General features: G+C 45.7%; 4 protein-coding genes across 10 annotated transcripts; 2 read left to right on the top strand and 2 right to left on the bottom strand.

The window, feature by feature from the left end:
* The first annotated feature begins 15,126 nt into the window (after positions 1-15,126).
* Positions 15,127-61,641, top strand: MAP7D3 (MAP7 domain containing 3). Of its 3 annotated transcripts, XM_067005380.1 has the most exons (21): positions 15,127-15,325; positions 28,908-29,009; positions 29,814-29,894; positions 31,310-31,473; positions 34,337-34,451; positions 34,953-34,985; positions 40,097-40,198; positions 42,681-42,779; positions 43,192-43,290; positions 44,377-44,502; positions 46,596-46,741; positions 47,099-47,229; positions 47,783-48,030; positions 52,832-52,967; positions 54,034-54,214; positions 55,403-55,507; positions 55,777-55,830; positions 56,670-56,763; positions 57,340-57,538; positions 58,490-58,785; positions 60,161-61,641. In XM_067005380.1, the coding sequence occupies exons 1-21, from the start codon at positions 15,232-15,234 to the stop codon at positions 60,166-60,168; spliced, it is 2,613 nt and encodes an 870-aa protein (XP_066861481.1). In that variant the 5' UTR covers positions 15,127-15,231; the 3' UTR covers positions 60,169-61,641. The 3 variants fall into 3 exon arrangements, with proteins under 3 accessions (XP_066861481.1, XP_066861480.1, XP_013038737.2); XM_067005379.1 differs by lacking the exon at positions 60,161-61,641 and having other exon boundaries at positions 47,786-48,030; positions 58,490-59,730; XM_013183283.3 differs by lacking the exons at positions 15,127-15,325; positions 60,161-61,641 and adding an exon at positions 25,050-25,092 and having other exon boundaries at positions 58,490-59,730.
* Positions 61,642-62,453: 812 nt separating this feature from the next.
* FHL1 (four and a half LIM domains 1) lies at positions 62,454-91,554 on the bottom strand. 4 transcript variants are annotated; one of them, XM_067005381.1, is made up of 6 exons: positions 91,398-91,554; positions 66,703-66,884; positions 65,695-65,872; positions 65,023-65,192; positions 64,252-64,438; positions 62,454-63,475 (listed from the first exon to the last, which is right to left on the bottom strand). In XM_067005381.1, the coding sequence occupies exons 2-6, from the start codon at positions 66,856-66,858 to the stop codon at positions 63,321-63,323; spliced, it is 846 nt and encodes a 281-aa protein (XP_066861482.1). In that variant the 5' UTR covers positions 66,859-66,884; positions 91,398-91,554; the 3' UTR covers positions 62,454-63,320. The 4 variants fall into 4 exon arrangements, with proteins under 4 accessions (XP_066861482.1, XP_047936332.1, XP_047936312.1 ...); XM_048080375.2 differs by having other exon boundaries at positions 62,454-63,478; positions 91,398-91,553; XM_048080355.2 differs by lacking the exon at positions 91,398-91,554 and adding an exon at positions 73,564-73,720 and having other exon boundaries at positions 62,454-63,478.
* Positions 91,555-104,725: 13,171 nt separating this feature from the next.
* On the bottom strand, positions 104,726-124,314 carry SLC9A6 (solute carrier family 9 member A6). The gene is made up of 16 exons (XM_067005168.1): positions 123,995-124,314; positions 119,294-119,493; positions 118,852-118,929; positions 118,121-118,197; positions 117,109-117,221; positions 116,831-116,936; positions 113,617-113,763; positions 113,290-113,390; positions 112,977-113,065; positions 112,649-112,762; positions 110,989-111,100; positions 110,600-110,753; positions 110,221-110,251; positions 108,974-109,053; positions 108,249-108,354; positions 104,726-108,056 (listed from the first exon to the last, which is right to left on the bottom strand). The coding sequence occupies exons 1-16, from the start codon at positions 124,272-124,274 to the stop codon at positions 107,781-107,783; spliced, it is 2,064 nt and encodes a 687-aa protein (XP_066861269.1). The 5' UTR covers positions 124,275-124,314; the 3' UTR covers positions 104,726-107,780.
* MMGT1 (membrane magnesium transporter 1) lies at positions 121,827-129,236 on the top strand. 2 transcript variants are annotated; one of them, XM_067005175.1, is made up of 4 exons: positions 121,827-123,598; positions 125,006-125,058; positions 125,893-125,996; positions 126,959-129,236. In XM_067005175.1, the coding sequence occupies exons 1-4, from the start codon at positions 123,328-123,330 to the stop codon at positions 127,116-127,118; spliced, it is 588 nt and encodes a 195-aa protein (XP_066861276.1). In that variant the 5' UTR covers positions 121,827-123,327; the 3' UTR covers positions 127,119-129,236. The 2 variants fall into 2 exon arrangements, with proteins under 2 accessions (XP_066861276.1, XP_066861275.1); XM_067005174.1 differs by lacking the exon at positions 121,827-123,598 and adding an exon at positions 124,546-124,845.
* Positions 129,237-132,208: the final 2,972 nt, after the last annotated feature.

Here is a 132,208-nt window from a genome sequence, read left to right as displayed (position 1 = left end):
CCAAAATTCCAATACACGGAAGCCCAGACCCTGTAACTACTGAGTGGAATGAGCTGTGGTGTGCCAATCAAGATCATTTCAGCAAAAAAAAACAGCCCTGATTTTAGGTTAAGGAGGAGTTTGGGATTTACCAGCTGCAATAGCATTGCTTGAGGAAGAGAAAATTGGAAATACCAGTTATTTTTTCGTCATGATTATGCTAGCTGTAACCCAGAGATCCCAATCTGCCAGTCAGCATGCAAGGTGCTGTACCCTCACACCATGCATAGCTCTGCTACGTACAGCAGGTGATGACCTGCTCCCCTTCCAGGTGATCCTGGTCCCATTCCAGGGCAAGGGCCTCACTGAGGTCACAAGGAATACAGCATAAACCTGAGACCTCACTACCCAGCCAGTAAAATGTCCTTTTGAAACCAAAAAGTTATGATCTACAGCTAGTGATGTTTTTGTGACCGCCATTTGTGCTGGCAGAATCCCAGCTCGTGCTGCTCCCAGGTCGAACCCATCGTCTGGCAGCTGTCAAGGGCACATCTCTGCCAGGAGTACCACGAGCCACAGCCGAAAGTGCGTCTCCAAGCCCTGGGCGCAGAGATGCTCCCATCTAAGCCTAGGTTTGAATTCTGTGGGATGGATTTATCTTTGTAGGGGCCACAACACTCTCCCAGTTCCCACCCTGAACATTACATCTGTGCTGTTCAGGAAGTCTGGGAGCTGGAGAGAGCTTTTAATTGTGTTCTCCCAGCTCATTTCTAATTTAATTTTGCTTTAGCGCTTGTACATGAGAGGAGCAATAATTGAAGGGGTAGGGACTCTGCTTGAGTCAGAAGTATACATGTTGAGCTGATTTATAACAGGTAATAACTGGGGCCTTACTGCATTGTTCCCATTAGGAAGAGAGGCTAAAAAGCCCAGCCAGATATTTACATTATTGCACATAGTCTCGTTTCCTTGAGCACAGTAGAAGAAAACCAAGCAAAGTTTCTTCTGTTAAGCGTTTCCAAATCAGGGTCATTAGCACGGCCTACCCCCAAGACAGTCTGTCCTTCTGCTATTTCATGAGTCCATTAGATGAGTCCTTTTCTCACTGACACACAAACCACATGGCTTCCTTCAAATCCTCTGGCCTTTACATTTGCAGGTACAAGCTTTGACACGTAGACCACTGTTTTGGCTAGGAAACCAAAGAGAAACATTGACTCTTAGCTGTCATTACAGAAATAGGTGGTAATTGCTCTTTCTATTCAGTTTCAAAGAGCAGAGTGGTAAGAGAACCACCAGCTTTAGCCATGTCTGCAATTGATGCACCCACCACCCCAAGAAACTTTCATAATTCCCAATTTATTCTGTTCTGCTACAGCTTGCTGGAGATAAATTTCAGATCAGATGCTACAAAGCACCCCTGTGTGCTAAATCCTACATTTAATCACTTCACACAGGTATCCATCTTGTTTCCTTTTCGGTATTAAACCACACAGTGTGTTCAAGTGAATGGTAACTTAACAGGCCCTACTGCATCGAAGGCTTTTAAGGAAAATTGTCCCATGACAGCAAGATGAAATCCAAACGCAGAATACAGCTTTGTGCTTGTACCATTTCCCCCTGGAAATGAGCTACTTGTCAGAAAAACAGCAAGCAGGCATGAGCAGTTCTTTCTTTATCTCTGCAGGTGGCACCAAGCATTTAGTTCTGAGACATACTTGCTCTTTTAAAGCTATTTTGAATATCTAAAAGTTGATCTCTGTGCTATCCTATCAACCCTTCCCAAATCAATCTATATACTAGAATGATTCATAGCTAAGGCAACAGGTTCTGTTCTGATTCTTGTCCCTAGACGGTGGTGACATCAGATGCATCTCACTGAGGTGATGCAACGCTTCTTCCACCAGCACCTGAGTAAAACCATGACATTTTCAGGAGCTTCCTCTCCCTCGCATAGAACAGGAACTAAGCAATTTTGGCTAAAAAGTACCTATCTTTCAGGAGGCTGTATATGCATACTCCTTTAAATGTTCCTGCTAGGGGAAATGAAGCTGCTCCTTCCATCCGGACCACAGCAGAAGCCAAGTCCTTACTGCGCACCATTTTCTTGCAAGGGCTCTCATGCTGCGGGTCAGCAGACAGCCCCACCTCGCCCACCCTTTTCCTTTCCTACTGTGAAGGCCCCGGTCCTGTTCTACTGGATGCAATGGGAATGTGTCTTTGAAGCCTACAGAAGGAAGGCTGAGTCCCATCTCTCTTCTGTGCCAATCCCCACGCCTATCTGTAGGATGTTTTTGCAACCTCGTATGCCTCATTTAATTTTTTTAATTCTTCTCTTTTTGTTAGTTTCAAGAGCTTTTCCCAGCCCTCGCTCCTCTGCTCTCTCCACAAGAAGTACCCTCTGAGCGATGAACACTGCACCTGGGATGTTTCAGGCTGAAAAGTCACAGTGACAGTGACATCTGCTTTGCTTGAGCTCTTCCATCCAGACTGAAGGGGATCAAAACTTCACCCTGACATTAACCAAGGAGAGAAACTATGGACACGGGGAGGAATGCTGAAAATGTAAATCTTTCCTTCTTGGATAGGTACCTAGGCAATATAAGGCACAAAAATAAAGGCAGAAAATACACATTATAGGGACACGTAGAGGCAAGATGTGCCGTACCGTACAGAGCCCCCCGTAGCTCAACACGCTGCTCAGCTGCACGCCCGCAGTGGCAGCCCAGCACATGGCCTCTCTCCAGCTCTGGGACTCGTGGACCAGTCCCAGCTGCCAGTGTTTCGCCCATCTGCCTGTGTCATCCCTGGGACTGTGAAGGGAACCGGGGTGCAGCCCTGCGGAGGTGTGAGGTACGGACAGGCCGAGCCAGGGGGAAGGCTGCGCAGACGTTGGTGGCGTAAGGGAGAGTGGGGTTACAGCTGTGGCAAGCCAGCAGCTTGCTGCTCTCTGGGAGGGGACGGCAATCACCAGTCCCCCGTCCCCAGCTCTGGAGTCAACCCACACCTCGCACCATCCATCCACCTTGCAGGAGCTGCTGCGGGAAGCTGTACGCTCGCACCCTTCACAAGGTCAGTTTTCTGCTGATTTAATCCGGCTTGGCACAAGGACAGAGACACCCATGTGCTGGCAGCAGAGAAGCAGTGGCACCGCGTGGCCAAGGCACCCTTTCCTTTCAGCTGAGATCTGCACGGCTGGATGCTCACACTGCACCAGAGCATCCTGCCCCACGACAGCTCTGGCTGACCAACATGCCCACACTGGTTTGGTGAACCAGTGGAAGACCCAGAAGTAAAAGCGGGCCCTGGTGAAGAAATATAAACTAAATATCCTCATTCCCAATCACTTGCAGTCACTGTAAAACTTCTATGCCACAGTCACAGCTCTCAGATTTGCAAATTATAAACTCCCACATGGTTAGCCTGGGTTCTTTAAGCTTTCAGGGCTCAGCTAGGGATTATCAATCTTTGCCAGTCACCTTTTTGGGTGCTCCTTCACACAGATGCCCTGATTTACTGCATTGTGTCAGAATCATACTGCATTTCACTGCAGCGTTTTGGAGCTATTACTCTTTCCCCAGGCTAACGTATTTGCCATCCTCACAAGCAAAGCAGAAAAAGACAGCTTCATGGCCTGAGCCAAAAAAAATGTTATGACTTATTAATTTAGCAACACATTTTATTCACCGCTGGCAGTACTGGCTGATGAGCAAAATAAGGATGTCAGATTCATCCTTGACTCCCGCATTTCAAAATAAACAAATCCATCTATACAGTCATCCTCAGAACAACCATAGGATGCTGGGCTGGACATAGATGGAAATAACTGGCAATAGATGATATTATACCTGTTCCATCCTCACCCTCATCCTGCTCCACAAAGCACTCTGTTGTTCAGCTGGATTGTACGCAGGTTTGGAACTACATCCATCACATCTGACAGCTATCGGCATTATGCTTGATTTCTTAGTTGGGCTATCCATATACTCAAGGTACATACACAATAAATTTAGAACTAATGAAGATTTTCCTTTATTTCCTTGTGTCTTTGGGACACGGGGTCATGTATTATTTCACTTATGTAGCGTCTCTGGGCTACAACTGAGTGTGCTGCTGTACTTGTTACAATATGTTATAGAAACATTATAATACTTAAAAGGTAGATAATGTCTTATAGTTTCAAAGCACTGTATAACCGTGAACTAATTGAGGTTCATGGCATCACTTTTAAGCAGATAAGGAACTACCACTGAAAAGTAAATAGCAGCCAACATTCATTACCCTGAGGTCACAACTACAGTAGTTATTTTTCCAGGTGTGGGATAGCAAAACAATTGAGTTTGCTCAGATGTCACTGTGCAGTAATAACTGGTAAATGTCAGTATTCAGATGGAAATTTGAAATGGAAAACCCCTCACCCCCTTATGTTGTTCCACCCACTCACCAGCAAAAGTTGCACAGCCACAGTGCTGTTATTGCAGAATTTGTCATAATTTCTTTTCACACAAGCTATGCAGCCTTGATACCGCCCTGAGTCAGGGGGTACGGGCTGTCTGAAAATCATGCCCCTGGGAATCCCCCGAGAGGAGACAAGCCTACAAAGCCGGTAGGCCGAGCAGGTTGCTGTTGTACCAAGAAGAATAACCTGTACTGCTGGTGGATGAAAGCACCACACACTCAGATCTACCAGAGCACTAGGTGCTTCTTTCTTTTTCATTTCCTGTAGCAGAGCAAGCTTCAAAGGGCTTCTGCATGAGCCTCCTGCTTTCATCCAGCGATAAAATGCCTTGAAATTGGGAATCTCATATACTAAGGCAGGTGCTGCATCACCCTGGTAAGGTAAAGGATACTCTTCAGGCCTTTTCAAACGTCTCTCCCTTTTCTTTTTGCACTGGACAAACCATGCAACCTCAACCACTGATTTGCAGCTGAGCCTAGACACATGTGGGTATTATCACACTGTGTTCACAGCAATTTGGACTAGGCCCCGTACCACAGGATTTCAAACCACTTAGTGCTCACCACTGTTGGCTTGAGCCAAACCTCCACATGTCAAAGCAGAAGTCCTGGCAAACAAGCTAGTAGAAACTCTGTTAGCAACTCTGTGACCTGTGCTAATAGCAATCACACCAAAAGCCGTGCCAGTCCCAGCAAACAAGAGCCCTAGAGTTTTCCATCGGCAGGGAGAGAGGGCTGAAGAGTACCCAAACTAGAGAGTTTGTTCTGAAAAGCTCACTAGAGCATGAGTTTGACTGCAGTTTGAAAGCTGTTTTTTTGGCTACTGGCCATTTAGATGATTGGTGGCTGTTGGTCATGGCACGCTGTGCATGGGACATGGGACAGTGATGGTGGGTACACTGGAGGGTTCTGCTTAAATTAATGTCATTTATATGGTCAACAAGCATTGCCACAAAATGTATGTAAAGGATTCACACATGCTACTCCTATACCTCATTTATTGCAGAATTGTGTAAATCTCTTGCTAGTTTGGCACTCATATTCCTTGGGGAAAAAATAAAAAAATAAAAAATCTAGCTGTCCTTGGTAAAGATATAAATAAATGCAAGGCTAGAAGGTAACAGACTGGAAAGAGTGGATTTCTTGGGGGGCTACAACCCTGCATTTTGCTGAATCCATTGCCCACAGCATCAATTTACTCATCATGATGCACTTACCTATTACCTTATACTCACGATGGTAAGAACTGAGCCAGTGCTCATTACAGACAGCTACACTGGAGACCTAATTGCAGAGTACATCACTGATTGCATTAGAGGGATGTGTAATAACTGATGGGCTGTGCATGTAAAATATAAGTGGCACACTTTTAGCACGTGCATGATTTGTATCTCTTATTTAGAAAACTCTAGTTACTATAGACAAGCCTGACATATGCCACCTCTACATAGCAAAATCTTGCTGCCGGCTTATTGGAAACTGATCATTTTATAGTCTTAATTTTGATCAATTTAGTTATCTTTTGGAAATGGAGATGTCCTTTCTCCATGGTGGAAAGCCTACTTCTGTTGCAGCTCCCAGCTGTATTTTGAAAATGACTTCTGCTAGGAAAACTTTGCAAGCACATTCTCCAGCACTCAGTGACGCCCCAAAGAGCAAAGCACAGCTCTCTGCAGATCCCTGAGTAGGGGAAGCACGGAGGGATGTGCTGGTGTCTGCTCCCTGGTCACCAAGGACATGACATGCAGGAACGGCATAGAGCTGTGCCAGGGGAGGGTCAGACTGGACATCAGGAAAAATTTCTTTAATGTGAGGTTGGTCAAACACTGGCACAAGCTTCCTAGTGAGGTGGCTGATGCCCCGTGTCTCTTGGTGGTCAAGAGACATTTGGACAATACCCTCAATAATATGCTTTAAATTTTGATTAGCCCCAAACAGGTCAGGCAGCTGGACTAGATGGTCTTTTCAAGTCGCTTTCAACTGAACTATTCTGTTCTGTTCAGTACTCCTTGCTGTTATTGCTTCAAAACCAAAATGCTTTCTTTAGACTGCAATGTCAAAGTCTTCCCAAAACTGAAGTTAAGAAACAGATGTGAAGCCAAAGGGATCGTGGAATGGTTAGCTTTAGGGTGACAGATGATTAGAAGATGCTCAAGGAGAAACATCTGGCCTTTCTCTTCATACTCCATGCCACCATTCAGAGCTTCAAATGAAGAGTAATCCAAATGGGAAAACATGAAACCTGCTTATGACAGATGCTAGATTTATTACGCCTGTCCCTGCAATACAGTCCACAGTTCGAAGAGTAAATTGTACTGCTGTTATTCTGTCAATGAATTCTCTAAACAACCCCCCCAAAAATCAAACAGGGAAAACAGCCACAGATGAGCTGACGCTTGTGTTTTAAAGCTCTCAGCTCCAAATCTAGCCACTTATCACTCCTTTCTGAAACTGAACTCCTGACTTTCCCAGTAGTACAGCTCTAGTCGGGCGACTGTTTGCCAAGTGCCATCTAATGGGTTCAAAACTGACTTTCAGGTTAAATTCAGAGGGGAAAAATGTGTAAAAAGAGAGTTTTATCTGTGTAAAATAAGCACAAGTCTGATCAGAATCTGACCCTGCATCTCTCCCTATGTGTGTGCATGGATGTGTGGGTGCAGGGAGGCAGAGGAAATATGCGACAGAAGTCATAAAAGCTCCTAGATAATGCCTCTAAAGTATTTCTAAGGCATTGCACAAGTAACAATATTCAGAGACATAAATTCAGACAGAAGGGATCTATTTTACGTGGACAGAAGAATACTCATGTGGAATACACGCACAAAGAAGCTTCTTTAGGCAAAACAAACAAACAAACACTGGAGTCATTTATCTCCTTGCCCTCATTTTTTTTGCTGGAATACAGGAACTCCACAGTGTTACAGCCTAAAACCGTGGAAGAGGCCTCCCTCTGTCCCTGCTGGGTTCATCTGCAGAATCCTGCTTCAGCCTGTTCAGCTGGTCAGGGGTAGAGCGCCCATTTCATGGGCGGACAAGGTAGGGTCTCTGGAAAAGCAGCCTGCGAGACCACGGCAGTCTTTCGAAATCACGTAAGAAGCCAGTGGGAATTGCCAGAGCAGCAATCTCCATGCCAAAACAGGAAAGAACGCCATAGATTTCAGTAACAGCTACACTGCTGAAGCCCCTTTTCTAAATATTTTTCTTACAAAAAGGAACTACTCTGTTTGCTCAAGTGTTATATCAGAATGAAATTGGTCTTTGAAAACTTATTAAAGCAAACCAAGAACTAAAATCTTTCTTGATATAGTTGAATAGAACTTTTACCCCTCATTGAACTTGATAAATTTGAATTAATTGCATGGGGAGAGGCAGATTCAACAGCAGAATTAACAGACTACAACTTCCATATGAGAAATGGAAACACAGCTTCTTGACACTGCAAATGCAGCCAGTATCCATCTGTGCCAGGCACACAGACTGTCATTATTGCATAGCCCTAGCAGTATCCTTCTCACACCAGAAGCATCCCTGGCTTCTGACAGAGAGGAAAACAAACTGGGTGTTGTCACCCTAAAGTACAAATTGTTAGTGCCCATTCCAACGTGTGGTGGAAGGGTCCCCCTACAACCTGCTCGGAACTGCAGCTAGATGGCAGTGGGACAGAGGAGGGCTTTTCACTTAGGTACATCCCCAGACACTGCAAAAAGTTGAAATTTGGATGAACGTAGTTCCAGCTATTAAGTGCATTAGTAAAATCATTATTGTCTTTAGAGTTTTGGTGGATTTTTGTTGTTGTTGCTGAAAAGCGTTTACTGCCTCCTCTCCCCCCCTGCGAGCAGGGTAGCGTAGCTGTCACTGACATATTCTCCTTGGCTCGACTTCACTCTCCTTCAGCATGGGAACAGCTGGGCAAAATGCTACACATTGCCTATACTAAAACCGCATGGGGAATAAAGATGATGCGAGGAGGCCATTAAATCTAGGCCTGGCAATAAATCTGGGAAGAGCAAGCAGGAATATGAAGCAAAAGGTCTACACAGAGCTTAGAAAATAGGAGCTGTTCCTGACAAATCTCACTGTTACTGCAGGTAGAGTCTCTATTCAAACTGCAAGCAAACAGCTTAAATCAGCTTAAGAAAGACAAGAATTCAGCCACAGCTTGTATCCTTGCACTAAGAACCTTCCTCGTCGTCCTCACTGCAATCTGCTCTTTATTTTTGCTTTCTCCAAAAGCAGAGAGGCATCAGGAACTCTCCTCTGCTCTGCCAAGAAGCTCTGCACATAATGGAAAGCAGCGTGACCAACTGTTCTTTTTCATCCAAGGAGACTTACCGGAAAACTGATCTTTCAAAAGAACCCACCTTTGAGCTGATAGAGAGAAAAACATCTAAGCAGTCTTGAGTTACTGAGAAATATGTTAAATTCTCAAATAACTGAAAAAATTACTCTTTATTCTCAAAATTCCCATGAGTACTCAGTTCTACCTGGAGAACAAACAGAAGGATTTTCAGATCATTACCTAGATTTGAGGGGTCATAGAAGAGTTTTCAGAAAACATCCTCTCAGTCAGATGCACAGCGCTGTCAGCATAGTACTGTAACTCTCCACAACGGTGTTTTATCTCAACACCGCTTTGAACAATAAAATATTCATAAAAAGCCACTGCTGGAATATATTATCTCACCAGCACATGATGATAAGATTAAATTGTTTGGTATTAGAAGTGATAAGGATTAGCGTATCAGTGTTTGGCTTGTTGGACTTGTATTACATAGTGCCATTGACAATAATCACATCAAAAATTTGGAAAATTTAGCAATAAATCAGTAATGATTACCAGATTAAGCTGTAAGGCAAAAAACAGTGCAGCATTTGTACAACGACTCAGTGTGATAGCTTTGTACCTAAGAAAATTGATTTTGCTGATTCACCTTAGTCTTTTATTTGGGGAATGTATGCCTTCAAATGAGAGCAGGACAAGACATGAAGGATATATAAGAAAACTATTTTCAGAACCGGTCAGCTACTCTTCAAATCCTGCAAAAAGTTCTGGCCTAGATTTTGGCCCGTTGGGGCTGGGAGTAGCTTACTGTGGTTCAGCCACTATTGCTGCAGGCTCCCAGGCACTGTGGTGATACAAACAGCGAGTGAAGACAGCACTAGGTGTTTACACATGCCGTGAGCACTTGAACACAAGGCATCTCAGTTCAGATAAACAGATGCAGCGTTCACGTGTGTTGTTTAGGCAGTCACTTTAGCAAATTTCACCCAAGAGATTAACTTTTGTTATTTACCATTATTTGCTTGCTATCTTCAGCATACTCAACCTACCAAACACGTGCGTATAAAACACAAATAGAGTGACTGTTAACCTCGGAGGGCTTTGCTTGAAGGAAAGCCGTAGAAGAAATAAGTAGTTGTATGAACACTGAAAAGAAAAGAGATGGTAAGAACAGGATTTTATATTCCTATTTTGACCCCAGTTATAACTACAATTTGGATGCCATGGGGAATACATGTGCTAAGGCAACACCTAGGTGTTATTCTGTTAAATGAGACCCGGTGGGCATGCACAGGATTACAGACAGGAAAGGAGTGGACCTCTTTCCATATTTATTATGTTCTAATGCATCTATCATATACCTAGTGCTTGTTCATTCTCACTTTATTCTTTTTCATATATATTGGACTCCTGTACTTACAAAACTATTATATAGCAAAGGATTTAAGACACAGAATTGGTATTATGCACTGAAGCATCAAACCATTTCTGCCAGCTACGCAAGGTAGCCACATTGTCACGTTGCCTTCTCTTGAACTCATTTATCTTTTGTCACAGCTTAGTACATTCTATCTAAATTTAGAAGGCAGTTTTGCAACGCATACATGGAATAACCCTTGTTCTGGCCAATAGGCCCAAAACCCACAAGCAGGAATTGTAGAACCACAGAGCTAGAAGAGACCTCGAGAGGTCATAGAGTCCCTTCCCCTACCCTATGATCAGACCTCTCCTTCTGGGCTGATGCTCATCCACCTACAGATCTCCATTGTCAGAGATTTACCACTTCCCACAGTGATCCACAGTTCCCTATTTCTACCGGATAATGTTTTCCTTAAAATTAAACATTAATCTTCCTTGATTAAAATCAAGTCTGTTATCTTTTATGCTTTCCACTGCAGTCACAGAAAGCAGATTATCACCTTTCATTTGTCTCTTCTTTAGGCCTAAAAAAAATCCCAAAATCCCAATTCTTTAACTTTTTTTCATTAATCATCTCATTATCCTTTTTCACCTCCTCTAGATCTTCTCCAGTTGGTTTATATCTTCAAGTATGCTGCCCTAACAGTTGTCCTGCTGGTGTCTTACCATTGCTGAGCTGAGTGGAAGTGCTGCTGTCCGTCTAAGAGGCTACCCTTCTGGTCATGCTTTCAGGAAGGGTGCTTCCCTTTTCACAATACTGTGACACTGTTGACTCACACTCAGCTTGTGACACTGCAGGTTTTCTTCTGTTCAATTTGCTCCTTAGCAAGCTCTCCCTTCTTGTCTTTCTGCAGCTGTATGTTTCTGTCCAAATATTTCATCTTGCATTGGTCCCTATTTCCCTTCATTTTTCATGGTTTATGAAAATTTTTCAAGATCATTTTAAATTCTAAGCTTGTCCCCTATATATCAGCAGTCCTTACAAATGCAATAGGAATGCCTTCGGTTCTATTATTCAGGTAATTAATAAACATACTAGACCACAAACAAAGGGCTTGATGCTGTATCTCTTACACTAAGCAACGTTGTCTGCTAACTTTAAATCCAATGAATTATTCATACAGATAAACAGAAATGAACTTGAGCTAAGACTGAAAAATGCAGTCCTTAGAGTGCAGATGTATTAGTAACACAGATTGTTACAGGTACTTGTCCCAGCAGGAGAGTAATAAACAAGAATGTGCAGTTAAAGTCCATTTGGAAAGAATGTTCAATAGGTACAGCAGTTTTCATGCCACCAATTTTCTTCCTATCAGTGATGCCAGTTACATTCACCACAGGAAACCTGCTATAATCTGCCACAATATATGCTTTATGATTTTGGATTTAGAACGTTTTGGAATACTTTCTCCTGATTTTTTTTTTTGAAATTCTGTGCACAGATATATAGACAGATCTAATTTCCCGGGTTTCTAGTTTTAGCCCGTATTCATTGAGATTCTTACATAAACGAAGCTGAACACACATGGACATTTTACTGTTAGATACTTCAGTGATCAAAGCGATTAGGATCTGCATGCTTACAGAAAACTTTGGGGGCTGTTTTGAACTAGAATGTAAAACCTGTTATAACAGATCTCAAACTGAAGTCGAGTCAAGCACCACATCTAATGGTGTGTAACACTAGATAACTGGGGAAAAAGGGTAAGAAATAGGAAATGGGTGGGTGTCTCTTCTAACACCAGATCTAACAATGGCCTAAGTATTTTCTGAGCAGGCATTTTTCAGCATCTGGGTCATTGTATGCACAAGCTTCTACTTGATTAATTTCAACTACTACTATTTTGATTAATTTTGATATTGTTTAAACTGAAATACAGAGTATAAAACCCCTAGAACCACAAATTGCATACAGTGCCATAGCTCTACTGACATTCATCTCATAATGCCAATATGCACCAACCAATGATTTGACCTAAAACATTTTGGAAAGAATTGTCAGAAACTATTGTGTGAAAACTAAAAGGATAGAAGAAATGACTGTAAAATTAAATTATTCACGTTTCCACGGGGACAATGGGAAAAAAAGGACAGTCTTTAAAGGATTAGAATAAATCAGCTACTGCAATCAAATCTGCAAATGCAGCAAAATTGAAAGATGATTGCCAGTGCTGCTGAAGCCGTGCTAGGTCAAAATTTTAATGAAGTTCTTCTAAAAATGCATAAGCAGTAATTGCACGATTGAACTGAAAATCTGAGAAACAGGGTTAAACAGGAAATTAAGATGGAAGTTACAGCTACGATTGCTGAAACATTAGCTCAAACATTTCTAAGCTGCTCACTGAAGAAAAAGATATAATGCATTTTCCACATTGGGGCAGATTTTCTCAGATCAGTTGTTGTGTGCTTAAAGATGAAAGATACGCGCATCAAGCAGTATGTATATGTAGGGAGATCAGGAAGGGACAATGCCCTACTTCTAACTCAAGAGTTCTTTTATCATTCATGAATTTGATGTGCTTGCCCTTTTAAATTGCCTCCACTGTCCCACCACAAATATACCAAGTGTGAAACACTCGGTTTATTGGCCTTACTGTAATTTATATTCTGAAGCTTTGCACGTGCAGAGTATCAGACATTAAATTCCAAGGACTGAGGCCACTTGTATTTGCGTCTATTGAAATGGAAAGAACATAATAATATCTCACTGGAAAACTCATTTTAGCTGGCCGTTCCATTTGTAAATGTTATCTTCAAGCAGAGGGATTCCTCCCATGACAACTATCCTATTTTTCTCAGAGAAAAAAAAAAAAAGGATAGACATTGACCCTTTTTATTGCACAGTGTGTTAAACAAATTCTGTAACTAAAGGGACATACATGCAACTTAACCAAAATTCAAAAGCACCCCAAACATTCACGAGCACCCTATGCAGATATGAAAAGTACAGCCTCAGAAAATGTATCACTTATAGAACTTCCAAAAACATAAAAATTACATTTTTTCAGGTAGTCTGACCGTTTTTTTGTACCACGACGATTGTAGTTTATGCTGTAGAGAATCAATATAAGCCATACTGGTGATATTTTACAATAGCTATTGAAAGAAACAGGGAAAAAGACGAGGATACAGAACAAGGAATCACGACACCTCAGCTGTTTTATTTGCCGCACTGCTTTGTACATAACATAAGCAGAGACTTTGATTTCAGTGACTCAGTTTTCCCACCTGTAAAACGAGGATAACATATCTACATGTCTCTCAGGGTAATGGTGCAATTTAATTTCACCGTGTGTATAAAGCTCATTTAGATTGCTAAGTGGCAAATGCTATATAAATGCAAGGTATTATTATTACATTACAAACACAAATTTGGGAAATTTGGCACAGAACGTTTTGGTTTTATCTCCTTTAGCTGCCCTTTTATTTTAAATAATAATAATCATTGGTATTCTATAACATTGAGAGGAAACAACAGACAAAGGATTCTCTGTACACACATGCTGAAGTGGGGGAAGCCAATATAACAAACAAGAAACAAAGAACAGGGCAAGTCTGTAGTCTGAAAAAGCAAGTTAAAATGGAGCCCTGCTCTAAATTTTTGTAAGGTTCCTTTTTACTCTCTTGAAATACCACATGCATGATCTTACAGCTACTTTTTCCACATTCTTCCCATTTATGGGATAATGCTGTGGCCCTCTGGCAGGTAAACTTTCCATTTGTGATTTCAAAGGGAGCTTTCAGCATAAGGTCCAAAGAAACTAACCTTTAATAGAGCCACTGATGTTGTTTTATCCTCAGTCTTCCAAAAGCATAAACCTAGAGGCAAACCAAGAAGAAACTGCTCCAGAATTCATTGATAACCAAGGCAGCAAAGTAACGAGACAAATTCGAATTGTCATAGAACAATAACATCTGGGAATTTATTCAACATTTTTAAGCAATCTTTTATTTATTTATTTATTTATTGAAAGCCTTGACCACCTCACCCTTAACCCCATTCTTCTTTTGGAAATGTGTAGAGAAACAGTGGTGCTTGAAATACAGGACTCAGTCCCCAGCACAATCGCAAGCCAGCATGCACTTAGTTACAAACTGGGTGTAACCCAGCTCAGTCATTTGTGGCTGCTTGCTTCTTTTGAATTCAGTGAATCTGAATTTCCATACGACTGATAAATCCCAGGATGTGCTTCACCTTCAGATCTGGGGACAACCGAGTTTAGCAAATCATCGGCGGCACATAGCAGTGTCTGACAGCATCAGCAGCTACGGCCCCTGCTAGCTCATCCAGTTGTGTAAGTCTTCTAGAGCTTCCAGCCAACTCGGCATTTGTCACAGCAAGGTGACTCCACTGAACTGTGTCAACTTTTCAGCCACCCAAGCTGAGGCTGAAACTGGGTGCACCGCGTGAAAATTCACCTGCTTCTGCTTCGCCTGAGCCCCTCTACCAGGCTATACAGTAGGAGCGTTTATAACGGCTCGCTAGCCTGGACATCTGGACAGCCGGCTGAGGAGTTTATTTCTTTGAGGGCTCCCTCGTTGCGGGCAACTTATCATCACTAATAGCGGGGTAACGTTTGCAGTTGCTGCAGGGCCATGCGGGGCAGCGGGGTCCCTCCGGAGCAGGCCGCAGTGGCGGCGGGGGGGAGGCAGCGGGCGGGCGGGGGGGGGGGGGGGAGGCACCGGGCCGGGGCTCGCCCCTCCGGGGGCCCGGGGCGGCTGGGGGCAGCCATTTCTCGCAGCCTCGCCAGGCCTCGCCGTCCATTTCGGTGTGCCTCCTTGAGAGGGGGGGGGATGGAGAAGGGGGCAGCACGCCGCCCCTCGACCTCCTCCACCGCTTGAGGCAGGAGAGGGCCAACCCCGGGCCTCGCTACGCCCCGGCAGGGAAGCACCGCCCTGCCCGGCCCCGGCGAGCGGCCGGAGGTGCGAGGGGCCGGCGCCGGGCGGCGTGGCGGCTCGGTGCAGCCCTGCCCAGCCCGTCCCGGCCCTGCCCAGCCCAGCGGCGGCGCTGCCGGGCGGCGCAGAGCCTGCGCACTGCGCTCCGGCTGCCCCCTCCTGCCCGGCCGGCGGAGCCGCGCGTCCCGGCGCTGAAGATGGCGGAGGGCGGCGGTGGTGGAGGAGCGGCGCCCCCCTCCTGCTCTTCCTCCTCCTCCTCCTCCTCCTTGAAGGGGCTGCGGGAGCAGATGGGTGAGAGCGGCGGGGAGGGGAAGGGCTGCTGCGGCCGGGCGGGGGGCGGCCGGGCGGGAGAGCGAGGGCACGGCCAGGCTCCGCTGCTGCCCCCCCCCCCCCCCCCACACACACACCTCCCGGTCCCCTTCGTCCCTGCGGGGGCCGGGGCGGCGGCGGAGCGGAGCCTGGGGCCGCCGGGGCTTTGTGTCCTGCCGGCTGGCTGGCGGCGGGGCGAGGAAGAGGAGCTCCTCCCGCCTTCCTCGCCCGGCCCTCAGCACCCCGCTTCCCCCTGCCCGGCTGGGGCTGCGGGGCTGCGGCGCGTCCCCTTCCCCCTCGAGGCGGGCGGCGGGCGGCAGCCGCGGGACCGCCCCAGGACCCGGCTCCCCCGGGGGTCGCCCCGCTGGCGCGGCTGCTCGGGGCGCTGCGCTCCCGGGGGCCCCCCCCCCCCCCGTTCAGGCCTGCAGCCCCCGCAGGGGTTTCGTCCCGGCGAGGCGTCCTGTGACTGCGCCGGTCCCTGCAGAGGGAAAGGGACAGGATGTGGCATTGCTTCCGAATCAAAGATTTGATAGTAACTTATTTAAAAAAAAAAAAAAAAAACTAAACTAAAAAACTGGTGTCTTAAGAGAGCTAAGGAAACTCTGCACTTCTTTGCTTTTGTCCTCCAGTGCATTTGTGTGCCTGTTTGTACTTAAGACCCCTAAGAATTTGCGCTCTGAAATGCGTATTGTGCACACCTGATGTATGTTCCAAGCATAATGTCATGGCACAGCTGCACACATTAGGTTTGCGGGTGAGCCATTGTAAAAGATAAATATTTTTTTTGCCCAGACTAAAAAAAAGTGAGGACACGGAATCATGGATTTTGATTTAATTTCATCTAAACTAACCTGGACTACGTACAAAAAAAAAAACTAGCGCGGCAACCTACCGTTTAATTGCTTTCAGTGTATCTGTGTAATTACACGAAGAAGAATGCTGGCAAAAGGTCCTGAATGATCAGCTCATATCAGGCAGTCTTTCTTCTTCGCTGTGTTCTGTGTCAGAAATGTTTTTTTTTTTCCCTTTTGAAATTAAGACAATCTAATGTTTGAGAAAGATAACAGCCTGCCAAAAGATAGCACCTCTCACCTGCCCAGGCCATGTCTATTTGATCCTTATCCTCACTGCTAGAACTGCAGAATTTCCTTTTGTGCGTTGGATGCTCTTATACTGTGGATCCTACATTTTTCTCTGGCAGAGAGCACCCATATTTGCTGACAGCTGTCACGGCCCAGATTTAGTCCCAAAAAAACAGAGGTGAAATGTTCAGTGAACCAGTCAGCTTCTTCTCTCTTTAACTACACACATTTTCCAATGTGCGCATTGTGTTTAAAAAACAAAAACCCCTCACTGGATCCTAGAAAGGATAGACCTTGAGGTTTTTTTTTTCCCCTGAGGCAACAGAAGTCACTGAACCAGAATCTAAACTTCAGTTTATATAGAATGGATTTCTACCACTTACGTGTTGGAAGATGAGCTCATTGCTAATCTGAACTGAAGCAATGCTGTCTGTGAGCGTACAGTTCTGTTCCTAACTTCTCCTCCGCTATCTGGAGAAAGCAAATAATGTTTAGAAATCATCCTCACAATCCAGTGTTTAACAGTGGAATTTGTGAGATAATTGCCACCGTATTTGCTGCTGTTTGGCAGAGTTGTGAGCAGTAACTAAGTGATAGAGCAGCTGTTTGGGGAAGATCTGTTAAAAAAAAGACAGCATGAGGAACCTTGTTCTGTCCCACGCTGCTGTTTGTCGGGTTTGGAGATGTGGGGAGAAGGACATAACATTCTGCTTTTGTAAGGTCAGATGGCTGAGTGGGGACCTTCTCAATTCCAAAATACCTGCTAACCAGAATTCTAACACCCAGCCTCTGCTGGCCTGTGGACAATTACCTACTTTGCTGTCTTAATCTGCAGATCAAACATCTCTGCAAACAAATACAGCGCTGCAAGTACATTCAGTCCTTTGCCTTTGAACTTCTGGTTGGGAATCTCATGTTTAAGGCCAATAAGTATAAGTGGGCAGCATCTTGCTGAGAAACCATGGCTCCTTCTGGTATATGTGTGTGTATATATATGTATGTGTATATATACATGCATATGTATGTATATATACACATACACCTTTTGTGAAGTTATCTTTTGCATGGGTTCCTTTCGTAGGTCTTTAGTACAAGACAATGCCAGGTCCTTGTTCCCTGCCTCTGCTCTCTGCTACCAGCCTTTTGATACTGGTTTGATTTTCAGCTGATTGATGCTTGTTAGTTACTTTAGTCCTTGAAAATGTAGAATCCCAGGGTGCCACTAACTTCCTTATCTATGTGGTAAGTTTAAAGAGAATCTTTTTCTTGCAATTCAGGCTGGTATTGAGATAAGGAAAAGGTGTTTCTTTTTCTTTGAGTATCAGTTGTAATTAAGAATCTGCGGGTCAAATCATGCTTGCTGTATCAGTTCTACAACTCCTTTGCAATATTTTTCTGCCCTACACACCTGTCCAGTCTTATTTCCTTTAAGAAGGTGACAAAAAGCAGAATTTGCTATTACAGATAGAAGCTATTTAACGTTGCAATCAGTGATGCATGAACAGGCAACTTCCATTACATATAAATTGTGATTATACACTATGAAACAGCAGCATATAAATGGCAGTTTGTTTCTCCGTTCTTGTGATCCACGCTTGCTGTTGTCATCCATCAGGGATAAAGAAGGATTTTTGCTCAGATTCTTATACTGTAAGCGCTGCTGAGGCTCATAAAGACTGAAGAAGTGGGGGACAGTCAATTACTTGGTAGGTTACCCAGTAAGTGAGGGGTTTTGAGTAGTATGGGTAAGCAGAGTTTTTAAAATACATTTTTAAGCTGTTGTAGTCTGCATTTATTTTATTGTTTAATCTTCATTTTCACCGAAATACGAAAATCTCATCTTGTCATTTGTAGCATCAGTGACAGGGGATGTGTCTTTACCTTTGCCAGAGCTTGGATACACAGTTGCTAGGATTTCCACTTGTATTTTGAGTCATTGTAGTGAAGGTGGTTCAAAACATGCATTTTGTATATTAAAATCCTGTATGTTAATTTTCCCTTCCAAGGCCTACGTAGTCTTTTCGGGAAACCTGTTGCATGACATGGGACAAAACTAAAGAGCCTTTTTTCTTTGGCCTTTTCGACAAATCTAGCTGCAGGCCTAATTCCCATTACCTCCATGGCCAAGCCCGGTTTGGTCAGTTGTCTACTAAAGCAACAGCTTCAGTCAATCCAATTGTTTGTTCTGCCCTGCTTAAGTGACTGTCTGCCTTTGTCCGTTTTGCCTGGAACACAGCTCCTGGTAACTTCTTTACCAAACACCGATATACAGAATTGACATTAAAAGAAGTCTGAATGGATAACTAATAGGGAAAATTAATTGCTCAAGCAGGTGTTGAGGAACGTGCAGATTTGTCTGGTCTCCAGGTAATAGTCATCTAATAAAACGTGACTTCAGTGCACAAGTTCATAGCAACAGCTATGGAGGTACTAGAGAAGTGGCGTGGAGAGAAAATGCTTTGGGACCCAGCAGCCTCATCAGACAGCTGATGATTTGATCTCTGCATCAGAGCTTCTGGCTGGGAGAGAGGAAGAACTAACATTCAAATCTGGCTCTTCAAAAGCCTTTCAATTTTACAGAGTGGTTGTGACTAAAGGTGGTCTTCAGAATTTTTCTGGGAAACTGCAAGATGAAGAATCTGCCTTTGCCAAGTTCCTGATGGCATGGAGGGTGGTACAGTAAAAAGCATCTTCAGGATTCAGTTGTCTTACTTGGTAGTGTTTGTACAGGTGGCTCGTGTTTTCCATCTGTGGAGCAAAGGCGGCCTGGTGACTGGGGCGTTAAAGTGGCATTTGGTAGATCTGGGTTCAGCTTCGTGTGTTCTCAAACTCCTCATGGCTTTGGAGAAGGCCTTTGAGGTTCTCCTTTGCTTCATCTCACTATGCTCATACGTAAAGCAAAAAAAAAAAAAAGTCTCAAAACCATATGCATATACAACATATTTTGGGAAATTTCTTATTCACGATGTTCCATTTCCTACTTGCTTTTTCAAGCGTTAACATTACAAAAGATACATTTGGATTCCATGCTTCAGTTGAGATGAAAGTATTGAACAAATAATGACTTGCAAGGATCACAGCTGTAATGGTGGAAGCCCAGAGATTCTGTCGTTTTTGCTATCCCTAACTGTATACAGCCTTAAAACATGATTGGAATTAAGGACTGCTTTTTCTTTATACACTTGTCTTTTGAAATAAGAAAACGGATAGGAGTATTTCAGTTACTGATATATTGTTATTGATTCTCAGTTCTTAAAAGCAATAAGGCAGTTTAAGCAGAAAAGTGAGGAAAATGAAAGAAATATTCTGGGATAGTCATAATTATAGAGGTATTGAATTCTGCTATCTTTATGTAAACATGATTAAATAATCAAAGATACTAACAGTCCCGTTGTGAAAGAATATCCTGACAAATAAAATTCTGAGCATGCAATTCTAATGACTTCTCTGAATATGACTTACCAGATGACTTGTGATGCTTTAAAAACAAACTAGGGACGACAAATTCCTGTCAACCACAAATGAATTAGAACGATTTAGCTGCTAATTACGCAGCTTACAACCAGGTAGTTCTTAATTGATGATATGCTTTTGATACGTTTGCACATGCCTGTCCAATAATTAAAACTGTTCTAGATGTTAGTGATTAACTTGCTAGCGGTGTAGGATTCGTGGAACAAAACCAAATGTTGCTCGATGTGTTTTCATTTGAAGGAGAACCAGTAGCTGCCATGCATAATGCCTCAGCAATCCACAGCGTGCGGCTGTTGTTCACGGCATACGTAAATGGACACAAGCATTTGCTCTTAAGGAACGATGCTCTAGATGCTTGACATTTGTTTTCTTTTGAATTATTCTCATTTTCTGGTCAGTTTTAAACTTCTGCCTTGCAGGTGAAGGAGTCCACAGTTGTAGTTGCCTTTGACAAAAATTGTTACCATCGATAGTGTTCAGAATACCTCTTCCTTTCCTCTGTTTTCTGTCTTCATAATTCACAGGGAACTTCTAAAATACTGTTTTATGAGTATTTAGCTGGCTCTTAATTCACTGACACCTTCTGCTGTTTAAATGCACCAACCTGAATCTTGGGAGGGAGCAAAGATACTGCTGTGGCTTTTGAATAGCCTTCTTCAAGTAAGAGTTTTAGCACTTTTTAGTGTTAAAATCCTCCCAAATCAGAGGGGGGTTGGCTACAAGAGTGTAGAAATTGTATAGAGATCTGTATACTAAAAGAACATAAATGAATAAATGTGTTCTATGAAATTGAATGTTTACCCCCTTTTTAGTTTTCTCATGATAATTTTGTAAAGAAACAGTTTGGTGGAACAGTGCTGATCAATGATACGTAAGTTGAGTTCTGGACGTTCACAGCCTAGGACAGCAGTCTCAAGGCCAGATCAGCAAGTGTCACCTTACATTCAGATTTCTCTGAAAGATTTTCTGTCACTAGGTAATGAATTAAGCAAGACCATAGTCTCTTGATTGTTCTCTCATGCCCTTTTATCCTGCTTGTTGTGTGTTTTTTTTCACCCATTGGTCATTTTTAACTTACCTTACTTCTAGTGGAACGCCTCAGAACTTTTATTTTTTAATCGCTTAGGTTAAGCACGCAGTTTTAAGAAAATTTACAGTTTAATTCCTTTTGCATTTTGCGCCACCGCGTTCTCGCTGTTGATCTGTCAGCATCTGATAGCACTGAGCTGGTGCATGGCTGCATGTGAGCGCTGTATGGGTCTGGAGGTTGGTCTCTTGGAGGTAAATGCCAGCGTAATCTGCCTTCTTCTGAAGCAGAGAGAGTATTGGAATGGGTTCTTAAGCTGCCATAAGAAATTCATCAAGTGTAAAAGGCAAAAGCAGTAGTTTTCACTGCTTTCGTGTAAAGGAGCTATTATCCTTTCATCTAAAGAAAGCTCAAAATTGTTTTCACCGGATTTGTCTCAAGTTAGTTGTGACTTGCAGCGCTAGGCTGTGTTCTGGCATTGTTTTGGCTGGGTGAATTAAACAATTGGCAGCCAGCAAATAAGAGGACAAAAGCATTTACAAGAAAATGCTTAGAGCAAGCAAAAGAAACCAAACTATTCAGGAAAGGGGGAAGTAGGGGATAAGAGAAGTTAGCTGATTTCCAGTGTTACGGATAGTGCAGTATAAAAGAAAGAAATCATAAAATAGATGTGAAAGAGGAAAAGAGAACAGAAGTTTGTCCTGAAGTTACTTTTCACAGTGGCTGTGCAGGTGTATGAAGAGGAGTCTATTTAAAGCAACCTCTGTAGCTGGGGAAATACGCCAGGTTTGGCTGATGTCTGTCTGTCTTGCTTTTGCTGGCTCCTGGGCTGGAGAAGCACGGCAGGAACTAAACTGCTCTGTGCAGGTTCGCAGTGGGACTGCTCTGACAGCTGTCAGTCAGCATGAGGGACAAAACACATTAAAAATAGTTTTTGAATTTACTTCAGGAGTCTGAGGCATTGCAAAGTGTTAGTAAAGAAATAAAATTATCTGTACCAAAGAGCGAGTACAGATAATCTTCTGCACCATGTATAAAACGTCACTATTTTACCTTTTTGTTCCTTCTGTAGCTGTTAAACCTGTCTCATTCCGTCAGGTTTGCATACACCTCTATATAAGCATATAACCTATGTCATGTAACACTTAAATTTCATAGTGAATCCACATAAAATGATGTACGGGTATATTTATTATATAAATTACTTTCATTTTAGGACAGTGTATCGGGATATTAGGATATTGAAATTTCCACAATGCAGTAATAGGTAAATATTGATTTCTGCTACGGTTGTAGATGTCCACAAGAGATTTTCAGTCATAGTTTATTTCATCAGCTTTAAAGTCATTGTTTAATAGCTCTTTAAAAGAAATCACTCAGGATGGATGAAAGCAATTTTTGTTCGTTTCGCAGTTGGCAGAAGGAGTTTGTGGCTGCCAACCCACAGAAACTTTGTGCAGAAATATTCTCTTTACATCTAAAATGCACCTGTAATGTGTTCTGTTGGAGGATTTTATTGAGGCATTTTAGTGCCTTGCTCTTTCACTGAGAAACACAATGAGCGTTCCAAACTTTCCAAATCTGTGGCCTCCCTGTACCTGTGTCCAAGTAGGACTCTGCTTCTAGACAGCAAGGAAACAACAGCAATGCATGGCCATTTGCTAAGGAGTACAGTTGGGACTGTAAGCTTTGTATATGCCTTAGGTAGGAAATGTCAGCTCTAACGAGAGGTCATTGTGCGAATGAGCTTGGTAAGCACAATGCAATAAAGAGATTAATAACTAATACCACATAGAGCAGAGAAGTGATCCAAGTTGCATTAAACCTTTGCAGAGAGTTGGGAATACGTGCGTTGGGGAAGCATCCTCTTTGGCATGCCTTTTTGTACGAATCATATCATATCAAAAGAGGCCGGTGAAAGAGTACTTTCTTATTTAAAAGGAAAAAAAAAAGGGGAAAAAAGGTGAAATCATGCTGAACGCAAAGCCTTTTCGCTTTACTTTGGGAAGGTGAGGGAGAACTGTGGGGAAGAAGAGAGTGGCAAAGGAGAAAACGAAGGGAGCAGAAAGCCCCTGAGTAATTGAGAATAGAGTATCTGCCATGACTCAGTTTCATTTCTTTCAGGTGGTGAGTAATAACATACTTACTAGTAAAGAACCCCAAGCTGTGAAGCCTGGTCTCTTTTCCAGAAAAGGGGGGTGCATGTAACTAGTCAGCCCTGTAGAAGTCCTCTGTGTTGTACATGGTTTAGGCAGAGCTTCCTACCGACTCTATGACAGTTTCTTGAAGACTTGGTGACATCTCTCCTTCCTCTTCAAGCCTTGTGCGAGAAGTTGCTTTCCCCATTAAGTAGAGAGAAGCATAACTCTGGTCTGAGTGGTGTGAGTAAGGTTAAAGTAACAGAATATGAGAGAGAGTAGGAATTAGTAAGACTCTCCGTAGGAGGTTGGTTCACAGATGTATCCCTGGCTTTTGGACCAAGCATGGTACTCAGCTGATTCTGCTTTTGGACAATGGGATAGCTTCTCTGGCTATAGAAAGTTTTTGTAGATGGCTGCCAGTTCATTTAAGAACAAATTTTGATTCTTTGGCCTGTGCTCTTACTACATTCAAGTTTGGTTTAGATTGTATGCTTCCCTTAGGGAAACGGGTACAGAGATCAACCCGCAAATTAACTAACAATCTTCCTGGTGCCTTGCTGAGCATGCCCTAGGCTGAAAGAGCATGTAACATCTTTTTGAGATTGCTTCTGCCACATCTTTGTAGATTTCCTAGTAAGAAGTAGTTTTTTTTTAATTATGTGGATTTTTTTTTGATGTTTCCAGTTCTTAATCTGAGTATGGATATTTTAAGGGTAATTGAAAACTTACTTTCTTGCAAATATATCTCAAGTATTTATTTGTAGAGCTGCTAATTTGTATACTACAAATGCATGTGTCAAGCAGTTTTCCGGCGGGAGCAGTACTTTTGATGAGCTGAAGAAGTCATCCTAAGCTGCCTTGAGCATAGGGAAGAAAACCAGATTGTAGTAGAGAATTAGGTGCAGAAATAGACTTAAACACTGCAGGACAAATGCTGGGGGGGAGGAAAGCACATAAAGGTAATAAAATAGATATCCCATGTAGGGAATGCGTCTAAAATGAAAGGCTGCAAATAGAAACTAGAATAAGGGTAGGACAACAGGAAGCTCTTCTGGCCCGCTGAAGCTGAGAGACGGCGCGCTCTGTTTTCGGAAGATCCGCGTGCTTCCCATCTGGTGGCCGCCCAGACAAAACAGGAGAACCATCTGCCTCCCAGCTGGTCCGTCAGAAGGTGCCTGCTGGGCGGCACGCGTGCCGCTGGGGGAGCCCGTCGGCCCCTGCAGCCCGAAGGTGGGACGTGAGGAGCACCAGGGAAAACAGGGAGAAGGGGGAAAGCAGGGAAAAAAGGAGCACGTAGGGAGGGGGCTGCTCCGTTCATCATTAAAAACCTTGTTGTCCACCCGTTTATGAGAGGGTGCGGTGCGTCCTGCTGCCAAGGAGTAATGCTGTGAAGACAGTATCCAGTTTTTCAAACCGTCTAATGGATGATCTTGCATCTGTTTATCTTAACCTGTGGTAATTAATAGGTGGAAATCAGCTTAAAGGAAAATACATGGAAATCTCAGCCTTGAATCCTAACTTCTTCCTGCTTTGGAAAAAATGTTAAAAGAAATAGGATCAGAGGAGCGTTACCGAAAGGGATTACTAGCAGCTAGGCAAAGAGTTACTGATTGAGGAAAGAGTTAATGCAATACAAAAACGGCATCTTGCAAATTTGATAGTCTGCTATAAAATCAGAGATGTTTAGTGAGAAGTTCAAATTCGTTCTGTTTTATGCATTGCTCGTTGGCTTCTTGGTACCTGATTTAAACATTTGTGAAAACGTGTAGAGTGATAATGATGTTTAACATTGAAGAGATCTTCTAACTTTAGTTTCAAAGGCCTACCCTGGGGTTTTTTTGTTTGTTTGTTTGTTTTACATAATGAGTCATTAAATCATAAGAACCAGAAGGATTGCTGTGAAAGTCAATATATTCCGCTCTCCCTTCTGGTTTGGCACAGGAGAGGAAGAGAGAGTGGGGCAGCATCTGGTCGGGTCAAAGACACCGTGAAAGACGATGCGATGGAAGCCCTCAACCTTGCTAGGTAAAGGGACGGAGCCGGTTCAGGTCCTAATGAGGCTTGCTAAGAACAGCAACTGTGTGGGTCCTTTGACAGTCTTGGCAGTGGCCAAGAGCATTAACTCGGCGCGAGGATAGAAATAGAAATAAAGCTGTATTTATAGCAGCGGGCTCTTCAGGGCATATTGGAAACCTAATCAGAGAGGGAAGCGTCGTCATGCTCGGTGCGAGGGAGGTGCCACCAGACCCGCGCTGTTAGCTGGGCTGCGGGCTGGAGGTGAGCTGGGAGACGAGTCTGCCTTGTCCGGCCCGTGGCAGCTCTTGGTGCTCCGGTTGGGTTGGGTTGGGTTTGTTTGTCTTGTCCGAGATGAGCTGGGCCAGATGCGTAACGTTAGGTGGTAGCGACAAGGCAGAAGGAAAACTGCTGCCCAAGTTACCTAACCATTTTCTGTTCCAAATGGCCCTATTTTATTATGCACAAATGCAGATATTGGTACTGGCCACATGGCCTCTATTAATTTTAGCTGAAGTATTTAGACTGCTGTAAAATAAGCACACACATCATGCTGATAACAAGTAATTGTTGTGAAAGCCTTCAGTGACTGCTGTGGGAGGGAAGCTCAGAATAGAAATGAGATTTAGTTTGCCTCTAAGAGAATTTTTCTTCTCCAGGAAGTTTGCTGAATGTGTCTGTGAAGGCACCCCCCAGTAATACAGCACATGATACAGGCTGTAGTGAAGTGGTTGTTAACTGGTTTCCTGTTCTGGGGTTTCCTGATTAATTACAGAAATACTAGGCTTATTTTACAAAGATAGATAGGTTTTGTGGGAAGTTCATCTCAGTGAAGCTTTGCTTCATAGCAGATTGCTGCATTCATTATGGGAAAGTATTCTAAAGAATCACAGGCATCTTATGCTAAAGAATATTAAAATCTAGTAAAAAAAAAATTTTACCATATTAAAGAAAAATAAGATCTGTGTTTTTTAGAATTTGCACAGTACAACAGTGTGTAGTTAATCTCCCCATACAGTAGAATGTTGATGTTGAAAATTACAGATTTTATCGTAAATTTACCGTAAAATTGACAAGGGCCGTTAAACCTTTCTGCTGATATGAGATTGGTGAAGTTGAGCTCACACATTTTGAGGATACATCTAATGTGATAGCTGTTTCCCTTTTAATAATCTTGTGCTTAAATCTGTAGTTTGTTTTTAATTCTGATTTTGTTAGTTAAATGGATCGTTTCGGTGTGACATGAAGGTGCACTCCTAGTGCCTCTGAATCTGCCACTTTCAAATTTGTAAGCACATCATTTCCATTAAAATTACAGATCGCTGAATCAGTGATCAGAAATGTTTTAACTGCCATGCAAAATCCTTTGGCTAAGTATTTTTAGACCATTTCCTTCTCTATGCCCTTTGCAAGTTGTACTGGTTTTGTAACCCACTTTTATGTTCTTCTATAGAACCTCAAATATTTTTTGCAACTTTATTTTTAAAATGAACTAATTGCCTTGTAGATAGGACACATTTTTAAACGGTGCCTTCTAATCATAAACATTAGTTAAGTGTTTGTGTTCTTTTTTTTAATGAATAAATACGTAATCCCATAAATCCACAATAACCAGTTTGTTCATCAAGATTTCTAATAGTAAAATACTTCTGCAGGTAAAGTAAGATTAATTTGGTGCCTTTTTACATTATGGCTTGCTTCTCCCTGTAACTTTGTTACGGAAATTTGGGTGTTTAAAGTTTCTGGGAGTACAGGCAAAATTCCAGTGTTGGTTTTGACTAGAACTCGTGTCCAAGTCGGGCGAATTTATTCCGTTGTGCTCAGTTCCCGGCTGGGCTGGGCTGAATTGGCTCAGCCCACCTGCGTACCTCTTCCGATGGAGACTGAAGAAAAAATGCAGCTGGGTTTCTATATTTCTCTTAATTTAAAATTGTGTTTGAGGGTGCTCATTTTTTTTCAGTCTTTGTGGTCTACAGGGGTCTCACTGGGTATAAATGTTCTGGCTGTTCTCGTGCTCAGAAAAACCTGCAGCAGGCTGTCCTTTCTCAGAGTGTTTTCAGGTCTTGTTGTGTGCAGCAGATACAACTTTCCTGTTTTCTGGCTGGTGACCTGAGCTAGATTCATGTCCATGTGACGTGCAGTACTCACAAAATCAGCTTTTTGCCCGGCTTTCTGTCTGTGTGGTGAAATTACAGTGTGCCCTGTTTTAGCTCTCCTCTTTGCAAATTGGTAATCTTACCATGTCGCGTTATATCAGGTCTCTTATTTGTTTGAAAAGAGCCTCAGAGATGCATTGGGTAGAATTGAGGAAGACTTTTGTTTGGGGCTGCAATGAAAAATTAATTCAAGACATGGCAACAGCTGCGGGTGACAATTTAGAGTTGCTGAATAAGTATTGTAATCAGCATTTATCACTGACATCACATGGGATTAAACACTTTGAGGTGATTGTTCTTGGGCACAGCCTTAGGGAGGATTATTACCATGACAGAGCTAGTTGTCATGGCAATACATGAAGAGGAGAGAGGCTCTTCCTTCCTCTTTTGCAGTTTGCACTCCTCTATTAAAGGAAAGCCTGAGATCATTGACAAAGCTTTTTTTTTTTTTTTTTAATATATATGTATTATAATGTTTTTTTTTTTAATATAACACCAAATTCTGCTATTCATCCTCCGTGTTATGGTTTAAATTATAATTACTTTGTGGATTACCCTTTCTGTTTAAAACAGGCGTTAACTTCTACTTTTTAATGTTGAGTTGATGGCAAATCTGACCGTCTGGTGCTGCCTGGTGCTTCCTCTTGCTTTTTCCAAAGTTAAGCTTTTCTGAAAGACCCCAGGTGATCTCCCTGTATCTGTCAGCCAAGGTGACTTGATGCTGATGAAAATGCATCGCTGGTGTAAAGACTGTCCCGTTCAAAGCTGGGCAGGACAGTGGGGTAAAGCTGTCTGTCCCGCAGCCTGCCCTCCCTGCTCCCCGTGCAACGCTTCGCCTTCAGGCCCTAAACATCACTAATTAAAGTGAAAAGGGATACCAAAATAAAGCAGATTTGTGAAAAGTGATACAGTAAATAGTCTCCCAGACTTCTTAATGGCTTTTGTCATTTAGTGAAATTAACATGGCCAGCATTCAATTTCTGTATGATTAACCGGGAGCCATAGTCCCGCAGTTCTCTGTATTCACCTTGGTAGAACTCAGAGAAGGTGAATTGGTCTCTCCACGATTGCTCAAATTACTATTTTGGAATCTAATTTATAATTAAAATTTATTTTTGAAGATCCAATTTCAGAAGTACAATGTGAGCATTCCTAATGGCTTACTTTATACAGCTAATTCACTTTCGGTTTCATGTCATGAAATAATGAAAGATGCTTAGAAACTTCTTCCTGCTTGGGTCTCATCAAAATATTATTCTATCACTGCTAACAGTCTATTATGTTTGTTTAAGCCTGCAAACATAAGTGCAGTAGCAAAGAGTTTTTATTACGTGCTTAAGTGTAAGTCAGACTCATAACTTTACTAAATATTGTTTCTCTTATAATAGTTCACTATTAAATAAGTTTGATTTTTTTGAAACTGTGTAGTCCTTTCCTATGCATTGTAAAACATAAGCTTTTGTCTCTGTTGCTTTTACAAATAAAAGCTGTGTCACCTCTGAAATCTCATCTGAAAAGTTGTTTCTTCTTAAAAAATGAGCAGACCCAAGTTAGTTATTAAATTAAAGAATCTGCAGCCTCAAGTAGAACTTGATGCTTTTATTTCATGTATTTATTTCATGAGTTAGGGTTGTAGAAATTTTCTTAATGTGGAATGATTCTTTCTCACAGTTGCTGCAGCCCAAGCCATAGCAGAAGAAAGAAGAAGCCAAAGTGGTGTTAGCCCTATTGCAGTCCAGACCTCAATAAACATAAAGACAGCAACTAAACCAGGTAAGATTATTGGTCATTGTTCTTAGTGAAGTATTGGGTTTGGGGGGGGGGTGTTAAAAAGAAGTTCGATGCTCTTTCCTTAGTAGAGATTAGAGCATGAAGTGCTTTTTTAGATGGTTCACAGATTCATTGAAGGTCTAGTTCTGATGACAGGCTTTTTGTTCTCAGCGCTCTCAGAGTTCAGCCGCTGAAGTTGCCTATCATTTCAGCAGGACATAACAATGAAGATAAATGCATTCTTCATGTTCTGGTTTGCTTACCAGTTCGCTTCTGGCTGAAATTCAAGTTTTTATACCTACAAAGACTCAGGCAGTCTTGGTTCTGCTTAGCCTGCAAAGTAGCTATCCTGCAGCACTTTGAATTTGTCATGATGCATAAACTATCTGTTCCCAGATGGAGTTTTCCTAGATTCCTGTATTTCTTGATCACGGGAATTAATATGTGCAGGAATAAGGATCAGAGTTGAATTTGGAATAAGTGGTATGTTCTTACAACGTCTGATGTTTGCTCAGGCTTTCTTTAGACTGTACACAGTGGGCCTTTTAATCTTGTGCATACTTTCAGCTGCACATTAAAAAAGGATCAGTTGTAGTGAGGGAGGGGAAAGGGGAGGGTATTCTGCCTCTTTTTAGTTTTCCAGTTGAGATCTTTAGTCTCTATATAAAATGTGCAGTGCTTTGGTGGTATGCATCTGTCAGGATGTTCCATAATCCTGTCCGTAGGAAAGACTTTACGACTACTTTATTTAGATTTAAGTGTTCAAAATAACTGACAATTACATGTCTTCAATTTTTCTTTTGGCAGTGATAGACGGTTCCACTCTAAGAACAGAAGAAAGGCAAAGACTAGCCAGGGAGCGTAGAGAAGAACGGGAAAAGCAACATGGTATTTTCTTGTTCCATTTGAAATATAATTTCTGAAAATCTTTGTGATAAAAGGATAACTCACTCTCTTACTCCTTGTTTAGTCACTTTTTTCAGCTTGCTGGAGACCACCAACCAGGTCTGCCCTTGGTGTTGCTTCAGTGACCATCTGTGAGCCTGAACGGAGAAAAATTAGAGTTGAGAGGAAAATATTACAGAGATTTTTGGCTTCTTCAAACTGTATATTGCTTCTGTCCTTCCAGTTCCGAGGGACCACCAGGCAAATATAGCCAACTTCTTGTTGGAAGCCTCAGCAAAAACATTTCTGAAATGATAACCTTTATCTTAGAGCTTCTTCCTGTAGCCCTGAAGACTGAGGTTTGGGAAACACTGATTCAGAGAAAACCAAAAAGGGCTTAGCTAGTTGAATGGCTTGATTGCCTTGAACACTGCTTCTCTTGTTTCCTAGCATGCTGAAAAGACTCGTGGATTTAAGTGTCAGCAATATATGCTTTATTTTAGCTAAGAATCTGAGACTTAGAGAAGAGTAAAACTCTTGCCCAGCTTTATGCTGTTTGTGATGTGAATCTCAGCTTATATGTGTGAAGCAAGAGATGAAAGGGTCACGGTATGCCCTGCAGTCCTTGTTCTCAGTCTCCCAGCTGGTGAGGAGCAGTGGCTTACTCTGGCCTGCATGTCTGTGTTGCTTAATGTGTGATCAAAGACACGCAGAACAGGAATGATTGTCTTATCCCAACAGGAAGAGAGAACAGGACTGGGATGTACGTAAATTCAGAAGTATTTTGGGGGCCTTGTCCATAGATAATGCCAATGCGTTGTTAATATAATTATCTGGTCTCTAAGCTCATTTCATCTGTCTAGCCGCAGAAACTACCTCTACTGTGTATTCAGCCGCTAGATTTTTGTCAGAGGAGGTGAAGCTTCTTGTTAAGCTCTGCACAGCTGTATCTAGGTGGAGGCTGTGGAGAACAGTGACATAACTATTTTGTACTCAGACGCAGTATCTGCAGCGTTTTTCTGTGTTGTTGCCCAACGCTTTACATCTTTTCCATGTATCTTTTATCCTAAAAAACTGAGAATTGCAACAGAAAATTCCACCCTTTGATACTCAGCTTACTACTTATTAAGACTTCACTATTATGATGGCAAGGAAGGTGTTTATATACATATCCTGGCATTCCTGTCTAGACAGTGAAGTGTAATGGCAGAAAAGGTTCCAATTCATTGCCATCCTGGGGACAGAATTAGACGTCTCTGTCATCATGTGAAGTGTCATCCAGCACTGCTAGCTGATCTTGCTATGTGTTTTAGTTTGAAGGGATGATAATTTTGCTTGGTAGTCTCTTGCCTGTAATCCGTGTTGTAATATCAACGAATAGTTAAGTTTGATTTTAATTTTTTCTTAAAAATTTACAGCTGCCAAAGAGACACAAATCCTTGAAAAGGAGAGAAAAGCAAAACTTCAGTATGAAAAACAGTTAGAAGAAAGGCAGAGAAAGCTAAAAGAACAAAAGCAGAAAGAGGAACAACGGAGGGCAGCAGTAGAGGAAAAAAGAAAACAGAAAATAGAAGAAGAAAAGGTACTGTGTCTTGAAGTTCTGTAGTTTTATAGGAGCTCCTACATTATGTTCTTACTATGCTCTGAATGATGAAAAATAGAAAGTCATGGGAATGCTGTGTGTTGGAATATGAAAACATTTTACACATCTGTACAGTGGGCACGTGTCCTCCATCCCCATCCCTGGCCTAGTTTTAACTGTACCTGAGGAACTCTGGACTTTGGGAGCTGTGTTTGCTGTTTGGCTAGTGATTATTTTTCACATTCACAAAAAAAAAAAAAACCACTCTATATTCCTAAATATGTTGCTTCTTTTTGGTGCACTTAATAGATCCCATTTGTAAATTAGCATGGGTGACAGGTTTTAAACTTTTTTCAGCTCTGTGTCTTGCTTTCTGGGAGCCCAGCTGTGGCCAAAGAGTCTCACATTCTTTTAGTTCTCCTAAATTATAATTTGTTACCATATGTTGTGCAGTTGATGTTACCTGTGTACTTACCATTTACTGCTTTGCACTTTGTATCAGCTGTTCTTAATTGACTGTCCCTTTGCCTTTGCTTTGATTGCACATGGACCAGCAGAGCAGTATTTAACTTGTGGAGCATGCTGCTAGCTTCATAGAAGCTGAAAACAGAAATAAATACATAATTATGTGCCATCCCCTTTGACGAGTTGGTCTGCTGATGCATGTTAAATATGTTGCAAGTTATGAAAGGGTTGATTTCCAGAAGCGGTGTGTCAGCACTAAAAGCATAACACACACACATGCTTTCATAAGCTAGCTGTAAGAGCTTGCTGTGGTCATTGATGAAGAGGATGTAAGCCTGGCTGGATGTCCCCTTGGAGTCCAGCTATTGTCATGCTGTTCTAGGAATAGATTTTGTGGTGGTTTTTTTTGACTGGCAGTATTCTACGCTGGTGTTTTGTTATCTGTAATCAGCTTCTGGGTGTGTTCAGATGGATATTCCGTTTGAACTTCATGGAATAATTTACATTGCTGAAGAACAAGCAGAAATGTTTGGGGTGGGCCTTGACTGGAGTCCAGTGTGGTATTATCTCTGCAGGCTACTACTTTAAGCATCAAACATCCCTTATGCTTCAATAGGTGCTTCCCCTAAGCCTACAGTATGTTTATTCATGAAATTTAGAGGACGACAGGTATGTTTTAAGTAGCCACTGTGGTGAGTGGTGAAGGGACTAGCCGATGAGTTTTCGATTGATGTTAACCTTGTCTTTTAATTGGTCCCTGGAGGAAGATGATCTTGTACATAGAGATATGTGAAGAATCAGGGAGGTAAGAAAACAGTGTGCACTTGACCTGTAAACCTTACTTTCAACCAGAAAAGGAAAACAGATCTTGACTTTTGGACTCTCACACCTGAAAAAAATTGCTTCTAAAGAAGCTATCTTAAGGCAGTATTTGCCAGCAAGATACCATCTTCTCTCGTAATTTAGCAGATAGAAGTGCATCAAAAATACATACTCTGCCACGTGCTTGTAGGGTTCTTTAGCCAAGTCTCATTTAGTTAATCACCTTCCTTAGATAATGCAGAGGAAGAAACACAATAGCGAGCAATGTGGAAAAATAAGTGGTTCTCTGTCTAAGCCAGTCTTGAAGACAATTAGCAGTGGCTACCCTTGAGATACCTGTCTTATAACAATTACTCAATTATTCTGTACCGCTGTGCAACTGATTATGTCGATGTCTTGAGTTGATAACTGATTTTCAGTTGTTTATAAAGCGAAGTCTTTAACTCTGGCTTTCAAGAATTACCACACTGCAAATACCTTCTCATCTACAGATTACGTAAAGACTAGATGCTTAGGCATGTTAGGTAAACTCTAATTCAGCTTTGTTTAACAAGGGGTGGGGGGCAACAACTAAGCTTTATGTTTCAAAAAAAAAAAAAAACAACACTATTTCATTTTATCTTTTGTCAGTATATGGAATGCTGCTTTCCTTCCTTCCTTCCATTCCTCCTTCCTTCCAAGTTTACTTTGTCTGTTTTACACTGTGACCGTGTCAGTCTGTGTTGTGAAATGGTGCTGAAAGAAGGTGAAAGTCTTACGTCCTCAGGAGGGAGGAACATTTGGATAATAAGTCCCCTTGGCATCTTACTGTAAGGTATCGGCAGTAAATACTGCTTCAAGAGGTCGCTTGGGATATGACTGTTCCAGAAAAGAAATCTATTGTTGACACGTGGATGGAAACCTGGCTGATCGTGGAGAAGAAATGGTCTAGCATGATTACATTTTCTCTTTGTACACAATAGCTAAAGTTCCCACATTAGCAGTTCTTAGTCCTGGATACAGAAGACAGCATTGTTTGGTACTCCTCATCCTGTCAGCAGCGATCGCTCTAGTCTAGAGCTGATTAATCTTTTTTGCAGATTTTTTGCTTTCATATCTTGCTATATCTGGTTTCATTGTGCATCTATTGATGTCAGTATCAGTTAATATTTGGACCAGTGTTCATATAGTTCTCTGACAAACAACCTTATACTTACTCTTGGTATTTTATAATGGAGAATTTCAAGCATCTCTTAGAAATAACTTAAGAATATAAATAGTATAAAGAATAAGCAATTTTTTTTGTTCACTTTGGGCTTCATCCCTGTTTAGAAAATAAGTAGTACTGTTTACTGAACAGGAAATCTGATGGCTATTTTAAGTAAAGAGTAAAATAGATTACCTGTGCTGTCACTCAATCTAATCATGTTTACACTTTTGAAACTGTTAATTGTCATTAACATTTTTGTGTGATAGTTTTTGCAACAAAATAAAACATTTTAAATCTTGCTGGAAAAAAAAAACAATCTGTATTTTGTCTTTAGCATAGCTGTGCTTTGTAGTTACATAACTTCATAGTGGTGTTGTTTAATAATAGGAGCGATATGAAGCAGCTGTGCATCGTACCTTGGAACGGAGTCAGCGACTGGAAACACGACAAAAGAGATGGTCCTGGGGAGGGTCTGTAACACCAGATTCAGAGAGCAAAACAGGTAAGTAGCACCTTTTCTAGCATGGCTAATATTAAGTGTGAACACTGGCAGGTGTAGTACTATTCGTAGAGACCTGGGCATCTTTTCCTCTGTTGGATCTTGTAACAGGATCCGCAGGTAGGTTTGGGGGGAAAGATTCCTGTCTGTACTTGTCCTGAAAGGGTGCACTGGGAGAGATCTTTTCATGTACTGCCCAGCTGGAAGGCCCCTGCCAATAAGTAACTTTAAATTAGTTATTGTCCAGGAATAAAGTAAAGCCAAAAACTCCTCAATTCAGCCTATCTTCTGAATTGCTGGAATTGTACTGAGTGTGTTTTGACTTTTGTTTTAGTAGTGTCTTTTTCTGCCAGCTTGAATGTTAATTTTTAAGTATTTGTTTAAAACATGTTTGAATGTGCTTATGATAGAAATAATCATGATATCCAACTTCCCCTTTTTTTTTGCTTGACTTGCATTGTTTATTATTTGACCTTGTAACTTATGAACCTTCTTCTTCCACAGAGCAACAGACCACAGATGAAGTTGGAACTGGTGGTATTGATTTCTAAAATTTTCTTTTTCTTTTGTTTTATACTCGCTACTAATCTTTTAAACTTGAGTTCTTGTTTCTCTAAAACTAAGAAAAACCATCTCCGTGTAGATTTTCTCCTGGATCTTGGCCAGCTATGCAACAAATGCGATCCCTAAGTGGAAAGCAGTCCTCTACGTTTTTAACTATCCCTCCCAGCTAATTAAACTACAGCGTTAGTTGTGGCATCCTGAGGGAATTTTGAGGGAGAGGATATGTGCATTTGGGTTTTTAAAGATGACTAGATGCAGCATGGGGGGAGGAGAAGAGAAATTCTTAAAGGATTGTATTTGAGAATAAATTAACTCAGTAGTCAGCTTTTTTTCAAAACTGGAAATTTTGAACCCTTTCACTGTTTCCTACTTTGCAAAAAGTGTGGGGTTGGTTTATTTTTTGTTTTGTGGTTTCTTTTTCTATTTTTTTAATGAGCGATTGAAAATACTTGTAAAATCAGATGATTTTTGCTAAAATTTTGTAAAAGGCAATGGGTCCTATGTGCAGTTTGATTCTTTTTCCACATAGGGCTTCACAAAACTAGATGTCTTATTGTCTAAATGTAATTCTATATATTTAATGTATTTTGATTGTAGTTCTGGTATTTGCCAGTGTATAGAGTGAGCCATTCATAGAAACATTTTGAATCACTGATATATTTGTGAAGTCTGTATGTTTAATAAGTAAAATTATTTCGTGTAGGTAGTTTAAGACAACAGCTTTCAGCTGAGACCCAGCTAAATCTGAATTCTGAAAATCTGTGCATGCTCACAGCATTACTAATTCAACACAGCTGTCTTGCAATGCTGACAATATGAGAATTGAAAATGCAATGAAAGTCTGAGTGAGCATGATTTAACTACTGTGGCTTATTCTGGCAACACAGCAGAAGCATATGTATTTTATTTAAACTTCTCTCATCCCTTTCTCTGCACAGCATGAACCCCTGATTTTCTTCAAAATTAGCCACTTTCACTGTATTGCTTTACCTGTTAAACATGTGTTCCTTAGACATATAGATATAATATATAAAAATTTTTATATATATTATCTATATATATTAAAGATATATAAATATATATAAATCCAGGTAGCATATTCCACATTACCAAAAGTCTTTGAACTTGGAACGTAGGATATCACATTTGTCATGGGTATTTAGGAAAGCATTATTTTTTTCTCCTGAATTCTTTTCTACCTTCTCTAATTTAAAAGCTAAACTTTATAACCAACATAAAGTAATGCCTTTGCTTTCTTCTAATTTAAGTGAGGAAATGAGTCCTGTCTGTCCCTTTAATCATGAAGACTAGAATCACAGTACTGCTGAAGCATGTTACAAATAAACGGTCTTCCAACAAACATGTTCCTAATGTGAAAATGAAGACTTAAGCTGTACCTTATGCTTCATGAAGTAGCAACAGGAAGGACATGTATGTTCTGCTACATTAGATCATTTGAATAACTTGGCACCAATTCTGAAAAAATTGACTTTAGAAATAAACAGATAATGCAGTGTTTGACCAAGGCACTTTTATGCACACTTTTTTAAATTTCTGTTAGTCTTTAGATTGAGATTTCAAACATACAGCTGTCTTGCCTGGGCTGGACAATACGAAATCATGATTGGATTAATTCTTTTCATATTTATTCCCATTTCAGGATTGTCCCTGGCTTCTTAACTTTCTGGAGCTCATTGCTTAATTGTTGTTAAAAAATCTACAGAAAACATATAGGATGCATAAATCCAGCCAGCTTTCGAAGAAAATAATCTTTATTTGATCCCTTTCACATTATATTTATATAATTGCTGGAAAGAAAACAATTACTTTTAGAGTTTGGAATGAGCTCTGCTGCATTACATCATTGTGGCTGAGTAACGCACCTGCTCTGACAGCATGTCTAAAGCAAATTTCTATAGGGTATTTTTCCATCATCAATTTCTGTGGCAGATTTGGGATTAAAGTCTCCATCTCCATTTCTCGAAATGAAAAACACTGTGGGGCAGATTTCAAATATTCTTTATTTATTTTATATGCTAGTCTTTCTTGTATTTTGTGTTGCTGTGCAAAAAAAATAAGAAATCAGTCATGTCCTTCCATGAACCAGCTATGCCGGTGGTAATATTTAGGAATGTTGACTGGTAAAGCACTGTTTGTGGGTGATGGAGATAGCACGCTCTTGAAAGTAAACCCCATGTAACTGAACATTTCACCAGCCATCAGGCGTTCTCTATTATGTACAGAATGTGATTCATTGAGGCTGCACCAAATACCCCGCTGATGGTCTGAAATTTAAAAATTGATGAAAGCCCTAGAGTCTAATATTGCATTAATGACATTGCTGTCAGTGCTACGATGAAACATGCAGGGTGTGGGTCTACCAAGAAAAATGGCAAGGCTGTGTAATAAAGCATCCCTGACAACAGAGCCCTTATAAATGAGGGAGGTTTAGTGATGGCTGCTAAGCAAAACTAGACATTCAGGTGCACTTGAAGTGGAGACTTGTGCTATTAGAATAGAAATTGGGTTGCAAGATTTTTCCCTTTCTAAATAGATTCCCTGTCCTTGTAGAAACTCAGGAGGAGCTACAAAACAGATAATTTTATTTTGTTTAGCCTAATTTTATGCGACCCCAGATAGGCAGTGCTCCAGCACCCTCTGTCTCTCAGTGAAACTTGGTTGGAAGCCGGGGTTGAGAGCTGTTCTCTCAGGGATATTTGTAAGATACCATGTTCCATAGCTCCTTTCCCCATTGCTAACCTTGATGCATGGCAATCATGTTCTTTCTTTGGCTTTGTTGCTAATTTGTTTTTCCATACCGTTAAAAACCAGATGTTTGGTACCACGTGAATTATGCTATATGGTTTTTCCAGTTCAAGTCCCTTGTTGCAAATAATTTAACTTTCCCATCAAAGTACAGAAATATTTACCTATGTTACCAGACTAACTTACTTGAGAAAATCATGTCTGTCTTCTAAAGTTGTTTTTTTTAATAGCGAACTGTCCAAAGCTTTGGGATTTTCAGAAGCAATCTTGTGCTTGAGGTAGGGAAAAATATGAGGCCCTCTGATCATATATTTTCAAATGTATTGATCAAAAAAGCATTGAGTTCTAACAATTTTAGGCAATTAGTGCAAAGTAAACTTTTCTGGAAAAAGGAAACTTCAAATATCTGTATGACTATGCTTTACCAATTTGATTTTTTTCAGTCAACGTGTCAATTGTGTTTTTTATCTGAACAGTCACGTATAGACTGTACATTTTTCTTTTGAGTCTTCTAGCAGCAGTTTCATCACTTGTCTGTACTAAACAGCACAGTTCACCTTCAGAACCTGAAAACTTGCTGAAAAAGAAGTATTTTGCATAGTGTAATTTTTCTCAAGGCAAGATTTAGTTTTCAGCCCTCTGGGTCTCGGTAGGTGATTGACTAAAGCTCATAATTCTGGTAGGTGCTGAAGTCTTAATTTGAACAAAGAGAAATTATTTATATAAAGTATCTCCACGATGTTAGGCATTTGACTCGCGTGTGCTTAAATTCAGGCAGGAGCCGAGTGTTTTTTGGTTGCTGTTTGTTTGTTGTTTTTCAAAGCAGCCACTAGAGGGGAGTGTTACCCTTTGGAAAGACCCAAATACAAAAATTACAAGTTTCTGGTTTTTGTATACGAAACCTTGAAAGGCTGTTTTAGTTATCAGAGTACTCAGGCTTCATTCACAAAATACCATTTTTGTTACGTTAGGAAAGTATCATCTAAGCTCAGATTTTGTTTCTTAACTAGATTGACTAAACTCCCTTTTCTCTTACCCCATGGGGACTTGCCTTTTAATTCACTGTGACAAGAGCTTTCCATTTCTTTAGATTCAGCTTCAAAAGGTGTTTTTCACTTCACATGGATTCGCATTTGTTGCTTTGAGAGGGAGACCCTTAGCTCATGGTGTTTCAGGAAGTCTGGGTTGGATACATGGATCAAAAGTAGAGGTAGGGCTGTCCGTAGGAGTGCTTGTGCCCCGGCTCTTGCTGTAAGGAGCTGCTGTAGCACACTAGCCAAAGGGAAAAGAAGCTGCCCCCTGTGGTGAGTAGTGCCGCTTTTTCCTTTGGCGTTTCGTATGCACTGATGAGTTCGCATTAATCATCTTTGCAGTCCAATATACCAGCACAATCAATTATTTGTGTTAGATGTACAGAACTTTTCGTGTTTATTATGCTAGTCCATAACGCTTTGCATGAATTATCATCTTCTACTTACTGAGTTTCCATAGCAATAGATCCATGCTTTTTCAAGGCTTTCATGCTCTGGAGTAGTGTTCATCCTGAAAGATCATTATTTGACATTAAAAAGCAGGTCTTTGTCTGGCTTGTGGTAAACTTAAAATTTTGCCGTGTGAGTTTGTGATTTTGTGTGTGTGTATGTGTGTTTGTATACTCATATAGAAGAATTAATTAATGTCTCAGGGTGTAGTTGTTTCAGAAGAGTTGGAAAGCTGGTTGGAAACATGAACTTAAGGAATAGCTTTTAGAAAAAAGAAATAGGAAATTTCTAAAATAAAGGAGCCCTTCAGAAATAATCAGAAATAAGAATGCTTTCTTGACTTCCTTTGGGACTTGGTTTTATACTTCCAAAAGCATTTATTTTGTTTTGCTTTTCTTAACTAGTGAATGAATAACTATTCTGACATACCTGAGTGGAAGTTACAAAGAAGGAAATTACAGTTATTCCGTTTTTTTGTTACTTTCTCTGTCTTGCCAATATAGTAACAACACACAACCTCAGTAGCCTTTGTCTTTGTGTTAGGAGCAGAGAGTTTAAAAATAACTTGTTTGCATACACATGCTTAAAATCTATGCTTTATTGTACTAAAACTGAATGCCTTTCCTCTGCATGTTACAACTGGTGTTAATTGTATCAAGTACAATCAAAGGAAAACAAACAAACATCAACAACAAAAATAACACTTTTGTTTCTCATTAAACAAAACTTGAGATAGCTTTCAGGATGTAATACTTCCAAAGTTGTCTCCAAGGAAAATGTGAAAGGTTCCTCTGCAGGTGTGAAGATGAATTCTAAAGTAACCACTTCTTTACACAGCCAGCAAGCGGTCCACCTCCACTGCAAACCTCAAACAAACGGAAGCTGTCATGAATAAACGTTTATCATCATCTGCAGCACTTTTAAATGCTTCTGATCGAAGTAAGTGTTTGTGTTCCTGCTGGTAGCAGGTATACTGCTTAACTGTTATTTGGGGAGGAGACATGAGGACAAATGATACTCCTCTTCCTCCCTTGATGTGTAATTCACTTCATATTTTGATCTCAAATGCATTTCATGCAATTTGTTAATCCAGCTTGACTGTTCAGGGCTTTGACCCAGTTGATGTGATCTCTATTAGAGGAGAAGAGTAACGGTAAAGATTACTGTCTTTTTTATTATTATTATTTTTATTTCTGTAATCATTTTACTAAAGTCAAATCTTGGTGAATGATTGATTCATAAATCATTTCCCATCATCTTTAGGGGGTTGCATGCGTTAAATCACATCCTAAAATTTCAGCAAACTAAAAATAGTACAAAAGTAAAGTTTAAATTTTGTTAGACAGCTTTAGTCATTTGTCTGTCTGTGGGGAGGAAAAAATCAGCTTAGTTTTTGCATCTTTCTTTTGTGCAGGTCCTGTACTCTATAGACACACTTTCTTTTTAATCTTAGAATTCTGCCTTAACCATATAGAAGAGAATGCGTAAAAAACTCTTGACACTTCTGGGAGTTTTTTGGATGGGAGGAGGTTGTTTTGTTTTGACCTGGGGTTCTAGTATGATTGTAGCCATAGACTGCAGCTCTGCCATTTTCTAGCCCAATAAAGACGTGTAAGTTTGATACTGATACACAAATTATGCATTTCTCAAACTGTTAGTGCACACCACTGCTTCCAAGCATTCTGAAGTCTATCTTACCGTGTTAACGATTGTCAAGGAATAGAAGTGGACTGCAAGACAGCTAATTCCTTTAATTTTATTTTTAAAGGGTTTCTGAGAGCATTTGTGCTCTTGAGATCCTCTATAATTTCTGTGGCTTCCGATCTCATTTTTGATTTAAAATGTAGGTTCCATGAAGTTCCTGGCTGCAGTGTGTCGCATTTAAAATGTGCATCACTTGGCTAGTTTTAACAGAGATCTAGAGGGATGGGATAGATCTCTGTTTTTTTCATTCTGACAAGCTTAAACGTTTCAGTCTTCTCTCTTCCTCCTCCCTTCTGCCCCATCCCAATATGTGTACACTCCCTGTAGCGAGGAAATGTGAAACAGACCTTCCAGAACGTAACATCAAGGTCATTCTGTAAATCCTAATGATCTGCATTCTCCAATTAAAAAGAAAATAATTATTTAATTAAAAAAAAAAAAAGAATTGTACTAATCTACTTGTTGTTTAGGAAAGTAAAGATTTGTATTAGCACATATCAGCTTGTTTTAGCATGAGACTTCCTTGTGGGAATCTCTTCTGTGTTTCATAGGAGCCTGCCTGTAACCGAAATGTTTCTTCCCAAGGTAATGAAAAGTATTAATAAGCCAAGAGCTGTTTAATACGAAATCACGTTCAGTTAGGTCTACACTGAAGTGTTCTGTCAGTCTTACAACATTTGATCAAAGGAGCTGTGCTAGAAAAATCTCTAACATGGACATGGCTAACAGTATGTTTGCTGGTTCAGGTTGGAAGGTGATGCAGCAGAAAAACTTGTATTCATGCACTGTTTGCCTGGTAGGGGAATTGGTGAATATATCCATACTGGCATAGCTGCAGGGGCAGTCTCTCTGAGTCACTGGAGACTGCTTGTGATCTGAAATGATATTTATGTATAATGTGCCTGCAGGGTTCAGCCCGGGTATGAGTCAGAAACAGGGCTGTAGAGTAGAAATTAAGCACCTAACAAAGGAAGTCAGTAATTATCAGCTAATTGGGATTGCTTCCAAGCTTACTGTCTACTGTGAAATCCTTTGTGAATCTTTGTATGCATTGGAGAAAAAAATCTCAGGTGGTTTGAAATGGAAGAAATTTGGGTAGGACTTGTGACCTCTTGGATTAGCTGGATGTAAAGGGTGACTTACTGACAGATTTAGATCACCACAGCAAGTTAGAACAATTCTGTGCTCCTGGTCTGGTGCTCAAGAAGAAATGCCTGTTTGGTGAATGATGACTAAATTCAAATCACAGAGGAAAATATGGTCACAAAATTGACCAAATTGCTTCTGCCGTGTGTATGTGTCTGGGAAGGTGGAGGAGCAGAATGCATAAATGAGGGAAAGGAGCTTGTTCCTGGATCAGTGGAGTATTTCTTCAGCTGTGTTAAGCTGTGTACACTTTGTTTCTGTCTCTTACTCATTGATAATGTGAGCAGAGGCCTTTTAAAATTATTTATTCAGAAAGGCCTGCAAAGATGATCTGAGTAGCTCAAACGAGGTCTGTTAAGATTGGCATCATGTCTCTGTGATAAGCAATGTACAGGAGTTTAAGATATGCATATATGGACTGATTCTTCCCTGTTCCAATTTTCCTGCTTCTGAAGGATCTGTACTAGGAAGTGACTTAATTGCAATTCTGTATATTAGGGAAGTGGGGCTGGTGTTGGAGGGGACCGTTTAGGCTTTTCAACAAAATTAATCCATGCGCTTTCACTTCCAGGTACCACAAAGCGAAGTGCCTCATTAAACAGGCTGAATAACAAAGTTCCTCTGCATTCTCAGCAGTCAGCACTCAAAGGTTCACAGGTGGAACAGAAAGGTGCTAGAAACAAGTTCATTTTGAGAACTGGGAGACGGTAGACGGGGTATTTGATATTGACTTTAAACCATGTCCCAGTTTCATTGTCTGGGCTTTTACTCATGCGTTCAGTGCTGTAGATGTGGTCTGTGCACTGTGGCATAAATATTGTTATGCACGTTCCAGTGCCAGATATTAGGTGATTTCCTATAAACCAGACTTACTCCTCTGAAAAGTGTGGGGGGAGGCGGGGGGCAGAATAGACAAATGCTAGCCAAACCATTTCACTTACAAGAAACTACTGGTTCATAATGATAGATCAGTGTTTTTAGCTGATTTCTTGGCAAAAGCAAAGCATGAGAATGACAATTTAGAAAATCATATATATGTAAATACTATGTTAAAAATAATCTTCCTTACGCTTGGTCTCCAGGAGGAACAGAAAAGAAGAGGAGCACATCTTTGAATAGAATGAGTAGTAAACCCCATTCCTCTCCTGAACTAGAAAAAGTGAAAAAGGAAGAAAAAACAGGTGGTTGTTTCATAAAGCTGAATATTTCGTTTAAAAAACATTCACAGTGAAGTTTGGATAGGCTTACTTTTCACTAGTTTCCTTTGGTTGTTAAATCTTTAGGACTTTTTAAGGGCTTTTTAGTTATCCAGTGGTAAAGATAAAATTGTAAATAGTAAAGATTGAATTTCTAACTTGGGGCAGAAAAAAAAATGCTGTAAGAAGGATTTGACTTTGTTAGATTGTGCTCTGAGTAGATTGCAGAAAGTCTGCTAAGGAGAGAGAGAGGTGTATTTGAAAGCTGGTAGGATTAAGCGTAAGATAAAGTAAAAATGTTAGTGACGTTTTCACTTCTTAGTGTAATGTTACTTTTGCTTTCTAAGCTCTCTTTCACTATTCAGTTTAATAGCAACTTCTCTGGTCCCGCTGCTGGTCTAAACTTTCTGCATGCGAATGATGGGGGAAACCTGCTTTCACTTCAGTCTCCTTCGTTCTGTGTATTCCCCACTAGGTTACAAATATCTCTTTTTTCTAGGGGCTCTTTCTAAAGCAGAAGACTAGCAACTTTTCTAACTCTTTTTTTTCCCTTTAACAATTCTGAAACTTTCCTTTTTAGCAGCTGTTGCCAACAGTGGGAAAAAACATTATTCTTTTTCAGAATCTTTCCTGTTTGAGAGAATGATGAGTGCTGTCCATTTGTCTGTGCAAATGACGCCTGATGATAACCATTCACTTTGGCTTGAAAGCCTTCTGTTTATGTCAGAATAACCTCTCTTGCAATCTAGAGTGTATAGCTCTGAAGAGCTGGGTCAAAAACTTTTCATATTTTGACTGACTTCAGCATTCATCCCTGTTGTATGCATCTGTCTCTATGTATTAAATGGATTGGTATTAAGCAAGCCGAGGACAAGTGCAGCATAAGAGATTGCAGTGTTTATTCTTTCTGTGCTATTAGTTTGGATTTCTCTCTCCATGACTTCAGTGTTTTTCTTCTAAAACTGCTATGATTTGCAACAATGCTCACAAACCTCCTTTGCTTTGTACTGCTTGTCTTTTTCATTATATGATTTCATGTTGGATCCTTTTTGATTTGTTCCCATCATTTAGCTCGCCGCTCCCAGGTCAGTCCTCTGGACAGTAGCGTTATCAGTCGCCTCCTCGCCCCTACACAGGCATCCTTAGCTAGGAGTAAAAGTGCTGCTACCTTATCGGCTGATGGACAAGATCCCTCAGGTAACAGGAGGGCAGCAAAGTGAAAGTTTTTTGCAGTCATTCTTCAAGCAAGAGCTTAACATGATAGTTGCTAACTGCTGTGTTTCAGTCTGAATCAGACAGTTAATGTATGCTTATGTATAATATTATTTATCCAATATTTTCTTTGGTCAGTGACAACCGATTCATATGCTATGTTCCATGTTTATTTAGTAAAACCAGAGGAAAACACTGGCTTTTAAAACTTAAACAGTGCCAGTTTACTTGGTTTGTGGAGAACCACAATTCTGATATTTGTTTTGTTTTTTTCCTTTTTTGTTTTTTTTAACTGACTTGGAGATCTGCATTTGGGTGTATACTCAAATGAATCTGAGAAATACTAGTCAGAGAGCAGTGCTAGGAAACTAACAAAAGGGAAGAATAAATATATATATCATTTCAAAGGAGGCTGAAAGAAGTTCAAGGCCTAAATTTCTTTAGGGGGAGAAACTCTTGTACAGACATGGCAAAGGGGTTGTCTTAACGTAAGTGCAGGAGCCCTGAGCTGGCTCTACTCGGGATGACTAGGAGTAGTGGCATAGCAGAAAGAGAACATAGTGGAGAAACTCTGTCTGGCCCAAGTAATTTTACACTGCTCCAGACTGAGCTGGTTAGCTCACACAGTGGCTCAGCTTAGTACTAGCAAAAGAATCTCTACATCATGTTCTGTTGCAAGGAAGGCCGAGCTGCATTCCACATCTTACAATTGTTACTGGTGTTAAGTATGCCCCGGTAAATATTTGTATGGAACCAATGTGGAGTCCTTTCTCCTCTCTTACCTTATAACTTGCATTCCCAGTTTTGCTCATTTCTTTAGTATATTCTTCCATCTTTTTTTTTTTTTAATCTTATGCCACTTAACTTGGTCCTTGTTAACGGCAACATTTCTGCACTGCTCCCCTTGTGTAATAATCAGGTTTTTGGTTCATAGTCAGTGGTCATGTTTTTGCGCAGCTATCTATGTGCCACTTTTATTTTACCATGCATATTTCAGATCATGTCATGTGGGGAAATACCATCTTTTTCATCATTACTGACAGCATGTGACTTATTCACTATTGCTGAATTAAAGATAACTTTTACATTCTTATCAGTTTACTTAGAAGTACTTTCTTCTTTTTGGTAGAAACCTACCTGTGCTTTAGCACAAACTAAGCACAAACAGAATGCAGTTCTCCTTCCACAAATGCTGCAAATATAAAAATAAAATGTATTTTCCATAAAGTTACAAAATTAAGTGCTGGCATCTGTCACAATTTGTTCATACTCTAGAAAAATCACTTGTCTAATTTCAGAAGTAGATTTTTACATATATGTATGCTTGTCCATCTATGATTATTTTAGTAAAAGAAGTAATTAGAAGATATAATTTTTTTCAATATTGTATTATTTGTGAAGAGATTGACACCTAAGATAGAAAAGCTATTTTAGTTTAACAGTTGACTCTTCTCTCTTATATGTTTATTTTACGCCACTTAAATTTGATTTGTTAACGTGGATAAAGGGTGCACATATATAGTAATAAAGGGGTCAGAGAGGCAAAGCAGAATAAAATACTGTTGCATAAATGCTTATTTCACAAGAAAAGTTTGTGAAGTAATTCTCAGATTCCTAAGGTAATGCTGCCTTGTAAGTACGTTGTGAAAAGAAGGAAGTTTTCCTCCATGAGTATGGGGGGAATGTACTTAAAATTTGAATGAAGAACTTGTAAAGAATCATGCTAAGCCATTAAAACTGTTCTGAAGTATTAGTGATGAGATGCATCTTGACTGAAATGAAAGTAATACTGGTGTATTGCAAATTTAGGCAATGTTTGGAAAAGCATTTTATTTTTATCTACTTCAGACTCTGCTTTCAGAATGGTTTTATTCTTAGTGCTGTTGCTTCCAAAGTACTAATCGTGTGGTGGTGGTGTCTGTGTCCATGACCCATTGCAATGTGCACTTCCTGTGATGTTTCTCTGTATGGTTTCTAACACACACAATCTTTCTTTCTCTCTTTTTTCCTCTTTTCTCCTATTCTTATGCTGTGCACTTGGTTCTTGTTTTGTCTTGTCAAATTCCTAACTTTTATAGAATCTCACCTCTGTCCTCGTTCAGCTTCAGCCAGTTCCATCAGTTCCCCAGTCCCAACTCCTAAAGTGCCCGTGCGCAGTCGTAGCATCGACAGATTGAAGCCCTCTGTACCTTCATCTGATGCAAGTTCACCAGATTCAACCCAGGTTTGTTGAAAATCCACAGGAATTAGGTTTGTATTAATCCGGGGGTTTGGAACAGCTCAGGATTTGTCTGCTTTGTTATTGAGATGTCTGATAGTGTGTCCTTCAAAAACATAGTATTGAAATTGAGTTGGAATTTTATGGTCCTTGGTCTCTCTGGTATTTTAATGGCAAGCTGTTTTCTTCTTATGGTTCCTAAAGTTTCATTTAGGTAACGTACTGACTGGGTCTGTATTTTGGAACATAAAGGAAATGTAAAGTACATGTTTTTGAGGAGTTGTATGTTTGTTGTGGTAGCAGCTACCCTGTCTTTAATGTATCCTAGAGTGAGCATTATTTGATTCTTACATATCTTCTTAGAAATCAGAGATGGAAAAACCATCCCCAGGTTCTGGGTTAAGACGCCCTCCCTCACCATCTGTGTCTGCCCGTAGAAGATCCCCTTCTCCTGCTAATTTGGTGAAGCGTCCTCCATCACCTTCTACAGTTAGGTATGTGTCCTGGTTAAATAGCTTATTCAGAACAAAATGAAGGCTGCTTCCTGTCTCAAAGAAAGCTGTGCTGTTAGAATTCAGATGACCTATGCTACACCGTGTTGATATACACAAGGATTTCGCTTGTGGTCTGATTTCTCTTTTTTTGCACACTGAGGAATGCAGCACTTACTTAAGCCTTTGTCTCCTTTGTGCAGACAAAATACTCCTGTTTTTTTGTACGATCTTTGCACTGAAACCAATAGGAAGTGTGCGAGCTTCTGAATAAGTCAGTATACCTGTATTACGGTAGGAATTCCTTAGACTGGAATCACAAGGTTTATCCTTGACATGGAGTAAAAGCAGAACTGGTCTAAAAGACCTGTTTGGATGTTAGCCCAGGTGCCCAGGGTATTTCAGAATCCTCTGTTTAAGGTTTATGAGGAAGGCAACAGTATTTGTGTATGTATTTATTTTTAAAAGCAAGGTACATAATACAAACTAGACCACTGTCCTCTGTTGCGTATTTGAGGTTTTTGCTGTTATCCCTGAAAAATATTCTTTACTTCAGCAGACAGAAGACTCGCCCACCTTCACCTAGTATATCAAAACAAAGGCCACCATCTCCTACTCCGGTCTCTAAACCAGCACCCATCCAACGTCCACCTCTCACACCAGGTGTTATAAACATTACCAAAAAGAAAAGTGAAGCAGAGAGCAAACCAAAGGAAAAGAGCACAGAAGGAATGGGACAAGAGCAAGGTGCTTCACCAGCCTTGGACAGGGATGCAGTAGCAGCTAGCACAAAGACCAAAGAAGGTGAGTGCATCTCCATGACTGAGACTCTTATTGAAGACATCTCCAGCATATATTAAAACTGATGAAATAATTCATTCAGGAGACAGACCACTGGAGATAAGGATGCTATAAGGTGGAAGCTGTGATTACTTATATAGTGATTACATGATTACTTATATAGTAGTTTTATGTGGTAGTGGATTTTAGTGCAATAGTCGGTTTATTCAACTTGGTGATTGAAGACTTAAGTCAGGAGCTTTCAATATTACTGCTTATAGTATAACGTTAAGAAAAATAGAAATCCTGTTCGCCTTCTGGACTTCAGGTATAATAGTTGAGAGATCTGTTAGCTTGAGGCTTGCAAAGTCAATATTTAAACTATACAAAGGTCTTTCAATCCATTCAATAGTTCTTCTAATTGCTTGTGTAGAAACTTGCTTGTGGGAAGAAATCAACTATTGGTACATCTCTGTCTGAGAGCCAGTTCTCACAAAGCTGCCTCAGTGTGGATTCCAGTGAACATGCTGCCTCAGGGAAAAAGTGGTCAGTGAATGTATCACGCTGAGAAATTACTGTGGTAGATTAAGGAGAGGCGTATACTGGATAAACAATTAGTCTCCTAGTCCTTTTCATTGTGCCAAGTAAGCACAGCCTCTGTCCCTCTTACTGGAAGAACACCATGTGCCATCTCCAGAACAGAGTCTGGGAGAGCCTTCTGATGAGGTCTTGCAGGCGTTACTCTGTGGAGAAGGACTTAGGGGAGACTTAAGAGGAAAAGGTGGGATCTCTGGAGTTTAAACTACAGCCAGTGGGCAGTACTGAGGGTGAAAATCCTTCAGAAATAAGGTAAGTGGGAACATATGCTTGCTGCACGTTACTGCATGTACAGTTCCTGTTGTGCATTCCTCAGCTGCTACAGTTATCTGTGATTTTTGAGACACTTCCTGACACTACTTGATGTCGGATGTGAAATACTATTAGTCACCTGAAGAACTCATTTATGGTATGGTTCTTTGAGCATATGTTCCTGTAGAAGGAAGCTCAGATATTGTAGTCAAATGTCAATGTTACTATGAGTTGCATATGCATCTTCAGTGTCACGTCATCCATCTTTGCAGTCAGAATGTCCATCTCTCGATGCACACTGTGATAAATGTCTTGCATGCCTCAGAGAGGGCATAATCAATTGTCAGCAGTTGGTTGAAACCTCTGTAACATGTCCTATTCCTGTATCTTCCAGTTGTTCTGGAACAAGAACACCTGTCCTTGTTCCTTGGATGCTCCACCTGTCTCCTGTCTGCACTGACTTCTGGAGCTGTATTAGCCCAGTTTATCTGTTTCCATTTTATTTTATTGCTAATCTCCAAGCTAGCCATCTTTGTAGTGGTTCGTAATGGGGCTGGGTGAAGCTCTTCATCTTTGGCACATATGAGGAAATTGTGGCCATGTTCTTGAACCTAGATATGATTTGGTTTATCTTTTTCAATGTTTCGGTACAATGCAATATTGCTGAGAGAGGCAAAATCTTTGCTCTTATAAAAAAAAAAAGTTGCTTTCACTTGTCACAGTGTGTGCAATAGATAATGAAGAAAAGGAACTAATAATGGACATCTGTGTAGACAGTTTACCTTGTGGGTTGGGGCAATACCATATTCCAGGCAGCTTCTGAAATCAAAGCACACCAATGGCATACAGCAAATCAGTCTCCAGGTCTTGTAGGTTCAACCTAATTTCAGCTTTGTGTACTTCTGTCTTCATACCATCTCTTCGCCCTCAAACTAAGCTTGATTGCCTGTTGCTGACAGACGGCAATCAAGTCTTTGTCTTGCTCTTTGTGTCTTCATACTAAAATACACTGTTCTGCAGTAAAACACTTTTTTATTTTTCAGTGACTCGGAGCAGTTGTCATTTCTGGCAGCAGCCTTTCGCAGCTTCTCTGAGAGTTAAAAGGCTTGTTTCAACTTTAAGCATAAGTGCTCCTTCATGAGCTCTCACCTTATGCGTGATGATAGGTAATAAACTATCATGGAGCCTCGCTTCTTTTCTATCTAAGTAGTGAAGGCTTTGCGATGTGATTCCTAGATTAACTGTGAATACATGACTTGCCTTGAAATGATCTGGAATCCTCCGTGTCTCCAACTAATAGTACAGCACAAACACATCTGTGCTCTTGCTGTCAGGCTAGAAAATAACAGTCCGGTAATGAACTGACACCAGTTTCTCCTCACAGAGTAGATCTGTGTAGTATTCTTTCCACCTTGTTAAAAAAAATTAAAAAGAAAATCCTGATTAATGGGAGAAGAGGAGGAGATTCAACTTCCACCTCTTCTTAAGTTAAAGATTTCCTGTGTCCTTTCTACTCAGCTGGCAGGATAATACTGCTGGAGAGGAACTACTTAGAGCAGTCCGTATTCCTAATGGCTGCAAGAATCTTAAAAGCACCTCTTTGCTCTTAAACCACAGGCTAGAACTAAGTAAGACCGACAGATCAGCTATTAGTCCTTTAGATGCATTTTACAAATGTTCTGAGACATCTCTCTTACCTGTTTCCCTCTTCACCTTTCTATCATGAAAATGTCCTTTGAGAAAAAGACAGTTCTTACCAATAATGATAGTTGGGAGTACAATGAAAATGGAGCTGAGGAGCTGAGTATAAAACTCTGGAATAATATTCTTAAGGCATGTTAGCCATCGTGTTGGGAAGTCCCATGTCCAGCCCTATGGAAACAGACTACAAAGGGCACATGGGCCTGAAAGCACTATTGAAGTAACCATATGGAAAGTGTCAGTAAAGTTTCAGTAGTAAAAATGCAATAGAAAGATCTTTCATAGACTTGAGGTCTCCTACACTTTGTTTTTATGCTCCCCCCCACCCTGTTCTTTCCGTATCTGTGGTATTCTGAATATTTTTTTGACTAATTCTGTCATTTTTGATACCAGGTATTCATAGTATTTCAAGCTATTATTACCATGTTATAATCCTAAAACCTATACCTGAAAAGCCTAAAGCCGTTAGGCTTCCTGCTGAGAATTAATTTATCTGTTTTATGTTCAGGTTTGATGGGGGAAAGAGTTAAATCTGACAGTAAATGTCAACCAATTTTGATATCATTGAGATTCCTGTAGCGTCGAAATAGGGCTGCTGTGCTGGTTGCAAGTGCATAATGGAAGATGGCCTTTGATGTAAAAAATGTCTAGTTTAAACTGGCAAGACACTTGAGTGGTAGAGAAGAAGAGAGGCATTTTGATTTTCTTTAGGGTTGTATGCTGGCAACACTAAATGAACCCCCCCCTTTAAATGAAAAATTTGCAGAATATAGAAAGAAGAACACTTAGTTCATGCAAGTCTTGAGTAGGCGGATTCTGCTAATAGTTCTCACAACTGCAAGGAGCCAATCTTTCGTTCTTGAGGAGGAGGTGGAGGAGGTTCCCTTTTGGCTGAGCTTAGATTTAGAAGCATCGTGGTTGGATTCTTGTTTGTACCGATATAACTGTATTTTTGCCCAGATAAGATGCAATGTGCATTCTGGGGAGGTGCTTCAGTTTCAGTATTGGGTAAACCTAACTATCAGAAAACTCTTCTGTGACTGCCCTCTGTCAGTGCTGTAATCCTTTTCCTGGGACTGCAAGAACAATTTTTATGCACAAAGCACTACTATGATTCAGCAATTAAGAGTGTACTCAGTGAATTATGCCCTATAGCTGCAGGTAGTGATTACGTGTCCACAGGATTTAAACAGATTTTCAGGTATTAAAGTGCCTAATGATGGCATTGTGTTTTGAATGATTTGTCTTTAGGTTGGAAGCAAAATAATGGATAAAACCCTGATGTCAGTGTTCGTTAAAATTCACTTGGCTTGAAGGCTTTCTAAAACTTAAGCAGACATCTATGTGCTAATTTGTGAGATATTAAAAAGAAGAAAGACACATCCTGACCAATGTTACGGTTCTGTTGCTCTACTGACACCAAGAGTGAATATTCAGATGACCTCTAGTTATGGTAGAACAGTATTATTTTTAGAGAGTGGGAATAACTGATAAAAATCGTAGTTCTTTCAATATATATTGAGAGCAACTGGGTGGCAAGGGATTATTTTTTTTAATGTTAATTTATAATAGTATCTCTGAGGTTCAGACATCATAACACCAGGCAGGGTGAACAAACAAAAACTGCAGAGCTATATAAATACCTACTAACCTGGTGGTTGGAGCTGTTTTGATCTCTATGTAAACTGGAGAAGGATTTGTTGCTAAAATATGATATTGCTGAAGTCATTACTATGTGCTTTCAGCGCCAGATTAAATGGGTGATTATTTGCATCCAAAGATACCCTATAAATATAAAGGCATTAATGTTATTCATTTTTAAATTTCTCTTGTTTCATATTTCCCTTTTATAATCACAGATGTGCATTCAGTTTTATTAGAAGGAAGTTAAATGTATTTCCTGAAGCAGTATTTCTTCAGTTTTAAGTGTTTCTAATTGTATTAGAATGAAAACATCTTTTTTAGAAATATGTTTTTAAGTTCCATGGTAATTGGAGAATACCATTAAACTGTATTGTCTGAAATACGGCTGGAACGCTGTAGTTGAAATGATTTGTTTTCTCAGTGTTAGTGAGATATTGGTGCGCTGCTGCCTTCTCTTTAGGACTGCCCTTTGGCTCTTGTGGGCCTCTATACACAGAGTATACTTACTGAGTGATGAGTGCTGATCTAAAAGTTAGTGGGTTGGTTGGCCAAAAAAAAAATCAGTTATAATGTCTTTCTTAATTTTAAGTTGCTAGGTCTTTTTAACAGTAATTTCTTTCAAACTTTGCAGAATCAGGTAGCAAAACAGTAGCAGGGACCACCACAGCTGAAGAAGCTGCTAAAATCTTGGCAGAGAAACGACGTCTGGCACGAGAGCAAAGAGAGCGTGAAGACCAAGAAAGAATTCAGAGAGAGGAAGAGGAAAGGTAACAGTTCAGGAGAAGGAAATGTTTTCTTTGGTGGGTGTGGTTGAAATGGACACTTCAGTTGTACGTTTTCCTAAGCATTAAATTTGAGGTAGGACAAATTGCTGTGTATATCCTTAATCTATACCTCAGTATATATGTAATGCATAGTCACAGTGCAAATCACTGCTTCCTTTTCCTAATAGTCACCAGTACTGCTTTTACTTCAAATCTAGAATGTGTTTTTTATGCCATTTGTATTTGTTTTGTTGTCTTGAAATAATCAGCCTCTCTGTATGAAACTTTCCTTTGATGAACTCAGGAAGTGAGTACATTAGATCTCATTTTAGTGATCCTAAATCTGGATAAGAAATGTAGCCAAATAATTCAAAGCAATAAATCAGTATACATTTGGTTCATCACAAAGAAGTTGTTAACGATAACAATTTTGTGCTGACTATCTTTACTCCAGGTCATGGAGTAAAGTCTGAGTAAGGTCCTGTCTGAGCTTCTCTGAACACTATGGAATATCAGATTTTGTCTGTTTTCTGCTCATGGGTATAAAGCTGTCATGAACTTTAACAGTCTGCTACAGATCAGAAATACATCATGCCCTTATTGGATTAGATCTGATGTGTACATCTGCGTGATCTGGCAGTGAAACACCTAGTATATCTCTGGAACTAGGACTATAGAAGAAAAAGTGTTTTAGAAAATCTGACTAAATTTGTTTGACAGTGATTGAGAGCTTCATTCATGTTTTGGATGCAGGTGGTATTTATTAAATAGTTGTCTCTTAATCCAGTTCTCAATCAAACATTCCATTATTGGAACAGGTGGCTTTAGACTTGTCATAATCAGCAAAGAACATTTAAATGTATAGATAGTTTCTTTGAAGTTATTCTGCTTTTTCCTTTGACTGCTCTGGATGGTGGCATTTGTAATTCCACACCAGAAAGTATCATTATGCAATTATTCTTTGACTGACTAACTTAAAACTTTCTTGCTTTCCTAGTCTGTCTCACATGCATGCACACTTTTAAAGAATGAAATGCCCAGTCAGTAATCTGTATCTTGGAAACACTAGAATCAGAGAAGAAGAAATGGCCAAGAGAGCAGTTGAAGAAAAAGCACGACGGGAAGAGGAGCTCCGCAAACAGGAGGAAGAAAAGAGAGCGGCTTATGAAGAACAGCAAAGACAAGCTGAAGAGGAAAGAATCCGTCGAGAACAAGAAGAGCAGGAAAAACTTGCAGAGCTTCAACACCAGGTCTGTTTATTTGTACGCTTCCAACTGTGTTCCTTGTACAAAGCTGCTGGTGTGTTTTTGAGGGGGTTGTCTTTCATTTTCTTTCACAGAACAGTTTTGACAAATCTCTGTGAGGAATGATGTAAAGCAGAGTTCATCTTGTCCGTGACAGGAGATTGGTTTAAAGAATATCTTGCAGTTCTTCCTTGCCCTAGTTGTATGTGTTTTCTTTCAACATTTGATGAATTCAGGTGTGGGACAGAGGCAGATACTTTGGAAGTTTTCAAAAATTTTTTTTTAGCCATCTGGGATGTTACTTTTCACACACAAAAGTATTTGTACTGAGACCACTTTGCCACTGTACCGCTGTGGATTATAAGAAAATGGTCTGTTTGGAAAGTCATCCAGCCTCCTCTGATTCCAGATGAGCAAAAAGAAAGATTGGTAGTGTTTCCAAGTCTGCTTTTCCAGTTGCTAGATAGTCTTCCACAGCTAAGATATGTGTACCTTTCCAAAGGCATCTTTCTAAGTGAAGGAAACTGTTTTGAAGAAAGTGGACTTTCTTTAAATGAGATTAATCAAAGCAGCTTTACAATGAAGTGATTTATGTTTAAAGAGTTGTATCTTATGGACAGCATTGAAATGTGTCTGAACATTTCTTTAAAAGCTTGCTGAAGTGTAGTTAACACTTAAGTAATTGTCATATGCTTTTATTTTCTTTCCAGTCTTAGTGGAAAAGCTTTTCCAGTGTAGAAGGAACAGACGATGCTCAGCACAGAGTATCTTGCAGACTATACCTGACTGCCAAGATTTTTAAATTAACCTTGCAACATACAGAATTCAGTTGCTGTCCTGTTACTTCATAAATTATCCTTCTTAGAAAAACTTCATCCTGAAGTATAATTTGAACTCTGACTAGCTAAACAACATCCAGAACATTTGCGTAATCGCAATAAAGAAGTGACCTATTTTTCTTTTCAAGTCAGTTTTTAAATGTCATAGTAATATAAATTTTGTTTCAGTAACTGTATCATTGGCATTTAGCTGCAATGCATGGTACTATTAAATAGCGATTGTCTGCTATTCCTGTCTATCTTAAACCAGAATCTCTTTAACGGCTCTGCTTTTAACTCTTGGAAATGAGTTGTACATTAGATGCTCTTTTTTTTTCTTTTTTTTTTTCTTTTTTTGGCCTTGCTTTGTTTTCAGAGAGAAGAAGCTGAAGCAAAAGCTCAAGAAGAGGCTGAAAGACAGCGGCTGGAAAGAGAGAGAATTATGCAGCAAAATATGCAGGAAAGGCTTGAAAGAAAAAAGGTATGCTGTTTTGAAAGTAGAAAGGTTTCTCAGCCTAAAGTAGTCGTTGAAGTGTTAGTATTAAAATAAACTGAGCAGGCAGACTGTCTCAGGTGCGTTTAAATAGAAGTAGTAGGTTTTTCTAAAGCTAGCTCTGGTTTGTGAGCTTTAACAACAGTGAGTAAAGCAGTAAATTTATGAAATATATGATGATTTATATGATGAACATTTAAACCAGAATGCTGAAACATAAAACTCTGTCATTGTAAATATTTTCCCCATTTTAACAGAGAATTGAAGAAATAATGAAAAGAACGCGAAAATCGGATCAAAACGAATCCAAGGTACTTGTTTGCTTAGATCTGTAGAATGACCCTTCCCAGAGAAGGCCTTGTCTTGTAGCCTGTGTTCCTCTGTTACCTTTGAACAAACTGGCTTCCATATGAGGGTAAAAGTTCTGGCACGCTAGAATAATGTTCAGTAGCTTTCCATGGTATACATTCTTCTGCATTGCTTGTTCAGACCGAAAGTCTTTGATGCATTTTTGTTCTAGGCATATAGAAACAATGTGATCTGGCATTACCACTTGCAGATCAATTCCAAAACCCACTGATTGGTAATGAGTTTTTTTTTTAAACATTACCTGTTCTTCTTGGGCTTTTTTTTCCCAGAAAACTTACATTCCTGGCTTCAACTGTTTGCTTAAAGGAAATCTTGGAATCCCTTTTGGATTTCTGTGGTAAACTGGATGTATTTTTGTTAGTGTAGTGATCCCTGACCTAAGGTTTGTGGTAAATGATGAGTATTTTATTGAGGAATAGTCATCCTTTTCTGGCTATTCAATATGCAGACTCAAATCTCCATATGGCTGAAAACCAATAAATACTTAGTGCACACCTTGGAGAAGTGAGGGGAAAGGAAACTCAGGAATAGTGTATGGGTAGGAGGGGGCAGCAGGTCTCCCACATGTTTCTTTACAGACTCTAGCTCAGCAGAGCACGTTGTGGTGAGTGACCTGAAAACTCAAAATTAACTCCAACAGCCCTCTTAGTTGACTTCCTTTCCCAGCCATGGATGCAGATTGTCAGTCAGCCTCTGGACTGTAGCATGAGAGCTAGGATCGAACCATTTGTGAAATGCTGGATGGTAGCAAGCAATGGTGAATAACACTTCCTGAATTCAGTTGCAGAGTGAAGGGAAGTCTGCCTCCGAGGTTATCGAGGGAGAGGATATTGAAGAGGAGGAAGAGTTGGGACTTGAGAAGACCAGTCAATCAGGTAAAGAAATCTGATGAGTCAGATCTAAGTCGCTGCCAGCGTCTCAGTGATATTATAGCAGTGTTAAAATGTCACTCAATTTATAGCATTGTGATGAACTGAGACACAAATTCCAGAAATGTCACAGAATCTCTGCTTAAATAGAGTACATAGTTGCCAGTTATAATAGAATAAACCTTATAATAAAATATAATAATAATATAGTATTATGTATAATTAATATATAATAATATGCTCATATAATATTTTATTATATATTAATTATATCTAGTAATAATGTTATAATATTATTATAATATTAATATAATAATATAATCCTTAAAAGATATGCAAAATGATTAAATGCAAAATGATTTCTGTGTGAAATGCAGGCAGCATGTTTTCTTTTTACAAATGTATTTTGAAGGTGAAAAACAACAATCATGTTGTTACAGCTTGTCTTTAGATAAATTTCTCTACAGGAGAGTGCATCAAATTTTGGCTAGGAAAGGTCATTTTGACACTTGTATTTTATTCATTTAGAACAGCAAATCTGTTACTGAAGCTCTGTTTTTGTTTTTTCCTACACACTTCCAGGAAAGCTAAATGGCGTTGACTTACCCCAGGAAGTCAAGGGGGAGACAGAGGTTTGTTTACAGACTGCACATAGCTTGATCTCTACAGAATTTGAGCAACAAGACTTGTCAGAGTTGAAGGCCAGTGAAGTATTTATGAATGGCAGCGATTTGAAAAGCGATGACGGGTCTCTACTTTTTACTGAATTAAAGGATTCCAGGTGAGTCTGTGTAGGTGGCTGTTTTATTGTCAGAGCAGTTATCTGTCACACAAGAAATCCCTCTGTGTTTAAATTCAATTTACTACTGTACATAGCATTAGATCAAGTTTTGCACCCCACTAGTTTTCTGGTATTTCTCTGGCTTGCTCTAGGCACATGGTGTGTACATGCTGTCAGTTTGCAGGTTCATGCAGAGTCAGTTAGCTCAGGGTAATTGTTTGTTTAGATGGCACCTTGTCGACAGTACAGGCTTTGCGAAGTGAGACACATAGCCAGCAACATGGCAGTGTTACTTATAAAGAATGGTATTGGCTTGAAAACGTTTTCAATTGAAATAGCTAGCAGTTCTTTTCATTAACAAAATATTAAACAAGGAGAAGGGAGGACAAAACTGAAAAGGAAGAATAGCCTACAGAAAGCTCTAGAACAATTCTAGTTGTGCTGAAACAGCAGATAAAACAGAAACTTCCCTTAGTGGGATTTTTTTTGGTATTTCAAATTTTATCTCTTTAAACATAAATTTATTTCTATGTAATAGTGGAAAACGTGTCCTCTTATGCTAGTTCCATTTGCTCATCTAAATGCTAAAGGTTTAGAAATGACATTGAAAACTTCTTTTTTTAAGTAAGAGGAGAAACGCACAGTGCTAAAATACAATTTTAATAGAGGAGGGCTTTAAACTTGCTGGTTCTTCATATCATTTTTGGAGCCAGACCTTACCTGAAAATTATTAGTATAGTAAAAAGTTGTTATATGGTGGTGGGTCATTCTTCACCACTGGCTCTTGGATGGGAGATCCCATGTGGCAGCTGGAGGAGCTCGTCTAGGAATGCCCTTCAGGATATGCAGTGCTTTGCAAGCTGTGTAGACTGCTAATTCAGCTGGCCTGTAATGAATCTAAAGAGTAAATATCCGGAAATAGTAATACTAGTATCCATTTGCTTTTTCCAGCCATCCTGCAAAAGAAATGGTTATTGATGACTCAGTGAAGTTGGGTGTTAATGAAGCTGATCATACAAGTGGACTTACTCAGAATCTTAATGGAAAATCTGATTCATGGACTTTTGAGGAGTTTATTGACGTTGGAGTACATTCCAGGTCAACAAAACTGAGTTCAGACAGCCTCTCTGCTGGTAACTGTAATCAAAACTTGAATGATGCTGCTACAATACCTTCTAGTCCCAAATTGGCTTATGAGGAAGATGGTGCAGTGAATTCTTTGACCAAACCTATAGATTCTTCATCAGGTAATCCAAGCTGATTTCCCTATCTATCCCCTCCTCTGGCTGGATAATTAACTTTGTTGCATTTTTATTCTCCTTGCCTTAACTTCAGCTTCCTATTTTCAAGGCACTTTTTCCAGTGTGTAGACTGGAGGGAAAGCTCCTTCTTTAGTGCTTCTAACTTGAATTCTGTCAAAAGGAGTCACCAACTGATGCCTTTTTAGGGATTTGCTCTATACAGCAGCTAAGGCCTGACATTAAGGCTCTTCCAAAGACAAAGCTGAGCCCCTGTGAAGCTCCTGTTTCTTCTACCAACGCTCAAGCCCATCTGTTGTATTTTAGGCTTCTTCTAAAATTTCTTAAATGGCACATGTTACTTTTGAAGATACTAACAGTTTAAAAGGTGTCTGATGTAACTCTACAGACAAGACCTGGCTGCTTTCCCCTTTCCACTCCTAGGCATGTTCTGTAACTTTTTGATGCTGATCTGCACGGTCTTAAAAGGTCTTTCAGGCTCTGGCAAGATACTAGCTGTCCTCTATACTTACCATAGAACAGTCTCTCACTTCACTGATGGGTGTAACCCCAACCTTGAATTCCACAAACGGTTGTATTGCATTTTGGGAGGAGTAGTAAAGCTACACACACGATACTCAGAATTTTCTGAAAGAAACAGGGTTGCATCTGAAGCCAAACGTACTCGCCAACCCAGGCCCTGATGCAGTACAGCACAGTGTGTCAGAGAGGCTTCAGCATGCTAGTTTTCATGAGACTAAACTGCTCTGTTGTTGTAGCTAAACCCCAAATGAGCGTACTCACAGCAGGAGATCTCTGTCCACGAGATAAATGACTGCATGAAGAGTTGAAATAAATGACAGTGGGGAAAAAACAAAGACTTGCTATCCACATTTTCTTTAAGTGATGTGTAGCACCTTTTTTGATTAAAGTGTAGCACTTTTCTAGACTGAACTGTTTCCTGAGTCTCCTCTGTCACTCTGCGTCTTGTGAGTTTTGGTCTTATGGACATAGCTATATTGAGACTTTCCTCCGGGCCACTACTGTGTAGGCTGTGGGAATAAAATGATTTAATGTGATATTGCTGATCACATTTTTTTCTGATCATTCACTCCTTAGTGAGGAAAGAGTTGCCTTTTAATTTTGAACGTAAATGTGTTTTGAGACAATCTGGTTTAAGAATTGTGTTTGGAAAGAAGTGCTCATATTTAAAAAAAAAAAAAAAAAAAGGCTACTATGCTGATTTTGGACTGTGAGTTACTAAGTGGGTCTGTGGTCACCCCCCCCCCCCCCCCAGATGTAGACTCTGACAGTGATGATAGATGTATGTAGAATACGTGCAGTATGGTGGTTAAACATTTTCTTTTCTTTGCTCTCTGGACAGAACTGTGAACACTAGAGACCTGGAAATAATCTGATTGCACTGCAGTAATCCAGTGTTTTATCAAGTACCGAAGGCCTTGTTTTGAAAAGCTGCTTGTTTACCTTTATCCATCTTCAAGTTTGAAAAAAAAAAAAAAAAACACATCAGGGGAGGGATGACAAACTTCTAGATTTGCACCTTGAAACATTTCAGGGAGACTATTGTGCTGATGTTCCTTTTCCATTTGTTTAGTTAATTGTTGGATAGGATTTCCTTGTCTAAATATCACTTACTTCCCTCTTACAGACTTTACGCTAAGCTGTTTAAGTCTTTTTTGTTTTCATACCAGTAATGTCCAGCAATGTGCCACTGCAGACTTTCCAGTTTGCTACTGGTCAGATTTTAGATATTCCTAAAATGGCACTTGATGAAATAAGACTTTTTCAGTGTGTGTTAAAGCTCAAGTCCATTTGCAATGTTCTAGAAAAAAGCTGTACGCTTTCATTCACATGCTATTTTAAAATGCATAATTGAGTATCTTCTGTTTTGAATCGAGAAGGAAAAATTCATATTTTCCAACATCAAATTTCAGAATATTTCAAAAATGTTGAAAGTTCAAAAGTTTCAAAATGCAGTGTTGTGTCATCACTAATATGTTTTAATCTATTGGAAAACATCAAAACATTTTACAGGATATGCACTAATATTACAAAAAATGTTGAATACCTAGATTTGTTTGTCATAGCGCAGTTTAACATGTCATGCTTTTAAAAATGTTTTCCTTTTGATTTATTTATCTACACTCATGTAAGTATTATGTTATTGTGTACATAACAGTATTAGACCATTGAAGTCATGTTTTGTTAATGTTAATTATTCTAAGTGTTCCTGTTCTAGCTTTATAACATTGACTGCAAGCTGCATATATATATTTCCCTTCCCCTAAAGCCTGTATTAAGTAATCTATTTAACCTAAACTTGCCTGCTTTTTACAGCATGAAGAGATTAACTAAGCATCTTCTGAAAACTGCTACTAAAAGTAATACTGCAGTCTTGTTCTTATGTCTCCTGTAATAGATATACTAAATAAGTAAGTGATTAATTTAAAGAATAGCTGTCTCAAATCCTGCTATAAACCATTGGCTGATAGTTCAATTTAAATGAATCATCCAAATGGCAGCTGTATTTTCAGTGGTGAAATGCAAATGTTTTTGCTGGAACTGCATTCTTTCCTCAACATCTGCAATTACAATAGGAAACGCTCAGCCTTCTTACTCTCACTATTTGCTATTCAGAATATGTTAGAACTGTTTTAGACTTTAGAGCAGTGCCTTAGGTAAAAAGAAAAATGTATTTTTGTATGATAGTTATTTCAGGCAGAGACAATCACTCTAACAAAGATGCTGATATTTTTTCTGTGCTGATATTATTTGTCGAATGGTCTGTTACAGCTCTATGTAAATATGTGCGCACTGTTAAATAAACTTTGCAGTTGAACAATGCTTTATTTCTGTAATGCTAAACATTACCTTACTAGGAGTCTCCAACCCCTTGCCGTGCTGAGATGCGCTCTGGTACTGCTCTCTAACTACTGCACTCTGCAGATTCCCAAAACTAGTAGCCTCTTTGGTAATTGCATTTATGTGGTTGGAAAGGTATTTGTACTAACACCTTTAGATTTTGCTGTGTTTGTACATGCGTATAAGATTTTTCATAACAGTTGAATTCTTTAACTTGCTTTTTACTGCAAGCCTTTGCCTTTTACTTGTAGCACGAGCATCTTTATGTTCTAACAGTGAGTCTAGCGGCGTTCTGTGGCCATTGTGGAGCAGCAACCATCACAAAAACAGCAAGATGCTGCTTTCTGTTTATCCTGAGAGATTTCGCTGTTTCTGGTAGGTGTTTGTGAATGAAAGGGAATAACCATAGTAGCATCCAGTTTTATAAATATTTCTGTATGGTATCATCATTGCTATGGAGAAGGAAAAAAGAAAAAACTTTAAACCAGCATTCAGGTCACTGAAGGGTGGTAGACTGTGTATGGACTATTGCTGTACATGTGTTTTCCAAAGGGTTTTTTTTCCACACAGGTGGTTCTTGGCAGAGGGTCTAGTGTCAGTTATGTATTTTTTTTTTTTTTAGTTTATGTAAATTCTTGCTTTGGTCCTTGTGTATTTAAGGACACTATGGCAGAACAGCTGACTCTCTACTTTGCTGTGTCAAGGCATCAGACTTGATTGCAGTAGCTCAGCCATAAAAGATGTCACTCATGTAAGATAGAAAAATAGAAAAAAAAACAGTTTTCCAGACTGTATGACTCCAAGCAGGCACTAGTCTCATTTTTATTAAATCATAAAACATATACTGACATAATAGGAGAGCTATGGTCATCTGAGCTATTTTTAAGGCACTTCTAAATGCATATGCATTTTGCTGTAGTTGAAAGATTTACTACTTATTAATGGATTAATAATTATATGTAGATGGCCTCATTTAAACAATAATGTAAAAAAAGCTAGTGAGCAAAACTTTTGACAAACCATGCAAAAATCATAACCAAAACAAGTTTATGGAAACTTAACTAAAGCTAAGTTGTACTGCCAAAATGTTGTTATATGTAAGAGAAAGCCACTCCATACACTTGCTGCGCTTTGGTATGGTAGGATAAGCAAAGTTAATATTGAGTTTCTGTTAATGGTGTGATATATATATATGTACCTGTACTTGTAAAAGCATAATAATGGATCTCTCTGATCCTGGGTGCAATGTTTGCATCTCTGTTTCCAAGGTGCTGAGGCTTGTGCATGCCTTGTCAAAAACACTTCATGTAAGTTCCGAGCATAAATGTATACTAAACAAGTTTAAAATGAGCTTTTTTTTTTTAGTTTAAGCCACACACAGATTATGGTACTACTTGGATTTCTAATGCTAAATCTAAATGGCATTTCAGGCCTTTACACCAATAGTTACTTGAAAGCAAAGTTAGCTTTTTGCAACAGTACATGCTTTCTTGCTGCAGGAGCTTCAAAAGTCAAACCTGGTATATTTAGGCTATTTTAGTTTGTTTTATGCTTAAATGGAAAAAGGTAAAATTCTTAACATGCAAAACCTGCACCTTTACCAGGACTATTTTGAAAAGCAGGCCTTTAAAATCCATTTTATAGTAGCTGCTGTCTGCTCCTTACAGTCGTTTGGGACACTCAGCACAGTAAATTTTTCCGTTATGGCAAACAAAGCGCTTGTTGGCCAGACCACGGGCACACTTTGTGCATTTGAAACAATAATCGTGCCAGGATTCATCTTCGTAGTTAACCACACTGGTTCCTCTTCCAAATCCTGCTAGGAGAGAAAACAATTATAGGACGGCGATAGTAGCTTTTCCCGTGGCTGGGTTAGCCCCTCAACCAGCAGATCCCATTCTTACTGCCTCCTGTGTGACCATATTTGTAACATTTAAAATACTAGCCCAAAATGCAACTGAACTGCAGTGTTTGCTGCTCTGTATTAGTGAGATCCAGGCACTTTAGCCTAGGCATGTGCGGCTTGTCTACAATAGACTTTTCCCTTGGATCTTTTTCCCAGGGAACTGTCAAGCTAAAGGAAAGGTCAAGACAGAGCAAGAAGAGGTTGGGCTAAACAGCCCACCTGGTTCTTACAGGCTCAGATCCATGCTCTGAAATGCTGAATCAAGTGCAAGACTTACAGGACTAGAAGGATAGTGCACACATTTCAGAGCTGAGTTCTGTGCAATTTTCATATGCAGTAACTAACTGGGGCATGTAAAATATATTAGAAGTAAAACAAATAGTCAGTTTGGAGCAATACGACACTGCTCTTTTTAGACTTCAAGTTCCCAGACTAAGATTGGAGTGGGAACAGTTCTACCTGGGGCAGTTTTGGAGGTAAATTTGAGGAGTTCAAAAGGTGAAGAGCTCAGTTACCAGCTCAGCCTCCATCCAACAGGAGCATGTGGGTTATGTAAATTGTTGGAATAGGGCTTGGGATGTTAGAACTGCTTCTGGTGTTGGTGGCCTCTGAGCTTCATGTCTTTGGGGATCACAGTTCTGACCTTAGGCACCCAGGGCCCTCAAGCTGCATTTATTGCAACATACCTGTAATCGGATTCTTGCAGCCAGCACACTTCTTGGCAACGCATTCCTTGTAGCACTCAACACAGTAAAACTGATCCTCTACGGCTGTGAAGCGCTTCCCACCCAATTGCTTCTTGCAGTTGGAGCAAATGAAGCACTCTGAATGCCAAGGCTGTTCCTGGTAAGTGAGACCTCCAGAAGTGATGGGCTAGGAGGAAAAGAGCAGGGAAGAGGATTCAGAATCAGTACGGAAGAAAAGAGGTGACACAGGCATGGGGTGTATGGTATAGGGGAGCTTTGTTACGGTGAAGACCGTTTGAAAGTTTTCATTAAAATGAAATATTGCAACACTTAAGTTCCTCTGGACTGAAATCTTGCATGCCTGGAGCTTTCATAATAGTTTATTTTACCTGCAATGACACTGCAATTCTACATTAATCAATTGCAAAAGTGTACAACAGCTGTTTTGCAAAACATTGTTTTGTTGCTTGAATATACAATATATGCTAGAGAGCTATAAACCTTCTTAGCCTTGCCATCCCTAAAGCTAGCATAAGGCTGGTGCTCGCTTTTTTCCAACAGATTTACACCCTGCTCAAGTACTCATGTGCCACAGCCTCTAGCTCTCACATTATTATTACATCGCCAGCTGCTTGCACCAGTATCTCAAGGAAGAAACATAAGCAATGGTACAGCTACAAGATGATATGTCTACTGATTTACTCTCCTAGCTTCTAACAGACATGTCAGGGCCAGTTTTGGCAGCTGCCACTGCAAAGTGGAAGGACTTACATTCTTGCATTTAGCACAGGTCTTGGCAAATTTATGCTCGTGGCAGGAGACACAGTAGAAGTCATCACCCTTTGGGAAGAAGCTCCCAGATCCAATCACTTGCTTGCACTGGCTGCAAGTGAAACAGTCCTTATGCCAGACCATCTTCTTGTATTCAACATTTTGGTCTCCTACAACAGACAGAAATAACTTGTTAGGTGGGATTTCAGGCCTGTGACAAGCTCCGCAACCTCATGCAATGTAACATACCTGTAGGCAAGACCTGCCCATACAGAACTTTAATCATAACATGGACAAGGGAAGAGCTGTTAATTTCTACATCCAATTTTAACTAGCCAGGGCCTTCCAGATTTTCTTAGATATTTAGTCAGTCAGGTACCAGATCCTTTCTGAGAAGAGGATCTTCATTTACAGAGCAAAGCTTTTGGTAGAACTTGTCTAATACTGACTATTAAGGTGAACAATCCACATGAGGGTTAAGTGCAAGGCAGCCTTTGAACACTTCTCTAAAAAGGACATGTAACACCAGCAGTCAAAACGTGTACCACTTCTGTAGTTCTCCAGATTTTCACCATGATGCTCCCAACTGCAGCCCGCGCGGCTCTTTTAACCTCCATGGTTTTGCCCTAGAACAGCACTCAGCATTCATATCAGTATTGCTAGTACCAGTACCTGCAATGATCGGCTTGAAGCAGCCCTTACACCTGGGTGCATCCTCAGTGGCAGTGCAGTTACTGCACCAGACCTTGTTGTTCTCCCTTAGCATGAAGGGCTCATTCACCAAGGATGTATAGCACTTGAAGCAGCGGAAGCAGTTGTCATGCCAGTAACGGTTCTTGAAATGCAGCTCCTGCAAAAAACAGAAACAAAGTGAGCAATAAGCCCTTTGTTTTTTTGCTGAGCAGCTCTGAAACGACCGTCTCACCAGCCTTGGCATGGAAGTATCGATCTGCTGGTTCTTAAGCAGGGCTGCATTCAATGTTTGGAGGTGCAACTCAGCTGCGAGCAGCTGGTGAAGGCCATTTAACCAAAAGCACTGACACAAGGGCCTTACTTATAATCACATTCAAAAAGCTACAGCTATGCAGGGTTTAAATTCACTTTGGACTTTCAAACTTCAAGCTTTGAGATTCAAGGTTCTGTAAGTGTGGTCTTCTCTGGTCATCTTGTTCCTTCTAGTTTATGTGTATGTTATTACTGCCGTAAACGTGAAGCAATAAACATTTGACAAACTGAAAAAAATCACATCCTATGTTTCCAAGTGCTTTGCCCATAAGATGAGTCTTTTGGGAGTCTTATGCAGGCTGGATAAACTGCTGTACTTCCTTCAGGACAGTTCAACATTTGCAGCAGTTGGGTGGTCCTGTGTGGATCCAGGAGTTGGACTGAATTATCTTTGTAGGTCCCTACCAACTCAGGATATTCTGTAGTTCTATGATTCAGCTCATTGGGCTGAATCTAGATCCTGGAATTAGATCCAGAAGCAGCCCATTGTGAGCAGCCCAACTGCAGTGCCCCACAGCCTCTGGCTCTTTGGCCGAGGAGTGCATGCAAGCATGGCCCAACAGCCAGAGTACTCGCAAAAGAACTTGCTTTTGCACAGAAGCTTGCAAACAGGCCAAAGCAAGGAAAATACGCACCTAGTCTAGTTCTCATCACCTACGTGACCGCTCACCATACCTTGGAGTCGGCACCGATGGGTTTCTTGCACTCAATGCAGGTGTTGGCACAGATCTTGTCAAAGCACTTGACACAGCAGTGGCGGCCCTCCTTCTGCACGTACTTCTTCCCTTGCAGCGGGTCACGGCAGTAGTGGCAGTCAAAACGCTCCGACATGGTGCCCACAGTGTAACTGCCAGGCCCTGCAAGAAGAAAAAGGGTAAAGTGAGAACACCGAAGGCCTGATAACTGCTCCAGCTTCTTGGGTCTGGGCAGATGAAGAGTAATGGGAAGGTGGCTCAGCCGTGAGCATATGGTGGCGTTATGTGCCTCAAGGGCTTGTTGCTAGAGAAAGCAGCTTCTGGAACAGCAAAAATTGCCCCAACAGTGCTATCAGACAACTCAATGGTTTACAAAACAAGACAGTTCTCTACCCACTGCACAGGCATTTTCCAGGTGCCTCCTGCTTTGCCTTTAGGGTCTAGGATAGGCTAACACACCATCATGCTCAGAGAGGCTGGCTGCAGCAGACAACCTGTGTTCAGTCACAGCAATCATGAACTGTACACCTCCTAAAAGAGGTGGCATCCCATGTCACGTATTGCCATGTAGGATGTAGGGAGAGAAGTACCAGGAATTCAGAAAAACGTGGGCTACAGCGTTCAGCTCTGTGGGCTGGCTCCTGGCTGTGCTGCGGAGCTCAGCAAGGTCAGGGGCCGCCCTGCCTCCTGCAAGCGCTGTGCTTGCCACTGCTCTTAGCATAAGCAATCTGTTAGTAACGCAAATATTTTCAGTTCCCTTAATAGCCATCCAAGATACAAATGCTAGATTTCTGCCTACAAAGAGGCAGGATGGGCTCTGGCCAAACACAAAAACGCAGCTCTCTGCCTCCTGGAGTGCAAACCGCTGTGCTTGCAGCGCTGCCGAGCTTGCTCGCTCCATGGCTCCAGGAACACAGTTGCTGGAGAGGGGAGAAGAGTCACGCAACTGTCTTCCCCCATCACCTTCTTAAGAGGAAGGATACTGGACTGTTTTATTTACTTGTTTCACATCAAGCAAGGGTAATGATACGTAATCACTCAGAGCGACTTGGTTCATTATGGCAGGCCCACTGCAGGGCTGGCGAGATCCCGTCTGAGGCACGGCATAATCTGAGCAGAAATCACCGCCAACCAAGAGCAGAATAGTTTCCATGTTTCCAGCCTAAGCCTGCAGCCAGCTGCAGCCCTCCGAGGCCTTTTGTGCCAGATATTTGTGCAGCTTCCAGCTGCCTGTTTCACTAGGCTTTCACATATAAAGTCATGAGGAAAAACAAGAAAAGACCTTTTACATTCTTACATTTAAAGAAACTTCTTCAGCTCATGCCAGCAGAATTGGCCCAACGGATGACTGCTCCCCATGGCCAGCTGGCTAATGCTCCAGCTGCGAGCCCAGCTGGGTGTGGGGGTCTCTTGACCAGAGGATTTTCCACTTTGGCCAGAGATGCAAGCTCACACTTTCCGCAGATACTTGCCCCAGCCTGCGCCCAGGCTCAGCCTTCCAGACCACCTCCGCTAAGGAACAGCTCTCTTCATTTCCCCACGCCCTTCCTCAGAGGAAGCCAGCAAAGCCCAGCCCAGGAGGCTGCAAAAGCCCCTGGGGGTTATACGAGTCCCCATGCATGTGCCTCCTGCGTGCCTGTGGCCCCAGCTCAGCGGAGCTCTGCTTCCCCGTACCACAAGCAAGCTGGGATGCAACCTTGAACCTTCATCAGTAACCAGACAGGAGCTGTGGCAGCAGTCTGGCAACGGGACGTCAAAGAGGAAATTTAATTATTCTTTTCCTGATGGAGCTGAAGTACCGGCATGGAGTGAAAGAGAGAAGGATGCAGCCAGGCAATATAAATTGCTGCTGCTTCCTCTCGTTAGGTACAGGAGGCCTTTCACGCTTCCCCGCATAGCCTCACCTTGGACCCTGTCAAGCCCTGGTTTCAGGGTCAAAAAGCACTGAGACCAAAATCGCTCCCACTGTCGTTGGCTGCTTTGCTGTCTGTGACAGCAGAATCAGCACGACAATATAAGTCAGAACCAAGCTTGGGGTTTTGGGGTGTAGAGAAGATGCTCTAGGGTAGCTGTCATCCCTAGAAGGCCTGTGGGTCCCGTAGCACTTGCCCTCGGCTGCTGGGTGCTGCGTGGGCAGGACTACCATGTTGTTAAGGCATGAGGGCCCGCTTACACAACTTCTTGGGCACCTGCCCACCCCCGTAATTCTAGATTTAGCCTCAACTGTGTAGCCATTCCTGGCAGCCACCGAAATCCCCCGCTGGCATGAGAGCCCCAGGCCCCAGGATCGTTGCTGCTGCCCCTGCGAGGAGCAGGGCTCAGCCAACACAAACGCACATCAAACCAAACAGGTCCTGACCCGGGCACGGCCCCGCCAGCGCTACCCTGCAAGCCCAGGCAGCGGAGCAAGCTGGAACATTTCTGTTCCAGAAAGCTGGACGGAGGATCCCAGGGAGAGGAACGTGACACGAGGAGGCTGCAGCAGAGGCAGGGGCTGGGTTCACACCCTTCCCTTCCCTTCCCTTCAACTTACTGAAGCGGAGGCCGAGCTGGCCGGCATTGCGCTCTGTGGGGACCGGGGCTGGAAACGCCGCCTTGCCAAGGTCAGGAGACGGCCACGTCCTGCTGACAACTACGCCAAGGGTTGTGTTTGTACCGGTTCAAGTAAATGAAACAAACAAACAGCTGGGAAACATGGAAACTATGTGAGCCACCGCCAGCCCTGCAGAGCTTTATCAAGCAAGCGGGTTTTATTTAGAAGAAACGCAGTTGCACAGAGTCCAGGGCAAATGGTATCGAAACACTCCCCCTGATATCAGGTTTAGGGTTGCTTTCAACCAGAAGATGTAATTGTGAACATATGGCTCAGGGAGTAACACGATCCAGTGTTCCTGTGCAACGCATCATCTGCTAACGTGAGACACACATTTATCACAGGAGCTTTAGAACCCCGCAGACAATTAACATCGGGCCTGGCAGCCCCGGGAGCTTCTGCCCACCTTGTGCCACCTTATGGACCAAAAAGCCCCTCTCATACCTAAGCTGTGGCATGAATTTGCTCCCAGCTCTTACAGGAGCTTTCTGCCCCCAGCAGAACCACCCCTGCCCTAATCTAGGCCTAGAAAGGCACCTCTGTCCCCTTGCCTGCCACGAGGACACAAACACTGACCACGTTGTCCCAGCAAACGTCTGCCCACCCCTGCCATGCCGAGAGCCCACATCAGCCACACCGTCCCCTACAACCCTCCCACAGGAGCAGCCCCCCAGGGGCTGGTGACGAGAGCCCAGAAGTAGCGGCAGCAGCTACACTGGGACCGCAGGGACATTTCCCCGGGGTGGAGCAAACGTCCGTCACGGCTTCAGAGCACGCTGCCCCCGGGAAGAAACGTTTGGCACCCTACTGCTGCTCCCCCGCGCAGTTCAGTCCCCTCTCACAGGAGGCAGACAGAACAGAACAGGTACTTGGTCTGTAACCAAATAAATACATTTTCTGACTGAGTCTCGATTTTGACTGAGTCTAGATTTTGGAAATGATTTATCATGATTTTGGAAATGTTTGTCTCCTTAATAACCTCAGGCTCCAATTGCTCCGTGGTCCCACCACTCAACTTTCCAAAGCTTAACCCTGGCCTGTCTTTGCTGACTTGGAAAATAGGCAAATCACGAAACTCAGGACACACCAGAAACTACCCCCACTTCAAGCAAGGTGTCCCTCTCCTACCAGCCCGGCAGAGTGCTGTCTAAATGTAGCTCCCTGATGAATTTGGCTACAGCTAAGGGGCGGCTGGCCAGACCAGTGGCCTTCTCGAGTATCAGGGTATTTGGCACAAAAGGCCTGCTGGAATTCAACCCTAACATTTACCTGAACACAGAGGTACAAGTTAGCCACTTGTCCCAAAAGAGCATCTGCAGCTTTACAAAAGCAACCCCGCAGCCCACACGCAGATGACCACACCTTTCATCTTTCATAAAAAGGTCTCAAATGTTTGGGCCCCACAGGCTTCCCGTGCACCTCAAGTCTTGCTGATACCGTGCTGTGGAGCAGCCGCAGAGCCGTCCCAGCCTGTGCTCAGGGCTACACCACCGCAGCACAGCAAGCTTTGGGACTGGAAATGGTGCAGAGCTGAGAAGGGCAGCCCCACAAAAGCTACGGCATTAACACAAACCCTGCCGCTCCCTTCAGTTCCCGTCTCCCACGGCCCCGTGTCGCCTCATCCCGGGCTGCGTACCGCCACGCAGTAGCGCAGTGGTTTGCGGAACAAATGAAATCAAAGCGCTCAGCAAATGAAGCTGAAGCACAGCTGATAAGCAAAGCACTTAGCACAGGATGTGTGTTAATGTCTCCGGGGAACGTGTTTAAATGCGATAAACCACCAAGGAAGAACTTGAAGTGTGGTCTCTGAAAACAACCAGGGAAACTGTACTTAAACCGTACGGACTATTCTGTCACTTGGGAAGGAAAATGAGGCTGAAGCTGTTAACCCTCTGCTGGGGTACTGGGTGCACTGGGAAAGAGCCATTGCTTTTTGGCTCTCCGTCAGCTTTGTTGTTCTCAGCAGACCGAGTAAACAGCCCCCATGTCACCAGGCAGCGACAGCACCTGCCTGTTTCAGCTCACCTGAAGTTGTGTCACCTGGGTTGCTACTCTCAGCATTCCTCTATATGTTTTGTGGTTTGCTATAAATACCAGGGAATACCCTTAAAAGAAGGATCCTGTTAATCAGAAAGGAGAAGCAATGCTGAGAGCTGCATCTCAAGGTCACTGGCGCACTGCCCTGGACAACAAACATTTCTCTCTTTCCTTTGGCTTTGCAAATCACTTGCAGGTCATTTTCGCTGGGAGGGCTGGCAGTAAAGAGCGAAGAGCTATGCTCTCCTATTGCCAGGCTGGGGCACGTGCAAGTCTCATACTCTATAATTCAAAAATTAGTCTGATGATAAAATAGAATCTTCTTTATTTAGAACAAGAATGGTTCCAAGTTTCTCAGGCAGTTGCCAAAATCATTCCCTATGGTCCTATTGCCACCATGTCTGAGCACATCCCAATCATTATTAAATCTTCACAGTTCCCCAGGGAGTAGGGACGTGCTATTAAAAACACCCTGCAAACACATCCCCCAGGCTAGCTTTTACACTTACTACAGAGCTCAGCTCTGTAGTACAGAGCTCAACAACGAATGCTGGCAGGGCAGACCCTGGAGGGGTCAGGAGGCAGGACCAGCAGCCAGGCTGGACAAAGGCCCCTCGCACAGACCTGAAGGCTGGGGCATTTCTGCACCCCCTGAAAACTGCACAGGATGTCAGGTACCACCGCTGTCATTGCTTCGGTTTGAACACTGGCTACTCTGGCTCGTGTTCATTGCCGAGGAGCCAGGGCTTTTGTGACCAGCCCCAGTCACTTGTCCAGGGAGTTTGGTAATGCAGGAATTCAGACTCGGCTCTCTCATCATCTCAGCGCAGTGCCCGAACTGCCCAGCCAGAAAGAAGCACACAGCAGTGACAGCTATTTTTATTATGCATGTGTGTTAATTGTGATTACTGCTATAGTAGCACTGGAACCACAACCACTCCAATGCCAAGCAAAGCCCGGTCCTTGCCTCTGGGGCAAGGAACATCTTGGGGCAAGGAACATCTCCCCACAGGAACATGAGAAAGAAAAGAAAGAAACAGCTAGAAGTAGAATGAAGTGATGCTGTAGTATCAGTCAGTCTGGTGGGCTGAAGTTAGCAAATAAATGTATTCCTACATCTGAATTGAATGAATTGCACTTTTTAAACACCTTTGAGATGTTTAAAAAATGATGCCATGGAAGTCAGATTTCACTCAGAGATATATTGCGTAATGTGTATCTGCCTCACACAAGCAAATCCTAAGTGAGTTACATGCCACGCAAGAAGCCTCATGCTCGTGCCTTGTCCCGGGTGGCTGAGCGTGAGGCTGACTTCCCTCCCTAATTTTTAAGGAGCTCTGTGCCCCCAGCCAGGTGAGGAGCACCACAGTCCCCTAGCTCTGAGTGTGCAGCAGCTTGGTCCGATGCCCACAGGAGCTGCAGCCCTGCGCTCCAGGGCACGTCCACCCCTTGGGCTACGTCCCGTCAAGAGATGCAATAGCACTGCAATTGTACGTTGTCACTTAGGGCTGTAAATACATGCTGGGCACACACAAAATCAGTTTTTCAAAACCCCGAAGAGCTTTCAATGGCTTAGTAATTGCAGGGCTAAAGGAGACTAGTCACAGGTGGGGAGACACCAACTACCAGCATGCCAATGGGAACATGCAAAGCAAGAATCCTGTCAGTGTTAATGAGAAGGGAAAAATAGGTTTTTATATTATTACTACTGGAGAGAGTCGACCTGTTTGATCGACAAGATAAACGCAGAGAGGAGGGAGCAAGCACACACCGCCCACTAGAGCAGAGCAAACCACCTGGGTTTACCCAGTGGGCTTCTGCTGCAGGTTTCCCCTGCCCCAGGCAGTAATGCCACTACAAACTAGCTGCGGGGAGAAGCGCCGTCCCCCACCTTCACCCAGCCTTCCCCAAGTAACAGCTGAGCCCCAGCCCTCTCACAGCAGCAGATACAAAGCATGCACCCAATGCATTTTACAAACGCGTAAACATTTACAAGGCATCCAGCCCATGCCACCATGCTCTTCCCAGCGCCAGTCCCACACACCAGTCACAAGCCTGTTTGCCATCATTAGTTACAGCTGCAGATCGCAGAGACTTAAGACCACATTTAAAAGAGTTATTTCTCTGTTAGCAAAACCTTCCTCGCTGTTTAGCAGGCATTGCACGCACAGGGCTTCTCCCACAACGCGGACTGCAGCATGTCCAATTTACCTGTGTGCCTGTGGAAAGCCATGATTAACAGCCCAAAGCCACAGGCAGCCCCTGAGGCAACAGAGCGCACGGTCTCTTGGCTGATTAGAAGCTGCCTCTTTTGATAACATACATTTAAACGGAGGCTATTAATACAGACGGGACTCCTACCAGATGTCCACTCCCCTCCCCAGAGATCACAACCTTAATCCCCCTTGAAAATTCTTACCATTTTAGGTGATCCGAGAGAGAAGAATAGGATCCAGAGACCTCTGTAGGCAACATTCAAATACCTGCCCAGCTACTCAGCACCCAAATTAGTCCCAAAGGCAGAGAGCGCCTTAGGAACTTGACCCCATGCTAGTACTATTTGGCCTTGGCTTTGGAGCTAGATTGTGTCTCATAACAGTCCTGAGCTAAATTACAGACCCAGCGTCAATTCTGCACCGCTGCTGCCGAAGGGAAGAGGAGAATCAGGTCTCCAGGGCCAAAGGGGCTATGGTCCAAGGAACCAGCTCCAGACCATACACGAGGGGCTGTCCCCTGGCTGTAGGGCCCAGAAAAGCCAAGGGTTGCACGCCTGGGGACCCAGCAGAGATTATGGAGAAGCACCAGGAGCTACATTCCTGGGAGTTGGACTTGCAATCAGCATGAGAGGCAAGCTGAAGTTTTACTGCCTGTAAAACTACCATGCCTGGTCCTCCTCCAGCTTTTACCCTAAGGAACCTCAAGGCATTAATCATCCAGAGCGAATGAGTCCTTGAAGAGCAGCACTTTAAAAGCCAGGCTTCATGATTATGGGGCTTCTCTAGCATCTAACAGTATGGTTGGGCTCGTTCCCTGATAGGATTACAGAGGGCAATGGCTCACAACTCCGCCCTCTTTGCTCAGGTGTCCCCAAAGCTCTGTAGCACAACGGGAATTTTGGCGACCTACTCCTACTCGAGCTGCGGCAGGGAGCAGAGGGAGCTCTGGTTCCAGGCTCGCTCCTGCATGCAGACACAGGCTGCAGCGGCAGAGGCAGCTCCACGGCCACGCGTGCTCTGCGTCATGCAGTCAGCAGCAGCACGTGTGGTCGGGGCCGTGGCCAGGGACGCCCGGCTGCTAATCCCGCCTTGACACTGACTCACGGCATGGCCGTGGGAAAGGCGGTTAACCTCCCCGACAGCCAATGTTTATCATTCCAGCCGCAGCCCATCACGGTGGCGTCTGGCCTCCGAACAGCCTGGCACTGGGCACGTCACTGCTTCCCACCACAGAGGTGCCAAAGGAACTCCTCAACCGCGTTTGTGGGGCGGGGAGTACAGTGCCTTCACCCCAGCACCAGGCTTGGTGACCGCCCCGGGCCTCCACGGCCATCATACAGCCCCCACGTAGCGCATGTGAAAGGTCAGCATCATTCTGACATTCCCAAGTTTTCGGCATTGCCTGGAAAAGGCCACGCTTGACAGCGTGCTGTCCCAAAACGGCATGGCATGGATCCACTTGTGTAGCAGGATGAGGCTAGGAAACGTGCTAACATACTAGCGCACCAAAATACTTTGGCTAGAAAAAACCCTACGTTACTCTGCCCCAGCTCATCTATAAACTCAAGCAAATTGTTTGCATAATTCAGATGGTAACAGGAACCCTAACAACTGGTATTTTCCTGTGCTAATCTTGCTGAGTGCAGTGCAATATTTACAGACATGAGTTCATTTTTGGCAACGCGTGTCGAGTTTGCACCATTAACCATTCTCATTCCTTTCTAGCTCCCTACACAAAGCGCTGGCACGCTCCCACCTGGCCGTCATTTCCTGCTTCCCCAGGATACCCTCCGCTCCCAATCCCAAACAGTAACCTTTGCTCCCCACCCTGAAAAGCAGCGCAGCGTTGCCGTGCACCGCCAGCAGCTGCCACGTCCCACCCAGAGGTGGCTGCAGGCCAGCTGCAGCGCGGCAGCATCTCAGAGGCGTGCGGAAAGTAGGGATGGACGCTTGGCCACCAAAGCGCTTCTCGTGCACAAACGCACGGGTGTCGGCAGCGTGACAACAGGCACGAGCTGGAGGAGGTGGCAGGGAGGAAGCTTGACCCAGCAAGAGGAGCAGGACCCAGCTCTGCTGATGCCAGCGAAGCTTCAGCGTGAGCCTCCCTGGAGCTGCATCTCGTTGCACAGCTCAGAGGCCCTGGCGATCCCCCAGAGCTGTCTGTAATATTCTTATTTTGCTTGAATTTGCGGCCTCCTGGGCCAGCACAGCAGGGGATGGATGGGAACAACACTTGCTGAGAAGACAGGGCTGCTCTTGTTGTTTTGGCTTGTTTCAGCCACATGACCCTGGGCAATTCCCATCTCCCCCTGTAAGCCTCCTTCTTCCCTGCAAGCCCAGCTCCCTCCAGAGATGATTAAACACTGGTGGTGCAAGGTATGGCACAAGCAGCAAGGAGGGACACTTTTGCCCTGTGAAACACGGCATGGAGCAGAAGCCACCAAGCAGGAGAGCCTGCCCCAGAAAGAAGGCAAGCCAGTCCCTGCCTGAGCATCCGCCAGTGCCTGCAGACAGCCTGTGCCACTCATAGGCACATCGCATGGCCTCGTGCAGTGTCACCACGAAGTCCCTGCTCCCACCTCCTCCGTGCCACCGCGCTCTGCCAGAGCTGAGCAGAGAGGAAAGCGTGCTGCAAACGCATCAGCAAGCGCACAACAGGACACACAGGCTTAGGTTTTCAGGTCCTTATCATGAAACCTCATCTGTCCCGTAGGTTTTCAGCCCCACAGGGAGCTGGTCCGGACACAGTCACTCCACCATGCAGGTCCGACTGCAGAGCAGCATGGCTGGCGCATAGTGTCATCCGCTCGGATAGACAAATGATTCACATTGTGGTTTCCAGAGTATTTTCTTGCCCTAACAATCCTGCCAGAAAAGGTCTGGGCGTCTCAGCTTGCCCACACATCCTACTGTCACTCAACAGGCTGCAAGTCCTAAATAGAGACAGTATAACCCAGGCATTGATGAACTATTAGTCACCATCATCAAAGAAAGAAGCAGGCAGCAGTAAATACGAGCAGGAGAGGGGCACCTGTCCACCTCTTAGGATTAACACTTTACTTTCTGCTTCCATACGCTCTGCTTAGCTACGCACAGCAAACCCGCACAGAAAAGCACAGCCACGATTCAGTGGGCTCCCCACAAAAGCCGGGGCTGCAGGATGCCCCCCAGCCTTTCCGTCCCGCGGGCTGTCGGGGCTGTTGCGATAGCACGGGACCTGCACGGCCCCACCAGGCAGGGCTGCGTCAGGCAGCACGGGGCTTAGCACTCCTCATCCAGGTTTGCTCCCACCATTTGCACAAACGTTTCCTTCGTTTCAAGTAACTGCAGATTCTGGTGGGTTTTTTTTTGTTTGTTTTGCTTTTTCTTCAAATCCACCCGTAGCTTGCATGCAGTGTGCATTCTCCCACAGCAGGGAGCACTCCTTCTGCCCAGCCTACTGCAGACCTGAAATTTCCCTTGGCTCTGCTGAGGCAGAAACTAAACAAATTTTATGAACAGCTCTACGAACAGCTCCCTGCACCACCACTTTTTTTTTTTCCCCTCTAATGACACAGAAACACCAGCAGCGTTAGGGTCCAGGACTGACACCGAGGGCTGACCCAGCTCTCCAAGCACTCAGTATCCCGCGTGCTTCCTGCTCCCAGCACTGGTCCCGTGCTGGTGAGAGGACTGCGGAGCGGTGTTTGCACGGGGAGGACTACAGGCAGGGAGCCCCACTGCGAGAGGGCTGCCAGGGGGTGGCCCTTGCTGCCCCCTTCTAGCCAGGCACCCTGTGTCCAACCCACACTAAGACCTGGACCGAAATGCAGAGTTTCCACCTAACTCTTTCAAGCAGTGGAAAAAGCCATCTTGGTTATACACCAGACAATTTCTCTTTAAAGTATCGCATAAATGCTTCAGAAGACTCAAACCTGGCACAGTTCCCCTGCTTTGCACACAAGGATGGCGCTCCGCACCCCTGATGCATCTTGCAGGTGGACTCGCGTGAACACAAGACATCACAAGGATGCACCAACATCGAGAGCAAAGCCAGCAAAGACATCACTGCAGTGACAGAGGACAGACATACCAGCCATCAGGCAAGCCCCCTGCTCTCAGGGAGCCAGCTCAGCCCATCCTCCATGGGATCCCACTTTCCACAGGGAAGGTGGAAAAGGAAACGGGCAGCACGTGGCAAGGGCACCCCAGCTGTTTTCCTTCCTTCCATGCTGAACGGCCAGATCCGCGTGCTGAGCCTGTCAGTGCCAAGGGAAGCTTTTAGGATCAGCTACGGAAATGTGGGGCAGAGGAATTGGGAATAAATTTATAAGAAGGGTTGGGTAGCCCTCCACAAACTGAGATATAATGTGAGTCCAAAAAACAAAACAAAAAAGAAAGAAAGAGGAGAAAAGACAGACGGATAAGAAAAGACAGTAACAGACAGAAAAGAATGGCCCAGAGATAATGGAGCTGGAAATAAAGGGATCTGAAAAATAGCAAAATTGGGAAGACACGTAAACTCGGTTGTTCCCATCTGCCTCCATCCACAGTCTGGACTGTTTCCAGGACTATTCCCATGGCAGCTCCAAATTTATTTCCCTGCTGCCATCTGCTCTGCAGCTCCCCTCTACACACGCTCCCGACTGGCACTTGTTCCTGTCAGCTGTTGCTGACATGGCAGACCTCCGGTGGCTGCTGAAAGCCGAGTGACACCAAGGCTTGAGGAGGGCATGTGTATAAATCAAGAGCTGCTTTGTAGGCGCAAGGTTTTGTTCAGCTCCTGTCCTCCTCCGGCCTGCATCAGGAGCAGTGGAAGAAGTCCCCAGCTGAGCATCTCAAAGCCACACTCTCACCCACACTGGCCAGGCCCCTGCGTTCAAAGCTCCATGAAGAGCTCCAGGGCTTCTGCTCACCGCAGTGCCCGGAGCTTTGGCTCCAGACCTCCAGCTAAGCAGTGCTGCTGCTTCAACAGTGACGGGTGCGATGCCCCTCGGTTACCTCCAGCGCTCCCACCAGATGGATTCCACGTGATCCCTGGGGAAGCCCTCCCCGAGGCCAAGCAAGCTGCACCACAACCGTCATTCCCCCAGCAATCACTTCAAAGCTTCGTGCTTTGGACAGCAGAGCTCTGTTAGGGCAGTCCTGGCTGACTGCAGACGTCTTTGTTCAAGTTTAGACGCAGTCACATGCAGGAGGAATGACTGGTGGGGTCAAAGACATGGCAAAGGTTCGCAAGTCACAGCTTTCCCCCATGGCTTTGGGGCTGGCTTCACAACCGAAAGCCTAACTTCTGAAAGTTAGGCTGAAAGCCCTGCCAAATAAACACCGTGCTGATGCCGGCCAGGCAGCATGGCAGTCTTTTCCAGGAGAGACGAAGTCTGATGAGCACTCACAGCAATATAATCTTACCATACCCATGCAATAAGTGCTCGTGTTGGGCCTTCACCAAGTAGTTACCGAGCCACCGCTGAAACGGTATTTCACAACCTCCGTTATGCTCTCTGCACTCCTAATTGCTTTCAATTACTTCTCATAGGCACGGCAGCTGGCTGAGCGATGCTGTCCCCCGGTGAAGTTAAACAGCTCACTGTGGAGAGCACAGAAGGAAGTTCAGCTATGTGCACCGCTGCCTGAAAGCTGGGTCATTCACCCTCACTGGAAATCTACCCGTTACAAATCAGAAATTAGCAGCTACCCAAGCCAGCAGCTCTCCGGCGTCCACCACACGGGCCTCCAGCAGCCCTGCCACCCCGCTGCGTCCGTTCAACGGGACCTGGCGGCCAGAAGGACGAGGTGGGCACTGCAGGCTACGCCTGTGCCCTTCCTCCAAAGGCAGGGAACACACAGCGTGCTGAGCCCAAACCCCACTTCTACTGTTTTATTTTCAGGTGAGAAGAAGAAGGAGCTATTTGCGGGTGGACCACCATCCTGGCAAAAGACCTTCCGGGGGTTTAGCACGGGGGAGACACCGAGGACACAAAACTTCAGCTGAGGTGGTCAGAGATGGGTAAAGCAGACGCTTCTCGGAATAGGGCTAGGCAGAAGCACGCTGCATGGCTATGGTGGAAGGTAGGCCACCACTTCGATGAGAAGGACGTGCCCTTCCAGGCATTGGCATGCCGGCTGGGAAGACTCCCTGGCATCCAGCACACCATCAAAGCACTGCCCGAACTTGGCACAGGCACCAAGGCCATGTCCTGAGCGCTGATTTAGAGCTGGCAGAGCCAGCCCTGGCGTATGGGTTTAGCAGAACAACCAGCCCATTACCTCGGGCACGGGACAGTCGCCTCCAGCAAGATTAGCGTTTGGCTATCTACGCTTTCTGTTGTTAGACGGCGCTGGTGGCTGAAAGGACCAAATCACCCTTGTTACGTGGTCATTTTTAAAAATAACATTTCCCAAAGCCCCACAGTGCATAACCCTGTGTCCGTCTCAGATCCAAGAGCCAAAGGAGATCAGCTTGCAGGGCTGACGGGGTATTTTTGGGCACTCTGACTAATTGTCAGGACATATGCTGTGCATTCTTTACAAGGAAAAACAAAGCTGCAAAGTCCCCTCCGGTGAGGCCTATGGGGTTGGATTAGTCACAGAAGTTATTCTCAGTAATTCTCTGCTTTGGGAGGGTTTGATTACATTTCCAAGTCCCGAGAAGGGTGTTTTAAAATGGAGGAAGGGGTCCGCTTCCTTGCAGCTTGATACCAATAAAAAAAGGCTGAGCCACGTTGCACCAACAACAAGGGCAGAAGTGACAACCCTTCACCTTGGAGTGACTCCAAATTCACAACTGCTTTTTTTGCATCACACCACATCGGCATTCGCCCGAAGTGCCAAGGGACGTGCTCCAGGGCAGCCTGGAGATGTGCTCCAGGACGAGCCAAGGAAAGGACACTCATTTGAGGAGCACGAGGAGGCCCACAAGCACCCACACGCTTGTAAGATGGAGCTGTGGTGCAACCTCCTGAGACGCCTTGCTCTGGTCCTGCCTTGTCACACATTTCCTCTGCTGAAACAAATGTCATTTAACTTTCCCCTTTCCCCAGGCATAGTTTGCGGCCAGAGTTCCTTTCAGCCACTGTTCATGCTAATACTCTGCAAATCAGCATTTCAAGTCTCTCATTAAAGCCCTGCTCATTTAACAGCTGCACACCACCCTGCTCAGCCAGGCTCTTTGCCCATCTCCTCTTTCAGGGAAGTCAGAGACCTTGCCGGACTAGGAGACCACTCGCTCTGCTTCTACTGAACTTGCCTCGGCTGCTCCTTCCCAAACTGACTCCCAAATACAAAGACTCAGGCAAAATCAGAGAAATCATCCAGACTTCAAGAAGAGCCTGAAGCCCTGATAAATGAGTATTTTGCCAGCCGTGTCCCTTTTCCTCCTCCAGACTCAGGAGTGAGGTGCTCCTCGCTCAGCAATGGCAGAGCCTTGATGCACAGCAGCCAGACAAAGTCCTCCTCAGAGGCCATCTCCCCAAGAGGAGCATCTTTCACCCACCTCCTCAGCACCTCAACAGCTCTTCACTCTCACGCCACTTTAAGGCAGCACTCACCCGGCTCCATCTCTTTGTACTTACTTATTAAGGCAACAAAACCTCTGTGCGCAATATTGCCACAACACTCAGGGACACGCAAGCCCAGAGCAGCCCATGGTTCCCCATCACTGTGTGAGATCTGAGCACACTTTGCTCTTCAGTCTCAAAGCTGTTTTAATGCTTTAACCCTCGCTGCTGCCACCCCTGTGCTGCTGGCCCACACATTTCTGCCTTCCCTTCCTCTGGCATACAAACATCAAACCTTGCTCTTTTTGTTCAGCAGAAAAACTGCACCAAAAGCACACACAGCTCAGGGTGACAAGAGCTCTCTGAAGTCTCCACCAGTGCTTTCTGCATATTTTTCCCCTAAGCTGCATAGCAATTTCCACTGAGAATAAGTGTTGTCAATTCAATTTCTAATAGCGGCATTAAAATGTATGAGCCATTTCTCTGGAGTCAGGAATAATTTTTTCAAAGTGCCTGTGTGCTACAAGCACATAATTCTCATTTTTCATAAAGCTATCAGGATCCCAGGTCTCCCTGGAAATCATGTCAGATCAGAGCTGGGCAAGGACTACACCGAAGAGCGTTCTCCACGGGGTTGGTTGGAAAACACTCACTCAAATTAAAAAAAAAAAAAAAAAAAGGAACAAATATCTAAAGTTTTCATCAGAGTTAGGATTCAGTTTCTGAATCTGAAAACCAGGGGGATCCAGCCCAGCCCTCAGCCCAGCTCTGGTTTGCAGCATCGCAGCTGAGCGCCTCGATGGAGGCTGTTCGGGGGGCTGGCAGGGAGCGAGCAATTCGCCTCCCCCCGACACCCTCTTGCTCCAGTTCTCGGGGAACCTAGCAAAACCACAGTCGCTTTGGTGTCTTTGGAAATGTTAAGATCAGTAAACTAAGACTTGACAAGACCTAGCAGAGACAGACCAGCCCAAAGCAGTTACGGGGAGGCGAGGTTATTTATGCTGCTAAACTGAGTTTGCTCCACATTTGCTGAAGCAGCAATTGCCTTCGTCCCTCACCTCCGCGGGGACAGGCCAGGGACTGGGACTCCTCTCCCGCCTTCCCACCGCAGGTCTCACAGCAGCAAAGCACGCTACAGCGTTACTATCAGTGCTCACTCTTGGAGCGATGGGCAAAGCCTACAGGCTGTTACATTTATCATACAGAAACCCTGGAATAAGAAAAATAAGATACTTAGAAGTGTGCTTAAATTTATACACAGAAATAAACCAACTGGAGTTGGTACAACCACTTATGTGTTTCATTAAGCCATCCTCTGCTCTGTGGCTGGATCCAGGCCCAAAAAAATGATTTTGTTTTCTTTTTCAAGTAGCAGTGAGACAATAAATTGAGGGACAACGAGTAACACAGCCTGCAAAGGGAAACAACCCTTCTCAGTACGATTGCTGCTGGCTGTCAAACTACTGTCCAAATCAAACTACCACAGGATCGGCTCCATAAGACAAAAAAGCGGTGTTAATTGCACACAAGTGCCAGAGAAAACTGTCAAAAAGCTAAAGCAGATGTGAAGCAGTGGCTTGCTTTCTCTTAAAATGAGCTTGTGCAGCTGCATTACATGAGAGCCCACAAGCGCCTGCACTCCCCTGGGAACAGGGCAGAGCCATGGGGAAAGGGAGAGGTTTCCAAATCCTCAGCAACTTCTCCAGTAATTACGAGGGACTCTACTGAGTGTGGGACTCTACTGTCACCTTGCTAAATTACATTTGTTAGGCCAAACTCTCTTCTCAGCTGTGCTAGAGCCAGCCCAGTAGCAAGGCTCGCCTGCTTTATACCAGTGTTGAGCCAGGTTAGACTCGGTCCTGGCCAAGCCCAGGATCTGAAAAGTATGGCAGTGGTTTCAGCTGCGCAGAGACAGCCAAGAAAGCAAACATGCCTTGGTACCAGGAGGTGAAACAGTGGGGTAAGGACAGGCTGCTGGAGGAGGACACAGCCAGGAGAGACGTCGCAGACCTGCAGGGATGCCTGTCCCCCCCCCAAAACCCAACACCTACTGCTCCACAGCACAGAAGAGAGGAGACAGAGAATATCAAACCCTGCGTCGAATAACTCACATGCACACTACACAAGCAGTGCCTCATCTCCAAAGGGCTACTGAAAGCAAAAGACAAAATGCCACGGAGCAGCCCGTTAGCTGCCTGCCAGCCCAGTTACGGGCAGCACGGGGGACGTGGCAGCCAGGGCACAGGGCTCTGCCATACAGCGGGGTAACGCAGGCTCCAAGCCAGCCGCTTGGGTGGCACAGGCACTCCTCCGAGAGTGCTCCCAGCTCTGCCTCAGCTATAAAAGGCAGATGCACGCGGGTGAACTCATGCTTCTCTCACCCGAATCTCACTTGGTTATATCTCCTCACCTTAAAAATCACCTTCTTCAAATGCCACCCAACCCAACTGTTAGGGTCTCATGAAACCCTTCCCTAGAGCCGATCACTGAACATGCTGGCAGCTGTGACACGGAGCTGCCCGTGATGCTGAGGGACTTGGTTGTGTCACCAAAGCATTTTCCGCATGGCCCCAGAGAGCAGCTAGAAGAAATCCACCCACAGGCCTGGAAGGGATTTGCAAGAACACAGAGACCTGTCACTCAGCGCTTGTAAAATTATAATAAAAGACTTCCAGAACATAAAAATACCTCTGCTGAAACCAATGTGCTGTTTATAGACACAACCTTTGTCCCTTGCTCTAGAATACATTTGGATAAGCCATGCGGTTAATCCAAAAAAAGATTGAGGGTTTGTATCATGTGAGTATGTTTGTGGATTATGTTTCAGGGGCTCAGCTTTTGTCTGCTGATAATTGCTGCTGTTGATAATTGGTATCTGCTTTCAGTCACTGTGTCTTAAAGGGTTTGGTGAACTCCATCAATGGGCCTCGGGCTTATGCGCTGCTCCATCAAGACCTCCACCCCTAACCCCTAGCCCTACTTCCCTTTTGTGGTTCATCCCCAAAGGAAAGAGGAGAGCATGAGCAGGAGCACGGGGTGCTGCTCCGTGGGTGCCACCAGAAAGGAAAGGGGAGAGTGGGTGCTTGGGGAGCACTGCAGGGATGGGCAGACGCAGAAAGGTGCCAGGTGCCGTCACCAACATCAGCCCCTCAAACAGCAAGTGCTGGTCTTGGTACTGTTCTGGTTGTGTAAACTGGTGGGCGCAATAATGGCCAAATGTACGAGCTCCTGCCGGGGTACATTGCAGCAGGGGGGTCAGGTTTTTCTGAGCCCTTGTTCCAGCACCTGGAGCAGCAGCAGGGGAGAGGCTCCACGGGTCAGATTCACCCATGTAACTTCAGATGCTTAAAACCAGCCCTTATCTACAAGCCAGGCATCACAGTTCACCCCACAATCCTTGCACAGGGAGCGGTTTCCAAGATAGGGGAGAGAGCAGAGGAAGCGGTCACTAAACCCCTGGGGCTCTCTGACCCGTGGTCCCACCGGGAACAGCAGCATTTCCAGGAATTGTGAGGGTCCTTGGCTCAGCAACGGCCCCACGCACTGTCCCCTGCACGAGCTCATTTGCAAGGCAAAAGCCTTCTGGCAAAGCAGCTCGCGGAGCGTCCAAATGTCGGCAGAGCAGACAGCGTTCCTGGCGCTGGCTCCCTCTCCATCCGGCTGCTCCAGCTCAGGCACCAGCATTGCTCAGGGGATGAGCTCATCGCTATTTCAGGTTGAATTTGCACTTGGCCATCTCCCTGGTAACCAAAACAAATTACTCATTGGTTTATAGTGGATTTATTGGTTGTTTGTTTCAGCGTCTAGCGAAGTACGCAGAGTTTCACCACACTACAGCAGCGACGTAGCCTGGTGCCGGAGGGCGCGTAGGACGGTATTTACAGCCATTGCTATGGGGATGGGCCGCGCTAGCACGGGGGGGTCAGAGGGAAAGGCAACCGTGGGCTGGTCCCAGAGACGTGGAACTGTAAAAAGCAGGTGTGCGGCACGGCCTGAGCTCACACACGGTGCGGATGTTGCCACACAGCAGCCTCCTGCCACCCCAGACACCGGGCAGGTGTTGGCCGCCTCCAGCAGAGCAAAGCAGCCAAGGAGAGGCTGCTCACAATCCTCCTCACCCAGAAATCACAGAATCCTTCCCAAAACAGGTATCTGACACTGGTATATCCACTAACACCACCTATCATCAGCTTCATTTCACAAGTCAGAGCCGTGAGGACACGAGCCAGTTATAGGAGTCGCTGCCTGTTTATGCTCTTGGACAGGAATTTTCCCCCATTCATCATCACAGGCAGCAGCACAAAGGGCACAGAGAAGCCAGGGAAACGGGACTAACTCCGCTGTGTTTGCCCACAGAGTGCTTGAAAGGAATCAGCAGTTCCCGTTTTTCTGTCACACCTAGACCTGAGCCAAGATACAGCTCAGAAGTTGCCCAAATTGCCATGTACATTTAACAGAGGCTTTTGTTTTGTTTTTGCTGAATGTGTTTTTGCAAGAAAGAAAAACTCTATCCTGATGATCTCAATCCGGCAATCCAAAACGTTCAGAGGTCCTGCAGACACACAACTGGTGGCTGGGGCCCCAGCCCTGTCTTCGCTGACGAAAGCCGGCAGGTTGTGTCCCCTTCCCGCAGGAGACCTGCTGCAAGCAGCCCATCCTGCCACACAGGCAGGTCCAGAGCTTCCACTTTTAGTTGAAAACCGCTAAGGTGATGACGGTATAAAAGGGAAGATTTCAGCAGATGGCATGTTCATGCGTTAAACGAAAGAGAATCAGGATTAAAAAAAGAGAGACTTCAGTCCCTGCCGAGCACCTCTGTGCCTCCACGGGGCAAGCGTGGGCTGCCTCCTGGTCCTGCTCTGATACCGCCAGCCGTGCCATCTCCAGAGGCGGCACCGAAATTCGTTATACATCAAGTGGCATTTACCTGGCAGGCTGTTCCAGGGTGGAAGCGTGACTGGCTTTCAGTCAGCAGAACAGGGGTAGACAGGAAACAGTATTTGCATGTGCTGAGTGAAATATATAGCTCTGTGTATTTTTAAAGTTAGATGAGAACAGAGAGAGAGAGGGATTCTTGCACCCTCGACTGCTCACTACTGGCTCTCCAATGGTACTGTCAGAAGCAAGACCAGGTCAAGACAATGCTTAGAGATCACCAGGGAATTTTAAAGAGGAAATCAATCAGTAGGAATTACTTGTATTTCTGCATCAGGACTAAATTAGGACCACACAGCCCGCTGCTTCTGGAGGCGCTGTCTGCATTTGCATTCCCTCAAACCACCGACAGCCCTGCAGCAAATGCTGTACAGAAGAGCAGGATGCAGTGCCTGGCCCACAGGATGCTAACAGGATCCTAACACTGCCTCGGCAGGTCGTTAATCTGAACAACCGGTCCACTGGATCAGGTAAATCGTGCTAGAAAAATTCTCGTAGTGGCCAGCAGCAGCGTGACTGCGCACAGCTGTCCCAGGGTAGCCCATCCCTCAGGATGCAGGTAGTCCTGGGAACGGCACATCTGTGGGATGTTTAAAAAAAGCTCTCTGCTATGCCAATAAGAGAAAGGGCAAAGCAAGGGGGCAGAGCACAGAGTGAAAAAGACTCAAAAGTCCAAAAATGAGAAGAGAAGACAGAAGCTGGAAAGGCAAGCGGGCAGTGCCTCAGAAGTGACTAATTCCAAGCCTTTGCTCCAGTGTTTATTATAGAAAAGAGAGATAAGAAAGGCAGCTGGTGGTAACAACTGCCAGGAGAAGCCAGTCCCAAGCTAAACAAATTGCAAATGCCTTGCAAGTAGCCAGCCAACTCAGAATGATTCCCATTACTTGAGGCATTTCTTCAGAAGAAAGTACATGATTTTCTCCCACCCCACCTTGGTATTAGCAATAGGGAAGCTATATTTTGTGTGGTTTCATAGTAACTCTAAGGGGTACTCAGCCAGGTACCACTGGAAGCACATGAAGACTGAATATTCCCCACTGAAGGCACTGCGGAAGGGCTGGGACAAAAGCCAACTAGCAGCCAGCTGTGGGTTTAGTACTGACCACTTATTTTTCTTAGCAAGGGAATAAAGGCACATCCAGCACACTGGTCCATAATACAATGTTCTGGAGAACTGAGTGTTGGTGTTTTGTTTGGTTTTTTTCTTTGCTGTCTTTGGCCAAACAAAACAATGGCGACCAATTCTTGCTCTGCCAGAAGCTCTGAAGTCCTCTTCTGCTTAGACGCTGCTGCGATACAGGAACACTCACATGCTGGTGCAGCCACTTTGTCACTAAAGGCAGCTTGCAAGAGTCAAAAGCAAACTAGGTGGATCATCCACCCCTGTGCCAAGTGTGTCTCCAAAAAAAAGAATCTCTTGGCACATCCAGCACATGCAAGTTCTTGTTAACAGTGGTCTCTTAAACCCTACATGTCAGGACACCACTGGAACTAGCCATCATGTGAGTTGAAGCTCCCCTGTCTCAAAGCATCAGGGTCTCTGATGTCTTGAAGACAAGTGGAAGGATTTTCCTGAAGGAAAAGCATTTTTCAGCTATTTATCCTGTTCTTCCTCTTGTCTACACCACAGATGTACAGATGTCAGAACTTGTTGAACTGTTGCGCTACAGTAAAATAAGAAGTAAATGGACTCTGGAAGATTTTATTCTAAGTTATTACACCTCGAGATACACCTGTCACGCAGCTCCTGTTAGGCAGATTTTATTCTTTTCCACTCCAGTCTGGTTTCCCCTTTCCAGGAGTAGAAAGCCACCAAAAACCAGGAAGGCAAAGAGCCACCCTGCACTGCTTATTCCCAGCAGGAATAGTTTTTTTCCTGTTCTTCCTTTGAGGTCAGGGGGACAATTTGTGCTCTGCACTTGATCCCAGCAGATCACAAATGTAGCCATGCCCCACTTTTAATCCCTCGCAGGTACTGGCTGCTCACTGCCCACTCGTGTCAAGCAGCCAGCTCTGCTGGGCAGGTGAAAGCAGAGGTTTCCATCTCCAGTTCTTTTCCACTACACAGGAGAGAGAGATCCCAAGTTACACCAGTCTCTAGGCTCTGCTCAAGAAACAAAAAAGAACAGGCACATCCGTGGAATGAGTGGATCTTCTGAAAACACCGTTCTCTCCAAGCAATCTGAGGTCAAGAGGTTTTGAATTTCCTATTTGCAAAAATAATGCAGCTCTGTAATGCCATCCAAACCAAAATTGTAACTTTGCCTTAAAGTTTCCAGTCAGGCGCACAGCAAAATACCACCACTTCCACCCTGGGCTGCAGCTCCCTTGCTGTCGGGAACCCTGTCATGGCTGTCCAGCCTTTTCCAGGACACTCTTTAATTTGGCCTTTTTTTTTTTTAAAAAAAAAAAAAAAGATTACTTCCACAGGACCCTTTTTATCCCACTCCAGCACGGCTACAGTACAATCCTTGCCCGGATTTTGAACAGCTCCTAAGTCCTAAACGTCATTTTAACCCTCTCCTCCCATCGGATGTGAGCCCTATTTGCCACGAGGGACAAGCCGGTTCCTCAGAGGGAGAAGCACAAGAGCATCCGCCCATCATCCGTCCCCCAGACGACACTGCTATGTCTTGCTCCAACAGCAGGAATTTGCCTGGCAGCACTCTTGCCACCGCACACGCCGGGGTGATGTCCCAGAGCTGGCTCTGTGCTGCCCGTCTACAAGGATCCCAGTCAAAGCACGTCGGGGAGCTGAAACGCAGCGGGCTGCACCCTGTGTCTGAACCCAAGGGCAGCCCCAGTGCCCTGGCTCGTACACGCTGCCGAATGCTGCAGACAGGGTTTTGCCAGAGCACGGGGATTACAGCACTCAAGCCAGAATATATAGCGCAGCCCTTCTAAAGCTGCGTTGCAGAGGTGGAAACAGGCATTTATCTAAATAGCATTTAATCCTTTGGAGTTCTAGTGTCTCAAGAGCCATCTGGTTAAAATTCCTCTCCAAATCAGGATATCTAAATGAAACATGAGGTCTCTTTCTTCCTCCCACACTTGCTTTGCCAAAATCAGACATAAAATGACTGATCTCAGACACTTTTGTTTTGTTATTATCCCTGAGTCTTCCATAATAAAGAAATGGAAAAAAAAAAAAAAAAAAAAAGAAATCACAGTGAATCTAGCTGAAGCATCTTGACTTAAGCTGACAATGTGTTTTTCATAGCAAACTCACAGGTCAGGTCTGGGAAGGTTCCTTATATACACATTATTTCTATTACCTTTTCAAGCAAAAGTTATGCTGCCTAACCAAAGTTACAGAACTGCACCTGAAACCTCAGCTTTGCTACCTAAATTCCCCAGCGTGCCCCCCAGAAGGGGGGTAAGCTCAAAAGGGCATCATTCACATAGGCTACTGCTGATGGGGCAATATTATTCCTGGCTCACATCAATATTATGTTATGTCACATCAATATTATAAGTTATAAGTATGACTGTAAGTTACATTTAGGGGATATGGGCCAGATGAGAAATAAAGTGCATCCTACAGCATCATTCCCTCATTCGAGGGCAGGGACCCGACAGAACTCCCAGGAGCTGCTTCGTGCCGTATGTCCAGATTTTCCATCCATGGTGCACTTCGATGGAGAGGCTGTTTCCGAAATAAAGGCCAGCCAAGACGGGCTGAAGAGTGTTTACATTCAAGTGTTGGAGTACCATAAACGATGCCTCCTTTTGAACAGCTGCCTTTATTTACATCCAGGCAGAGAATTATACCAGCATACGTGGAAGCAAGCCATCATTCACAGCGGGGAATAACTTCTCCTGTTAGAAACGCTTCAAGAGACCAATCCTACAGACCTCTCTCAGCCAAAATTCCCCAAGAGCAGGGCAACTCAGAAAGCAGCTATAAAACCCAGCCCTGAACTGGTTCCTTAGAGCTCCAGTACAAAATCGGAACAGTTAAATTTCTGTTGTGCTGAGCTCATGTGGTGCTAGCTCTGAAACACCCCCATTTTTCTGTCAGGTATTAGTCAAAAATGCATTTTTATATACTGCATTCTTTACCAGGAAATTAAGAACTAGTTTGTATTCAAGAATGCTGTACTAGTGGGGGAAATAAAAAAAAAAATTAAAAAGAGGGTGTTGTCACTGAAATGAAGTAGGTGGGTGCTTTTATCATTAAAAAAGAAAGTTTAAATTTTAAAGCCATATTTGGTTGCTTGATCAGCTATTTACTTTGTACATCATAGCTTAAGAATTTAATGAGTTTCCTTTCTGAAAGTTAAAAAAAAAAAAAACTTTTCCTCTCAAAACAAGGTAAGAAACTAATCAGTAGCTGGATTGTTTTAATCATTTTTCCCTTTCATGTGCTAGAGTACAGTGATTTAAAAAGCAGCTACATCCATTTCCAGACCACAGACAAGCTCCTGCTTACACAAGGTGAACTGAACCAGAGTCACATGCATTAACTTATCTTTTGAACAGTTGATAAAGAAAAGATTAATGACAGAAACACCCATCTTGCAAATCCACAGGTGAATAGTTTCACTCATACAAGTAACTCCACAAATACAGATAGATACAAGGGTGCAGTATTTGCGTAAAGTTAAAGGTGTTTGCATTCACATGGGGACAGCTGCAAGTGTGGCTTGTTAGAAAATCCACAACCGTCCAATACTCCGTAATACAGAAGGAGGAAGATGTGGTAATTATTAGCTGAAAGCTTGCATTTCCACCTTCCCCAATTCTGCTAGAGCCAGCAAGCTCCCACAGTTCGGTGGGTATCATTCCCTGCTTTCCAAGAACATCACATCACCTGAGGAGCTGACAAAACAGCCACTAGTTCAGTTATTTCCTCCTCAGCTGTCATTAAAAACTTCCAACAGGCACATCTGATCCCCCGCCTAGGAAAACAGGCTGCTGACAGCTCACACACAGCTCTGTACCACTGCAAACACTCCCGAAACGCCCACTCGGCTGGGAAGCAAAGAGAAAAAGCTATATTTATACCCCAGTGGCTGCCTGTACTTTCAAAGCCATCACCTTCCAGGAGGGAAGGCACGCATCACAGAAAGGATGCGAGAGAAATCAGAAGCAAGAATTCGGATAAATCCCACACCCGAGACACCCCCTAAAACAGAGGCGGTCTCTGAGGTTAACTCGCTGATCCATGAAAAAGTTGTTTGCCGAGAAGCGTGTTTCAGAAGTATGTTGCATACTCACGGACTTCCCGTTTCCCCCAGCCCTGCTCTCACAAACCCTTCCCCGGCCAGTTCCCCAGGCGAGCAGCCACAAGGCAGAGGAGACCCAGCACGAGCCCTGAAATCCGAAGACCCGCGAAGCGCGGGATGCCGAAAGTCTCCCCGAGCTGCTCGCCAAGACGATGCTCGAGAAGGGCGAGACGGAGGCATGTGCTTACTGGCTGCCGGAGAGCCTGGGAGCTGCTGCGAGGTGGCTGCTGCCCGGAGCAGGAGCAGGAAGGGATGGAGCACAGCTCTCGGCACAGCTGTGCGCGGTGCTGCGGCAGCGGGCAGGACGTGGGAGCGCCTCTGTCCAGGGCTGTGCCTCCAGCCCCTGGCCGGACAGCCGCTGGTTACACACTTATAGCAGGGAGGCGCGTTGCAAAAAATTAATCCAGCCAATAGCACCGGTCCTGCCTGGGGAGCAGCTGGAGGGGAGGGGGGGGGGGGAAACAGCCTGCTCCTCCCAGGGCCTCTGCACCAGCCCTTTGGGGGGAAAACCCAACCAGCAACGGCACTTTGCTGGCATGGCTGCTCTCCCGCTCCCCCACAGTCGTTGCTGGGACCCATGGGGTTCAGCAGGCTGGGCAAAGCACCGCTACCCCCAGGGTGCCCCCCAGAGCATTTCACACATGGGGAACACAGCACTAAAACTTCGTCTGGGGAGTCAGGGGGAGAATGTCATCGGTCTCCCATCCTGCCCAAGCTACCCTCTTCCAAAGCTGAAACATTTCCTGGCAGCTCTGCCATGACGTGTGCCACCGTCAGGTTCATAGACAGAGTTTTCCAGGACAGAAAACAAACAGGAGGGATGTTTCAAGTCAGCAGCCTGCAGGCAGGGAAGGAACCCGGCTGAAGAGAACACAGTTTATGTGATACCAAAAGATGAATATTTTCTTCAAAGCAAATATAGAAAAAGCACTATCAGGTGGCAAATCATTCTTACATTTAAATAAATCTGCCTGTTTGCACTGCACACCAGGCAAATCTGACAACATTCACTTCTGGTTTTCCCCCATCCCCTTATCCCATTTGTTTTCTGCTCATATATCTTCCAACTTTGTCCCGCTTTCTTCCATGCTCCTTCTATTGGATACATAGCCCAGCAAGTTTATTTTCCACAGGAGGTGCTTGGGTTGGAGCTCCTGCATTACAAACAGGTTTTTGTGGTGCCTTAGAGAACCACAGAGCTTCTGAGTAAAGACAGGAGAGGCAGGGTGAGTACGCTGGGTATACCACTGCTATCCTTGGAAAGCAGATCACGATACGTGGGCCAAGGGATTTCTGCTTGTTTAGTAAAAAGAAACAAACACTGCATGGGAGTAAACACACCCTTTTCAGAAGCATTTGCATTTCTGTCTGTTTTTCCATGCAAACAGGTGAGTACCACATTCTTCCAACATTCCCATCACCCACATTAACAACGTTCCTTGCAGCTACAAGAAAGCTGGGCTGTCCTGAAGTTCAAGGCTCAGACTGTCACCACTCGCCAAGAAAAATTTCAGGCATACATAGAATACAGATATGAAATACCCATATTATTTAGCATTATAGACTGAACTGATCCATTTTCACAGAATTCTAAATACTCGTAGGAAATCTAAAAGCTGCCTAGAATCTAAACTTGCCCCCCCCCCCCCCCCTTTTTTTTTTCCTCCCAGCAGCTCTCCCAATCCACATAAAAACTTAGTTACCATCAGAAAGAGGTTTGCCCTAGTGGCTCTCTCAACAGGAACTTAGCAAAAGCCTCCTGACCAGAGGTGGATGGGTCATTACCCCTGCCACCACAGGGGTATTCGGGGACTGACCCTGCATCTTTGCAGATGCATCTTGGAGGAGCACAATCACTCTGACAAGCAAGCAAGCCCGCTGGCAGGTACCTGCAGCCCTCCAGCAGTGCAACAAGTGCAGGGAACAGCAGCTGGCTGCCACCAGGACCCTCCACCTCCTATTTGAAACATTAGATGCCGTCTACAAACAATGCAAACCGGAGATTTCACCATCAAATCCCAAACACCAGCCACCATCAAAAACAGCTCTAAGGTACAATGTCTATCAGCCTAATGGCATAGCAGCTAAACAATAAAATCTATTTAATGTGTTCCATGTCACTATTACAAGTCCCCCCCATGATTACAGCAGAGCAAAGTGTTATTTGAGCAACTCATTGCTCTCCTCAGGCTTCATCTCAAAGCCTGGTCCTGCACACACTGCTTGCTCCAGACCCCATTGGCTTTCTCGGCCAGCCTCATAGGCACAACATCACATCCAAAGAAGCGGCAGAATAAAGGGCCATGAAGGCGCGTGGCACAGAGAACTGCTCTGCCCCACCTTCAGTATTGCTGCTCCTGACAGCAAGTGAGTGTTTGCAGTACCAGACCTTAAATCTGCAGACTTAAAATGACCGATATACCTGACACAGAAAAATTTAAGCACTCTTAACCTCACGCATATCAAAACAGCAACTTAATTCTGTTTGGAAAAAAAAAAAAAAGTGATTTAGCAAGTAAATACAGTATGCAACTTAAGTCAAAGAAAAGGCACTCAGGCATTGTTGTATTACAGATACAACATGGCACTATAAAGGTCTCTGCCAAAGTGCTGTATTAAACAAGAATAAACTGCAAGAATGACACAACTCATTTCACAGGGCTGAGACAACTCTGAGTCAACCCCATGCTATCACCATTGCTTGCTAAGGAATATACCCAGATATTGCACACACTGATTTTTGGCAAACACAGTAAAACTTTTTTCTTTTTTTTTTTTAAAAAAAGAAAAGAGGATTCTAATGTACCCTTGACTGGCTATCCAAACAAAATGAACTATGGGCAGAAGCACTTAAAACTAGGTCGGTTGAATTACTCACCCAAAAGCTAACTGCTGGGAAACTTTATTTGGAAATAGCGGAGCTCGTACAGTTGGGCAAGGAAGCCGCTTCATAGCGGAGCTCCCTGCAAGAAACCTCACGGAGCAGGACAGTACCCCCCACAAAAACACAGATCCTACCTGAGGGCAGGAGATCTTGTCCACACTGCAAGGAAGACGGCATCGAATATTTCACCATTTTTGAGACCTCCAGTCTGTTTTAATTCAGTCGCTCTGCATCCACAGAGGAGAAGTCTTCTGCACCATCAGGCCCATTTTTTTAAGTCAATGCTCTTCAGAAGGAAGCCATTTTGGGGTGCATCCATGCAGAAGGAGGTTCGCGTGCCACTTGGCGGGGCTCGGCTGTCCTCCTGGTTTCCACACACCGTGCTGGGGGGGACATGCCCCACACAGCGCTCCCAGACCAAGGCTGACAGCAGTTACAACCATCCGGTGTGAGGGAACAGGGCCGCCGCACTCACCCGTCCTCTGTGGGACACCACAGCCATGCAGAGCCACAGCAGCTCTCCAGGCCAACACGGGTAGCCTCTCCACACACACTGGTCTCTTCTCCTGGCATGCAGGACATGAGGGGACCTGACCCGTGCCTCAGCCATACCAGCTGCCTCAGCTCTTCCTTCACGTCACAGCCCGTCCCACAGCTGCCCCACTCCATGTGGGGGTAATTACCAGTTCCCTCCATTAGCTCTCTGCGGGCAAACCCCCTTTCTCACAAGCAGCATTTCTCCTTCCTACAAAACCACCTGGAGGGGCCCTTTTCTTCTCCCAAATTGCAGCCTGAAGGAGGCAGCCATTTGGGGGCTTCAGTTGTGCAACCACCACCACCACCTCCTGCCAGAGCATGAGCACAGGAAACCTTCCGGGAGGTGTTTCAAGGGATACAAAAAGAGAGGAGAGAAAGGGGAAAAAAAAAGAAAGAGGGAAGTAGATGCAGCAGTCTCCCTGCCCTGCACTGCCCCACCATTTTGCTGCTCAGGGGACAGCTCGTGGCCAAGCTGAGCCCCCACCCTGCAGGCAGCTGGGCCTCACCTGCAACGCACTAATTACCGTGCAGGCCGTTAGCAAAACGTCTCCAGGCAGGCGAAGTAATGGAAAAGCTGAACTATTTCAGAGTCATTCCTCTTGGGGAGTAAGGAAGGGTGGGGCTTTGGGGGTTTTATAACGGTGTGGTTAAAACATCGGTGATGTAAACCCTTTTTCCACAGAGTTTAATGCGCTGGAGTGGCTGGGCTGCCTCAGCCGAGGAGCAAACCGTGGCTCCGGGCCAGGTGCACCTCTGCAAAACCCAGGCATCAGTCAGCTCTCTGAAATAAGGAGCAGAAAGCAAAGCCTGAAGAGCAATGGCCAGCTCAACCAGTGAACCTCAGTAGGAGATGGGTGCCCCATCATTTCCACCTCACTGTTGTGGAGCCCAGTGAAGGGCAGTGTGCATGCACGTGTTCAAAGAAAAAAATTCCTGAAGTATTGGTATGACCTTGCTAGCTGGAAAAGGTGCTAGAGCAATGCACTAAAGACAGCAAACCCATCCAGGTCCAAGCGGGATTTGCTTAGATTTTGCTCAGCTTCTTTGTCTCCAATATCAGGTGGTAAATAAAACTGCAAAACAGAGAGCACCACTGACAGAATAAGGCTTCTGCAGTAAAACCAGTCTTTGCTTACAATGTAATTCTTCCTGTCAATGTAGTTTGGACCCTACACACATGCATATGTAAAAGAGAGGGATTAAATTGCTGCTGAGGGGTATCTATGGATGGTTCTCCATCTATGGCTGTGCAAACCAGTAAAGATGAAGTAGGAAATTCTCCTCAGTTTAGGGGGCAGACAGTAAGACACTAAAAAGGCGGGTTGATTGCTGCTAACCTACTCATCTTTCCACCATTTAATGTCAAAATATATCTGTAGCATAGCCCTATAATGCCATCAGCAAACCCGGATCAACAGATCAAAAGAGATTTTCAGGAACTGGAAAATCACCTGCTGAAAGACCAATAGCAAATATGCCTTTGAGTAATTACAGTGACTGCGTTATTCAAGGCATCACCGCTACTCAGATTTTCCTGAGTGACACCAGAACCTGCACTTTGAGAGAGTATCAAGCTAGAGATCGTTCCCACCTTTAAAAAGCAACTGCGGGGAGGGCTCAGCTATCAGGTTAAGAGGAGCGGCTGTGTCAGCCTGCCTGTTATCCTTTGGCAGAGGCCAAAATGCTTCTCCCAGTACAAACAGCTCCTCCTGTCCATGGAAAATTATGAAGGTGACTCCCATTTATAAAGGATGATGCACCAGGGCCCTGCAAAATGGACGCATCTGTTGGCTCTGTGGGTACATTTTGAAAAGGCAACACAAAGGAAGGTTTCCACCTCTCTTTCCAGCAACAATATAAGTTTTCAAAGAATGTTGGCAGCACTGGCAGGCATTTATCTGCAGCCTGCAGGGGGCTGTTCAAACACGAGGTTTTCTGCCAAGGGTAGGGCTTGAGGTTTTCTGCTGCACGGTTATTTGAAGCTCAGCATTTCCAGCCACATTCGCACACACGGTCCTTGTGTTGTTTCGTTTCCTCTGCTGCTGGATGCGGAAGCCACAGGGTACCCTGTACGGAGCCATGCTCCAGCTGGGCATACACCCGTGGGATATGCTAGCCCTGCGAGCCCACACTTCTGCCTTGTCCTCCCCATGTACAAGCCTCTTTTGGTCTTAAGGTTTGTATAAACCTTGTCTAACTGCCTTGCAGAGCCCACAGACTACAGCATGGGGAATAGTCTGGGCAAACAAATAACTTTGCTCATGCAGAACTACTGCTATGACTAAAATTTTTCGGCCACCATCCACTGAAGTCAAGTAAGTTTCCATTGACTTCAACAGCTGCTGGGTCACAATTTGTTTAAGTGTTTCCAGACTTTGGCCCTTCCAGCAAACACCTTGGCCAACCCTTTAACAATAACTGAAATCCATCAAATATTTGAGTATTTGCATAAGCAAACCAGATAAAATTTGAGACAAGGTTTGGTTCTTCTTAGTCTTTATCTATTATCAGTTCTGGGTGGATACATATCCAGAGAGATTTATCAAACAAAGGATACTAATAGCAACGAGGTAAACTGATGGCAATATAATATTAGGTTTTACTTTTAACATACCAAGGGGATTTGTGAAGGTATCCGTTATCACCACCAAAAACATGCTTATTTTTATCTTACTATACGTAATTACCCTAACAGTGTTCTTTTTCCTTGGTGTCAGGCTCACCACAAGTTTCATGTTCCAGATTTGAAAAATAGCTCCCAGACATCAGATCAAAATTAGGCTCCTTTATTAATTTTAGCTTTAGATTTTAGTCTCAGGAAAAAAAAATAATAATTAAAAAAATCAAGGTGCCCACAGGCTAACATAAGTAAAATAAGTGTTTTAATGGCAAAGGAGTTTTTCAAAGCATGACAAATTTAATTTTACTTGAATCTGCAGCTAAAATCAAATCAATTAGAAAGCTGAGGACCATGAAAAAACACACACAACTGGATTAGATCATTGAAAGGAACATGAGAAATGATAGGCACAGCATGGGCTGAAACTTAGAGAGTTAGCCTACAGCTCAGGGAACCAAAATTGAATTTCTCATCCTGCTACAAATGTCTTGCTTGACTTTGGCTGAGTCATGTAACATCTGTCCCTCAGGCGCTACCTGCCTGGCTCTGAGGCTGCCGTGTAGACGTAACCCAGAAAGGAGTAGTTGTGCTCAGCGCCTGCAGTCCCTCACATTCCTGGGTTGTGGCTGCCTTCACCCTGTCTGCATGCCCAGGCTGGAGGGGTTCACCTGCTCTCACTTGGGTTCCTGCTTGTACAAAAGGGCATAACAGGACTTTTTTTTTTTTTTTCTCTAGGGAGGGCTGCATCAAAGAACGAACTGCTTGGCTTCTGTTTAAAATGCAGCCTTTGCAAACACGACTGATAGGTAGAAAGAGAGAGGAAGCAGCAGGGAGAGGTCGAGATATCAGCTGTAAAAGCCAGTGCCCATGGAAAAGAAAGAGGTTCACAAAGCAGAGCTGGAGACAGCAGCAGCACTGCAAGGGGCTCACACAAACCTCCTCCGCTGCCACGGCCTCTTCCAGACCGCTCTGCTCAGATGTGGGACAGGACGTGAGAGTCACACGCCAGTCCCCTCCACTGTCAATGTCTTCATGGGTGTCTGAATGAAAGCCCTGAGCTGTCGAGTCTTAGTACGTGCTCTGCTGGCTCTTCACAATTTTATATGACTCACAGTTAATGCCAGTGAAAGTCTTATTTAGTAAGAGAAAGGCATCTGAAGTGCTGGAGAAGCTTGAATTTGGTGTGTTCCCAGGTACCAACCTAAGCTCACCACATGGAGATTGTGCCACATCGCGGTGCAAAGTGGGGAACAAGGCTGCTTGTCCCAGGACAGGGATGGGATCAGCCCAGGGGCTGGAGCTGACACAAGTCTCCAGCTGAAGAGACTTCTAGCCAAACCAGAGTCAAGTCCTTTTCTCGTACATAAGGGTTCTGGGAATCATGTTTACTACACAGCCCTTGGCTGATGGTAATAAAAGAAGCCAGGTCACACCTTTCTGCCTGTTCTGCTTGTTGCTGGTGCCCAACAGTACTGGCCGTATGAGTATTCTTACCTTCTCTCTCAATTCAATCTCTCCTTTCGTGAAAAAGCTTTTATTAAAATTATAAGGCTATTTATAGAAGGTTTAGTCTCTAATAAGGTTGGGGGAGGAGGGTTATTCCCTATGTCAAACAAGGTAACAGTATCCCCTTAAACTGCCTGCTTCATGTTGGCTTCATAGTTAGGCAAAAAGAAAATCTGTGAGTGCTTTTCAAAGGCTTTGTATCACAAACAACAACAAAAAAAAAAGAAATAGTCATGGGAAAATTACAGACTGTTTGGCACTAAGGAAATTATGAATGCAATTTCCTGAGTTCTGTGCTGAAAGAGCTGCAGTAAATAGCTGTCAGGCAGCTTTCTCTACCAAAAGATTTTAGACATGATACCAGTCTGTGAAGGAGATTTGTCTGTGCTGGACTTTTGCTTTCCTTCCTTTTCAGAACAGATTTTCAGCTGATTTAGTTCAGCTGCACAAAGGGAGCATGGGTGTGTTTTCTATGGTTTAAACCAAGTTTTCTGGGAATCAGCTTTTATGTGAAAATGAGGAAGCTCCCTTTTTAGCTGAACTCTGCTGAAGAAAAGTGATTTAAAGATGGGTTGCAGTCAAAGCTGAAAAAGACCCAAGAGAAAGATCTCAGATATATGCATGGATATAGAGAAACTGTCTTTCTGCCACTTCCATACTGAAATAAATACCTTCAGTAAAAACAGATTGTGAGTTTTTTTTCCCTCGGCAGCTCCAGTGAGGGTTGGGAACAGATGAAGGAACTGAAACAACAGCAGGGAAAAATATTTGGCAGTAGAGACTTCAGATCTGGGGAAGAACGTGAGAGGTATGCCGAGGCTGTTTAGATTTTGACAAATGAGCAGCACGCTGCAGCGCAGGGTGGCGGAGCCCGTCTGCGCAGGCTGGAGGCTGACGCACACGTTGACCTCGTAGTGGTACCAAAAGCATTGCTGCGCAGCATCCCCACGCTCACAGTAGGGCCCGGGGGGAGGCTATGGTCCTGAAGGGATGTGCTCCAACGGAGTGTCGCTAGAGACGTCTTACTGAGGTGTCCTTGCCCTCCTGACCCCAAGAGGAGAAGGCCACTGGGTGCTGTGTATTCACTTCCCACCTCCCTCATGCACATCAGAGCCGGTCAGTGAAAAATACTGCTAGGCTGACTTTTAGGGACTCAGCGTTGCCTCCTGCCCCCTTCCCAGGGCTTCTGGCTAGGACGCGGGAGCTGGTGCCTGGTGGGTGCAGGGGGTGATGCCGTGCTGTGGCACCGCAGCTGGAGCCGGCCCGTGCCCTAGGCACTGCTGCCTCGGAGAAGTGCTGCAGCAATGCCCCTGGCTCCTTCAGAGAGGTTTCTGCCCTTTGAGCAAGCCTATGAGTGTCCCTGGCAACTCAGAGCCACAAACATGGAGCGGTAGGAGCCAAGAGGGACCAGCCAAACACGAAACCTGGTAACTGGGGTATAAATATTTACACTCCGCGCCTTGGCTCTACTCATTCTGCTGCATCAGGAGCACGGCCAGACAGAGAAGGCCAGGTATTAACTGTCCCACTTGTTGTGGTCCAGGACTTCCAGACGGACCATAATCCCCACCGCCTCGATGTCCCGGGTCAGATCCATGCCCCAGAAAGCTGCAGATGCTCCTCACGCTCCTCTTCCTAGCCTGAGGGTGCCAATGCATCGTCTTCCAGTCTCAGCATCTCTACAGCACTAGATTTGCCCCGCTCCTCCCCAGATCAGCCGATCCTTGCAGCCCAGCCTGCTGTGTGCTGCTGCTAGCACGGCTGCTCCAGTGCCCTCTGGGCACAGCTGCCTGACCCCGGCTGTCCTCTCCTCCTTGGGGCGACGCAATTCAGCCTCGCGAGCACTGCTGAGGCTTGGCGCTCACTCTGAAATCTCTGGGATGATCGTTTTTTTCCAGGGAATATTTTACTCAGCCCCTACACCCTTGTCACGAGTGCCATCAGTCTATTATCAGCTCTGTCATCGGAGCGCAGGCTGATTCCAGCTGAAGCAACAAGTCGCTGCTGGGAGCTGAGTTTAGGCATGCAACTGTGCCAAACGGCGCTGGCATCTCTCTAGCGGGACAATAGCACTGAGCCCTTTAAGGCATCTGGCCCAAAGCTAAGGCATTTTATCGACAGCAAATATCTCTGCAACAAAGCTCCAGCTGGTGAACCAGCCCATGCAAAGCAGAAATGAAGTCACAGGGGAAATTCACTTGCCTTTTGTAACAATTTGGGCATTCTCATGTAAGCAGCAGACACAGCTCTGAAATCCCAGGGTGGAAAACATGACCCGGACATATCTTGTGCTTTTGCAGGGTTATATCACTCACTTCACCAGGTAGTCACGCCTGCTCTGTCAGAGGAATCCAGTCTCCAGCTATTGCCTTGGTTTTGTACCTTGAAAAATGGACAGCAATGCAAATAGTGACCTTAGACCACACAACCAGACATACCTTAGCTAAATAGCTTTATGTTTATTCCAAATCTAAAAAATGCGGTGGAGTATCTGGAGAAGGGAAGAAGATTGTGTTAATTCTGTCATTGAGAAAGAGGCATTTCCAATTCTCTCTTATTACAGATCTCAAAACCTTCAGAGGCTAGGAGAATTCACACAATGCATCCTGAAGCACCAGTGATTAATATTAACTGCCTGGGAAAAAGGGAGAAGTCAGCAACACTGCATCTGTTGCTCCCCTTCCTCTTGTACCTCTGGGAGAATTAGGAGCTAGCTGTATCACAGAAGAGCAGATTTAGCCATCCATCACAGTGAGCAGCGGAGCTACTTCAAGGTGCTGCAGAGAATGAGGACACAGCGAGGAGGTGGGAGACAGACACCCTGGCAGCGAGGTGGCAATAGCTTCTCTTGCTGCATTTGGAGAATGAGCAGATCAGGAGCTTGTCACGGACCATGGGCACCAGGCCATGGAGGGAGGAGGAGGGGGGAGGTGTCCTTGGCAGAAAGATCAGGCCGAATTCAGGGTACAGAAGTCCCTCATGGACAAAAACTGCTCAGGAGTAGCTGCTGGGTACCTGCAGCTCTTGGCCATAGCTTAGCTTGTGCCTGCAGGAGGAGGAAGGGCAAGGGAAGTATTCCTGCTGCTGTTTCAGCCTGAGATGAGTACAAAATGCTCTGATGCACCGTGGGTTGGTATTTTCCTATTCACAAAGCATCCTTTGCACCGCGGTGCCTTGCCAGCTCAGCACAGCCCGTGTGGGCAGGCTGGAACAACTAACCTTGCCGCTGCTGGGAGGGGAGCTGACACGCTGCATACAGCTGATGGCTTTAATTTACACACTTTTTTATCTTTGTCTGCATTCCTGGGAGCTTATGCATACGGGAAGGGGAGCGATGCTCACACGTGTCCTTAGAAGTAGCTGTGACCACACTATTCTGCGAAACGCGCCGGGTTAGGAGATTGCAGCCATATAAGGACTCCTGGGGCCAGAGCATCGCTGGCACCCCTCACGAGGACAGATGGTGGAATTTCCTACAAAAGGCCAATTAAGAAAGATCAAATCCTTTTGTATATATATAATGTCTAAATATTTGACAACAAGTTTGAAGCTCTGCTACCTTGGAGCCCTGAACCTTACAGTGTCTCCTGCAGCCTTTAGGGGATCTTGTAACCCCCCACGCCGCCTCTGAGTGCCCATCGTGGACTGTAATGGCTGGATTAAGCAAAAGCACCGAGATGGCCTGCATAAGGTCTGCATGACCCCACAGTAACATGCTCCAGAGCCCCTGGTTCCCAAATCTGTTCTGAGAGCAGACCTTTGCACGCCTCTGGTGCTGTCCTGCAACACCGAGGAGTGACAGGCTCGACCTCTGCTTTCCCCAGCTTTGGGCTCTCCCCTCTCCCCACGATATCTCACTCCGAAGCAGCCAACCCACCAAGGCTTTGCCTCGCTTGTTTTGGGGCTGGTCCAGGCATGAAGTGCCCCATCGCCCCAGCGAGCAGGGGAACACAGGGTGCTCACGCCGGGCAGTGCCAGGAGATGTTGCTACGCTTGCACGGGACACGGAGTACACAAACACTGCGCTGCCTCTGGGCTCTCTCAGCGCCTGGCAGGTTTCGTTGCGACTGTCAGCAAGGACACCGTTTCTTCACCCCCCTCGCCTTGCCTCGTCTTCCAGTTATTCTCTATTCAAGCCGAAAGAAAAGGCTTGCACCACTGCAAACAGCCATCACAGCCGCAGACTGGGTGCAGGGGGCAGTCACCCCGCAAAGCCCAGAGCCCGTTAGTCTTGCAGGCTGGGTGTTGCATGTGGAGCTTGAAGCAGCTCGGACACTTGGCAGCAGCTCCAGAAAGGCTGCACCCCGGCTCTGGAGGGCCACAGCTGATCCTGCAGCAAGCTGGAGACCACCAGCCTTAAACTGCAGCTTCCAAAAGCTTAACCAAAATGAAAACGAACAAACAAAACCCAAGCATCTGGCTTTAAAGGGTCAAGCAAGGTGGAGTCTGAGCACGAGGCCACCTCCAGCCTTTCGGGTGCCAGTGTCCAGCCACAGATGCCCAGCTGAGAGCCCTCCCCAGCCGGCCCGACCAAGTGCAAAGGCAGCAGCGAGGCCATCGCTAAGCCAAGCACGTCCTTTGTGAATGCCAGCTCACAGCTGGCTTCAGCGAGAGGGCTCGGTGGAAGAGCTGGTGGTGTTGCAATGGGGCATTTCCTCCTTTCTGCAGGTGAGGACTGGAGCTGGGTGGTGGGAAGGCGCGGGGAGCACAGCAGGGGATGGAGGGGCTCTGGAGCAGGGGTGGACTGCAGCCTCTGCACCTGCAGGGACACTGGTGACGGACAATTACTGGCCTTTCCAATATTGCCATCTAGAGGACCCAGCAAGGACAGGAGATGGTTGCAGGATATGATGAGATAAGGAAGATTCAACAGCTTGCCTTTTTTTTTAAAAAAAATATTTTGCCTCACATAAAGATTTTGTCAGCATGGCATGGACGGAGAGCCAAGTGCACAGCACCTGAGAACACGGGATTGCTCTGAAAACAGCAAAACAGCCCTGTGATTCTTCTGAGGCTGTAGGTATCTTTGGGAAGGAAGGCAGAGCTGATGGCCTCTTGGCTGGCTGCTGGGCTTGGGACGCTGGTGGAAGAAAAGTTCTTGGTTTTCTCAGTGCCAAATCATTACAAAAGAACTGCTTTAAACCAAAATGTCGCGGACGTTTTCAAAGCAAGCAGAGTCGTTTGGCAACAGCAGAGTTCCTCTGTTTTGCTAGCACAACAGAGCAGCTTTGCTCTCTTTTTTTGTGGTGGGGGATGGCTCAACACAGGCTTGGGCCAGCAGGTGCCGTACGCCCGTGAGCCAGCGCTGCACTGCCCACCTGGACCCGCAGGGTGGGGGACGCCCGTGTACAGGCACGGCTGTGTGGTGGCATGGTCCTTCCCTCCGCTTGCCAAAATCAAACTCACGGCTATGTAAAGGAGGAAGGTAACAGACCTCTGCACTGCTATGGGTGGAAGACAAGGGTTTGTGAGATTTCAGAGGCTGCCCTCCAGCAGTGAAGCGGAGCTACAACGTACTGTAATACCCTTAGAAAAGTGAAGGTTGCCCTTTTAGAAACAAAGCCCTCAAAAGCAGATTCCTGGTTTCCCAAATGACCTCAGTATTGAAAGACTGTAAAGCATTTGAACAACAAACCTCTTCTGCTGCTCCCACAGCACTCACAAAACCAATGCAGAGGAGCGATGAAGGGCAGAATCACCTCCAGAGGACAGCAGATCCGCTGCAATGATCCCAGCTGCAAAATCGACAAAAACACTGGGCATAGAAGTCCAGGAGAGCTCAAGACCCGGTTTTGCAAACGCCCCTTGTACTGCACAGGTCCACGCAGGTCTGCAGGGCGGCTGCAAGCAGCAGCACTGCCCCAGTGGGTTTTTGCTGTCCGCGGATGAGCGTGGGGTCAGCAGCTGCTGCCTTCCCTGGCTGCCAGCAGCCGTGAGCAGAGCAGTCCAAGAACGTAAAGCGGCACGTCTTCACTTTGCTACAGATTTATTTCCATGTGAATTAATGAAACAGTACACACAATTCCAGAAAAAAAAAATCTTTTATAGGCCCATAATCCTTCTTTCACAGTACAACGCAACAGTAAAGGATTTAGTCAGTGTAAACAGAAGGTCCAATAGTGATCATCAGCTATCACAGATCAGCTGCACAAACACCACAACTACAGGGTTAATGCCATTACCACACAAATCGACAGTACTAGTACAAACCATAACTTTACCTACAATGCTTTTTCGTGTGCAAAAACCATGAAAATTCAATTTACAGAAGGAGGGCACCTTCTCTAAATCTCCATGTGAGCTGTAAACTGCCTCCTTGGGGCCGTCCTATCTACTTGGCAAAGGGTCTCAGGGCCTGATTCTCTACAGTAACCCTTAAAATCAAGTGCAGCACACAAACCATCAGGGCTCTGCATCTGAAACCCAGGCAATCATGTATTCTCTGCTGCAGCAGAATAGAGAAAGTAATCAGCTGAGGATGAATCTGAGTCATTTATTAAAATGCTCACGAATTGCAGCTTACATTCATTCTTTCACCAACACTATTTGAAATAGCCCTGCTTATATGATGTATGGATCATAGCAGAGTTCACAGGTACCCCATAAAATCATCTCTTGTTAACTTTTTTTTTCTTAAATGTACTAATTGAACTGGCATCAAAAGCCAAGGCTTCTGGTAACGTGCTGGCAAACTTTCAGGACGTGGACACATTATTCAAGCGGGAGGGTCAGAGAAAGAGGAATGCCACTAAGGCTATGGGGAGACCTGAGGCTGTGGCCATCGCGCAGCACTCGGCTCCAAGTTTGCACCTTGGTTGGGATTGCCTGGGATGGAGCCCTGCAACGCCCGCACGCTGCTCTCCTGCCTGGAGCCTGGCAGCTGGAGCACGGGAGCTGCCGGCGGGAGCGGGACCCGGCGGCTGCACCAGCGTCAGCTTCGTAAATTGAATTCATAGTCTGACCATACAGGAAAAAACAAGAGGTAGTTATTTATCATACCTCTTCAAAAAGGCAAAACAAAACACAAAATAAAGGATGTAGAAATGATGCAGTAAACCTAAAGTCAACATGTACCTACTTTTTTTTTTCTTTTTTAAACACGTGAAGTTAAGTTACAGATGTCATATAAAATGCACACTTTATGGAATTCCTGCATAGCAGGAAACAAAGAGGCTAGCGCTAATCCAACAGCTACGTTAACAGCGAGACTGCCATTTATCGGTGCAAGGAAGATTTCCTATCTAAATATAAACAGAGCGTACTCCCCTTCTAGAGGAGACCTATGGCAACACCTATACATTTTTTGTTCAGAAGGAAAAAGAAAGGATTTTCTTGGGGATAAACTGCCAAAATAATTAGTTTCACATCCGTAAATTTAAGGCAATGTTACTTAGACCTGAGAAAAAAAAAAAAAAAAAAAAATCGATTTTCTCAACTATAAATATACACACAAACTTTCGGTATTTCCTGTCTTCTCCAGCTCTCAGGTGGTGCTGGGGAAAACAGCTGTAGGGAAACTGCTCTGCGGTCTCAGGATCGGATCCTAAGAGATGCAGAGTTTGTTGCAAGGAAAGCTAATGGGAGCTGGGAGAGCTCACCCTCACCTGGCTCTTTGTCAAATATTCTCTTTTTAAACACCTCTGTTTAAGCCTTCCGGAGTGGGTTAACTCCAGAACAGGCTACAGTGCACCAGTAACCCTGAAAGGTTTGTATAACAAAACTGCAGCTAAAACAGACAATAAAACTACATACAGTAAATTTCTGTGCTTCCCCCCTTTCAGGAGGAAAAGAAGGATGTCAGGGTTAACAATTTCACTGCACCTTTAGCCATTCCTGTAACTACAGAGTAAATCCTGTAACACTAGTGTGAAATCACAAATTGTTCTGTGCTCTTCCTTGGGAAAAAAATAACAAAATAAAATCAACTTGCAAACGCGTTTCATTAAATGGTAAGAGACATGAGAGAGATCAGGTGGGGATTACTGACACACAGCATGCTAATGCTAAGGAGTTATTAAACAAAGTGCAATGATTTTGACTATACAGGAGGACGGACAGATGGACAACTCCCCTTCAGTACTACCTAGATGCTAAATACCTCACCTCTGGAGAAGCCTGGAGGTACCGTGTCAGTCTGCAGCCATCGAGGACTCTGCGGTCCAGCATGGGCCGTGGCAGCGCTGCACCTCAGCTACATCCATGGCTTCAGCAGAGGAGCTTCACTCGCACAAAGACACGGTCGCTTCCCAAATGTGAATTTGGTCGCCAATTCAGGATTTGATGGCTGCTTCTACAAAGCTGCTTGTGCTAGAACCGAAAGACAGACTCAGCCCTAAAATCTGTGCACGCCCTGGGCAGCTTCTGCAGGACCAGCTCCTTCTCCCAGAAGTGACTACAGCACGACCCATGCCTCCATCCCACTCTGGGGGCTCCCCCACTCATGGCTAGCAGCTTGACTGATGTCTGACATTAGCCTGCTAAAGCAGTGGCTTGGGCAGAGCTGACGGGTCACTAAAAAGCAGAAAATCTCTGGATCCCAGCTCAGGTTCCCACACAGCGAACAAGAGTCTGCAGTCTGACTTTTTGCTGACATTTCAAACGCAACTATCCAAAGATCAGAGGCAAAAAAACAACCCTCATCTGAACAGAAAGCAACTCCCACTGTTCACCAGCACCTCCCTACCCCACTCTCCCACGTTCAAAGGATGAACAGGGAGACAGCTCCTTTACTTACCCAGCTGGGAACTAAACCCTTCATCAAATCACACATTAAAGAAGCTCACTGTGTGCAAAAGACTCTTACGCTAAAACAGTTCCACCCTACACAGTGCAGTCAACACAGTTTTTAACTTAAAATCGCAGCTTGTTCTTTACAAGTGCTTGGCAGAGAATATTTATATTCTTCTGACACCATATAAATAATATTTATACAGCTTAGACATTTTGAGACATGCATTAAACTTTAGGTAGTACACATTTCTTGATCATATATGCAAATATTACTGTCAATTAAACCGAGCAACCTTATGCTGGACCATGTCTTGCGCTATCCAGGACGTTTGAGGGTGGCTCCGAATCGTCCATGGGAAGGACCAGGCGTGTCCCCCGGATCACGAGTTCATGGTCCCCAAAAGCCAGCTCCCGATCGAGCGCATCTTCGGAGCTGTTTCCTACGAACCGCCGCGACGTGCCGCTGGACGCAACCGAATCGGTGTTGACGGTGGAGTCCCCGTAGGTCAGACTGATGTCCCCATCGTTCAAAATGAGGTCAGAGTCATCGTCCTTCAGCTGCTCTTGATTCTGGGCAACAAACAGAAGGACAGTGCTGTTTAACCCTTTCTGAAGGGCTGTGTTTGTTTGTCAGCCCGAGTGTCTGGCCTCCCCACAGGCTCCCAGCTCGATGCAGCACCCAAAGGCTACACAGAACTGTAAACACATCAAACTCCACTGACACCGCGACAGAAAGGACACCAAAGGGGGCATCGGACTCACTTCGTATGCCTGTGGACTTGTCAGGCACCGGGCAATCGGCCCGCAGCAGCCGGGGAGCGTGGTCGTGAGAGGAGGACCGCTGTGTGTCAGCAGAGGCTTTAGATAGCTGCAGAGAGGGTTAAGGAAGAAAAGGGAAGGCGGCGATGTCGGGGAGTCGAGGGGTGGGATGCAGAGGCAGCAGCAAGGAACTCAGTGTCTTGAGGAAAGAAACACAAAACCCTGGAAGCACAAAAATGAAAGGGATGAGCAACCTGAATCAAACGAGCAAGAGGGACGCAAGTGGACCAGGACACAATTCTGTTAAAGAGGTTTTCCAGCATCACTTGTCCTGTCAAGCTGCACCCTCCGCCTGGCAAATTACTGCTCTGCTAGCTCATGACAAAGCATTTGAAAGGGAGGAGAGACACTGATCCAGTGAGAGGGCTATAAATGGAATGTCCCTCTGCCTCCGTGTCCTCCTGCCATGGGGAACAGGGACCAGAGACCTTTGGAGACCCTTCCAGCCTGAGAGCCCAGCTTTGAACTTGGCCACTGCAGCATTTCCAGTAAGTGCAGGTGCAAACAGCCACAGACACAAGGAAGTGCAAGTCAGAAAACAACCGTGAGATGGGGAAGCAAATGCTGGCTTGTCTGCGAAGCAGGGAGGGAGTCGTGCTCTGAGTCAGCGGAGCCCCTCAGGCACAGGGGACCTGGCACGGCACGCGCTGACTGCAGTTCAAGGATACTTGTGATCGAAGTTGTACCACATGCGGAAGAGCCAGGCGCTTTCTGCCTTGGTGCTCCTCCTCTCGCTCTCCGGGACACCCTGCGAGAAAACAAAACGTTAACAGCGGCAGAGCAACGTACTGAGACCGGGTTACCCAGGGGAACGTAGGAAAATGCCTTCCCACCAGCTCTTTGGAAGAGACCTTTGGGCTGCAGCAAGCATAAGGACGTCACTCACACCGCGACAGGCTAACAGTGCTCGCAGCACCAGGCGCTGCATTTAGCAGCATCTGACGGCCTTAGGGAGGTGGCATCAAACCAGGGCAAGCGCAGAGCGACTGCTTTCCTGCTAGAGCCTTCCAGTTTCTGGCCCCAAGGTTTTAAGCGCATCGGAGCCAGCAACTGCATCCAGACATCGCGCTTAATAGTGACTGACAGGTCCAACCTCCCTCAAATCTCCCTTGAGATTTAATATGCAAATAATCTTGTGCCATGGGCATTCGTAGCTTCCTTTTAGCTGGAGAAAAACGCAAAGCTGTTTGGAGGGCACTGTGTACGTAATACAATTACATATTTCACAGAAATTTGGCTTTCAGATTTATGGCTCCGGGCCGCCTCCTGTATTTGGCACTTTCTCTCCAGGAGGCGAGCAGCCCGATCAACATCTCTGCACAAAACGAACCTCCAAGGTGCAGACCCCACACTGAAATCGATTAGAGGCACAGCCGCAGCACCGCCGGGCCGCAGACACATGGCTGGGGGCTACCAGGCAGGTAGTGCCCGGTGCCGCAGGGCCACGTAGCTGCTCGCAGCAAGCAGGAAGGCGCAACAGAGGTGACGGCAAGCCTGAAGATACTGCTTAAAATGGGGCAGTGAATGGCATTTCTGTCCTGCACAGGACACTGGGATGAGGCAGAGAGCTTCTGTGTCATGCACGTTTTGATATTAACTTCGAAACCAGTGAGAGACCAAATGTTCTGTGGCAATAACGTGGACTGACTAAGCACTGCAACATTACTTCTAAGGCCTTCTTTCAAACAGAATAAAGAAAGCCTCATTATAACTACAGAGGGCACAGGAAAGAGATGATTCCTACTGACTGCAACTTTCACCAGAGGAGCTAAAAAGCCTCCCTCCCCCAGCTGGAAGGGAGCAGAGCGGAGAGGAGCATTCACACAGTCCCAGACACAACCCCTGTGCCAGAGGGCACAGCACAAACTCCCCTAGGAGGACCGCCCGACGGTGAGTAGCAAAGCCCTGCACTCACCACGTTCTCCTGATCCGCATCCACGCCGACTCTGTGGAGGAGAAAACAAGCACACGGTGAGCACAGGCAATGCCAGGCGGGTACGTGCCACACATCTAGGGAACGGACGGGATCTTCCCGTCGTCTCTGGGGCAAGCGCGGAGCTTTCAGCAGCTGCTCCCCCTGCACAGGGGGATGCCCCGGAGGCACGTGGAGGAGCGTTTGCCAGCAACAGGTGCCACAGCTCCACAGGTCCATGCAGCCGGTCCCATTCGCCCATCTGGTGGCATCACTCCCACCGCCTCACGTCACGAAGCCGCGGGCGCCGTGCGCCCCGCAGCACCGCGCTGATGGGGCGGGTGGCGTGGCGGTGGCCAGGAGCGCCCCGTGCCGCGCTCACCTGATGTTCAGGCAGGACAGCATGGCCGTGGTGCCCCCGCCGAAAACCCAAACCGTGAAAAAGACGATGAGGAGCGTTGTGCTGAACATCATCTGCCGGGCATAGGTGGCCGTGTCGCGGATGGCCAGGGCGAACGCCATGGCTCCCCGCAGCCCTGCAAGGGGAAGGGATGGCAGAAGGGCAATGTTAGCTTGTGGGACCGGAGACCACATTCACTGTGAGCTTCCTGGCCCAGGACCGGTGCCACACTGCCCAGCCTCCCCTGCCCCGCGTGGTCCAACACCAGTGAGCCCCGGGGAGCCCCGTCCTGCCCAGCCTCTTCTCCAGACGTTGCCCTAAGAGGTTGCTCGGGGTGAGGAACGTTTGGAGGCAAGGATGCATCAACGTACCAGCAAACATCATCATATGCTGTAAATTGGTTCCAATCTTATTTCTCCTCCCCAAATTCAGTAAAAATGACAGTGGGTAAATATTGGCAGCTCTTCCTAGGAAGATAGCAAGCTGTATTTGTACTCGTTAAGGAAACCGTTCTTCCTGTGTCTCCCATTGTATCCCACCTCTGCACGCTGAGCCAGCAGAAGCACGAGGAGCTTCACAAACACCAGTCCTTAGGATGCAAAGACAACAACCTAGCTCCGAGTGCTACAGCAGCGCGGGAAGAGCATGCTGCTGCCTCACCAAAGCAAAGCACAGACTGCAATTCAGGAATATCATATAGAGACAAGCGCAAACATATAAGCAAGGGAAATGATGAGAGGACAGGTTAGACAAGAGGAGAAAAAAATCACTGTTTCCCACTGTACGCTCTCCCCTGCTGTGCTCATTTTCCACCACAAGAATTACTTGTCCTTTGCAAAGCCCAGGTTTCACGGCTTCCACAACCTCTCTGACATTCCCCAGCACGCCACACTTCACAGTTTGGCTTGAAGCTAAGCCAGGTCCCATTCCCAAAGATTATTCAGCAAAATGAAAGCAGCAGCAGCCGAGAGGAAAAAAAAAAAAAATCTAATACTCTTTCTGTTTTCATAGCCTGCGAGACACAAGAATCAGCAGCCCCTTCATATTGCTTTTATCTTCGAAGCTGTGTCTTTTAATACCAGCACCCAGATGGCAAAAATAATCTTGCAGCCAGTATTCAGTGCAGCCTAGAATAATATGCAAAATGCTTCCAGCTTTTATGTTCTTTCCTGAACATCATGAATTTGCATAAGAGATGTATTTCATGATCTTTCTCATGAATGAGCTATTTCATCAGCAAGCTAGCCGGTTCCTACTGAAAAGGCAGAGCACACAATTTCACTCTAACTACCCAAATGCATTTCTAGGCTCTTCACTCCCTTTACCCTACTGCAGCCTTGCAAAAGCTCATCAGGGAAATTCATCAAACCCCGCTGGAAACCCATGCATCAGCACCGGTGAAGGTAACATTTTATTTATCTGTATAAACCTGCTTCAGTGCAGGCAAAGGGTGAAAATAATTCCGCACATCTAACTGGCTTCCCTGTGAAACGAAAACAAAAATTCCTTCAAATCCTCACTCTTCTGAAACATATTAGGGCTGACAGCGTCTCTGCTAGCATCAGCCTGCAGAAAGGGAAATCCTTTCTCGTTACATCATTCTGAGGTATCTACTGTAGCTCTAACTGTTATTTTGAAAAAAAGTATTTTTTTCAGGGTTAACCAAATGGAATAGCACAGAAAAGAGGAAACAAACAGCTGTATCAGGAGGTGCCCATTTGCAAAGCTGCTCCTGTACCACGCTGCCACAGGACGAAGCTTGGCACTCCAGCACCACGTTCACATCCAGCGCTGAGCCCCTCCCTCAAAAGCTGACAAGACAGAGAAAACAAAACGAAACAGAAAAGCTGGGAAAAGAATCTCCATCTTCTTAAAATAACCAAAGGCACCACTACATAGGAGAAACTCCCTTTTAAAAATAAAGCTAGACTGACTGGGAAAAAAAATCACATTTGAATGAAAAACACACACTAGGAATGAGGCACCTCTCCCTTTCTTTTCTTGTTTTATAAAACAAACTCCAAAGGATACAAAAGCTCCCACCACGAAGGTAGGGTTGAAGACGTGGTTCTGGAAGGTGAACAGTGCAAGTCCCATGTAGGAGAAGATGAAGTTTTCTGCCAAGAAATTCAGCAGTTCGAACAACTGAAAGAGGAAAACAAATTAAAAATGAATTAAACATAACTCAGATTTAACAAGAAAAACATGTTAGCCCATCCACCACACAATGAATACTTCTGCAGGAGCGACTCCAGCAAAATCCAGCTGTAGACTGGCAGATGCACCTAATTCTGGCTAGAGGGAAAGAAAGAATACTGAACTGCAAATCTGGAGAGGATTAAGGGGACAGAGCTCTCACCTGCTTTGTTCTGTGTTGGGATTCTGTAGATAAGTTGTTATAGGTATAGTGAGCCTGCGTGATCCCACAGAAGAGTACAGCTACCACACCTGGGGAGCAGAGCATCACGTTAGACTCGTGGCCATGAAAAGGGAACTCAGCTGCACCCAGCACTGTAGGGTTTTAAATACAATAACCCCAAACCCCAAAATAACTAAACTTATAGGAGCAGAGGGAGAGTCCCATCTGCAGCCAATACTTAGAGAAGCAAAATTCAATAGCACCATCATCCCTGCAGATTTCCATTCAAATGCAGGGCAGTGCTGGAGCTTGCCTGTAAAGCCACACGCCTCAGCCAGCAGGAACGTGCTCCAGGACATCAAGAAGAACAAGCCGGTCTCCAGCAAGGGGAACTCCCGCAGTTTGGTGAACTTGGTGACGTTGCAGATTGTTAAGGACAACTTGGAGAGAAACCGTAGGCTGAGGGGGATGTCTAATCCAGCCGCGTATCACAGCAGTACTGCACAGCCTGCCCCTAAAAAGGCTGTGGCATTGCCTCTCATTAATTTAGGCAAAAAATCTTGAAACGCTGGGTCCGGGTGAAATGCAGCATAGCAAAAGAAGCAGCCGTTATGTAAACACTTGGAAAAACAACAAAAAGGATATTAAAGCTGTCACAACTCCGGTAGCTGCTCCCATTGCAAAAGACCCACTGAATATCCCCAGGAAGATCCCAATAGACTTGAACATCGCTGTGACATCAAACGTGTGGCTGTTGTCGCCCGCTGGCTGGTACGCAACAATTGAACTGAAAGAGGGAGAAAAAGCACACACAGGAGCGAAACACTCCTTAGTCTGGAGAGAGGGAGATTTTCACAGTGCTGTGGGAGCTTTGCAAAGTGCTACAACCGCTGCAAACCCCAAGCATGAGAAATCAGAGCATCGGGGAGGCAGCACAGCAGCAGCACGCTCGCCCTGGCCCGGAGAGTTTGGGCTCCCCCTCATCCTCAGCCATCTCCCTGCAGCTCGACCACCCTAGGCAAGGCTCCTTCCAGATGCTACAAAGCATCAGACCAAAACCCATCTCTTGCACGATCCCCTACAAATGAGTTTGCCAGGCGACAGTTCTTCATTTACGATGGCATTTTGGGGGCTTGGCATCAGCTCTCTGGAAAGCCAGGCACTCTGGGACCAACGCATCCAAGCGGGAAGCCTACATTTCTCTGTCGACGCCACAGAGGCGGCTGATGTGAATATCCCCTGGAGAACTGCAAGTCACTCAGTTTTACTGCGTTTAACGTGCGCTACGTTCATTTTGCACGGCCCTGGGTTCCGAGGGGAAATCTTGCAGGGTGGCAAGGCGAACGGCGCGGTGCCGGTTCACAACAGCAGCGCTGCTCTCTTCATCCACCAAACTTTCACGTTTCTTTTTGACAAGAAAATCGAAAAAGATTTTCCCTGGTTGGCAGATCAGCCAGCCACGCTGGCGTCCCCCGGCCCGTGCTGGTCACGCCGCTGAACGTGCTCCCTCCAAACCCCTCAGCAGGTACCCAGAAAGGCCGCGATACAGGCGGGCCCCTACCCATCTCCTAAATCCTGTGTTAATACCGACTCCTTGTTAGCTTTCTTTGATGTAAACTTGCTGAGAACACTAACTTCCTTGTCAGCGATCCCTCGGCCGGCTCTGGTAAAACTCTCAGGCTTGAACTTTAACTAGTTGCTGTTTAACCTCCCGAGTTATGCAGGAACGGAAAGTTACCGTCTCACGAACACGTCCTGCCACTTTCCTCCCTAACAACAGGCCAACATTCTTCTGCACCGTGAGCGATAACCCTACCCCTTCCAACACGTAACGGGCCACTTCCCTCGCTAAACTTCCCTGCTTTTAATAAACTCTATTTTGTCTCCATTGTCTTTTACGCCACAGGCCTCAGACTTCTCCCTGAGATTTAAGTTCTTTTGTCAGTTCCATCTCCTACTTCCCACCCACCAACGCGGCCTCATTCTGGGGTTTTGTTGTTTTCTGTTCGTTTGTTTTTTAATCCAGCCTAGTTTCATTTCCCCTCCATAACTGACTGTGTGGATGTCAGTTTTGCACTTTAACCTACTGCAGCCTTCCTTCTGGTTTTGCTTTTTGCCCCACTAGTAAGAAATTAAAGAGGGAGAAACTAAACTGGGAGGAGCAGGTAGGGGCCCTGGGGCTGCACTGCTCCCTGCCCACAAGCCGCAGCCCCGGCCCCGCGCCGCTCGCTGCCTTTTGGTTCTGGGTTCGATTCCTCTTTACACGGCCAAATCCTGAATCAGGTTCCCCGCCACCAACCCCACCGGAAAGCACCTCCTCGCGGGATGGGGAGTGGCAAAGCCCGTGGCTTTGTGTGTGTTGCTTCCTGCCAACAGCAAACCCCTGTGCTCGGCCAGACACAGCTGGAGCCCCTCTTCACCCCAGGGCGATGCTGGCGTCCACCCACGCCAGCCCAGGTGTCCCCCCAAAGCCCCCAAATCCTCCACATTTCGGATCCAGCCCTCCCAACCACCGTGCTGTGGAAGCAGAACTGCCCCAGCCGCTCCCCACTTCCACCTCTTCCATGCAACAGGCAAGTGCCAAGCCAAATTTAATAAAGGGGAACCGCAAATAAGAGCTGCAGCGGGTCACTTCTGCTGCTTGGAAGCCCTTGAGAAGTCAACACGCTGCCGGACCAGTCTGTGCACAAACCTTGCAGCAAAACAACGGCTGGCTGCAGCTCAGGGCCGCCGGGTTTGGTGCGAATTACCTTATTCCAGAGGAGGGGGGCTGGACTCAGCTCGTGCAAAAAAGGAAGGGAGGAAATCAGAGCTACAAAGCTGGGAGCAAAACAGTGCAAGGGGCAAATCAGAGCACACGGTGCAGGCACAGACACGCGCACAGACCCACCACAGACTCCACGGCTCTGCTGCTGAGCCCACCGACTCCCGGCAGGCTCCGAGCCCCCGTCTCCTCCCTGCTCGGTGTCACTGCTCAAACATGACCTGGCTGCGCGGAGTCGACTCTCGCGCCAGTGGTGACACATCCAGCATAAAAGCCAGAGTGAGCCATACAAACAGTTCTAGAAACATTCAATTTAGTAAATACAACCCAGGCGGGTGGCGATACGAAGCTCACAATATGTTACTTGCTGCCTCCACATCAGTAAAACCCACGCAATCAGCACGGCGGCATGACAAGTATTCCAGAAATATTTTCTGCATTAGTCTTAGCTATAAGTTAACCTGTCATGACTGCAGGTACTATATATTTCCAAACAAACTCCCATGATGGCAGCACAACGGAAATGCAGATAAAACATGCCCTACGTGCAGAGGACATAAAATATTAAAGAATATTATAAAACACTCTTTAGAAAGGCACCCGCTTTCCAGTTCAGGATACTAACTCCAGAAATACCACCTTCTTGAGGCAGAGAAAGGAGACAGCTGCTTTACCAACTATCTCCACCAAAACAAAAGCGGGTACTTGTGGATGGGAAGGCAGGCAGGTAGGAGCAAAGCCATCAGCGAGGGATTCTGGTTTCTGTGGCTGAAAAGCAGAGGTGGTGCTTTTCACATTGCAGAGAGACAAGAAAACTTCCTTCTGGCTGGGTCAGCAGGCCATAAAAGAAAAAACACAGCTATCCACCATGCGACAGGAAGCTGTAGCTACAATCCATGCTCTCAAACAGTGGTCTTCAAGGAGGAGGCTGATCAGAAGGTCACTACAGCTTCTGGGAACACTTAATAGGGAAATCTGCTCTGGCCAACACCAATGCTCCTATTTTTACAGGAGCAAGGCCAGGTGGCTCCCCCCAACGCCTGACACAGAACATACATAACAATTAAAAATAAAAACAGAACACACTTACGAAGACAGCACTATGGCAACGGCATCATTGAGAACGCTTTCGCCAAAGAGAAGGGCATACAGCTCAACATCAACCTGGAGTTCATGGAATATGGCAAGAACAGTCACTGACAAATAGAAAAATAGAGAGACATTCAAGAAGGCGCCGTTATTGTGGTGTAATCAAAGACAAAACATCCCTTTTAGAAAGCTGCCTTCCTGTGAAAGCCTTCCTTCCTTTCTTCCCCTCTTCACCAAATGTAGGTAAAACGAGGGGAAAAAAACAACCGTCTAACATACCTGGGTCAGTAGCTGATACGATGGCACCAAAGAGGAGGCAGTCAGTGAAGTAGAAGTCTCCCCCGAGCTGCCCAGTGACCTTCATCAGCGCCACGCAGCCATACATGACAGAGCTGTGGAAGCAGGAGAGACAACAACTCGTACTTGCAGTGCAAGAAGTTCCCCAGAATCTGCCAATTTAACCCCTAAAGTTGTCCAAATATAGGAGAAGAATACACTGAGAAGTTGTATTGCGTGAGCTGAGCCTGGTGAAACACCAGCGTCTCAGAGCAGAGAGCAGGACCACGAAATCCAAAGCACTGACAGTGCAGGAGCAAAGCATGGTGCTGGGGAGGAGCAGGTACCACAACTCCTCTGCCAGCACAACAGGGCCAAAGAAAAGCAGCGGCTTGTGGGACAGACCATGACAATCACCTTGCAATTGCTTCACAATGCTTGATGTTAACACGTTTCAACGGAATGACTTTTCAGTTGGCCTGACTTTCAAACGTCCTAAACTTGCAGCTAGGAGCAGATAATGCAGGCGCTGAGTTTGCTTGAATCCCCCTGGATCTCCGGTGGAAAACACCCTACGCAAGCCTGCGTGTTGCTATTCAGAACGGGAATTATCTAGCTCCCTCTGTGCACACAGATAAATAATTTGAAACACAATCTGTGTTTGCTAGGCATCTGCTCCCAGCAAGTAAGGACAGGACATGCATTTACGATCCTGCCCTCTACTCGTGTGTCTCACACTTGTTTGGGCTCCGCTTTCAACAATTTCAAGTCAGCGCCTGTTTATTCTCAGGGATCCGCAGAACTTGCCTTGCCACGTGTATAAGCAGTCTGTATGGGATACAGGAAAGCACTGGGTAATGGGGCAGCAGGCACGCTGTCCGGCCAGCAAAAGCCCTTCAAGAAGTGGCATTAGCTGCCCCGCTGAGCCCCCCCGGCCCCCGCTGCAGGACAGAGCTCTGTGTCCACGCACAGCTCGCAGCCCTGCCGAAAAGCCCGTCCGGCCGCAACCACTCACCCGATCATCAGGCAGGAAATTGCAGTGCCAAGAAAAGCGTATGCCAGGATTGATCCCAAGTTTCTGAAGAAGTGCCTCTAGAAGGAAGAAGGAAACGAAACTGCATTACACTTTACTAACAATTTATTTCAAGCCATGCCAACGGACAGATACCTGTACAGCACCCACAGCAACTTGTGCCTGGCTTGAACACCGTGAGCTGTGTGAGCTTGGCTGAATGGTGCCTCACACAATGGCACACGCAGCCAGACCAGCACAGCAAATGCAGCACTAATAAACAGGAGCGTATCACTTTCCTCATTACTGGTGCATCGAATAAGGTGCTGCTCCGAGTCCTGGGGACTAATTCCTAACACAGCATAAGTCCTCCTTCCTTCTCCCAGAGCTAAACAGGATCATTTTCCTCTCCCTCCAAATCAGCACTTCAAAGAGCTGCTGCTTCCTAAAACCTTCCGATCTTTGAAGTGTTTCAGAATTCCAGATGGCCTAAAATACCCCTGCATAAACCCATGCTGGAAACGGTCGCAGCTGCTGACCCTTCCTGGGATGAAGGATGGGTGAGACCTACAGGGGCACTCTCAGCCCTGCCTCCTACCACCCTGCATGTACTGGGAACACTGTACCCAACTCTGCAGCCTTGGCCTGCTGAGCAAGCATTAAAGCACTCTCAAGTATTAAAAATGCTCTGGGGGCAGAGGAACTGAAAGCGTAGGCACTGTAAAGGCACGTACCCTTTTTAAGCTGTAGCCTGCGTAAAATATAATTGGAGGAAGCAATATGTTGAAAAACACCTCAGGATCAAAAGTCACCTGTAAATAAATTTTAAAACAAACAAACAAAAAACAGTTAATCGATTTGTTAAGATTTTGCAAGACAAAGCACAAAGAATGACATAAAAAATACCCTGTACTCCCACCAGATGAAGGGCTGTTAGGCGAGCATGGAGGAGTCAGGGCTCTTCCAGACGCACAGCCCAGAGCTTAAACAGCTCACGTTAAGATCAGCTGAAACTAGAGCTTCATTACATTGTGTATTCAGCTTACAATTTATGGGACCAAAGTAAAAACATAAAAACGCAATAAAAAAAAAAAATCACCTAATGCAGCAGGTACAGGATTTCTGCATTTGCATGCACCCCGCGGAGCATCCCTCACCACGAAATCGCTCCCTTACCTTTCTCAGCATCTCGTTATCCTGGACATTGTTGAGCTCCTGGGCGCTGATTTCCCCCTTCAGGGTGTACTCGTAGAACTTCCCGCTGACGTTCACCAGCAGCGTGGCAGGACTGGTCTGCACCTGGCAGCTCAGCGTCACGTTGTTCACATCGCTGGGGACGTGGATGCCGTAGCGCAGGACCACACCGACCAGGACGCCTGGGGAGGGAGGGATGCGTGGTGAGACGAGCAAACTGCCGGGGGTGGTCACTGTGAGCATTTGCAGCTGGAAACCTGACAGGAGCACGTATCGCCGGTACGGAAACGCACTAAACCTTTTCATTTTGGCAGGGGATTAAAAAAGGGTGCCAGCGACTCATGAATACTTTGAGGACGGTGAGCATCCTTCGTAAGACACTGCCTCAAGCCGGAGAGAAGAGATGCACTCAGGCACTGGCCGGCACAGCAGAGATGGTTTTGCGTCACTTTTCTGCTGGTTTTCTGATGTTTTTTTTGGGTCACTTAACCCCATTTCTGAACCACACGTTTATGAAAAAGCTTGCAAACACGTGGGAGCTAAATGGAGACCGCAACACTCCGAAGGCTTCTCCGTTTGCCTCCCAGGACTCTCAGGCTCTTCACTGCTGCATTAATTAAAATCTCGCTCTGCGTTTTCCTAGGGGCAGGGCACAACCCCGACCGACACCAACCTCCTTCCCCACCACAGTCCTACAGGAGCAGAGAACGGGCACGAGCTCTGCAGCAGCAGGGACGGAGACCACGGGACTCCCCCAGCACCTCCCGCAGCCAGTCCCCGCGTGCCACCGGGCTTTCACCTACTCTTCCCTTGACAGCACCTTCCCAGAGCGAGGTTTGCTCGTTTTGCTGACAGCCAGAAGAAAAGCCCCCACCTCCCCTGCCAGGGGATGTGATGTACAGCAGGGACACGGCTGGGGCTTAGCTCCTGTGAGCTTCCCGCGTGCTCCAGGAGTAAAGTAAGGAAATGCAAGGCAAGGATGTCAGGGGCATTGGGGTGCCTCAGCACGGCTCCATTTAAGCACGTGGCAGGGAGGTGCGTGACCACCACAGCATGGGGACAGAACACCCAGAAGATGACGAATGACCTCTGAGATTCCATGGGAGATGGCCAAAACTCTTCACTGGGGTAAAGTGAGCTTCAGAGGGTCCTTACATCTGCTTAGGACTATTAAGCAGCTTCAAACAGTTGCAGTGAGAGCACAGTGTAAAGTCACAGCCTCAAAAAAGCAGAAAGCCAGACCGGAAGGCTCATCCACCTCCTGCCCTTGCGACTCTGCTCCTACAGCCTTCCGGAGCTACCCCCTTTCAAAAAAGCCTATTTCAGAGCTTCAGGCAAGAGTCAGAAACCTCCCGCAGCAGCTGCCTGTCTTTTCTCAGCTGGAAACCCACCCCGAGGCACCTTTCGACGCCGGGGCTCACCGCTTTGAAATGAGATGCCCTGCAAGGAGGAAGGAGGGAGAGGCTTTGGTTGCGGCTGGAAATTTAGGAAGGATCCTGACTCACCCACCTCTCGCCTCTTAATCCTTGTCCCAGAGCAGGGCTACATCTGATAGCAGCCGTGGTCGGCCTCCCCGTCTCGCCTGCCCATGCAGCTGTTCCCAGCCCCGCGTGCCGGCCGTGCTCCGGCCGGAGCCGAATTCCCGCTCCGCCCAGCAATGGGAGAAGGGAAAGGGGACGGACAGACCTGCAAGAAACCTGCCAAGACCGCTGGGCTTGGGGCTGCCAAAGTTTGTCTTGCCCCGTAGCACACGCAGAGCTCCCTGCATGAAACAGAGCTGGGTGGGAAGAGACGTCTGCATGCGCAGCCACATCCACACGCACACAGGGCGCTCGGGCACCCAGTCGGAGCCAGCCTCGCACCATCAGCTCCCGACACCGAGACACGATCGGAGTCGCCTAGAGGGAAAGCTGCAGGGTGCCGTGCCTGAAGCCGAGAGCTCTGGTGTAGGAAAAAGCCCAACTGTGGGCTCACGCTGACCTTCCCCACGCACCTCCCACATCAGGGAGCTGGCTGGCGGCACCCGGGACACACCCGACCTGCTAGCGGGGTTCTTCAGACCCCCAAACCAACCAGTCCTAAGCTAACGGGACCCAGGCCAGAGCTGGAGTACGTCCTCTTGCTGCCGACGGCCTCTTAGGAAGCGGTTGGAGCGCTGCTGGCGCTTGGAGGGCTGCCCTAGCAGCAACCCGTGAGCCATGCCCCACCGGTATCAAAACGGTTTTGCTGCCAAAAGTTTTACAAAAGGGAGCCCTGGGAGGGAGCTGAGCGGGGGGACCCGACACCAGGAAGCTGACAGCTGAAAGCTGCAAGGAGCGAGGGGCTAAAGGCGAAGCTGGAAAATGAACTGAGTTCTTCTGTGCAAAGTGCAAAAGATTATTTTCATTGCATTTATCCCAGCTTCATTAAAAAGACCAAAAACCCCTGTGCTACTGACACTTCTGAGCTAAGATTTAAAACGAAGACTAATATATTACCGTTCCGGCACTTAACAACAATGGCAGCACGCAGGAACCCCCAGGCAGGCATTAATCTGGACACCGAAAGGAAAGAAAAATGCAGCGAGCACCTGAGAGCGTCACGACAACAGACAATCGGGACGTCTGCAACCCAGGGGCCAACCGGGAACCAGTAGAAGGAAACTAAACTTCTAGAGAAGTTCCTGCCACGTCCACCACCAGACTCCGAGAAGAAATGAAACAAGACTGCTCATTTAATTGTCCTAAATGTTGAGTACCCAGGGTACGGGAACCTAATTTTAAACACTGAAATGAAGCCCAGGGGCTGCTGAACGTGTATTGCCTATCGCTGTGAAACAGCTCCAGCTCCTGAACAACAGCTCTGAGCCAACGGTGTAATTTGTAAGGTAAAAAGCCACCCGAAGCAACAGCTTATAACTTGGGGTAAAAGCGCAGGCTGCGAGGAAACCCGGATGGATTTCAGCAGGAAGAGATGTGGAAGTTTGGACTTAGCTGCCGAGGTTTCTTTAATTAGAAAAAAAGACAAGCTTTTACAAATCGCTTCTTTGCCCAGACGTAAGGGTCTGTTTTGCAGCCTGCCTGCTGCAGCACTTCCACATTTTCCACCAACTTCCCCTGGGCTGAAAGCATCAGAGGGGGCCAGGCACAGCGAAGCAGAAGCGGCACCTGCTTTGCTCCTGGCAGCTTGCAGGCTGTTGCTGTAAAACAACAGGTCTCGACGCTCCTTTGGGAAATAACACATCCCTTTTCCTATGGAGGCTGTCTGACCTGAGAGGGCGATGCCAAAAGCCTTGAGAGCAGACAAAAAGTCAGGGTTTTGACCAGGCGGGTGAAGTTACTTATTTTGCCAGCAACTCCCTGAGCGCCGTCTGCAAAAGAGCAGACGGAAAAGATGCGTTTTACGGATCATCGGGAGACCGAAATGTCACGGGGCTGGGCTCTGGGACCAAGAGGGGAGCCCACAGGGGCAAGGGAGAACAAGGGGAAGACAAGTGCAGCAGCACGGGTCGGGCAGGCACAGCTCCTTGCCGGGAGGTGACAGAGGTGCCCTGAGCAGCACGGGCAGCGCAGGCAGCAGCCTCACCGAGGGCTTGCAGGAATTTGTAAACGCAGCCCGGCGTTTTGGTATTTTGTGCCCCCGGGGCTGCAGCAAGCTTCTCCACCCCTTCGTTCCGAAAGACGCCTCCAATTAACTGAAACTTAGGGTAACAAAAGCCAAGGGCCTGAATGCACAAAGCCGCAGCCTTCAGAGCTGAGCTTTCCGCCGCGTGCGGAGCTCAGCCACACTTCTGCTCCCACCAAGCCCGGTCGCACATCGCCTGTGACCCGCCAGGGGAGGGAAAGCACCAAGAAGAGACGCGGACTCCAGCGCTCACCAGAAAACGCCTTTTCAACCCTATACTCCATTGACCTCGCCTAGGTAAGCATCCGTGGCTGCGTTAATCATTCCCCCAGCGCAACTCCCGGCCCTGCTTTGGTCGAACTCCAAGTCGTGCCGGGTGACCCCGGACGAGCCACGCGCTTTATCTCCTTGCCATGGCCGGGGCACTTCGGGAGGCCACGTCACCCCAGTCCCGGCAGCACCTCTGGCGACAGCAGTGGCGGGCCACCATTAAAACCCAGCCGGCGAGAGGCCCACTCCTCGATCCACGGCCCCACTCCGGGGGCACCTCACCGAGGTGGGAGGAGGACCAGGAGCCCCGAAAGCCGGAGCTCACGGCTCCCCGGGCAGCAGGACACGGCTGCCAGCCCCACGGGCCTCCGAGCGCCGCAAAGGGGCAGGCTGCGGGTTCTTCTGGAAACGGAGGTGCTCCGAACACGGGCTGCGAACCCAAACTCCGGGCCTGCGGCACCCCGGGACGTGTCCCTGCTCTCGGCCTGAGCCCCGTGCCACCGCTCCCTGACCCGTGGCCGCCAACCCCGAGCGGCCGCAGCGGGTGCTTGGCTGTCACCGGGCGAACCGGGACGGGACCCCCGGCCCCCTACAAGCCCCTCGCCACTCTCCACCGGCAACGGGAGCCCCTCCGGGGCACACCTCGGGCACGCCGGTGCCGGCAGCACCGGCAGCGAGCATCGCCCGCCCCGTGCGGGTCCCGTTCCGGGGCGCGGGGCCGGCACCGCCCGGTGCCCCCCGGGGCCTGGGGGGGGTTTGGGGGGGGGTGTGTGGGGGGGGCTCCGGCGGGGCCGTGCCCGCGCCCCTCACCGTAGATCATGGCGAGCCCGGTCTCGTGGAGGAAGCGGGCGCGGCGGTGCTTGAAGAGCCATATGGTGAGGATGGTGAGGGTGAGCAGCAGGATGAAGACGAGCAGGTTGGCGCTGTCCTGCCGGTGGCTCTCCTCCGCCGCCTTCTCCGACACGATCTCCTCCTCCAGCGCCCCGGGACGAACCGCCCCGCCCGCCGCCGCCGCCGCCGCCCGTACCCACAGCCCCGCCGCCAGCACCGGCACCGGGCCCGGCCCCGGCCCCCGCCGCGGCCCCGCCATCGCCCCGGCCCGGCCCGGCCCGGCCCGGCCCCGCCGCCACCAGGAAGCGGCGCTGGGCGCAGGCGCCGCCCGCACGGAGCGGGGCGGGGCGGGGACGGCGGCGCCGGGAGCCCGGATCGGGACCGGCCCGGGAAGGGGAGGGGGGAGCGGGGAACGCGGGGGGGAGCGAGCGCCGGTTGTGGGGGCACGGGGAGCCGGGCAACGGGCGCGGGGGGCGGGAAGGGCTGGGACAGCGGGCGGCCGGGAGGGAGGCGTGAAGGAGGGGCGGGTGAAGCACGGAGCGGGCAGAGCCCGGGGAGGTGGGGGGGGAGCGGCACCGCCCGATGGCCCCGGGCCCGCCTGAGGAACCGGGGGCCGGGCCGCGCCCCCTCCGCCGCTCAGGCCCCGCCCCCCTCCCCGGGCCCCGGCTCCGGTGCCGGCCCCGTGACGCCATCAGGCGGCGCCCGGCGGCGGGGGCGCCCCTGTCGGCGGCGGGGCGCGGCGGGCGGGATGGCGGCGGCCTCGCTGTGGAAGGGGCTGGTGGGGCTCGGCCTCTTCGCCCTGGCGCACGCGGCCTTCTCGGCGGCGCAGCGTGAGTGGGGCGGCGGGGGGGGCACCGCGGGGCTCGGCCGAACCGGGGGGGGGACGGGGGGGGTAGGGCCGCGGGGAGCCGGGGCCGGAGGAGGCTCGGGGCCCGGGGCCCGTCGGCGGGGCGCCGGGGCCGGCCGCAGCCGTGCGCTTCTCTTCCGCAGATCGCTCCTACATGAGGCTGACGGAGAAGGAGGACGAGACGCTGCCCATAGACGTGAGTCGGGCTCCTGCGGGTGCTGCCGGGTGCGGGGACGGGAGGGGAGAAGCGGCCCGGGAGCCCTCACGGTGCGCTCGCACCGAGCTGCCGGCGTCAAAAAGAACTCGATTTCCTCCCCCAGCTCCCTCTGCCAGAGGGAACAAAGGGCAGGGCCAGGCCTCCCGCTCCTTCCCCAGGACTGCCCTGAGACATCTCGCCCAGAAATCCCCCGAGCACGGCTTTAGCCTCAGAGCGCTCCTGCTCTGCAGCATAAACATCCTCCTCCCTCTGCCTTCTGTGGGCTGACATTTGTTTATCCGGCGTGGCTGCGTGCCCGTTTGATCCCAGCACAACCTGCTTCTGCAAGGGTTGTTCGTTGTGGTTTTATTTATTTTTTTTTCTCTCTTGGTCCGTGATGGTTTAATTCTGCTTCAAGTATTAGCTGTTGTGTTTTTGCTTAATCTGAAAGTTAAGGAGATGAAACACCCGCCCCAGCCAGGAGATTTGGACAGAGCAGCAACTGCCACCTCTGCGCAGCGTAGGCTGGCCGCTGCCTCATTTCTCAGAAGGAGTATTAGATCCTTAAGCGCGCAAGGGCACGGTGCTTTGTCCCGTAGTTCCCGTAGCACAGCCTGTCTGCCAGGTGCCGTAAGCTCTTAGCTCTGCCACCATCTTGTGGTGCCATCTTTCCGTGCCTCAGTTTCCCTACTGTTGAACTGCCCGCCTCTGTAAAGCACTTTCTGTCACTGGATAAAAAGCGAAAGAGATGCCGTTTGAAAGATGAGATTTTATTTTTTTTTTAAACAGTTATATTTAGTAATCTGTATGTTGCGTTGTTTTCCTCTCCTACAGATAGTTCTTCAGACTCTGCTAGCCTTTGCAGTTACCTGCTATGGGATAGTACATATCGCAGGAGAATTTAAAGATATGGATGCCACTTCAGAACTAAAAAATAAGTATGTTTTATTTCTTCTCTTCATAAACACGTGTATCTGTTACGCTCTATGCAAACAGCATGTCTGCAAAATAGCAGGTCTCTCTTTAGCTCAGCTCTTCTACACGTGCTGTAGACGTAACACAGGAACAGTCACATCTGGGAAAGCCAACAATGTGTGGAACTTAAGGCAGAGTTAGATAACCGGAAGAAATTATATAAACTTTTTGCTTTTCCCCATCCAAAATCCTGCTTTGCAGATTCAGTAGAGGAATTAAATGTTTGCCTGAGAAGAGCTTAGCAGTCACAAACCGCTGTCACAAGATGGTCTCAGACCGCAGGGCGGTACGCCTGGTTCACCCTCTGTTGCACGTTGCTTCTTCACAAGAGTCTGAACTACTGGAATCTCACAGTCTCAGTCAAGGCAGAATGTCAGACATCTGAAAGATTTTAAGAAAGTAAAGAATTTTGAATTGAGATTTTGAAACGGATATGAAGTGGGGTTTGTAGAGAGAATCTTTCTGGTCATTCTCAAAAACCTAGGTAAATATGGAAACTGAACAAGTTGGCATTGCTATATTTAGTGCTTACCTAAAACCCTTAGCTTCAGGCGTGGAAAGGGCTGAGAAGCTGACAGCATCAAGTTATTAACACAAGTGACATCTGAAATAAGGCCGTCACGCTTGGTGCGTATGTGGATAGTAATTGTCAGAGCTGCCCTTAAACTCGGGGAAGGAAAGTAAAGTTTGTCTGCAGCGGGGACAGCTTCTGAATATTGAGCAGTCAGTATTTGTCAGGCATGTTGGCTTTGTATCTCTTCTGTGACTTGGTTTAGGAGACCTACAAAGTGAGCGTGTCTCCCTAAGTTTTGGATTCAAACCTTGTATTTCTGTGTACGTAAAAGCCGGTATACCCTAGACTGACTCTTTCAAAGCCCCTGTTCTAAAGTAGCATTAACATTGACTTTTTACCTTTATTTTGAAGGACATTTGACACATTAAGGAACCATCCATCATTTTATGTATTTAATCATCGTGGTAGAGTATTGTTCCAGTCCCCAGACACAGTGAATTCTTCAAACCAAGATGCGTTGTCATCCAGCTCGTCACTGAAATTTCGAAAACTTGAACCTCTGCGCCGCTAAGACTTTTACAGATTATAATAATAATACAGGACACTGAGATGTAATATTCAAGTCGGGGATGTAAACACTTTTTTTTTAATTTCTGGAGCAGTATTTATATTGATCTTCCAGACTTTATAAAGTATATATATATAAACTAAGGACCTTCTTTGTACACTGTTAATGGAAATGAATTGTGAATTGGCAATGCAGTGTAAATTATTCTACAATTATGCTGTGAAACACATCTTCAAATTTTCATATATTAAAAAAAAAAAAAGTTGCAGGTGACCTAACTTCAGATAAACGAAAAACAAGCTAGTTTTTACTGCGGTTACTGTTCTTGGATAAGAGGGAATGTTTGAGTGCTATTTATTTTCTCGGTTTGCTTGCACTACAGTTTATGGAACTCCTTCAGAAATACTGTGTGCACTGCATCACTTAACAGCAGAAAAAGGGCAGCGTCTCCTGTTCCTAAAATGCCTTGGAGACCTGCATGGTGTAGGCACAGGAAGTCAAAAGGTTGCTTTTGTTTTTATTTTTTTTAACAATACTGGAAAATAGTTGTGTGAAGGTTGTTGGTTTTTTTTTTTCTTAGTTTTTCATTATCACATTTAATTTCTTTGTTGCTCTCCTCTGTTTAAATGTAAACTGTCCTATGTTGCCCCAAGTTGCCTGGGATGTAGCTGTACAGCTGGTGGCTGTGTGGGGAAGGCAGCTCACTTCGGATCACATAGATCATCTGCTATGCTCAGCTTGTTTACCCACGCTATTTATGTTCCGTTTGGTTGTACATATAGGAATGTTCCTCAGATGGCTGAATGGTGTGTTAGTACCTCAAAATGGCACTGGATACTAGTTCCCAAGTCATCTTCTATGAGATGTATTTAAGTATCAATAAGAAATGTCCCTTCTGTAAATGTTACAGGGGTAGGGTCCAGCAGCTGTATCTGTTTACTGACGTTAGCACAGTACAGGTAATCAACAAGTCATGGTACCAGCCCCTTTTCCGTCAACAGAGCCTTTAAAATTGATATTGTTTTCCAGCTGAGCCCTGTGTTGATTTAAGTTGACTGTCCTGATTGTATTAGGACAGATGATATGGTCCTTAGCTCTACTGGCTTCTCAATTCTGACCTCCACTTAGGGGCTGAATCAATGCTAAATTTTTTCTTGGTCTGGCATTTCAGTCCAGAAATGGAACGCTCTTCTCCCACCTACCTGCTATAGCAGAAGAGATGGTAATTTGAGATACTGATGGGGCCAACTAGAATTTTGCATAGTCTGAGGATGTCTCACTGCCTCCGAGCAAATTCAGCCTTTTGTCCCAGCATCTGTTTTTTAAACTGCTAAGAACAGTTCAAGGCAAAAAGCTTAGCAAAAATACTGTGTAAACTGAAGCCTCTTTTTCTAGCTCTGCCCATCCTATGGTGTGGGTGCCCCGATGCTAGAGCAATATCCATAGCTGCTGCTCTTCAATCACTCTTAAGCAACTGGGTTTGGTTGGGAAGGGTGACTCTGCCAGCTGAAGCCTGAAGTGTTCTGGTTCCCTCCTAGCTGGTGTCACAAATCAGCTCGTGACAGCTAACTGCTGTCACCAAAGGCCTCTGAAACGGTGTCAGGTCAGCTCTATTACAAAAAAACTTTCCTTGGGGAATTGGGCTGCTGTGGTAGCAGTCGCTGCATGGAGAAAATGGCTGAACGTCAGCCAGCTGTCCCTGCAAGGCTCGGAGGAAACTGCAGATAAAATTAGTGGAGAGGGAGGGAGAGGCAAGGCAGAAGGTCAGTAACCGCTGTGCCAGACTGATCCTACAGCTGTGGTTGGCAGGGAGCCATTGGGAGAGGGTCTCTGAGCAGGGCTGCTCACCCCTTACATCTGAGAAGCCCCATTTGTGCTACAGTAAGGCTGTGTGGACCTGCCCACGGTGGGTGGTGCTGGTGTGTGACAGCTCTAAGTCATTCTTGGAGAAAAACATTGCTTTTTCAGACTGTCATGCTAGGAGCACCCTGTCGGCTGCATCAGGTCTCTTGTGACGGGTAGCCTTACCCTTCAGCAGCAATGGTTATATCACAGAGCTGTACAAATTATTTTTTCTTATTGATCTTGCAATGTCCAATAAAAACAGATATCCTGAAAGTGTTTGGGAGTGGTCTGCTTATTTCTGACCTGGAGCCTGCCGCAGCAAGTCCCTGATGAGTGCATATTTAACAGTGCCTGCCTGGTATTGACAAGAAGTGATCGTGCCTTCCTTGTGGCAGCTCCGTGTGAAAATGCGTGCCTGGCCTGGCATTCAGTACTAGCAGATAAGATCAGTATAGGGAATGAAAATAACATGTTGCAAGTAGCTAAACAAGACGCTCAGGCTGAAAATGTTACTGGCCTGCGGTTTTCTGCCTTTGCAATTCTTAGTCAACATACCTAGTGGAGCTGACATGGTTTCTGCCTTCCATTTAACCATAGCAAAGGCTTTTCTGCTGCGCGCTAATAATCCCCAGCCTATCCGCAAGGACAGGCCGGAGCAAGGTCTGGTATTGCAACAGTTGCTGGGGAAACTGGCAGCCAACCCACGGGGCTGAAGATAGTTACCATCGCGGCCTTGAGTAAGATCATTTTTCGCTGGCTGTTCTGCTTTTCTTTGGGGGGATGTTGGAAAGTTATCAAAGAAGGAGCTTGCTTAACTACAGCATCCATCATGATTGCACCACGAAGAAAGCAGCAGTCACCCTTCATCTGCTTGCTGTGCTGCCACGGTTGTCTGCATCCAGCGCTGGAGACCAGCGTGTAAAAACCGGTAACTGGGATCTGAAAAGAAGGAGCACTTTAACCAGCTCCCGGAGGTACACTGAGCTTACCTTGCGAAGCGCGAGCATCGCAGTTCCTCACAGATAAGCTGCCCTGCTAAAGCAAACCAAAAATTGTACCAACAGCTTCTTGGGTCAGCCCGACTAGGAAGAGTTTCCAAGCCTGCCCAGCACACTTTTGCCACCATCATACCTTCAGCTGATTTGGCTGCAGGATGGGAGGTTTCTACTACATTAAATAGGAAAAAACATGCTGATAATTTGCGTTTGTTGCTGACACAGCAGGCTTGATCTGCCTCATTTTTGCTGTTTTCTCCAATCCTCCTCTCCAGCCAGCGTCAGTTCAGTGGGGAATTTGTTTCTTTAGAGGGGGCAGGAGTAGTTCAGACCCCAAACAGGCTCAGCGCCCAGCACCGCCTTTTTTGTCAGCTCCCTCGCTGCTGCCGCCCCTTCCCCGCAGAAGCTGGGCAAGGTTTCTGGTGGAGAGCTCTGGTTCGGAGCGGAGGTCAGCGAGGGCTGAGCTGCAGCACCTCCTTTGCGAATAACTTCAATCACACGCATTAGTTTCCGAGTCTGGCAGTCACCGAGGCGCTTACCCTCCACGCACCTCCGGAGATGGAGCGCCCTGGAGCTGGCTGCAGTACGGGGAAGCAAAAACGCAGCCCTGAGATCAACCAGTGCTGCTCTGGAAGGCCGAGGCCTGGCCTGCCTTCTCCCCACTGCTGCAGGGCGCTGGCTTGAAGCCTTCTGGTGAAAGCTGGAGGCCAACCGCCCCTTTTTCCTTCACGAGCACAGGCACAGCTCTGCCCCTGGAGAGCGCAGGAAACGGCAATCACCTTCTGCTCTGAAATGATTTTCGGCCTCCTTCTCTCTCGCTCCCGGCGCTTCGGGAAGCCCCTCTGGCCCCAGTGGTTCAAGGAGCCTGCAGCGCCCACGCAGCTTTCCTGCTGTCCCCAGCCCGTGCCTGCACGGAGGGGAAGGGCACAGAGAACCTATTTTCAACGTTAAACAATCAGAAAACTTTGGTACCGAAAACTTTCCTTAGCCGGAGCTGGTAGTGAAGGCGAAAGTCCCCTTGGCTGGCTTGGCCTTGAGGTTCACCTTGAAGCTGCAGTCACCTGGGGGAGAACCACGGCGTGAATAAATTCGGTACTGGAGCAGGTAAAAGCCTTTTCATCAGTCCCACGTTGGTCTCAGTGACACAATGTCACTTCAAAACACGTTGGACTGCAACGAAAGCCATATTCCTCAAAATGGCAGCTAATTAATTTTCCCGTCCTGCTAACTTGATCCTTTCTCCAGCCAAGAAAGGCAAGTGGGAGCTCACGGAGCAGCGAGGCGGCCGGGAGCCTGGCAGCGCCAGCAGGACGCCTGTCAGAACACAGGCCCCAGGGCGCTTTGGCAGGGGCCCAGGCTTTGCAGTGTCACAGCTTATCAGGCCATTTTCGAGGGAAGGGGGGGGGGGTAAGAAAGGGTGAAATCTGAACAAAGCGGCGGTTTGTCCTATGCCAGCGGTCCAGGGGAACCCCCAGGCCCCCCCCTGAGGGGGCCGAGCTCACTATTTACTCGCGTTTCGGGGCCGCGGTGTAAGCGCGGAGCGCCTGGTGCTGGCAGTGCCCTCCCTGTCCTTGCTGGTGCTGCTGAACCAGTTTCCCGGGGATTAGCCGGAGGCGCAGCACGCTGCGGGAGGACTTCGCTCCAGATTTAAAAGAAAAAAAATAAATTCCCCCTTCCCCCCACCCCCACAAGGTTTTTCAGCTGCGTGTTTTAGAGAAGCTCAGGGCCAGCCCCGCAAGGCCGGCCTCGACGTCCTCGAAGGCCCAGGCCACGCCAGCATCCCCTGTGCCCCTGCTGCAGTGCAGGACCCACCGGGCGCCCGGCACGCCGTAAGTGCTGAGGCGGTGATTTACGCCCTTGTCCTGCGCGCACAAGCGCGGAAAACAGACGCTTGCATCAAAGGGCGGTTTTGGAGGAGACAGGTCAGCAGACAGGCCAAAAAAAAAATCAGCTCGCAAAACCCCCTCGAGGCTCCCTCGCTTCCCCACGTCAGCCGCGCGGGCTCGGCCGCACTGAGGCCAGCCCTGCAGGAAGGCAGCGGCTCCCTGCGCAGCCCGGAGCGTAGGGAGGGGAGGGGAGAGAAAGGGCAACACAACCTCCCCTCCTCCATGCTGCAGCTGGTTTGCAGCCCCCCACCGCGTACAGATCTCTGCCCAGGCACCCCAGCGAGATCGGTGATTTCAAAGCCAGAGCCCTACCACCACCGCGAAGCAGAAGCTGCCAAGTTCCGCCTGTGCCATTACTTCAGTGCCC

This window comes from Anser cygnoides, chromosome 13 (genome assembly GCF_040182565.1).
Source record: "Anser cygnoides isolate HZ-2024a breed goose chromosome 13, Taihu_goose_T2T_genome, whole genome shotgun sequence".
Classification (NCBI taxonomy): domain Eukaryota; kingdom Metazoa; phylum Chordata; class Aves; order Anseriformes; family Anatidae; genus Anser; species Anser cygnoides.
The sequence above is the reverse complement of the archived record's forward strand: the minus strand, read 5'-3'. Positions and strand labels throughout refer to the sequence as shown.

What these genes read in the sequence shown, in the direction of transcription:
- MMGT1 (XM_067005175.1), top strand. Translation starts at nt 123,328, where the DNA reads ATGGCCGGGGCACTTCGGGAGGCCACGTCACCCCAGTCCCGGCAGCAC. An exon ending in GGGTTCTTCTGGAAACGGAG is followed by an intron (nt 123,599 to 125,005) that starts GTGCTCCGAACA and finishes TCTCTTCCGCAG; the next exon opens with ATCGCTCCTACATGAGGCTG. An exon ending in ACTTCAGAACTAAAAAATAA is followed by an intron (nt 125,997 to 126,958) that starts GTATGTTTTATT and finishes TTTATTTTGAAG; the next exon opens with GACATTTGACACATTAAGGA.
- SLC9A6 (XM_067005168.1), bottom strand. Translation starts at nt 124,274, where the DNA reads ATGGCGGGGCCGCGGCGGGGGCCGGGGCCGGGCCCGGTGCCGGTGCTG. An exon ending in CGGGCTCGCCATGATCTACG is followed by an intron (nt 119,494 to 123,994) that starts GTGAGGGGCGCG and finishes CTCCCTCCCCAG; the next exon opens with GCGTCCTGGTCGGTGTGGTC. An exon ending in TGAGGCGTGTGGCTTTACAG is followed by an intron (nt 113,066 to 113,289) that starts GCAAGCTCCAGC and finishes TCTGCTCCCCAG; the next exon opens with GTGTGGTAGCTGTACTCTTC.
- MAP7D3 (XM_067005379.1), top strand. Translation starts at nt 15,232, where the DNA reads ATGGCGGAGGGCGGCGGTGGTGGAGGAGCGGCGCCCCCCTCCTGCTCT. An exon ending in AGATGAAGTTGGAACTGGTG is followed by an intron (nt 34,986 to 40,096) that starts GTATTGATTTCT and finishes TTCTTTACACAG; the next exon opens with CCAGCAAGCGGTCCACCTCC. An exon ending in TTTAAATGCTTCTGATCGAA is followed by an intron (nt 40,199 to 42,680) that starts GTAAGTGTTTGT and finishes TTTCACTTCCAG; the next exon opens with GTACCACAAAGCGAAGTGCC.
- FHL1 (XM_048080355.2), bottom strand. Translation starts at nt 73,585, where the DNA reads ATGGCTTTCCACAGGCACACAG. An exon ending in CTTCAAGCCGATCATTGCAG is followed by an intron (nt 65,193 to 65,694) that starts GTACTGGTACTA and finishes TGTCTGTTGTAG; the next exon opens with GAGACCAAAATGTTGAATAC. An exon ending in CTGCAAGAATCCGATTACAG is followed by an intron (nt 63,479 to 64,251) that starts GTATGTTGCAAT and finishes TTTCTCTCCTAG; the next exon opens with CAGGATTTGGAAGAGGAACC.